The sequence below is a fragment of the Physella acuta genome, unplaced genomic scaffold, assembly GCF_028476545.2.
Source record: "Physella acuta isolate Inbredline_101_S28 unplaced genomic scaffold, ASM2847654v3 ptg000548l, whole genome shotgun sequence".
NCBI lineage: Eukaryota > Metazoa > Mollusca > Gastropoda > Physidae > Physella > Physella acuta.
Genome location: NW_026732067.1, coordinates 655,752 through 798,526, shown reverse-complemented (window position 1 = coordinate 798,526; position 142,775 = coordinate 655,752). Strand labels below are relative to the sequence as shown.

The 142,775-nt window shown below is 35.1% G+C and overlaps 12 protein-coding genes across 28 annotated transcripts; 3 read left to right on the top strand and 9 right to left on the bottom strand.

Moving 5' to 3' along the window:
- Positions 1-252: 252 nt before the first annotated feature.
- LOC131946240 (uncharacterized) lies at positions 253-2,129 on the bottom strand. Its single transcript, XM_059306925.1, has 5 exons — positions 1,963-2,129; positions 1,494-1,601; positions 1,105-1,228; positions 687-942; positions 253-538 (listed from the first exon to the last, which is right to left on the bottom strand). The coding sequence occupies exons 1-4, from the start codon at positions 2,025-2,027 to the stop codon at positions 721-723; spliced, it is 519 nt and encodes a 172-aa protein (XP_059162908.1). The 5' UTR covers positions 2,028-2,129; the 3' UTR covers positions 253-538; positions 687-720.
- A 6,745-nt stretch (positions 2,130-8,874) lies between these two features.
- Positions 8,875-22,829, bottom strand: LOC131946213 (small ribosomal subunit protein uS10). Its single transcript, XM_059306886.1, has 4 exons — positions 22,713-22,829; positions 9,415-9,535; positions 9,095-9,294; positions 8,875-8,978 (listed from the first exon to the last, which is right to left on the bottom strand). Exons 1-4 carry the CDS (start codon positions 22,713-22,715, stop codon positions 8,919-8,921), a joined length of 384 nt encoding a protein of 127 aa, XP_059162869.1. The 5' UTR covers positions 22,716-22,829; the 3' UTR covers positions 8,875-8,918.
- Positions 22,830-29,008: 6,179 nt separating this feature from the next.
- On the top strand, positions 29,009-79,704 carry LOC131946211 (transmembrane 9 superfamily member 4). 3 transcript variants are annotated; one of them, XM_059306880.1, is made up of 21 exons: positions 29,009-29,152; positions 71,667-71,771; positions 71,897-71,999; positions 72,526-72,569; positions 72,762-72,895; positions 73,277-73,376; positions 73,763-73,815; positions 74,019-74,060; positions 74,299-74,387; positions 74,496-74,648; positions 74,862-74,932; positions 75,056-75,188; positions 75,356-75,437; positions 75,573-75,648; positions 75,852-75,935; positions 76,211-76,306; positions 76,425-76,504; positions 76,639-76,702; positions 76,863-76,982; positions 77,328-77,417; positions 77,529-79,704. In XM_059306880.1, the coding sequence occupies exons 1-21, from the start codon at positions 29,141-29,143 to the stop codon at positions 77,676-77,678; spliced, it is 1,881 nt and encodes a 626-aa protein (XP_059162863.1). In that variant the 5' UTR covers positions 29,009-29,140; the 3' UTR covers positions 77,679-79,704. The 3 variants fall into 3 exon arrangements, with proteins under 3 accessions (XP_059162863.1, XP_059162862.1, XP_059162864.1); XM_059306879.1 differs by lacking the exons at positions 71,667-71,771; positions 71,897-71,999; positions 72,526-72,569; ... (15 more) ...; positions 77,328-77,417; positions 77,529-79,704 and adding exons at positions 40,302-40,406; positions 40,532-40,634; positions 40,728-40,771; ... (15 more) ...; positions 57,287-57,376; positions 57,479-58,107 and having other exon boundaries at positions 29,010-29,152; XM_059306881.1 differs by lacking the exon at positions 29,009-29,152 and adding an exon at positions 69,908-69,993.
- On the bottom strand, positions 45,320-50,312 carry LOC131946210 (uncharacterized). 3 transcript variants are annotated; one of them, XR_009387675.1, is made up of 2 exons: positions 46,163-50,312; positions 45,320-45,581 (listed from the first exon to the last, which is right to left on the bottom strand). XR_009387675.1 is itself a non-coding variant. In XM_059306877.1 (2 exons), exons 1-2 carry the CDS (start codon positions 48,840-48,842, stop codon positions 46,857-46,859), a joined length of 1,941 nt encoding a protein of 646 aa, XP_059162860.1. In that variant the 5' UTR covers positions 48,843-50,312; the 3' UTR covers positions 45,320-46,856. The 3 variants fall into 3 exon arrangements, 2 of the variants coding, with proteins under 2 accessions (XP_059162860.1, XP_059162859.1); XM_059306877.1 differs by having other exon boundaries at positions 45,320-48,689; positions 48,735-50,312; XM_059306876.1 differs by having other exon boundaries at positions 45,320-49,298; positions 49,880-50,312.
- Positions 79,705-80,057: 353 nt separating the features above from the next.
- On the bottom strand, positions 80,058-88,818 carry LOC131946212 (elongator complex protein 3). Of its 4 annotated transcripts, none has more exons than XM_059306883.1 (19): positions 88,745-88,818; positions 86,803-86,895; positions 86,499-86,604; positions 86,018-86,108; positions 85,852-85,899; positions 85,496-85,566; positions 85,259-85,322; positions 85,069-85,137; positions 84,613-84,710; positions 84,423-84,479; positions 84,189-84,269; positions 83,778-83,858; positions 83,349-83,475; positions 81,964-82,036; positions 81,671-81,791; positions 81,332-81,488; positions 80,545-80,772; positions 80,332-80,413; positions 80,058-80,175 (listed from the first exon to the last, which is right to left on the bottom strand). In XM_059306883.1, exons 2-19 carry the CDS (start codon positions 86,822-86,824, stop codon positions 80,099-80,101), a joined length of 1,653 nt encoding a protein of 550 aa, XP_059162866.1. In that variant the 5' UTR covers positions 86,825-86,895; positions 88,745-88,818; the 3' UTR covers positions 80,058-80,098. The 4 variants fall into 4 exon arrangements, with proteins under 4 accessions (XP_059162866.1, XP_059162865.1, XP_059162867.1 ...); XM_059306882.1 differs by having other exon boundaries at positions 88,755-88,805; XM_059306884.1 differs by lacking the exon at positions 88,745-88,818 and adding an exon at positions 88,399-88,580.
- A 269-nt stretch (positions 88,819-89,087) lies between these two features.
- Positions 89,088-95,418, top strand: LOC131946235 (translation initiation factor eIF-2B subunit gamma). Of its 6 annotated transcripts, none has more exons than XM_059306916.1 (13): positions 89,088-89,133; positions 89,984-90,153; positions 90,345-90,505; positions 91,716-91,890; positions 92,117-92,225; positions 92,379-92,468; positions 92,891-93,027; positions 93,425-93,505; positions 93,597-93,712; positions 93,938-94,030; positions 94,448-94,596; positions 94,744-94,847; positions 95,235-95,418. In XM_059306916.1, the coding sequence occupies exons 2-13, from the start codon at positions 89,994-89,996 to the stop codon at positions 95,291-95,293; spliced, it is 1,434 nt and encodes a 477-aa protein (XP_059162899.1). In that variant the 5' UTR covers positions 89,088-89,133; positions 89,984-89,993; the 3' UTR covers positions 95,294-95,418. The 6 variants fall into 6 exon arrangements, with proteins under 6 accessions (XP_059162899.1, XP_059162900.1, XP_059162898.1 ...); XM_059306917.1 differs by having other exon boundaries at positions 89,106-89,152; XM_059306915.1 differs by having other exon boundaries at positions 89,106-89,161.
- An 89-nt stretch (positions 95,419-95,507) lies between these two features.
- On the bottom strand, positions 95,508-97,924 carry LOC131946237 (sterile alpha motif domain-containing protein 15). The gene is made up of 4 exons (XM_059306921.1): positions 97,775-97,924; positions 97,067-97,165; positions 96,505-96,592; positions 95,508-96,231 (listed from the first exon to the last, which is right to left on the bottom strand). Exons 1-4 carry the CDS (start codon positions 97,895-97,897, stop codon positions 96,095-96,097), a joined length of 447 nt encoding a protein of 148 aa, XP_059162904.1. The 5' UTR covers positions 97,898-97,924; the 3' UTR covers positions 95,508-96,094.
- Positions 97,925-101,229: 3,305 nt separating this feature from the next.
- LOC131946238 (arsenite methyltransferase) lies at positions 101,230-108,289 on the bottom strand. 2 transcript variants are annotated; one of them, XM_059306922.1, is made up of 10 exons: positions 108,207-108,289; positions 106,204-106,383; positions 105,010-105,160; positions 104,170-104,306; positions 103,401-103,470; positions 103,076-103,157; positions 102,583-102,714; positions 102,127-102,272; positions 101,653-101,769; positions 101,231-101,410 (listed from the first exon to the last, which is right to left on the bottom strand). In XM_059306922.1, the coding sequence occupies exons 2-10, from the start codon at positions 106,362-106,364 to the stop codon at positions 101,333-101,335; spliced, it is 1,074 nt and encodes a 357-aa protein (XP_059162905.1). In that variant the 5' UTR covers positions 106,365-106,383; positions 108,207-108,289; the 3' UTR covers positions 101,231-101,332. The 2 variants fall into 2 exon arrangements, with proteins under 2 accessions (XP_059162906.1, XP_059162905.1); XM_059306923.1 differs by lacking the exons at positions 105,010-105,160; positions 106,204-106,383; positions 108,207-108,289 and adding an exon at positions 104,752-104,767 and having other exon boundaries at positions 101,230-101,410.
- Positions 108,290-109,377: 1,088 nt separating this feature from the next.
- Positions 109,378-114,012, top strand: LOC131946230 (arsenite methyltransferase). 3 transcript variants are annotated; one of them, XM_059306906.1, is made up of 10 exons: positions 109,378-109,476; positions 110,225-110,418; positions 110,796-110,946; positions 111,040-111,176; positions 111,310-111,379; positions 111,513-111,594; positions 111,686-111,817; positions 112,008-112,147; positions 112,258-112,374; positions 112,757-114,012. In XM_059306906.1, the coding sequence occupies exons 2-10, from the start codon at positions 110,240-110,242 to the stop codon at positions 112,811-112,813; spliced, it is 1,065 nt and encodes a 354-aa protein (XP_059162889.1). In that variant the 5' UTR covers positions 109,378-109,476; positions 110,225-110,239; the 3' UTR covers positions 112,814-114,012. The 3 variants fall into 3 exon arrangements, with proteins under 3 accessions (XP_059162889.1, XP_059162887.1, XP_059162890.1); XM_059306904.1 differs by having other exon boundaries at positions 109,385-109,580; XM_059306907.1 differs by lacking the exon at positions 109,378-109,476 and adding an exon at positions 109,734-109,752.
- Positions 114,013-114,014: 2 nt separating this feature from the next.
- LOC131946231 (syntaxin-like) lies at positions 114,015-117,866 on the bottom strand. 2 transcript variants are annotated; one of them, XM_059306908.1, is made up of 2 exons: positions 117,759-117,866; positions 114,015-116,358 (listed from the first exon to the last, which is right to left on the bottom strand). In XM_059306908.1, the coding sequence occupies exon 2, from the start codon at positions 116,302-116,304 to the stop codon at positions 115,426-115,428; it is 879 nt and encodes a 292-aa protein (XP_059162891.1). In that variant the 5' UTR covers positions 116,305-116,358; positions 117,759-117,866; the 3' UTR covers positions 114,015-115,425. The 2 variants fall into 2 exon arrangements, with proteins under 2 accessions (XP_059162891.1, XP_059162892.1); XM_059306909.1 differs by having other exon boundaries at positions 114,015-116,355.
- Positions 117,867-120,176: 2,310 nt separating this feature from the next.
- Positions 120,177-136,147, bottom strand: LOC131946187 (succinyl-CoA:3-ketoacid coenzyme A transferase 1, mitochondrial). The gene is made up of 15 exons (XM_059306839.1): positions 135,933-136,147; positions 133,934-134,042; positions 133,668-133,801; positions 133,163-133,255; positions 132,923-133,072; positions 125,214-125,320; positions 124,897-125,065; positions 124,549-124,660; positions 124,018-124,112; positions 123,636-123,757; positions 123,280-123,355; positions 122,594-122,683; positions 122,422-122,502; positions 122,001-122,102; positions 120,177-121,864 (listed from the first exon to the last, which is right to left on the bottom strand). The coding sequence occupies exons 1-15, from the start codon at positions 136,017-136,019 to the stop codon at positions 121,829-121,831; spliced, it is 1,563 nt and encodes a 520-aa protein (XP_059162822.1). The 5' UTR covers positions 136,020-136,147; the 3' UTR covers positions 120,177-121,828.
- Positions 128,191-129,729, bottom strand: LOC131946188 (syntaxin-2-like). Its single transcript, XM_059306840.1, has one exon. It carries the CDS (start codon positions 129,574-129,576, stop codon positions 128,668-128,670), a length of 909 nt encoding a protein of 302 aa, XP_059162823.1. The 5' UTR covers positions 129,577-129,729; the 3' UTR covers positions 128,191-128,667.
- Positions 136,148-142,775: the final 6,628 nt, after the last annotated feature.

The window sequence follows — 142,775 nt, the reverse complement described above, 5'->3', positions numbered from 1 at the left end:
TTCATTCATCATAAACAAGGGTAAAATGTTAGTAAAAGTTCTCCAGCCTTTTCTCCTCTGCATTTAAAAATGTTTTTAAATCCAAGTCAAATGGGTATTTTATTTTGAATTGTATCCAACGTGAAGATTTATTATGATGCAAAGTTTATTCGTTCAGACATTGATTTTCTCTGCAAGCTGTGTACTACTGTCCGTGAAATAATCAGTCAATCGTTATCAGCATGTCTAGCATGCGACTGTGCATTTGTGACTGTTGAATCCGCAGGCAGTACAAGCTACTGATGGGTTGCAGTAGCTGTGGTAGAGATGGCAGCTTTCATGGTGGTGAGGGCAGTTGTGCCATAGAATGGTAGAGACGCCAGACGTACACAGCAGGTTCATGCAACCAACAGGCCAGTGCACATAGAATGGGTTTTAGCTTTGCGCTAAAATTTGATCTGTTGCTCGATGCCTCTGGACAGAACTGAACATGAGAGCGATGATATGCAAAGGTGAACCTTGCAAAATTGGCTGGATGTAGGCAGGAGTTTGGGTTGTCCTGGAGAAGAAAAAAACAAATATTTACAAATTTGTTCAATAAATATTTTTTTTTTAATTAAGCAAGCTGTAACATATTTCTCTTCAAATATTTTTTATATATTTCAATAAATGAAAACTTAAATGACTTAAACAGATAGTAAACACACCTGCACAATTTTAGATCTGTTCTAGGCGTGTCAATCAACCAGGTAAGTCTTCCAGGTCCTTGGTCTGGCCCCCGTCACCCCACATGTTGGTGAACATGTTGAGCAGCTTCTTGTCGCTGAAGCTCAGGCCCTCCTCACCATGCTGGATGAGGAAACAGTCCAGCTCAGTGGAGCCACTGACCAGACCAGCCTTGGCTGACACCTCAGAAGGGTCAACAGGTGATGTCAGGCCACACCCAAACTCATTTAAGTCAAGCTGGAAATAGATCAAGTAAAAATCTTGTTAGTAAAGGTGAAATTAAGGTGAAATTGTAAAAGTAGCTTTTTTAAATATGAAATAAATGTTAAAATAGTTTTATTTTTAAAAAATTAATACTTAAATTAAATATCACAAATAACAAAAATAACAAAAATTTACCTTCAAAATGAGGATGTCATATTCAACACAGACAGACTCGATAAGAAGCATTTGGATGTTTAAGTTAACATCACTGCATCTTGCATCCACAGGGAGAATGCAGATTGCAACATCATTTGGGTTTCTGTTGAGAAAACAAAGTGCAAACAGTAAATACCTAGCCTCGATGTTTACCTCAAACATGTGACGTAACTCCATAACAGGACGAATTAATTTTCCAGAAAAGTGACCTTATGTAAAGTGCTAATGTTGAATATAAACAACTGTCGAATGCACTGTTACGCCCTTTGGCTGCCAGACAGGGTAAACTAGGGCGGGGCAGACCAGCGCGCGCACACAATCACGCATTCATTCTTCAGACGTACTGCAAGTAGGGGAAAAAATATTACCTGCTAAGAGCTGTGACGCAGTCGCTTAACCCGTGGGTCAACCTCCCCTCACGTACTGCCTGGGTTATGGCGCTAGTTACCAGCTCGCACATTATTGTTTCTGGTGATCTGCAAGAAAAGTACACATTTAATTCATACTCTACAGTCACATAGCCTACCTACACTCTACACAAAATATACTTTTTATCAATTTTAGAAGAAAAAAACGATCTAATATAAAAACGCACGGATTTGCAGATTGGAAAACTTTAAATTTAAATCTAACTAGAAATAGAGCTAAGGCTAAATCTAATCTAGATTCAATGTGTTTATCAATTTTCACTGTTAAAAAATTAAACTGAACGATTGCATAATTCTTTTTAATTCATAATAGACAAAGGCGTTGCTATCTTAAACAAAAGAAAAGATCTAGAATTCTAGACTAACTTACTAACTAGAACAATGCAAAGTTTGATAAAGTTAAACTTACTTTTCCATATAATCCGAGGTTTGTCTTTGTGTAGCAATAGCTTGAAGTACATCCGTTAGTGTCATGTTTGAATTAAACAACGCAACTGATTTGAACAGCAGTGTGCACGAATATAAAATTCACAAAGTAAATCCAAATAATCCAAATATCTCAGATCGCTCGTTTTAACGTGTTTCGTTAGACTGGTTTGTTGAACAACCTTGGTTTCCTTTTATACTGCGTCAAAAATTGGCTCGCGCTCCCATTGGCTGAAAACGAATCGGATAACCCACGTTTAGTCACGATGCTGTTTCAAACTGGCTCTGCTGTCCTCATGATGACGATATCAGCAGACCAGTCGGTGAATCGTTCCCCCACCCCCTCCCAGCGCTGATTAGCAAAGCATCCTCAGAGGGCATTGTATTGACCACACTGTTAAAAAAAAAATAAAAACCAGGGAATCAACGCTTTCAATATTTGAAAAAAAAATCTGCTCGTTAAACGTTAAAACCAATCAAATTTTGTCGGAATATCCCGACTGCTGGGCTGAAGTTGACCTAGTTTAGAGAGTGGAATTCCCAGCACGCGCCCATAGTGTTCATACGGCGCGGGGAAGGTGGGGTGGTATCTATAAGCAAGCCGAAACCAACACTCCCGGGTAAACTGGTGCTTCGCGGATAACGGAATGAATTCGTGACTTGTTGGGGCTTGTTGACGTTCTTGCCATGCCGTTGTAAATACCCGCCTTCTAAACTTCCGCTACAAACAAAACTTGGGGCTAATGACCAACAGAAATGCATGCTTCGTGTACCTCAGTTTTTAGTGGAGGTTTTCTTTTCAAACAAAATATAACTACGATAATTAAATTAATTAGTAACCCTAGCGCGGTTGTTGTTGTTTGTTTTTTTTTGCTAATTATTTTTAAATCACTGCGGGGTATTTTAATAAAATGCACCAGTTGCCTTCAACGTACCCGACATGTCCGTTCATAAGAGCTTTCTCGAACAATGTTTGGCGCGTTTTTTTATTTACTTTATTTAAAGACCATCCTCATTTTTTAAAAACTTTCTTCCTTAGAATGGAATGCAAACGTAAGGCGGTAAAATTTGATTGGCGACTCCTTCAACTAGCATCGTGGTTTCAATCTTACAACAGCAGTTATTGGAGGGGGGGGGGGGGGTGAGAGGTAAAAGAATGTATATCGGAAGTTAGCAGACTTGGAATGTGGTTCGCGTTGTTAGCATGCCATGACTCCTAAATGAAGTATTCAGTTTGATAAAAAAATATTATTAATCTGTGAATCACACTAATATCATCAGCCCATATGCAGGGGGTTTTAAAAAAAAATCAATGGCCTCCACCGTGGCCCCCTCGTATTCTCGCGTGTGACGTATGCCGGGGCGATGTTCCTCGGGCATGAATGGCCAGACGGCGAGCAGATGACGCGCATGGCGTAAGCCCAGTTTTCTACTGGACTGCAGACGTCAGCACCGTGCAGGGGCCACTCGTTCAAGGCGCGGACAAGACGATCGAAATGTGAGGGGAGGAGCGGGGTTAAAGCGACGGTTAATTTTTTTTTAACACAGCTTGCATAATAATTTGGACATGCGCTTGCTGAAAAAGCAATTATTTTTAAAGGTCGTTCGTTTAATAATACAAAACATGTTGCGTTATTTATTGAACCATCAAAACTAAATTGTGATAAAATAAAGTAAGCAGACAGAATAATTCATAAACCAGACAGACTTGTAAGCAGAGGCTTAGCGAGAGGGGTGGGCGGGTGACACCAAGGCAAAAAATAGCAAAATACATAGAGAAAAACTTGAGAAGGGGGGTGCAAATCGAAAGTTTGGGGGGGGGGGGGTGCAAATCGAAAACTTGAAAGTTTGTCCCCGGGAAGGGTCGCTACGCCTCTGGGGTGGGTGACACCATTAAGTGCCGCACCGGGTGACACCCGACCTCGCTACGCCACTGCTTGTAAGATATTATTGGTAGCATGGTATTCAGGATTATAGATTAGCTGTAGGGTCACATTGGCAACTCACAAATTAATTCATTTGTCGTTTTCAGGCTTTTTCACAAACAAACAAATAGTCAAGACGTATTCAAATATTTTGGCACTTGTGAGAAACTGACGACCTAAACAGCGGAGCCATCGAACAAAATTGTACCAAATTTAAAAAGTACAAAAAAAAAACAAAAAAAAAAAAAAACCAGCCATAAATAAAAATAATTGGATTAAAGGAGCTTTGCTAATTAACAATTAATCAAGCACCTTCTCTTCTGCGAACGTTACTTTTGAATGTAAGGGTAGAAGTTTGTGAGGGTAGAAGTTTGTGACGTCATCTTAGGGTGGGGTGAGGGCGGGCTTTACTTATGGCGATATGAGTGGAGGGATTACGCTAAAACTAAGTGACGTCATTCATGGTCAACCCACCAAAGCCAACACTGGGGTTCAATCTTGTAGGTCACATGACAACGTGACGTCTGCTCTGGGAGCTGGCCTCCCACGTCAACAAAGAAAACGTGTCTGCTGCAGCCCGAGTGTCAACCCAAGCTGAAGGTGTTAAGAGTTAAGCCCCTTGCGACATTGTATTAATCAACTCCCATAGTATAGCCAGTATAGGCGTAGAGAAATCGCGTATTGATTAATTATTCATCTATAACAAATCAATCCATAACTCATAACTCAACAAAAAGAATAGTTCTATATAGCGCATTTTATTATAATTTCTTGTTTAAATCTATTAAAAGATACCGCTTCAAAAAAAAAAAAAATTCCCTTTAACTTTAACGTTTAGAATCGTTTTTTTTTTTTTTCTATAAGCACTACATAGTCTATATATTATTATTTAAACAAATGCAACTCAGTTGACGAAAGTAATTTTTCCTTAAAACACATCTATATTTAATCACATGGCTTAACAACAAATAATTAAAAAGTAAACAAAAAAAGTATGGTCAATTTTAGGAAAATCCCAAACTACGCTTAAATTTGTAGCGGGATTTTAAAAATTAATGAAGTCAGCTGGCTAATTAATTAAGAGGAGACTAACGAGCTAGACTCTTCTGTTTGTTTTGGTAAAAACTGAAGGAATGTTTATTTTTTGTTAGTCTTGTTTTAGAAAGATATAGCCTACTAACTAGCTTTTAGACCAAAAAACAACATTACCCACTAACAGTGTTTCTTCCAGACTTTTTTCTCCGGGGGGGGGGCACTTGAAATTTTCGGGGGGGGGGGGGGGGGGCGGTAGACTTTCTTCGGGGGGCGGACACTGTAAAAAGTAAGTATTTTCTATATAAATTATATAAATTTCATTTCGTTCGGGGGGAGGGGGGGGGGGCGGTAAAAAATTTTCGGGGGGGGGGGGGGGGGCGAAGCCCCTCCCGAAGAGATGCCTGGAAGAAACTCTGCCCACTAATTTTATTCCTCGAGTAACGTAATGTTTATGTTTTAAGCTTACTCTTAGCATTTCAAAAAATAAAAAAAAGAACAATGCGCCACAACCAGCAGGCCGCCCTCTTCCCTTTTTCATTGTGTCACTTTTATTTTAAAATAATATTAACAACATGCAGCAACGCATTTTTCACTACAGTAAACAAGACAGCAAAATATAATAACATTAATTTTTTAGGCTAGATGTAGGCCTATAGTAAAGTGCGAGGGGAAGCAATTTACAAGGGGAAATGATCCAAAAATAGCATCCTTGTTTTCCAAAAATAGTTCAAGCCCTCAAGGCAAGCTAAATTTAGAACGTTGAAAAAGTAAATTCACGACCTGCCCACATACTACACATAGATGTCTAGATCTAGGACTAACGTGTGTCAGAGAAAGCAAATATTGAAGCGTGCGTGGGGCTGTCACGAAGTCTTACCCAACCATAACACTACACCTCTCTTAAAACGGGCTAAGTAAGATGGATGCAAAATACAATATCAAAACATTTAGAAGCAGCGTTTCTTTCAGGCACTTCTTCTTTTGAACGGTTGCCTATCTTTCACACTACAGCTCAGGCATTTTTTTTACACAACAGCATGTGTTAGCAGCAGAGCCGGCGTTAGGGGGTGGCAAACGGGGCAGCCGCCCTAGGCCCCGCGCCTGAAGGGGCCCCGCGCTTCAGCACTGTCATTGTTATCTTAATTAGTTTGTTAACTTAAAAAAAATGTTGCTGAATTCAATGGGGAAAAACTAAATGGTCGAATGCCGAAGTTGTTGATTGTTATAACTGAGGCCACGGTTGATGTTGGTGAGTTATCACCCACCTAAACTGGGACAGGCCGTAATTCGATACAAAAATAGACAGTGTCACGCACCTCCCCTTTGTGTAGGGCACGGTCGCCTGGCATTTGACCTGAGCTGACTGGAGATTGTTGGATGCGAATCAGCCCCCGACCTGACATAGGATGTAAATTTGGGAAACAGGTAAAAAGATACTCTATTGTATGCGGACCGATGAAGACGTCCTTTTAGTGAGCAGAGGGATGCCTGTAGTAGACAGTTAGTGACCTGATGAACGCTAGTCCTGACTTTCTTGTTGTATATGTAGCCCTACTTGTCTTGGTATAACATAATTAACATTCAGTTGCGTGCAGAGGGGTGGGAAGAGGGCGATGAGGGGGGGGGGGGAGGCCCTTAGGATCTATATCAAGGGGCATTAGACAGAGTGATTTATTATTGTTTTTTTTAAGAAGGTTAAAAGTGTTGATGTAGCATGTTTTCTTTATCATTAGCAGGTTTACGTTATGGTGTCACCACCCCCCCCCCCTTCCACCCTTGTCGGGATTTATCAAATTTGCTCTTAAAAGACTATTCAGCACTCTAATTAACCACTTTTTAAAGTGGAACTATAATTTTTTGTATATGTTTTCCTATTTTATTGCCTTGGTGTCACCCCCCCCCCCCCTAAATGGTGTCACCCGGTGCGGTCCGCACCCCACCCCCTCGCTACGCCCATGCTTTTATATTAACAATTAGTCATCAACAAACAATTTAAACAACTTTATTTTCCTAATTATTTGGCACGTGATTGAATTTTCTTAAGTGATTTGGTATGAATTACATATCTCTCAAAAGTTATTAAATATCTTAGCAAGAAAAAAAACACTAAGAACATTGGGTTAAAACGTGGGAGAGCTAAAACATTTATGTGTTATTATGTGTGTAGTGTGTATGCATATTATATAGGACTATACACACACATACACACATATATATATATATATATATATATATATATATATATATATATATATATATATATATATATATATATATATATATATATATATATATATAATGGAAAAAAGCAGGCCCCGCTCGGATGGTTGGCCCTAGGCCCCGCGTATTCCTAACGCCGGCTCTGAGCAGTGGCATAGCGAGGTCGGGTGTCACCCGGTGAGCACTTAATGGCGTAACCCCCCCCCCCCCCAAAGGCGTAGCGACCCTTCCCGGGGACAAATTTTTGATTTGCACCCCCCCCCCCCCTCAAACTTTCGATTTGCACCTCTTAAAAGACTATATAACACTCGAATTAATCAATTAAGTGGAATAATCATTTTTCTGTATATATTTTGCTATTTTTTGCCTTGGTGTCACCCGGTGCGGTCCGCATCCCCCCCCCCTCGCTACGCCTCTGTGTGTTAGCTACTGTATTACATCACCACTGTAGTAGATCTGTTTGTTATTTACAAAAGCTTTTACCGTCAAGTTAAAAATGCAAGAAAATTATTTTTTTAACTATAACAAATTTATTATGGTCGGCTATGGGCCCCTAAATGGCGTGCCCCCCCCCCCCCCCCCCCACAATGCGGGGTCTGGCGGCACTGTAGTTTCGCCCCTGATAGCTTGTCTTTATGCCAACGTTCAAACTTATTAATTTTATAACTATTTTATTTCTGCACCAGAGCAAAACCCGTAGACTCTAGTAGCAAATGCTTAGGTAAATTACTCCTATAGTTTAGCAAACTGTAAAGGGATATAACCAGTTTTTAAAAAATCTAACAAATCGTTTTCCGGTTGTCTGCTCTTTGCACAAATTACATAATTTTGCGAAAAAAAAATTATCCTACAAAATGTGATAACCGATTTGGAACCATCATAAAATGATACGTCCCCATATTTTACTAAACCGACTAATGCATACGAAAAAATAAAGCAAGTAAAAACTTTCACTTTGTATAAATCAATTTATCAATATCATCCCTTGCGCTTATTGACATCGATTGAGAAACCGCATTATTTTCTCAATATTTCCCGTCATCTCTTACGTCCCTAGTAGTTCTGCTTATTATTAGATACCTCAGCTGGTTTTTGTATCTAAAGCCAATATCAAATATCGTTTCACAATGTTAAATGAATTATTCCTTTATGGTTACATTAAAAAGTCAAGGTTTTTTTTTAGATGGGCTTTTGTACCCAATATTTCAATTAATAAGTATACATTTTTTAGTGGTCGTCAGGTTTCTAATACTACCCCTTCTGTCTTAAGATCTAGAAATAAACCTAGGCTAAGTTTTTAATGAGAGATTTACTGTTTAAATTACTTAGGGCAAGTAGTTAGGGATACAAAATCTGATATTTGAGGTATATCAAAATGGTTCAACTTTTAAACACCAGCTTAAAAAAAAAAAACCCACAAGGATCCAATTGTTTTAAAATGATGTACATTTTAATAACTTCAAGTGATAACCAGTCATTATTTTACTAACACAACACTAAATGAATACTCTAGTGGCAGAGACCTTTTCATCTGTTAAAGTTAAATTGGCTGTGTAACTTTAGCAAAATAATCTTGACATCAGCACACTTAGTTAAAAACAGCATGTGGTACAACTGTGATTTTAACTAATTTATTTAACTCCTCACAACTTATTACATACAGTCATACAGTACAATTTACAGACATGCATTACAAAAAATAAAAAAATAAACAGTTCATTTGAATACTTTATTCATCAAATCAGAGACCAAGTCAGTCTTATGCAGCATCAGCAATAGTCACTTCAACCTCCACACCAGGCTCAATGCTAATAGAGGTCTGAACAAATGTTAAGGAGAGAAAACACTTATAAAATTGGTTTTAAAAATACAGGCCTACATGTTGAAATGTCTACTCTAACACAATAAAATAAAACACTTGACAAAAAAGGATACAATCTGCTTAACAATCTCAGAGGGGCTGTGCAAATCAATGATGCGCTTGTGGATTCTCATCTGGTACCTATCCCAGGTCTTGGAACCCTCACCACAGGGTGTTTTACGGGTAGTGATGCGCAAAATCTTTGTTGGCATTCTAACTGGACCTTTAACTTTGAGGTTCTTTTCTTTAGCACCCTTGATCAAGTCAGCACATACTGCAATTACAACAAATAAATTGAAGCAAAGGTACTAAACATAAAAAATATATATATATACGTATGTATTACATCTAGTAAATGGCACAAATCATTACAATAATACTAGACAATACATACCTTTCTCCAAACTTTTGACAACTCTGCTGGTGAGAGTAATTCGGATTCGGTGAATGGGTGCCTCCTCAGAGGAAGCCTTCAGAGAGCCATCCTTTGTGTAGTTGTTATCCTTGAATCCTGACTAATTTTTATAAAATCAAAGTCTAATCGTTAGATAAACTGTCATTAACATTCATTAAGATAGAAGTTCACTACAACAACAACAAAAAAAAACTACTACAAAAAAAAAAAAGACTAACCCTTATTTTACCCAACTCAAGACAAAATTACATTCTCAGTTAATTATGTCATAACAGCAATGGTAGAACAGAGGCATAGCACCAGTATTCTGAAGCAGTCACTTGATTATGGCATGACAGTCAACACTCAACGTGCTCATAAGGTTGAGGTGTGCATTAGTTATGGATATATTGAAACGGAAATGAAGAACTGAACAAAAATGCCAACCCATTATAATTTTTAGTACAGATAAATGGCAAAGAATTGGTAAATAAACGAATTTATGTGCATCTGCCCTTAAAAGATTATTAAAACCTTTATCCAATTACAAGAAAACTGGGAAGTTGTTGAGATTATTCTCATGAAGGTTTCTGCTATAAAATGAATTTTTCCAAAACGAATGGACCCCAGCAGTAGGATGCAGTTTGGGCTCTAGCAGCTACCAAAGCACTTGGGATCGGTTAATTGGTCGTCCTGCACAGGGGTTATGTGGTACTACATGATTCAATGATCACTGCACTAGGCCCACTGCGCCTATGACAGCATCATGAGCACCAGTAGGGATATGGTACAGTGGTCTACTACTTTTCTTTAGAAAAAAAAACAACAGGACTAACGGACAAAAACGGGATGGCGGAACAGGACACGATTTTTTGTAAAAATGCGGAACAATTCCACTTTTGGTCGGATGGTTGGCATGTCTGAAACGTACTCTAGGAGCTCACTAAAGAAACCAGCTCACACATCTAAAAAAAAACATGATCAGTAACATGATGACAAAACATTTAAGGCGTTTTGTCACAATGGTGTGTAGAGCTAGATAGCAGCTACGCACAACAGGTAGGCTAGTTTCACAAAAAAGTTTTAAATTAATAGATATGAGTGCATCTTTTTTTATATATACATTTGTCACGTGAATTATAAGTTTCCCCAGAACATAATCCAAGGCAGTTATTAAACAGTTATTTTATATCACTTCCAAAATCACTTGCTTTGTTATTTAATTTGTATAACAGACACTTTAAAGAAAACCAATGGATGTAAGTTAATGTTGAAATTACCCTATTAAAGTATGTGTCCATGTGCTAAAAGCTGTGTATCATACTTGACAACAATAATTATATGAAATCAAATATTTATTATGTTTTCAGTAACATAAAAAGCACATTTTAAAAGACCAAAAGAGTTAAATTTTTAAAACATATACAACTAATCACAAAAATTAGCACATCATTAATTTTGTTATCCCCTTCATCATAGAAGCCTCCAAATGTTTTAATATATTACTAGTATTTTAATCTACTAAAAATAACCACAATAAAATGATTTTTATAAAACATTGCTACTAACAATTGGGCTTTCGTGATAAGTCTCATATGTGCTACCAGGATGAATGGTCTATGGGTTATTTGCCTTAAGCTAATGGAAATATCTATGCTTTAATGGTCGTACATAGTCCTTCAAAATTGTTTTGTAATTGTTGACAAAAAAGAGAAATGAAAAGTTTGGGACTTTGCTAGGGGAAAAAGTCGCAGCCAAAAAAAGTAACACTGACAACTTGCCCACAAATGAGCAACTCCATTAAAATGCAGAAAAACTACATCTGATTAATAAACAAAAAACGATAAAGAAAGTAACTACGTAACCGAACTGAACATTAATTATGTGAACATTCATACATTATATTACATTGGTTACAGAAATGACCAAAGATTTGGAAATCCGTAAAGTAAAAAGTAAAACCATGACTGGGTCACTTTAAGTGAAAATGTGTGCTGCAACCACAATATTTATACTAGTCCTGAAGATCACCATCAGTCAATTCTGCATATTTTCCAGTAAGGTAATTATTTTCTTTCCAGTGCCTAGTTTTTTTCCATCTTACTTTTTAGACAGTCACTGAACTCTTCCTGACTCACAAGATTTGGCTTTGCTCTCTTTCTCTTCTTTCCCTTGCCTTTTGATGAAGGAAATGTTAATGCATCACCCACTATGAGGGTAGCTTCATTGGGAGGCTCTTCAATCGTTTCAACTACTTCTTCAGCTACTTCACATGGTTTCAGTAGGGGTAGGGAAAAAGCTTTAAACTTTTTGAATAACTTTTCCTCATGACAACAGGAGAAGTCTGTAGCTTGGGCGTTTGTCAGTCTTGAAAAAAAAGAAACAAGCTGTTGCCTGGAAACCTCATAAGTTAAGAAAAAAGAATAATCTATCAGAGATTTTAGTTGCTGTGCATTCTTGTCATTTGCAGGAAAATTGTGAGAGATTGAAGGAAAGAAGGACTTCTGACATTCATCTTGAAAATCAGAGGCGGATGGAAAAGGAAAATCAGAGGAGGGTGGGGGGTGATGAGAATTAGAAGTGGATGGAAGGGGTGAATTCTGGCTTTCCAGTAGTTCAACTGTGTCGAGAAAAGGTTGTACAGTGACACTGGTAACAACATCACTAGTTGGTGTATCATTATAGACTATGCCTGGTTCCACTTTGCTACAGCCAAGAATATTGTCTGGATTGAATGGGATAATCCCTGCAGCCTCAAAGCTTTCAGAGGCTATTTCAGGAGTGGCAAATTTACACCAGACCGGTCTAAGTATCTTGGCAAAGGATTCTAGTTTAATGCCATCACCTGACAACTTAATATGATTTTTGATAGCTTTAGACCAGTCCTTTCTGATTGCCCTGAAAAAAGCTTGCTCCAGTGGTTGAACAAGGTGACTATCATGTGGAAGACCATACAAAACTATGCCATGTTCAGCGCATAATTGTAATGTTTCAAGCGATGTATGGCTTGTGTGTCCATCAACCAGAAGAAGGACTGGCTTGGTAAGATCATTGGAGGCTGGGATGAAGCAGTCCAGAAGCCATGACTGGAATATTGAAGCATTGATCAAACCATTGTCTGATAGTTGTGCTTGAGCCTCTGGAAAACCTTCCAATAAATCTATGTTTGGAATTCGCTTGAGGGGATAAATCAGCAAGGGCGTGGTGTACTGCCCAATGCCACTAGCACATGCTAATACAGTGATTTGGGGTTTTGCATTCGAAATTACATGCGTGCGCTTTGACCCTTTGAAGTCTACCACTTTCCTGCTCTTGGCATTAATAGCAAAGCCAATTTCATCTGAACAAAAAATCCTTTCAGGAGAACTAAAAAGGGTTGGGTCAATATCTTCTATGAAGTCCTTGAATCTAGCAAACCATCTTTCCGCAACTAAGCTTCCCTCAGTTGTGGGAGTAACTGTGTCTCTACCTTTTCTTAACAGCCTGGTTATTGTTGCCAGCTGGGGATGACGCCTCAAAAAACCATACAGCCACCTGTTTGAGGGAAATTCTTGTTTACTTTTAAATTGTGCATTTCTTTTTGTCATAATGGCTTTGGCAGTCTGCTTTATGTCATCATAGGTCTTCTGAAACCCATGATGTGCCAAATCAATAAGCCACTGTGCCAAACGATCTTCCTCTTCTGCTGTAAGGAGGGTTTGTTTGGTGACCAAAATTGGACGTCTTCCACTCATTTTTTCATGTAGGGTACTAAAAGGGATTCCAAACTTGGAGGCTGCTTTTCTAATAGACATCTCCTTGGATCTGACACAGGATATGGCAGCAATAATAATGTCAGGATCGTGTGCAACTCTTTTTGGCTTAGCAGATTCATTTTCAACTTCAACTTCATCCATGTTTAGATTCAAAGTAAAGATTCCAGTACACTAGAGGACCAAAAATATAAAAAAAATGTTTATTAAATCTACAGACTTGGGTATGTCTGAGCCTATTTAAAATGGCATGCTGACAAAATCTTTTTGGTTTGTGTAGATGTGGATACAAGAAACTTACAACATCAATGTCTACACAGCTGAGCTTTTTTTCTAAGTAATGTATAATGTGATAGGTACATATAGAAGCTATTTATACTACACTTATCTAGCTTCCTGTAAATATGTTCTAATCCCGAGGCTGGCTCTTCCTCAAGGCATTAAAAATAGAAAATGACATACCTTGCAACTTTTGAAAATTTTAAACTTGACTCTCTGGAGGAGGAAACAAAAGGACTTGACCCGAAAGCATTCATATAGTGGCTTGTCTCTCAAAAGTTTACTTTTAAAGTAATTCCTAATTTCGCTTATTTTTAGTGAGAGATGTAACTGATTCGAAGAAATGTCATGGCTATATTCCAGCTGGTTGGAAAAGCCCAATATAGGTATTCCGAGTTTCCCATCATATCATGCTAAATTATTATGCCTGGGAATAATAATAGCATTTATTGTGACTGGGGAATAAGGTAAAGATAAACCAAATACCTCAGAGATGTGACCAACCTCGTAAGAAAATCATTGACGGCAGCAAAATTCAAGTTTTTTAAACACAAGTTTAAAGACCATTATATCTAGGCCCTGATCAATCATGTAACCACAGCATTGTAAGCTTACATAAGTTTTTTGTATCAAAAGTTAAGACGTGGATCAAGTGTTTTTTCTTAAAAAAAAAAAGACCCAAACAATCATTGGAAATTAGATATTTAATTAAATAAATGTGCTAGAACAGTCTTGCCTTGTAGGTCTCACGGTCAGAGCAACCATAATTCAAATAAGAGCCCAAGGCCGCGCACTAATTGCGGCAGTTATCTAAAAGGAAAAAGCAGCTGTCCGTAAAAACGGAAAAATTACATTTTTAAATGGAGATAGTCCTATAAAGGACTATGAGGGTAAAGTTCTATAACAGGCACAGCCAAGTGGTCGTACATAAACATTAACGAGCGGAATTTCCCACAAATCCATGGCGTCATTAATTGCCGGAAAGCCACACCACGAAAAAAGTTTTGTCCAGAGTCTCACCCATTACAGCTGATTTTAATTTGGTCCATAGCACATATGAGATTGTCGGTGATGTCATTAGCAAATTATGTTGGTTAATAGTACAGATACAGCACTATACTATACTGTGAGGTCATGATGTACGAGCTATAAGAAAATGTAAGGACAGTGACAGAAAATTCTGCGAGATGTACCAGAGTTCATCACTAGTGATGAACCAATTAGAGGGAAAATTTTTCTTAAAAATATAAATAAACTGGTTCTGATATGAATCATTGTCTGTTTATTGCGTCGTATAATAATTATTTGGATGTTTTATACGAAACTACCAGTATCTGTTGTACACATGTCCATTTCTAAATATACCAAGTCAAATTCTTTTGTTTTCTCCTTCTGTAAACCAAGTTTTTAAATTGAGGTATGATGTCAGCCAGTGATCTCAGTTTCACACAGATGAAAACACTAGGTCCGAGATGAGACGAATAAAACCAACCAAAGCTTTTTATAATAAGGTTAACTATAAATAGCTTCTACATATTTGCAGGACCCTGTAAATACTATAGCTAAGGCTTTTAAAGCTACCAGAGAAGTGAAATGGGGGTGGCCGCAGCTTGGATAACTATTAGGGTGGTTTATCCTTGCAGTGTAACCAACGACTTGAGCTAGACTAGCCTAGAGCTAGATGCTCTATATTTCAAGCTATGTCTAGAATCTGTAGGCCCTATAGTTTATAAATTTTTCTGTTTTAAATTATTTCGATCATCTACTTTCAGAACTAGATTGTGTCTCTGCATACAAGCATGTCTAAGCAAATGTCTTGTTAGTGATTGTTACGTCCCTTTGTTATGATTACTATAGTTGCGTCCGAATCACTGGGTCATCCGTGATGTGTATTTGGTTTAGCAATCTATTAATTAATAATACAATCAACACCACGTTTAAAAGTGTAAAATATTTATTTTAGCTATTAAAATGGGATTAAGACGCATAAAATATGATAGTTTCGCTAGCAGGTGCAGGCGATCGTGTGAGAGAAAAAAAAAAAAGGGTAGTAATGACTAAAACATGAATATCTCAAATTCTATGCGTAGGAATACAAAATGACTTAAACATATTAGAGTAGAATGGCAGCAGAGTAATACAGTACTTTTGTTTTGTTTCTGTGTGAAACAGTTACAAAATAGATCTAGCGCCCAATGAAAATTGGGAGTTCAGAATTTTTCGCTAGATCTGTGTGATCGGCTGTGGCACTTCACTCTTGTAAGGAACTCTATTATTAAAAAAATAAGATCTAATTCATAGTCAAAAACATAAAATTTAATTTAAACCATGCCCACAGCTTCAACCAAAATGCCGTTTTTCTGTGGTTGTCGTCATGGAGGGGCGTGTCATATCATGAGTGACAATTTTTTTATTTAGTCTAAAACTCACCAAACCCCCCAAAATTAGTGCCTAGTGGATTAGTATAGACGTGTTTGTTTATCCAATGCTAAGGTAAAACTCCATTTTAGCGTATTTTATTTCTCCGCTGCTTGTTTACCTCCAGTTGAGCGTATTTTATTATAACAACCGAAACACACCAAAACATTAGGAAAACACGATTCATTTATTTGTAGGCCTATTGTATTTTTGTTTTAACAAATGAATAAAAATGAATAAAAAACAAAGAGACTGACTTTGTTTTAGATTTTGATAATTTAGTTTTGTTAAAATTTGAGAAAAATCCAAATTCAGAATATTGAATGTGCTATGTTCGTGTGTCAGAATTTTCATGGCAATGGGCGAAGTACGTAAACGTAACTCACAATTGCAAGGCGGTTAAGTTTGTTTTGTTACAAGTATCTCCCAGGCATGATACTATAAATAAACAATGAACTTACAATGACCCCAAAACTGAGGCCAACACAATTTTAAAAAGCAAATGCCCGAGCTATGACGTATGCTGATAATTAAAGTCAATGTGAACTCACGGTGAACCCACGACTGTGTAAGGATTTTTCTTCCGCTGACGATCACACGATATTTAATTAGAACAGTTCTAATGCTTTTTTATGTTGTTTTTTTTTTACCTTTTCTAATTAAAAAAATCCCATTCATAAAAACAATTTAATAAAAAGTCTAGTGACAATTTAAGCGCAGTTTCCCTAATTTTTTTAGAATTCACAGACCTACGTAAAAATCCTTTCGAACCGCAACGCTTTGCGCTAAAAACCTACACGATGCTCAGTTTAAATTAAAAATACGAGCCGGCCCGCGGCATAACATACGCCGCTATTTAGTTGTTTTTTTTTCTACTTTTCAGTAATTCATAATTTGTGAATTCGACAGTACCAACGCTGACACTGAAAATATTTCTTTAAAACACTATAAGTAGCCCGTTAAGGACCATAACCCCCCTTCCTCCCCCCCCCCAACGTTTAAAATTGTTTCAAACTAAATTATCTGCCCCTAATAGGCGTCACTAAACCCGACTCAACGAAGGTAAACATAGCGTGAACCACAGCTCACTAAGACCATGTAGGGGTGGGGATGGTAGGGAGCGCGTTTACAGCTTGTTTTCTAGCGTCTCCCAGAAGAGAATTATATATATAGATCATCCTAGGCCTACACGATGCTCAGTTTAAAAATTCTTAATTTTTTGTGACCGAACGAAAGGATATTTTTGAAAACTTTCTTCGGCAATATTGTTCTAAATTATGGCAGGAATCGATTGGTAAACGTTTTAAGTCGCTATGTGGTCTGGTTGCCGAGATATGGGCCAAAAACTGCATTTTTTCAAGGTTTTTTGGCTTTTCCGGGAAATATTTTTGGCCTATGTTCATCCTCGGAACTTGCTTAACATATTTGCTTTTGGAACTAGTCCTCGATATTGCTTCGTTGAGGAGATACGACTTAAAGCTGCGGACACACATCCATACATCCAGAAATGACGAGTTAATAATCGCAATCCCAGTATGGGAATTGCGCTAAAAATAAGTAGATCTGTTTTCCTAACGTTTTTGTATGTTTCGGTGGTGTTTATAATAAAATACGCTCAACTGGAGGTGAACGTCAAGCGGGGAATAAAATACGCTAAAATGGAGTTTTACCCAATCCTAATGCTGCTCAATGGTCATGTTTAAAACTTTAAATTGAGAAAATTTGAGTAGTCTAGATTTAGATTAGAGAGAAAATCTTTAAAAAATAGACATGCATACAGCAGATATCGGTAGTTTCGAATAAAACATCCAGACAATTATTATACGAAGCAATAAACAGGGGATGGCCGCAGCGTGAGCTTAGCCGCGCGCGGAACTTTAGCTTCGTTGGAATTTTCGACGCTAAGCCGCTACCGCTAAGTAGGCCGTTTGAATTCACAGCTTCCGGGTTTGTTGTTTTGAAGCCATCTCACGGCTCATGCGCTTACCAAAAATGGCGACCAGTTTCGCTTTCACTAATGGGTAGAGGGATAAAACTAATGATTACGAAGCCATCGTTAATTTTAGACATCGGAACTATCCGTTTCTATTTAAGTCTGTTGTTTAAGAATTGTCGGATCTACTTTTGGCCTAATTTCTTTGTTTGTATTTAACGAGGCCGTCGAGAGAAAGTCACGCTTATTTAGCTTGCGTTTCAAGTCGAATTAACTAAAGCAGGTGCGCTCGACAATAACTTTTTTATTTTTTACAATTTTTATAACATCTTTACTATCAAATAAAAATTGAATTGTTTAATGAAATTAGGGTGAAAACAATACATTTGAGGGTGTAAGTGATCACCCCTCAATAATGCCATTTTATTATATTCTTGTTTGGTGAAAACGAGGCGCGGGAAAATGTGTGCCGCGCAAGAATCCAATCATTTGGCTAGATTTATGACTGTTTTTTATGTCATACCTAAAAATAGAATGTTTACGCTTTCTTCGTTGATGATCGTTTTTATTATTTTTTAAATTGAAAGTATGAATTATTAGTTAGATTGCGGATTTTGTAACTTGGTATACTTACCTTTTATCAATTTAAAAAACATAGCATGCTAATTGTGAACAAATATAGTCATAAAACACAGAAATATAAAGTTATAATTGCGATGTGCCACACCCGGGCCACACCCCCTCAAGAAAGCATGTGTTTATTAAGCTGGTTTATCTCACTTTACAACAGTAATTAAAATTAATTTTCAAATTTTTATCACTTATTGGGTAAGATTAAGCACATGTTTACCAAAAATAAAAATAAAACAAAAGCAAATTCTGTTTTAATGAAGGTCACGGGTGAAGTTTTTTTTTCCTTCTGTCACGTTCAGTGGAGGGTGCCACAGGCTGACCTGACTTTGGAATTTTTTTCAGTAATAATGACTTTGCACAGAAAGTTAAAATATGCTAAATTAGCTTAGTTTACTAGTGTTCTAGCTATTATTGATACATTTTTAATAAAAAAATCATTCTGTAATTCTCATCAAACAGCCTACGCTAAGGTTTTACCGGTTGGGGTTAGCAAGCCATGTGTAAGTTAACTAGCCTACCAGTAACCTAACATCCTTTTAAAAAGAATATACGGGAGAATGTTTATACCGGTGTCTGATAATGGAATCTTCTTTAAAAAAGGGGTGTTAGGTTACTGGTAGTTAACTAAATACACACATGGCTGGCTAATGTCAATGCTAACCCTGTCCCTAACCCTAACCCCAACCCTGGTCCAACCATACGCCTAACCCGAACCCTAATTTCTAACCATCAAATTAGTCAAGATTACAATACTACACTAACAACCCAACACCCCTTTTTTAAAGAAGATTCCATTATCGGACACTGGTATCTATAATCGGTAAAATCTTAGTTTAGCGTCGTAAATTCCAACGTAGCTAGTAATGTGCGATGAAGGTAACTAATGAATATTTCTTTCATTTGGCCATATTTATGTCATATTTTACATAATATAACAGATAATTGAATAACAAATCACAATCCAAGACCAAACCAGTCATAAATATCCTGGAATAAACTTTAAACTACCCCGTTCGAGACAACAATGAGTAAATTCAAGCAGCGGCCATGTTTCAAAAACAATAAATTGTCTATTCGCATGTCTTTTGTGTTGATTTTGTGGTTTAATATGATTGCTTTGTATTGTTTTAATATTAATACATGCCTGGGGGTCGTCCATAAATGACGTCAAACTCGTAGTGGGGAGGGGGGTTCACATGGTGTGACGAATTTTAGACGTTATTTTGCGTTTTAGATAACTGTTTTAATACATTGTAATAACAATTGATTAAAATACTCTATTTTGACAGAGTTCAGACAAGATTTTGGAAAAATATAGCTGTTTAAAAACAATTCAACTGCAATTTTGAGGGGTTGTAGGCTGAGGTGTGACGTCACTTTAGGGGGGTGGGGGTCTGGCTTTTTGTGACGACGTGTGGGGGAGGGGGGGGGGGGTAAAAATCGTCAAAAAAGCGTGACGTCATTTATGGATGACCCCCCTGTATAGTAATTTTTCTTTTTTTAATATAGTTGACATGAATGACTAATAGACCTTATCAGACTTAATAGTGTGCATCCAAGACCACAACAATTGTTGGGAGGTTGAACTTTTGAACACTTTATTTGCAGTAAGCAAATCAATTATTTTAGATCGCTCATAAATGACGTCGCTCTTAAGATAGTAATGACAGCGTGCATTATTACAGAGCAAACATGAACATATTGTTTCAGATAGAAATTGTGATTTGTGGTGGGGAGAGGTTGGGTAGAACTCAGCGATGTGATTTTGGAGACGGGTCAGGTTTTTTTTTTCGTGAAAACGGGATGGTTGTGGGAGAAAGACCAGCTGTAGAAGTATGACGCGTCATTCATTGGTGATCCATTTTCTCAGTGGGGACGAAAGAACTATTAAGAAGGGTCAAGAAATGTAAAAAGCTTGCTGAGTCGCATTTCTTGAACCCTACCTTTTTCATTCCCCCACTTAGCACATCGTCACCGAGTTAACGCTCGCACGTGACGTCATGTAGCGGTACCGCCGACCGTTAGGCTAATTTTATAGAAAAAAAAAACAACAAGCACTGCCTTTTTGACGCTTTTGCGACGTTTAATTTGATTACATAAGTTGGTGTTCATTAAACAGCCCCTAACACATCTATCACTCGTCCATTTAAACGTACGTAGTTATTTCTGCAAGCTTGCTGTCTTGAGACTTTCGGCCCTTTAAAAATGCATTAAGCTCACACCGTATAGAACTAGACTACCCATATTAAGCTCCAAAAGAAGCTTGGTGAAAACAGGATGGCCGTCCGATTTTGTAGCTGCTCCGCGCTTTATAAAAAGCACAATAAACGATAAGATGACACTTATATTAAAGTAAATTATAGTTCTGAATCTTGATACATTAAAAGTGATATTCGGAAATTATGAGCCAGACAGTCAACATGATATTTCAATTTAAGTCCAAGAAAATAAATTTCCTCAAATGATGGAACATAACTAAATTTTTGCGCAGTTTAGCGAAATTGAATTTAAGTATTTACGTCATCTTACAAAGCGCGATAGCCTACTGGTGCTCTAACGCGGCCCATGCTAATGGCCGTATTCCTAACGCCCCGCATTAGACGCGGCTTAATTCGTCAGCAGGCATTTGGTGGCAAGCCTTTTTGACGGGGATAATGTGTTAAGTTAAGGCCGTTTTGCCAAATGTCTTAAACTAGCAGGCTTGCAACATTTATGATAATTCGTTTTAAGCAAGGTATACGTATACTAATGCTTATTTATCGTTATTTTGATTGAACAAAGCATTATAGAGGTTCTCCATCAACCACATAGGTATTTTTCCCCGTTCACCTCCTTTCATGAGACCGACACGTCATAAATTGCAAAGCCACCTGAGTTGACGTCACAAATCTTCACTCACTCCCGTAGCAAATCATATGTGACATCATTTATGGACAACCCCATATCACTCACTTGGGTAGATATTGACAATTTGACAACAAAGGATAACCAAAATCTGTCTGGCAGGTGGAGACTTGCGATCGACCATAATGACAACACGCACTTAAGGGGTGGAGTGGCTGATTATTTTAGATGATGTTTTACGAGGGAAGCTGGTGGATAATACATTTTGTCTCTCTGTATATATAAATGATGACAAACATTTATTGTTGTCAAAATTATGGCTAGAGATCTTAGATAAGGCAGAGCGAAGCGTAATTTTTTACATTAGGGGTCATCCATAAATGACGTCACGCTTTTTTGACGATTTTTACCTCCCCCCCTCCCCTCCGTCACACGTCGTCAGAAAAAGCCAGACCCCCCCCCTAAAATGACGTCACACCTCAACCTACAACCCCCCTCAAAATTGCAGTTGAATTTTTTTTAAACATCGATATTTTTCCAAAATCTTGTCTAAACTATTACAATTTATTAAAACTTTTTTCTTTTTTTATAATGCAAAAATGTGACGTCGCAACATCTGAACCCCCCTCCCCCTCCCCCTCATCACACATCGTCACAAAATTACGGACCCCCCCCCCCCCTCCCCCTACGAGTGTGACGTCATTTATGGATGCCCCCTTATGACTTGTTGTGACATTGACAACAAAAATATGACGGAGGTTGGGGTTTAATTAAGGTAAAGAGAAGTAAAAAAAAAAATGTCATAAGTTACGATAGAATCACTAGATCTAACTGATGGAAAGAAAAACCTGAAATGAAAATAGTGAACATTCAAACAATAAGAAAAAACTCAAACTATATAGTAATAGTAAGATCAAATAAACATTAGTAAAAAAAAAACGTGATTTAAAACATGGATACAAGTTGCATCTCACAATGCTTCTAGAATTAATAAAGTTGTTTCTTAGGACATTCAGTTTTTAAAGAGCAGAATTTTAAAAAATGCTTTGTTATACGGACTATACAACAAGACAATCATATTTAAATACATTTTCATACGAATAGAAATGAAAGGGAAGCTACTCTAAATAACATTTTCTTAAGATGGCTGCTGTTTTTAATAGTAAATTTACTATCTCGAACAGGGTTGATAAAAATTAATTTCAGGATATTTAAATTGATTTAACCATAAATGGTGATCTATTATTCAATTATTTATAATATTTTATCAAAATATACGAAAATATACTCATATTTAATGACATATTCATTATTGCACTCTCTCCTACATTACTAGTTTTGGCCGAATTTACGACGCTAAACTAAGATTTTACCCTATAATCATCCGAATATACTATTATCGGATACAAAAATTCCCCCATATTATAAAAACATATTACCATTTTATGAAATCTGGCCGACTTATTCTAAGAAAAGTTTTAAAAGTCTTGAACAGCGGTGAGCCAGCGACTTGCTTGTTCTCACACGAGGAACAGAAAGACTTCGTCATATTCGAGTTTCCGGGATCTTGCATTTTATTAAAGGCCAAATAAAACTGGTACAAATTTTAATGTTATGTAATTCGTATTTAATTGTTATTGTTATTAGGCTTTTAACGCTATTATTTTATTTCAACCAAAATGTGTAGGCTTAGATTATTCCCCCCCCCCTTGAACCCCCAAAATTACTACTGTTTTACTTTAGGTTACAGCTGTTGACTTGTATCACTATTATTAATTATTTAGGACTTACGGATAGACACTACGGATAAAAAAAAATATTTAACATATTTCTGGGTGTCTAATAAATTCATATGTTAATAGTTGTTAACCTATTGACAAAAATAATATATAGCCGCCAATAGCAGTACTAATTGCCATGGAAACCACGAAAAGGTGTGAAAACTAACACCTTTTCAAACCGCTATAACTGTTCCAATAAGAGATTTTTAAAAGCTGACGAAAGATGTAGATTTTTCAAACCAAACTATACATTTCTACGTTTATTCATTGCGATAGCTCGTACTTAATTTTTAATACAAATTTTTACGTACACTTGTGTAAAAAAATTAGGAGGTCGTGGTGCCACATAAATATCAATATTTCCTAAATTATTGTAGTAAACTTATGTACAAACGTAGTTTTGTAGATAGTATAATGCTGAATGTACGTGGAATGTTTCAGTCTTGTATGACAAAGCGTTTCAAAGCCTTAGCGATTTGAATGTTGAATTTTGAGTAAAAATGCAAAGTTGAGAAAACGTGAAAAGAAGGGCGGAAAAAGGCACTGTGATATTCTTCTTATGGAAACAGAAAAAAAACGTCTTGTTATGTGTATAAGAACCATTTGACTAATAAAATACGCATTGATTTATGTTGTAAGTTTTAGACTGATTTTTCTATGTAAGCAGAAAATATGTATACAACAGGCAGAGGCGTAGCGAGGGGGGGGGGGGGACATATGTCCCCGGACGCCGACCTTAGGGGTGCCAAAATGGGTTGGAAAAACAAATTGAAAGTTTGAAGGGGGGTGGAAATCAAAAGTTTAAGTGGGGTGTGCAAATCGAAAGTCTGAGGGGAGGGGGTGCAAATCGAAAGTTTGTCCCCGGGCGCCGGGAAGGGTCGCTACGCCTCTGACAACAGGTAATGAATTAATGACTATTAAGTATTACACGTCCTATCAATCGAGTGTTATTCTCAGAACAGCTATCATCAAACCAGATTAAGTTTTGTTGGTTATCCGGTCTTCTCACTTCAATACAATGCAGGGGCGGATTAAGCTTCAATGGGGCCCCTGGCTGAAACTTTTTCCGGGGCCCCCCTTAACTATATATATATATATATATATATATATATATATATATATATATATATATATATATATATATATATATATATGGATATATGTATATATATATATGGATATGTGTATGTAGTTTATATAATGACATGTTACAAAACAGAGGCTTTCCCAGAAATAAAGGTCGAATGATGGAGTAAACTAAAGGTTAACAGAAGTTATAGCATAGACAAAAAATGTTACATTTAGTGTAATGTTAAATTACATTGAGAAATGAGAGCATTTAAAGTAACCATTGTTTATTTACTATTGCAAAATAAATTATGAATACATACATTTATTACATTTCTTTTTACTTAGAACTAAAGACCAAGTAACTTTTATAGGGAACATTTTCGAGCTTTCCTAATGGCAAACTCTTCTATTAGTTCTGTATAATTCAGTGAGCTTACAATGTCATTTTCTATGCTCATAAGTGAGAGCATACTAAGTCTATGCTGTCCCATAGTGCTTCTAAGATCGCTTTTAATATTTTTCTTTTGGAAAATGAGCGCTCTCTACAGATAAATTCGAAGACCAATGTGTACATTTGGAAACCTCTGAATTCACTTGAATCTATTAATAATAAATTATTTTGAAGATATATACTTAAATTTTTTTTAGCTGAGTACCCCAACGTATGGAAGAAGATTATGAATTCATTAGTTATTGGGCATAAAATATAATATTTTATGAATGGTGGAAAACCTACGAGGGGGTTAATTTTACAAAATGGCCGCCGTTGTCATAGTTACCAAGATTTTCCCACCATTTTGTTTAGTGGAAATGCATATGCGGATGTATTTTTAAAAAGCTGAAAAGAAATAACTGTTTTCTAACGAGTATTAAAAAAGTTTTTTTTTTTTAACCTGAGCCTCCCCCTTTAAAAAAATGTTTACTTATCAAGACGAAATCACTGACTACGGCTAAATTCCAAGGAATTCACAACTCAAATGTTTTAATGGGTGAAACTTTGGGGCGGGGAGACAGTTGGGTGGGGGGCATGTCGGATGTGTGTGTGTGGGGGGGGAGGTAGATGCCATGCCCTGCAATAGAGTCTCATCCGGTTTTGTATTACAGTGTGGGACAGCAATAACGCCTTTATTTATAGGCTTCTTTTCTCTTGGCCTGTTTGGCAATTCCTATAGTGCAATTAATACGGGTGAGAGTGTGCCTTGAACTAGAGATGTTTCGCATTTTTTTTATCTCTAAGTAAGGCACTCGGTCAAAAGGTCAATACTTAAAAAAAAAAACACTTCTACATCGGTCCGTGTCTAACCATCCACTTCGCTATGTCAGTCCCTCCCTACAACTGGGACGTTTTTTCCCAAATTTAACACCCATGTAACACATACTCTCAAAACAAATCGTCTACCGTCAAGTTTACACCGTCCTTATTAGTCTCTACCAGTCTCGTCTTATTTTTATCTATCTACACTATGACAATACGCAAACAGCCCCTCATACAAATACCCCCACTCCCACCCTCCCTCAGCCTCGACACTATGTGTTTTTAAATGGTTTTCAAAACATTTTCTATCGGTAACGAAGTCAGGTCGAGGGACTGCTGGTTAAATAAGGCAAAATTAAACATTAAAGATCAGAGTGTATCTAATGGATCTCGCTTGTCTCGGCACATTCACTGATAAAGCTATTATTAAAGTGATGCTTGTTAATACTTGGTGAAATTTTAACTCATACTTCTGACATTAAAAAAATAATTTAACTAAGCTATTAAAAATCAATGATAAAGTAATATTTGCTATAATTGAGAAATCAAAATTTGGGGGCCCCTAAAATTCGGGGGCCCCTGGCTGCAGCCCTTTCAGCACCCCCCTTAATCCGCCACTGATACAATGTCTATCCCTACTTAAATTGTAGCTGCACAAGTTTATTGCCTTTTGATAATAGCCCACTACACAATCCTGGGTACAGCGCTTGAGGCTAGACACGCCCCCATCCCACACCTCCCCACCGCTGGATAGTGCGCGAAGATCCAATGAGACATAGATTACGGATGTTTATTGAACCGTGAATAACACTTCCGTGTAGGTAGGGTTAAGCACTATGTTTCTGTACACGGCCTAAGTGAATGTTTATCAGCTATAGCCCATCTAGTATTTACATTAGTTGCTAGCATACCTTATACGAAGCGAAGGGCATACACACTAACACATGTGTCGTGTACAGTCCGATTTAAAGTCTGACGAACGCGTTCAAACCTATCATCACAGCATGCCGTAACAAAATTATAAAGGGGTCATCCATAAATGATGTCATGCTTTTTTTGACGATTTTACCCCCCCCCCTCCCCTCCGTCACACATCGTCACAAAAAGCCAGACCCCCTAAAATAACGCCACACTTCAGCCTACAACCCCCCTCAAAATTGCAGTTGAATTTTTTTTAAACATTGATATTTTTCCAAAATCTTTTCTGAACTCTGTCAAAATAGAGTATTTTAATCAATTCCTATTACAATTTATTAAAACAGTTTTCTAAAACGCGAAATTACGTCTAAAATTCGTTTTCTAACATTGCTTTTTTACTTTCTCGTATATACGAAATATAGAGAAAGTATTGTAATCGTGCAAAAAAAAAAAAATCGAGATTTTCCCACGTTTTCTTTAACTTGCTTTCGCCTCTGTTTGTTTGTTTTTCCAATCAAATCTTGCGATCGAAATTTCGGGCACTTCCCAGTTAGCTAGCGCGCTGAAATTTTCAGGGAAGCTTTGTTTCCGATGACAATATAATATTCAATTGTTATTATTACTAAATTGATCCATGGAAACATTTTATTGATCATTTTAGACCGCTATATAATTGTACAAAAAACGTGGGGGAAAAGGGACATAACCCAGTAACTGTAATTTGATGAAAACAAGGTTCGGTACTCTCCCTCTTTTTGCTTACTGAGTAGTGTTCACGCGGTGTTTGTGTACAAACAACCGTAACAACTGGTGGCCAGTATGGGGGAGACGATATGGTCGAGTGGTTGGGCACACGATTGCTATCCCACTCGACACGGGTTCAAATCTATGTGTTCTAGTCAGTAACGTATTCACACAACGTGTTTTTTACGAGTTGTCTTCGTTTACCAAAAAAAAATGTGAAAAGATAAAATCGATAGCAAGATTTTAATGCAAACAAACAGACAAAGACTAAAAAGTAGAAAATAATAATCATTAAAAAAGTTTTTAAAAACCCACGTTTTCTGACTGAACTAAAAAGTAGAAAATAAATGCTATACATCACAATAATGTAAGCGATCACTCTACTATAAGCGATGAAAAACGTGGGGCGCCGTGATTTTCTTACAGTTTCTAATACTGTTGACTCTCTACAAGCTCCCTAATAAAAGTCAATAGTATTATCTAATCATTAGTAATATAACTTTTACTTCGGCGCCCCACGTTTTTCATCGCTTATAGTAGAGTGATCGCTTGCATTATTGTGATGTATGGCATTTATTTTCTACTTTTTAGTTCAGTCAGAAAACGTGGGTTTTTAAAAACTTTTTTAATGATTATTATTTACAAATCTCGACGTTTTACACCTCACTGATACGGAAAAACATAATTTTGCAATCTTGTCCGTATGTCTTTGTGTGTGTCTGTGTCTGTGTGTGTGTCTGTCTGTGTGTTAACACGATTACTTGAGTACCGTTACAGCTAGGTTGATGAAATTTCACATATAAGTATTTTATCAAAATCGTAGATCCGTATCAACTTTTGAGCGATTTCCCATAACCGAAGTGGTACTTTTTCTACTTTGAATTTTTCAAAAGCCTATAACTTGAGTACTATTTCAGGTAGATAAATGAAATTTTACACGTAAGTAAAAGATCTAATTCTCTACCTTCTGTCAAATTTTGAGTTATTTCCGTTGACAGGAAGTAGTAATTTATGCTATTTCCGATTTCTCCCCGTAATGTTATAATTTAAACTGCTATGTTATGTAGCCTAAATATCAACATTTCTAATGACTCATCGCAAGTATACGTCTTGGCTTACTTCTCGGCCCCTAGCTCAGCGCCGTGCACTAGCAAGGTGCTTTTTGTCACCATGTCAAGCCACTTTAACATCTGTACATCTGCTGTTTGCGTTATTCCTGTTCCACATGGACCGTAGACCACCCACGGATCGATCACAATTTATAAGTCGAGTAGTCTTAGCTTAAGTTGTCATACTCAAATATCTCTTATATTGGACGCTTATTATCTTTGGGGTTTAAGACGTTGGTTAATTGTTCACGTAAAATGTGCCCCTTAGAATAAGATTTTGCCTATCTATGCCAATACTAGCAAGAAGTGAAATTGCAGATCACTTGCATATCAGCTGATGTAGAACATCTTCCGAATGCACCTAGTAAAGATGAACATATTTTAAAGTGGATTGTGTTTAAAAACTGTATGTGGTCCCAGAGGCGTAGCGAGTGGGGGGTGCAAATCGAAAATTGAAAGTTTGTCCCCGGGAAGGGTCGCTACGCCTCTGGGTGGGGGGGGGGGGGTGACACCAGTGTTTCTTCCAGACTTTTTTCTCCGGGGGGGGGGGGGGGGGGGCACTTGAAATCTTCGGGGGGCGGTAAACTTTCTTCGGGGGGCCGGACACTGTTAAAAGTATATATTTTCTATATAAATTATATAAATTTCATTTCGTTCGGGGGGGGGGGGGGGGGAGGGGGCGGTAAAAATTTTTCGGGGGGGGGGGGGGCTTTGCCCCCCCGAAGAGATGCCTGGAAGAAACTCTGGGTGACACCATTAAGTGCCGCGCCGGGTGACACCCGACCTCGCTACGCCACTGTCTGATCCTAACCGAAAACAGACGAATTTTAAAAAGTTGTTTTGGGTTGATGTTTGTTGCCCACTGAGCCGTGAGCTTTTGTTGAACTGGGTCATAGGCCTACTGGTTATGTAAATTGTGCACAGCAGAGCTAGCTTGCTGTTACCGACAGTGACCTCACACACTTCACGTAGTGTACCCTCGAAACAAGATGGCTTCCATGGTAAGTAGTAGGCCTATACATTAGTATACATAATTTTATTTTGATTTAACGTGTTTAAAAGACAGAAAAAACATAGTTAAATGGAATTCACAAATGATCCGACAAGGGTGTTGACGTTTATTTTGTGACTAGCGTAAGCGTTATATTTTCCAAAATAAAAACTAAAATTTCAACCATATTTTAAGCTGCGTAATAATGGACGCAAGCGAGTTGACGAGATTCCTTCCATAATGTTGTGGACATGGAATAAAAACGTGCTTTTTAGATTTAGACCGTAAAAAAAAAATTAAAAAAATAAAAACTTAAGCCTAAAATTAATTTAGAAATTTTATATTTTTAGAATAAATGCAATAAAAGTTGCAAATCCAGAGAACTTGAAAATAATTTGTTGAGTTTAAGGCTACATTTCTATTTATTTTCATCAAGCCTAAGTTATAACCGGATGTTTCACTTTCGTAAGACAAATATTGATTGGCTGTACAGTAACTTAGTGATCGATAACTAATACTATTTATTTACAAAACTTTGCAGATCAAGTTTTTAAATAACAATGCAAATTCAAACCCCATCAGAGTTTCTTCCAGGCATCTCTTGTTTTTGCTTTTTTTTTTACATTTTTATTTAGTTACCGAAAATATTAAAAACATCAGCTACATCCAATCTATAGTAAAGTCCAAAAAAAAAAAAAACAACAACAGACAGGCAGGATTTTATAACCATATTAATTGTATTATGTAACTACGCCGTACATGATTTTTAAATTAATTTATGGACCTCTCAAATACCTTTGAGACTTTTCTCGCTGGCGTCCATTATTCATGATAACTCTATTATTTTTTTTGAGGTAAAGCGTGGTATAGTATAAGGCTGCAATAATATTATTACTAGTACATATTAAAGATTTCTACTAATCCAAGTATTTTCTGATAATAAAAATATTACATTATTCTAACACATCTCGCACTAAGAAGGACAATGTCGCCTAAGATTTGTATCTTCATTACGGTTCAAGAAAACTTAAATAGTTAAAAATTATAGTTATTTATCTTTAAATTGGTACCAATTTTAATCTTCAAAATAAATCGATAGTCTATAAACAGTGTCAGAGCTAGAGAAAAAAAAAGCCACTCCCCCCAAGGCAAAAAAATTCCCCCATTATATATATATATATATATATATATATATATATATATATATATATATATATATATATATATATATATATATATATATATATATATATATATATATATATATATATATATTCATTGAGAGGTATACCCACCGTGAGACAAGAAATCATACAAAAATATGCTCTTACTCATTTCGGGTCTGATATAACGGTATTTTAAAAACTTCTTAATCTCATTTTTAAAAATACAATAAGATGTTTATTACAAGAACAGTACAAATGATGAGCGGGGCCGGCGCTACCTACAAGGCGAACTATGCGGTCGCCTAGGGCGCTATCCATTGGGGGGTACAAAAATGTGTTATCGCCATTATTACAAAGTAGATAATAATTGATAACTTTGATTATACTACAGATTAAACTATAGACAGGGTAATATTCCAATGCGGTGCCCAGGACGAACTATCAATTTTGCACCCTTTCCTCAAATTAGGCCTATGTATAAGTTATTCGCGTTGGTGATAATGCACTCCCCACCTCCTTTATTCGGAAAGGTCGGGGCGCTTTCTACCAGTCACTTTTCCTTTTATTTTGTTGTCACACAATTGATGTAGAAAACAATTAAATAAATCCGTATTTCCAAACAGAATCCAACATTATTTATTTCGACTAGGTAATGAGCTTTTTATATTATTATCTACCACGTTTGGCGCCCGCCCCCCTTCCATACCACGTCTCTTTTAATATAATGATAAAATAATTGTATTTTAAAATTTAATCTAAATCTTTTAATTTCGAACTTTTTAGACGATTATCTGATTTTAGAGTTGATTTAGTGATAGCTCTAGCCGCCTAGCGCTTGACGCGACGTTGTAAAACACGTTCAATTTTTATTTTTAATAGGACTCGGAAGTATTTTTTTGTCTCCATTTGAATTTGAAATTTCGTTAGCCAGCGAGAGATTTTGATTTTCAAACTAAATTAAACACAAACGTCAATACTAACAGTAACGTAAACACGAACGCAACGCAAACATAAACATAAACACAAATGTCAACACAAACGCAAACATAAACACAAACGTTACGCAAACACAAATACAAACGCAAACACAAACTGAAGCAGACGATTTTTTTCTATAATTTTTATTATACAATAATATAAAGTGGCTCACAATAATTTTTTAAAGCGAACACAGCAGTATAAAGGTCTAGTGGAGGCTGTCGCTTGACCCACTTTTTTTACTTTCTCGTATATACGAAGTATAGAGAAAGTATTGTAATCGTGCACAAAAATAATATGAAATTTTGAGCTTTCACCGTTTTACTCCTCAGTCCTTCATCACATCCGGAGTATAGAGGTCTTATTTTAATCAGGCAAAAATTATAAATACAAATATATAAAATTTTTGGCGTTTTATGCGTTATCGAGTCGTAAAAACTGGACTTTGCAATTCTGTCCGTTTTCTGTGTGTATGTCTGTCTGTAAACACGAAAACTTGAGTACCGTTAGAGCTAGATTGATGAAATTTCAAATATAAGTATTTTATCAAAATCGTAGATTTAATTTATTTATATAACACAAAACAAATTCAAGTAAAATTTCAAATGCAAAAGATTTGTTTCATTTTTTATTTCTACAACCCCCAAACTAAACGACCTTTCTGAGTAAGTAGTGAATAAACCAAGAGCCGGTACAAATACAAAAGAATCGCGTGTCTTCACTTTCTCCAACTAATGCCAGGCATGGATAATAGCTGAGTGGACATCTACAAATAAAGTCATTGCCCCAATTCCGGGAATAACACTTGCTAAAAAGTTTGTTCGGCAGATATAAATCCCAAAATCTAGCCAATTGGCTTTTATTTAAAAAAATAATAATAGTAATTTTAAAACTAAACTAGAATACCCGTCATCCCTTGGATAACTGTGGGTTTCGGGGGACATCCATCAAAAAACATCACGTCTGTCACTCAGAGGCATAGCGAGCCTTCCCGGCGCCCGGGGACAAACTTTTCGATTTTAACCCCCCCCCCCAAGATTTCGATTTTCAACCCCCCCCCTCAAACTTTTGATGTGCACCCCCTCCCCCCCCCCCCCCCACTCAAACTTTCGATTTGAACCCCCCTCAACCTTTCAATTTATTTTTCCAAACCATTTTGGCGCCCCAACATACGTCCCCCCGCCCCCCCCCCCTTCACCTCCCCTTCCCTCCCCCGCCTCCCCTCCCCCCCCCCCCGCCTCCCCTTTCCCCCCCCCCGCCTCCCCTTCCCCCCCCCCCCCCGCCTCCCCACCCGCCCCCCCCCCCTCCTCGCTACGCTACTGCAGTGTCACTTATCGTCACAAAAACAGAGCCCACATTCAAAAATATGTTTCTTATCTTTTAAAAACACCGAAAACACCGATTTCGGACTATCCCTTCATATACTGACGTCACATGTGACCTACTCAACTCTACTTCACCTGCCCAGTGTCCCGCCAAGTCTCAGACAACATGTTTTTATCGTTTAAAAACGATTCCAGCCGAGTATGTCTCTGACCACACTATCCTTTCATATGGTTAGGACAAAGAAACAGATGAACTCTACTTCACCTGCCCTGTATCCTGCCAAGTTCAGATAGGCAACTTTATCATTAACATCTAAAAAAAAAAAATTGAAAAAAATATCATTTTTTATCATTAACATCTAAAAAAAAAAAATTGAAAAAAAATATCATTGACATATTGGTCTAGAACCTGTACCACTCGCATGAGAGCGGACTACGCTACAAACTTAGCTATTTACTCGTGACGTCACAAATGAATTTTTATACTATACTTTGATGCAACTTGATTTCGAGCGTCTAGTCTAGAAGTAGTAACTTTCAAATTAAATTTTATCTTAAATTAGCCAAACAAAGATTTATATAAAATAATTAAGGCCTGAAATAGATTCTAGATGTATTAAGGCCTGAAATAGATTCTAGATGTAGAATTTACATTAAGTCTAGATTTAGAATTTACATTGAGTTTAGTGACCTAGATCTAGATCTAGGCTAGATTCATAAATTTCCTTCGACAGCTGATCTTTAGATCTAGAGAAATTTATTGTAAAACTAAATGAAAAAAGACAGTTGAAAATTGATATAAGTGTTGGAACGTAATAAATACAGCAAACGGACGTATTGTTAAAGTTATGACCGACAGAAAATTAGATTTAGAACGCGTTAAACTTTGGAATGGGAACACAATTTTCTTCGATAGACGCCGCCATTTTATTGTACTAAAGAGTCAACAAAAAACTCTGACGTCACTATCAAGGGACGTCACTATCCCCACAAAGTTTATTCAAAGTATTAACATTTTTAAAAAAATACGGTTAATTTAACAATGAATAAATCAATAAATTAATTAACGTCTTTAAATAAATTTGTGATTAACAGTCTGTCTGCATTAAAAAATTATTCTCTACCTACATACTATTTTACAGCTGTCCCGGTAGAGTCGAACATATCACAATAGTCAATCAGGCAAACAAACAAATAAATATTCAAACATGTAAACAAACTTGACTTTTAGTAGTATACTAGAATACCCGTCATCCCTTGGATAACTGTGGGTTTCGGGGGTCATCCATCAAAAAACATCACGTCTGTCACTCAGAGGCATAGCGAGCCTTCCCGGCGCCCGGGGACAAACTTTTCGATTTTAACCCCCCCCCCCAAGATTTCGATTTTCAACCCCCCCCCCCCTCAAACTTTTGATGTGCACCCCCTCCCCCCCCCCCCCCCACTCAAACTTTCGATTTGAACCCCCCTCAACCTTTCAATTTATTTTTCCAAACCATTTTGGCGCCCCAACATACGTCCCCCCCGCCCCCCCTTTCCCCCCCCCCCCCCCGCCTCCCCTTTCCCCCCCCCCCCCGCCTCCCCTTCCCCCCCCCCCCCCGCCTCCCCACCCGCCCCCCCCCCTCCTCGCTACGCTACTGCAGTGTCACTTATCGTCACAAAAACAGAGCCCACATTCAAAAATATGTTTCTTATCTTTTAAAAACACCGAAAACACCGATTTCGGACTATCCCTTCATATACTGACGTCACATGTGACCTACTCAACTCTACTTCACCTGCCCAGTGTCCCGCCAAGTCTCAGACAACATGTTTTTATCGTTTAAAAAACGATTCCAGCCGAGCATGTCTCTGACCACACTATCCTTTCATATGGTTAGGACAAAGAAACAGATGAACTCTACTTCACCTGCCCTGTATCCTGCCAAGTTCAGATAAAAATTGAAAAAAAATATCATTTTTTATCATTAACATCTAAAAAAAAAAAATTGAAAAAAAATATCATTGACATATTGGTCTAGAACCTGTACCACTCGCATGAGAGCGGACTACGCTACAAACTTAGCTATTTACTCGTGACGTCACAAATGAATTTTTATACTATACTTTGATGCAACTTGATTTCGAGCGTCTAGTCTAGAAGTAGTAACTTTCAAATTAAATTTTATCTTAAATTAGCCAAACAAAGATTTATATAAAATAATTAAGGCCTGAAATAGATTCTAGATGTATTAAGGCCTGAAATAGATTCTAGATGTAGAATTTACATTAAGTCTAGATTTAGAATTTACATTGAGTTTAGTGACCTAGATCTAGATCTAGGCTAGATTCATAAATTTCCTTCGACAGCTGATCTTTAGATCTAGAGAAATTTATTGTAAAACTAAATGAAAAAAGACAGTTGAAAATTGATATAAGTGTTGGAACGTAATAAATACAGCAAACGGACGTATTGTTAAAGTTATGACCGACAGAAAATTAGATTTAGAACGCGTTAAACTTTGGAATGGGAACACAATTTTCTTCGATAGACGCCGCCATTTTATTGTACGAAAGAGTCAACAAAAAACTCTGACGTCACTATCAAGGGACGTCACTATCCCCACAAAGTTTATTCAAAGTATTAACATTTTTTAAAAAATACGGTTAATTTAACTATGAATAAATCAATAAATTAATTAACGTCTTTAAATAAATTTGTGATCAACAGTCTGTCTGCATTAAAAAATTATTCTCTACCTGCATACTATTTTACAGCTTTCCAGATAGAGTCGAACATATCACAATAGTCGATCAGGCAAACAAATAAATATTCAAACATGTAAACAAAGTTGAGTTTTAGTAGTATACTAGAATACCCGTCATCCGTTGGATAACTGTGGGTTTCGGGGGTCATCCATCAAAAAACATCACGTCTGTCACTCAGAGGCATAGCGACCCTTCCCGGCGCCCGGGGACAAAGTTTTCGATTTGAACCCCCCCCCCCCCCTCAAACTTTTGATGTGCACCCCCCCCCCCACTCAAACTTTCGATTTGAACCCCCCTCAACCTATCAATTTATTTTTCCAAACCATTTTGGCGCCCCAACATATGTCCCCCCCCCCCTTCCCCCCTCCACCTCCCCACCCCCCCTTCCCCCCCCCCCCCCCGCCTCCCCTCCCCCCCCCCGCCTCCCCTCCCCACCCCCCGCCTCCCCTCCCCACCCCCCGCCTCCCCTCCCCTACCGTCCCCCCCCCCCCTCCTCGGTACGCTACTGCAGTGTCACTTATCGTCACAAAAAACAGACCCCACATTCAAATATATGTTTTTTATCTTTTAAAAACACCGAAAACACCGATTTCGGACTATCCCTTCATAAACTGACGTCACAGGTGACCTACTCAACTCTACTTCACCTGCCCAGTGTCCTGCCAAGTCTCAGACAACATGTTTTTATCGTTTAAAAAACAATTCCAGCCGAGCATGTATCTGACCACACTATCCTTTCATATGCTTAGGACAAAGAAACAGATGAACTCTACTTCACCTGCCCTGTATCTTGCCAAGTTCAGATAGGCAACGTTATCATTCACATCTAAAAAAAAAAATTGAAAAAAAAAATTTCATTGACATATTGGTCTAGAACCCGTGCCTCCTGCATGAGAGCTGACTACGCTACCATTTTAGCTATTTACTCGTGACGTCACAAGTGAATTTTTATACTATACTATGTGTCTCCTTATGCAACTTGATTTACGCGTATAGATTCTAGATCTAGATCTAAAAATAAGTCTAGTAGTACTAACTTTCAAATTAAATTTTATCTTAAATAAGCCAAACAAAGATTTATATAAAATAATTAAGGCCTGAAATAGATTCTAGATGTAGAATTTACATTGAATCTAGTGACCTACATCTAGGCTAGATCTAGATCTAGGCTAGATTCATAAATTTCCTTCGATAGCTGATCTTTAGATCTAGAGAAATTTATCGTAAAACTAAATGAAAAAGACAGTTGAAAATTGATATAAGTGTTGGAACGTAATAAATACAGCAAACGGACGTATTGTTAAAGTTATGACCGACAGAAAATTAGATTTAGAACGCGTTAAACTTTTGAATGGGAACACAATTTTCTTCAATAGACGCCGCCATTTTATTGTACTAAAGAGTAAACAAAAACCTGTGACGTCACTATTCCCACAAAGTTTAGTCAAGGTTCTAACATTTAAAAAAAAAATGGGTTATTCTGCGTAGGAATAAATCAATAAATTAATTAACGTCTTTAAATAAATTTGTGATCAACAGTCTGTCTGCATTAAAAAATTATTCTCTACCTGCATACCATTTTACAGCTTTCCAGATAGAGTCGAACATATCACAATTTTCGATCAGGCAAACAAATAAATATTCAAACATGTAAACAAACTTGACTTTTAGTAGTATATAGATAGATAGATAATACTAATAATAATGATAACAATAATAATAATAAGGGGTCATCCATAAATGACGTCACGCTTTTTTGGATGATTTTTACCTCCCCCCTCCCCTCCGTCACACGTCGTCACAACAAGCCACACACCCCCTAAAATGACGTCACACCTCAGCCTACAACCCCCTCAAAATGGCAGTTGAATTTTTTTTAAACCGCTATATTTTTCCGTAATCTTGTCTGAACTCTGTCAAAATAGAGTATTTTAATCAATTGTTATAACAATTTATTAAAACAGTTTTCTAAAACGCACAATAACGTCTAAAGTTCGTTTTCTAACAGTGCTTTTTTATAATGCAAAAGTGTGACGTCGCACCATCTGAACCCCCCCCCCCCTCCTCCCCCTCATCACACACCGTCACAAAATTACGGACTCCCCTCCCCCCTACGAGTGTGACTTCATTTATGGACGCCCCTTAATAATAATAATAATAATAATAATAATTGTTTTCAAGGGTAATTACTCTTTCCGAATTGCGTATTCGTTCCTTTCACTTGGTGCTTGTAAGAAGTTGCGACTAACGCAGGTACTCTCATGACAAGCGATTCTCAAACTTTTTTTTTCCAGCTTGATTACTTTTTTTTTAAAATTTAAATTTTATTGTATATCTAAAAATATGGGTTTTAATGGTACTCAAAATGTCTATTGAAATGTGAATGTAATAAACTTGATTTTTTTTTATATTAAAGAGCAATAAAACAATTAAAATAATAACCTTTTTTTTTCTTTAAAAAAGCGAAAAAGATGAAATAGCCAAATAGATATCGTGAAGTACTTGAAGTACTGGTATGCTCATTAAAACAATGTTCTTACTTGATCCCACTAAGTGGGGTAAATTTAATTGATAACAATGACAACACAGGGAATGCTGAAAAATGTATTTACGCCCTAAAACCCCAGGGGGAAGGAGCGATTTCCGAAAACCAGAAGTGGTACTTTTTCTACTTTGAATTTTTCAAAAGCCTATAACTTGAGTACTATTTCAGACAGATAAATGAAATTTCACATGTAAGTAAAAAATCTAATTCTATACCTTCTGTCAAATTTTGAAAGTACTAATTTACGCTATTTCCGATTTCTCAAAAAAACGAATGTAAATTAAAACTAATAATATTCCGCACTATTATGCACGTTTTATTTGGCGTTCACTGGTGTGCAATTCATTTTTCTACGAGATTTTATATATATATACACACACACACAGACAATATTGCAAAATTAAGTTTTTCCGACTCCGGGAGGTGTCAAACGTTGAGATTTGTGAAAATCTTGATTTAGATTTTTTTTTGCACGATTACAATACTTCCTCTATAGCAGTGGTTCCCAACCTTTTTCGAGTGGCGACCCCCTTTTATAAAAATTAAGTGACCCGCGACCCCCATAGAATTAAAAAGCCGATATTAGTATGGAAATTAATAAACACTAAAATAAGATTTTCTAGTAGACTTTCAATATGAACTACTTTTGGTAACTGTTTTAATACCATGAGTAAAATTGCATACTATTCAGTAAACATTCGCGGTTAATTTTTTTTTTAAGTATTTTTTTTTGTTAACGCCAACCTATGTCATTATCATTATCTTAATTTTGTTTTTAATCGAAAAATAGTGTTCAAAATAAAATTATATTCTCGAAAAGTCAATCAATTTTACGTTTGGATATAAATGGTTAATACTACACCAAAATTGTGTCTGAAGTTTTTCATCTTACGCGGAATCATTCTACAAATCAAAGAATTCATCTTGTAATTCATCGGGAATGCTGGCAACATCAAGGGAAGAAGAGAATGGATAATGAGTCAATGCAGATTCTTTTATTTTTCAGCTCAGAGAAATAGCGCTGCAGTTCGTTTTCAATAGATTCAAGATGCCCAGCAATTTCTTCTTTCAAACTTTTAATTATCTCACAATTAGATTCATCTACCACACTGCAGAGCTTCTCAAATTTACAATATTTCCAAGATTTATTTTCTTCGCCGATTTTGCAGCTTTGATAAAAATGCCCCGAGATTATCATGGAAAGTGATAATATTCGTTCATTTTCCCTGAAGCTTCAGGTTAAGCTTATGTTGATGTTAGAACACATCTGCTAGGTATGATACTCTCTCCAACCACTCTGTCGTTTTAAGTATATCAAAAGGTCTTGTTCGCTTTGCATTTCAAAGATCAATTTGATTTCAGATATCAATTCAAAAACACGATTCACAACAATTCGTTTGACAGCCAGCGCACTGTGGTGTAGAAGAGCAGAACCTCGTGATCTTTATTCAGGTCTTTGCTCAGTTCTTTGAAGGCTCCAGATTTTATATAATTTACGACTGATACTAGATATGGAGTTTTGATGGCGATTGGTGAGGGCAGTGGTTAGGGAGCTAAATCTTTTCTGCTTTCTGAAAGCCCGATTTTGACCTAAACATAGATGGTGCACCATCCGTACAAACCCTCACAACCGTTTTAACCCATTTTAATCATCCAATTTAAAAAAAAACGTATTTATTTTCTCCATGCTATCTTCACAGAAGAGCAACTCTTCTTTGCTATCATCTGAATGAATATAGACAAAGACCAGCAACTGCGAACACGAACTCACGTCTGTTGATTTATCAACTTGAAAATCAAACAATGGTGAAAGTGAAAACTTAATTTCAATAAAAATGTGTTATTTAACATCTACGGACATGTAAGAATTAACTTCACCATCTTCAACATGCAGCGTTTGATGAGATTTTCCCCTATTGTTTTTTTTTGCTTGGCATTTTCTGTCGCGACTTCATGTGATGCTTTCACTAATGCTGTGTTTCCTTGGTGAAAACTTCCTGTTCGATCAAGTCTCTGACGTTTGCAACTAGCTTCATACCGACGAAAGAACTACATATCTTTTTTGGTGTGTTTCGAATGACTCGTGTCAAATGACGTTTTAGTTTTGAAGATTTCATAAACTCGTGACTGAGAACAACTTTGTACAGTACGCTTTGCTTCTTCTCTATTCCCTTTCCAGTGATGTTAGTAAAGCCGAATTTCAGATATTCTTCTAAATATTTATGTTTTGTTTCAAATTACTAAGGTTTTGTATACCAGTTGGCGACCCCCCGTGCTCTATAGGCTACATCGTATATGAGAAAGAAAAATAAGATGATGTTAGGTAAATATTATAAGCATTACTAATCCCAAATAACTTGCTATGTTAGTAATTGCTATTTTTTTCTTCCTCCCCAGTTATTCCTAGTTTCAATCTCATTGCTAATTTCAAATGGGCTTGCCTTTTACTTGCCTGGTGTTGCACCCATTGACTTTCCTAGAGATGCTGAAGTTGAAGTTAAGGTAATGTATTTAATAAATATGTTGTAATCAGAAAATGACAATAATGGTGAATATAATATTGCATTGATTTAAATCTCTCATAACTTTTTTTTTAAATTCAAATTTTTGCAAATCTTTATTTACAGGCTGTCAAACTGACAAGTGTTAAAACACAATTGCCCTATGAATATTATGCCTTACCTTTCTGTCAGCCTCAGTCAGGTGTTGTCTACAAAGCTGAAAACTTGGGTATGTTGTCAGATGATACAGTGATTTTGTAAACTTTATTGATAAAGAAAATACGTTAATTTTTAATAAAACTTCATTTTATTCATCCTGTAGGTGAAGTCTTGAGGGGTGACCGAATTGTCAACACTCCCTATTTGGTATATATTTTTTCTGTTTCAAAAAAAGAAATGAATTACACCATCAAATCCAATCTTTTAAATAAGAATTTAAATACTAAAATGGGTTATCAAACTACAGTTTATGTACAGGTTTATATGTATTTAAAACTACTTCAGCTATAGTCAACACATTTGAAAATGAATGTTCCAATCAAACTATTCTCAATTACCAGGTGAAAATGGCATCTAATGTAAAATGCCAAGTATTATGCCAAGATAAAGGCTTAAAATATGTTCCAGTCACTCTCACTAAAAACCAGAGCAAGGATATGGCGGACAAAATTATGCATGATTATTATGTCCATTTGTAAGTATTTCACTATCTAATACAGAGGCGTAGCGAGGGGGAGGGGGCGGGGGCGGGGGGGGGGGGGCATATGTCCCCGGGCGCCGACCTTAGGGGGGCGCCAAAATGGGTTGGAAAAACAAATTGAAAGTTTGATCTAATAGCACTTTTTAGAAAATATTTTACATTACAAATTACGAAAGCATGATCTTCTAAGAAATTATATTGTACAATGTTAAAATATTAAGGTAATTTATTAAAGTTTCTATTATATTTTTTTAAAGGATAAAGAATAGAGTGTGTTATTCCCACCTTTGGGCTCATTTAAACTGAATAATTTTTCAAGACTTTAATCTATTAATGCGTATAGTTTTAGCTCATTTTGTTTTCTGTCTAAATTTAATGTAAAAGTAATTAATGAAGAAAAGGGTTGTTAAAGAAATATTTCACACTATACACACGTTAATTTTTATTAGATTGTATTTGAACACTTCTGTAATTTATAATGTGCACAGAATTGTTGACAACTTGCCAGGTGCAACACCTCTGGTTATGCCAGATGGAACTACTATTTACGAACATGGCTATAGGTTGGGAGTTGTGTCAGGGAAAGAGGTAATAGTTTTTCTGTTGTCTTACTTTTCTGTGTATTAGTAATTACATTGATAAAAACGTATTTAAACTTGCTCAACTTAATACATTTTTATTTTCTTTTGAATTTTTTTTAGTTTTGTGATACTTTATTTAGTACCCACTGATAATATGACTAGTTAATAATAACAGTTAAAACATTTTTGGACCTATACCAGGGGCGGACTAGCCTTGGGCAGGGCTGATATATATATATATATATATATATATATATATATATATATATATATATATATATATATATATATATATATATATATATATATATATATATATATATATATATATATATATATATATATATATATATATATTCCGATTCTATTATTATAATAGGCCGAAATTTTTTATAAATCTGCATTTATAATTTTGGCCGGATTGAAATAAGTCTCCTATACTCCGTATATATTATTCCGCCCTATTATAATCGCGTTATCATGTTCATTAGATACGCATGCAACTCTATTGTAAATTTAAAAAAAAAAATTAAAGTACTGAAAAAAAAATTAAAAACTTTTAAATTATAAACATTTATGGATTGATGTACTAAAAAGTAAAAAAAAAAGATTATCTTTAAATATATAATAATACACTACTATTTAAATGACTATAAAGAAAAGAGTGTGTCACTTCCTAAATATAAGTACACGTATCTAATATGAAATGTGTTTTTTTTTGTGTGTGTAAAAATGGTTATTGAACATTCTTGTATAATAAACTTTTTAAAGAACAATTATTTTTTTAACGTTTAGGCATTTCTACACAATCACCTCAATTTGATCCTCAGTTACCACAAGCGAGAAGAGTGAGTAAATTTACATCTCTTTAGTTTAGAATTATCTCATTTTCATAATACTAGTGAATTAAGTTACAAAAATCAGAGGCATTTTTCTTCTTTTTCTTCCAGAAATGCACTCCGTGTGGTGGGATTTAAAGTAAAACCACAAAGGTAATTTTATATAATTTCATTATTTCAAATAAACAGTGTTGAATCTTATTGATTAGCAATACCTAGTAAAGCAGGAATTGGTGTTATATAACCCTTAGTGTTTTGGGTTATTGTTTTGTTTTAGTGATAATGATATGAATATTTAGTTCAATTGAAAAGTAAATATTTTTACTGTTGAATTTTCATTACTGTATTAAAAATAAAAATGTTATGCATTTATTGATGTTTGAATAATTTACTTTAGCTTTGCTGCTTCTGAAATTAAAATTGATGCATCAACTGGATCTTGTGATATCAGTCGAGTAAAAAGCCCAATGAAGATTAATGATGATGGTATGTGTTGCATCATACCGATAAGCTTATCTTTTTGTACTCTTTAATTGATGTATGGTTTTGATTCACTCTGTATACCATAATAAAGCTATACATCTCTTTACCAGCTACAACAGAAGTTCTGTTCACCTATTCAGTGGAGTGGGAAGAAAGTGATATTGGTTGGGCCTCTAGATGGGACATCTATCTGGCCATGAGTGATATGCAGATTCATTGGTTTTCAATTATCAATTCTGTTGCTGTTGTTTGCTTCCTCTCTGGTAAGAACTTTTTGTAACTGTTCTTTAATTATGTGATTTATAAGATACGTTTATAAGAAACGTTTATATTTCTTAGGTTTTTTACATGTTAAAATTTGAATTAAAATATATAGCCTCCCAATTATTTAACAAAGCATAAATGAAATTCTGAATTCTTATTACTTTCTCGTATACGAAGTAAAGGGGAAGTATTGTAATCGTGCAAAAAAAAAAATCGAGATTTTTCCGAATCTCCACGTTTTTACACCTCGCTGTGTCGAAAAATCTTGTCCGTATGTCTGTGTAAGTGTCTGTATGTATGTATGTGTGTTCGCGCGTGTGTGTGTGTGTGTGTCTGTAAACACGATAACTTTAGTACCGTTACAGCTAGGTTGATGAAATTCATATATAAATATTATATCAAATTTGTAAATCAGTATCAACTTTTCAGCGATTTCCGATAACTGGAAGTGGAACTTTTTCTACTTTAAATTTTTCAAAAGCCTATAACTTGAGTACTATTTGAGATAGATAAATAAAATTTAACATATAAGTAAAAGATCTAATTCTCTACCTTCTGTCAAATTTTGACGAATCTCTCTCTCTCTCCCTCTCTCTCTTTATATATATACATATATATATATATATATATATATATATATATATATATATATATATATATATATATATATATATATATATATATATATATATATTGAAGAAAAAAGTACTTGATTATAAGTGGTGCAAAACAATAAATTTCGCATTTTTAACTTAGAAAAAATTAGGAAAATTAGGTAAATTTCCAAGTGCACCAATTCGACCATCTTGTCGGTAAATGATAGGTTTAAAAAAAAATTAAAATGTAGTTTTTTTTTTTTAATTTGATGATAATTATTTCAATGAAAATAGAACTGGATTTTTCAATTTATCAGTGTTTTGTTATGTGAATTTAAATAATTATATTTATGTTGCAGGTATTTTTACAACGATAATGGACAGAACTTTACGCAGAAATATTGCCCAATACAACACAGATGACCATTTGGCGAGTACAACCAAAGTGAGACTTATTGTTATGATACGAATTACAATTTTATTCTTTAGTTTTTTTAAAAAGAAACTTCCAATACATTAACCTTTAAGCATATGTTATTGTGACACATTTTTAGGATAACATAGTAAAAGGGACAGGGTGGACGCTGGTACAAGGAGATGTGTTCAGACCACCCCGCTTCTCAAAGCTCCTAACATCCCTTATTGGAGCTGGCATCCAGATCTTTTTCATGGCACTTATTACAATTTGTATGTGCTTTTTTTTTTTAAATTTTTGTTTAAACTGCTTCACAAGTTAAAGTTGTTTAGTAGATTTAACTTAATGTGTCACTTTTACAATATTTACATCAAATTTAACTGGGTGTTTTAGAAGGCAAGTGTAAGTTTTATTTTAATTTTTTAAATAACAATTTATTTTAGTCTTTGCTATGCTGGGAATGTTATCACCATCCGCCAGAGGCTCCCTCATCACTGTGGGAATTTTCTTGTATATGTTTATGGGGTGAGTTTTTAGTTGCCTTTTACTGGAAATTAACTCATGTGCTGATGAGAATCATTTTGCTCTTCGCAAATATTATCAAATAATATGCATGGCTTTTATAAGAAATAGATTTGAATAGATTAATTTTCCCCCAGTTTCTTTGCTGGCTATTTCTCTGCCCGTCTTTACAAAACAATGAAAGGACTGCAGTGGAAGAAAGCAGCTTTCCAGGTTGATAAACATTTACTTTTGTTTAAACATCTAGGGAACGTCCATAAATGGCGTCACATTCGTAGGGGGAGGGGGTCCGTAATTTTGTGTCGGTGTGTGTGATGAAGGTAAGGGGGTGGGGGTGGGTGGGTGTTTAATGCAAAAAGTTGGGTTTTTTCAAGATGGCCGCCGTTGCCATGGCAACCTTTATTTTTAAAAGAGTTCCTGATGCTTGCAAATATGTTCCTTTAAGTACCCTAACTTAGATATACACAAATAAATAAATAAAACGTATTAATTAATGTAAGCCCTGCTAGGGGGGGATACCTAAAATCTACCCTTCTAGGCTTAACTAACTAATCTGTCCGGTCAGTGCAACCGTGGTAGAACCCACAGTGGTTAAACCCTAACCTTAGTCTAAATAATAAGCTACTAAAATAAAACAAAAACTTTTAACAATTTAATAAAATTTATTGCATGGAACCAAAAGTTATAAAAAAAGAATAGATATAAACTGACACAAAACAGAACCAAACGAAACAAACTTTTTACATCAAACACAACACCCAATTTCGGACTACGTCCTAGAAAAAGGAAAACAAATAAATTAATTACTTTACAAAGAAAAGTTATATACAAAGCATTAACCACAGGCTGGCTGGATTACATCTCCACCGCCTGCAGGTAGTCCCCACAGAATATACTTTAACAATTAACTGGAACACTACCAGGACACTGAGCTCAAACTACTAGCTCAACACAGTTACCAGCCTAACAAAAGGCTAAGTAAAATAAAATCTATTAAAAACAAGTGTACCTTCACAGTGACTAGAACGAACCGAACACTCTCCTGGGGATCAACATGATCACCACAGGAAGCGAAAGGTCACTAAAAAGATAACAATATTATAACCAAACCCGACAGTCCGGAACGAACCGTGACTGTGGGTCAAGTCTAAAAATACCTTTATCCCTGGCTTAACACCAGCCCAAGGGATACAATCAAAGTAATAAAATGACCATAAAAACTCAGAATCTGAGTCCACATGGCCTGACCACAATGGCGGTCAGAAGACAACCACAAAAAAACTTATGGCCAGTAACCAAAATAAAGAGCATAGCAAAAAATAGACATAGTAAAGAAATAAACTTATATCTAACTTACCAGGACTACGACGAACACAAACACAAAATAAATATGGCTGGATGGTGCGAATTTGCTATTCTTTTCACCCGATGACCAGAGAGACTGCCTGCTCCCTTCACCGCAGCTTTACACACAAAAGACAGAGTTGAACAAGCCGGAACCCGACTTCCACACACCTCACACGCTACACGTAAACAAATAGTCCCTAATTCACGGATAACAAACCAAACACGACGAAACATGCAACAGAATATTATAAAAAGACACTTACTATAAACAATGACAACAATATAAACGAAATATATATAAACTAGCTATAACCAGGGACATAAACAGTGAGACAGCGGCGCCATAATACGGGACTACACAACTAAAAAATACGAACAATTTACGACATGAAACGAAACGATACATTCGCCTTCTAAGTTACAAATAATAAAAATACACTCCAGCCGCTCACATACACGCCCCCTAAAGCTTGCGGTCACCGCAAGCTAACAAACTTGAAAAAAACAGCCCACAGGGCATAATCATAAATGTTACAAAAAACTTTGCAGGAAGAACTTGCAAAAAAATCAGCCCACAGGGCATAATCATACATGTTACAAAAAACAAAACTTTGCAAAAGAACTTGCAAAAAAATCAGCCCACAGGGCACGATCATAAATTTTACAAAAAAACATTGTCAAAAAAATCAGCCCACAGGGCACAATCACAAGTCTAGCCTACTAGGGACTCTGCGCTCCCTGACCGACCTACGCAGAGGTATGTCAGGTACTGTGGGGTTACCGGCTGCTCTGGTCCCCGGCAATTGGACCTTATAAATTATGTGGCTGTAGCCTGGAGTAGCCGGCGGTATCACTTTGACCGGCCTTGGGGAGGGTGGTTGAGCCCGGGGAGGCACATATCTCGTGATCTGGGTGCTGGCCACCCGGCGGGTGCCAGAAGGGCCATCTTTCTTCTTAATGGCGTAACACCCGCCGGTGATCGGAGGTACTTCGACCACGACGTAAGCTGTCGGGTCGTCCAGGTCCGCCATTTTGCGTCTGCCTAGTGGGGGTTGTCTCAGAAGGACCAGATCGCCTATGGCCAGTTCAGCTACAGGTGCCTTTTTGACCTGCTTGTCCTTCTTGCTCGACTCTGTCTGGGGGCATCCCCCAGCACCACCACCCGGTGCCTTAATTAAGGATGGGTTAGGTGGAACCATTGCCTCTAGTTCCTCAGATTGGTCCACCTTTATACTGGTTATGCTGGCGCGTAGGCAGGATGTTGGGCCTGATACCACTGACGGATCTGGGTGGAAAGGTTGGTCTAATGGCTGTACCACCTTGTCGTCCTTCATTCCGGGGTCTCCTTTCGTCGCCTGAATGGTTGGTACACTCTTGGCAGACACCAGAGTCCTTTCGCGGGGGCGGAGGGCCCTGTCCCCTCGCCATACCTTCGGTGTCACCCCTGGGGGCTTGATCAGGTGGGCCAATGTGGTCAGGTCCTGGAGAACGTTCATGCCCAACAAACAGGGTGGAGCTGATGAGCCACCCACTGGATCCTTTATCACAAGGAACCCCTTGTCGCGTATTTCTTCCTTGTTGATCTCCAGGTCAGTAATAAAATAGCCATTGTATGGGATGGCCAACCCATTTGCTGCCCTCAAGGACAGGGGTGTGTCTGTTCTTAGGATAATGTTCTTGAGGCTCCTGTTACAAAATGTTTCAGTGACCGTGCTGACTTGTGAACCACTGTCTATAACGGCCGTCACCGGTACACCTTGTAAATACACAGTCAGGGTGGGGCACTGTCCAGCCAGCTTGTGAATGGTGGAGCTTGGGCTCTGCCCACCAGCAGTAGTAAGACTCTGAATCACTGCGGCCTCCTGCTTCTTTGAGTTTCGACAATTGCGGGCGAGGTGACCTTGCTGGTTACAATTGTAACACATTCTTGTTTCCGCCTCTGGACGTCGGCGGGGTACCCTTCGGCTAGATGACACTTGAGGGTTCTGTGCCAACTGAGTCAACAGAGCCGATAGCTGCTCTGCGAGCTTGTCCACCCTGTCTTCCAGCTTAGACCTGGGCAGGGTGGATTCTTCCTTGGGGCGGGCATGTAGAGCTGCCACATAGGCAGGTTCTGTCCCTGGGTCCTCGTCTCCAGACCATCGAATGGCCGCATCCCGTATGGCCAGGAAGGGGATCTTAGGGTCCCTGAAAACTAGTTCTTGCAACTGACGTCTGACTGAGGACTGGCTCAGCTTTTCCATAAACTGGTCCCTTAGGAACTCAGCATTCGTCTGAGGGACTTGCAGGGTGCCCTGTCTGGCAACAAGGGCCTTGAAGGCCCTGTGCAGGCGGTGCGAGTAGGCCCTCACCGACTCGTGTTGGCCCTGCACAACCATTTGGAGTTGCGCCATTAGCTGGGAGACGCTCCTCTTCTCCCCATAGACTTCTCGGAGGAGCCTGATGGAGGCCTCTGGGTCACGTTGCAGGTCATCTCCCCTGCAGCTCAGTTCTTCTCTCACAGCTTCCCCCAGGTACTGCCAGAGAAGGTCCTTCCTCTCTTCCACTGAGACGTCTCTTCTGGCCCTCCAGAGAGACTGGACCTCGTCAATGAATCGTTCCACCTCATAGCCGTGGCTGTCCCCATGAAACTTCCGGATGAGGATCTCCCTGGGTGGAACGATGCTGATGGTTTGTGCCACCTCCGCCATCTCGTCCGAATTGGGTGTTAAGACTACAAACAATTCCTACACTAAACAAAAACTAAACACATATGGTTCCATAAAGGGCCTATCAAGAAACAAAAATTTATCTAAGCTACACTAGCCCTAGAAAAACAAAAATTTAACTAGACTAAAGCACTGACCCCACTCGTGCTACCAATTTGTAAGCCCTGCTAGGGGGGGATACCTAAAATCTACCCTTCTAGGCTTAACTAACTAATCTGTCCGGTCAGTGCAACCGTGGTAGAACCCACAGTGGTTAAACCCTAACCTTAGTCTAAATAATAAGCTACTAAAATAAAACAAAAACTTTTAACAATTTAATAAAATTTATTGCATGGAACCAAAAGTTATAAAAAAAGAATAGATATAAACTGACACAAAACAGAACCAAACGAAACAAACTTTTTACATCAAACACAACACCCAATTTCGGACTACGTCCTAGAAAAAGGAAAACAAATAAATTAATTACTTTACAAAGAAAAGTTATATACAAAGCATTAACCACAGGCTGGCTGGATTACATCTCCACCGCCTGCAGGTAGTCCCCACAGAATATACTTTAACAATTAACTGGAACACTACCAGGACACTGAGCTCAAACTACTAGCTCAACACAGTTACCAGCCTAACAAAAGGCTAAGTAAAATAAAATCTATTAAAAACAAGTGTACCTTCACAGTGACTAGAACGAACCGAACACTCTCCTGGGGATCAACATGATCACCACAGGAAGCGAAAGGTCACTAAAAAGATAACAATATTATAACCAAACCCGACAGTCCGGAACGAACCGTGACTGTGGGTCAAGTCTAAAAATACCTTTATCCCTGGCTTAACACCAGCCCAAGGGATACAATCAAAGTAATAAAATGACCATAAAAACTCAGAATCTGAGTCCACATGGCCTGACCACAATGGCGGTCAGAAGACAACCACAAAAAAACTTATGGCCAGTAACCAAAATAAAGAGCATAGCAAAAAATAGACATAGTAAAGAAATAAACTTATATCTAACTTACCAGGACTACGACGAACACAAACACAAAATAAATATGGCTGGATGGTGCGAATTTGCTATTCTTTTCACCCGATGACCAGAGAGACTGCCTGCTCCCTTCACCGCAGCTTTACACACAAAAGACAGAGTTGAACAAGCCGGAACCCGACTTCCACACACCTCACACGCTACACGTAAACAAATAGTCCCTAATTCACGGATAACAAACCAAACACGACGAAACATGCAACAGAATATTATAAAAAGACACTTACTATAAACAATGACAACAATATAAACGAAATATATATAAACTAGCTATAACCAGGGACATAAACAGTGAGACAGCGGCGCCATAATACGGGACTACACAACTAAAAAATACGAACAATTTACGACATGAAACGAAACGATACATTCGCCTTCTAAGTTACAAATAATAAAAATACACTCCAGCCGCTCACATAAAGAACATGGTATTTTGAGCCTACCCCCTTAAATGTAATGTGATACTTCTTATTAATTATTATTGGTTTTGATGAAGAACTTGTTGTTAAACTTATTTTCCTTAATGATTTCAGACAGCTACATTATATCCATCTGTTATGTTTGGGTTTGGCTTGTTGCTGAACTTTTTCATCTGGGAAAAACATTCTTCTGGAGCTGTAAGTTTTAACTTACACTGCTATCCATTAAAGTATTTTGAGTTTGTTAATGAGGACTCGTGTTCTTATTTTTTAATAATTACAATAAAAATTATTTTGTACAGCTAGTCAATCAATTAATTTTGAAATATTTTTTTTTGAAAAAAGTATTACACTAAATAGATTTAAAAACTGAACAAAAGTTCCCTTGATTTGATCAAAAAAATTCATAAAAAACGTTTTAATAACAAGCTTTTATGGTATAATGCACTAAAAATGAGAAAAAAATGACTCTTTAGATATATAATAATACACAACTATTTAAATAACTATAAAGGAAAGAGTGGGTTATAGTTAAATAGTAGTGTATTATTATATATTTAGAGAAAATTATTTTCTCCTTTTTAGTGCATTATTACATAAAAGCTTGTTTTTTGTGATTTTTTTCATCAAGGCCCTACTTAAAAATTTTTATTACAGTAACGTTACATGGCTAAAATCTATTGCGCTCCTTATTAACATGATAACGTGCTTGTAACAGTGCGGAATAGTTGGAAAAGTCTGCCTACTAATTTGGACAAAATTTTAATTAATTCATAAAATATTAATTAGGCGTCAAATTAAGTCAAATTTAATGTCAGATTGCATTGTCTTCATGTCTTGGCCCACGTGCCGAGTTTGAAACGAATCTGTCAGAAGTGCCCGACATTTCGCTCGGACTTTTCGATCTAGACAGACAGACTGACGAAAGAGAAAGCAAGAAAAATAAAAGCGTGTGAAATAAATTATACACTACTATTTAGATCTAAATAACTATAAAGAAAAGCTTTCCTTTATAGTTATTTAAATAGTAGTGTATAATTTATTTTCTACTTTTCAGTGCATTATTACATAAAAGCTTGTAACTAAAACGTTTTTTAAGAAAAATTTTTCAGTAGCCTACTTTTAAAAATTTACAATAGACTTGCATGACTAAAAACCATGCGCATCTAATGAACGTGATGACGCGTGTCTAATAGTGCGGAATAGTTTGATGAGACAGCCTACTAATTTGGACACATGTTTAATTTATTCATAAAAAATTGATCAGACAACCACTTAAGTCAATTTTAATGTCATGTAGTATTGTCTTCACGTCTTGACCCACGTGCCAACGTAGAAACAAATCTGTCAGTTAGAAGTGTTCGAAATTTTGCTCGGGCGTTTCGATCTGGACAGACTGACGACAGAACGATAGAGACAGTGAGTTAAATAAAAGCTTGTAAAAATCTTATTACCATAAATCTTTGTAAACATGCGGAAACTTTCTAATTACCAGGTACCATTCACAACTATGTTGACATTGTTGAGCAGGTGGTTCGGTATCTCCCTGCCTCTGGTTTTCATAGGATTCTATTTGATCTTCAGAAATAAGGTAACGTCCTTTAAAGTATGATCTCCAACTGTTGCTTTGTATAATTCACACTTTTATAAGTAGTCATTGATTTTAGAGCCTCCTGAAAACTCTGTATTTTCACAATTTATACACGTGTCTTTTATTTTGAAGACTGTTGGCCTCTAGGTCTGTAGTTTAAAACTTTTCTGCATAAATCGACTTCAGGTCATCTCTACAACTATGTCTTGAATATCTTGCTACAAATAATAAAGATTGTGTCTATGCCATTTTTCCGTGCATTTAATAAAAACACTTGAAGATTATTGCTCCACATGTAGTCTTTATTCGCAATACTCATTACAGCTAATCATATTCTACTTCTAATCCAGTGGATCTTAACATTTTTAGGGGGGGGGACGACCCCACCAGCTTCACGTGCGCATTCGCCGAACACTTCTTCAAAGAAAAAAAAACAACATGATTTTCTTCAAATTAAAAAGATTGTTATATATTTTACTGGTGCAAAAAATTAACCGTGCTTTAAAGAACAAAACCATTAACATATGATTCGCGACATCAGCTTGAATTCATTGAGTGTTGTGGTCTTGTATTTCCATCTTCATCCAGTTAAGAAAGTGTTTTCTCTGGGTTTTTTTCTCCAGAATTTTTTTTCCGCGAAAGAGGGGAAGGAGGGGGGGGGGGGGGTCGAGAACTGAAAATTTGGAGGGGGGAGGGCGGATACTGGTAAAAGTATAAATTTTCTATTAAATTTCTATTTCATTTGGGGGAGGGATTTGTGGAAATGCTTTGGGGGAGGGGGGATAATGCCTGAAAGAATTTCTGTGTTCTTTCAGTTTTAGCTTTGCCGGTGCTAGACTAGAAATACTCAACATGGTATTGCAGATTATACAGCTAGCGTGCTGACCCTCATCAAATTCCGTTATACATTTCCCTTCATGCTTTACCTATTCGTCCCATTACTTCCGGGCAGATTAGGCTTGCATAGGAGAGAAAACTCTAAAATCAAACAACAGCTTCCTTGTCACCAGTGTCGGGATCGCCTCATGGGGGGTGGGGGGTTCAATTTTTTTTTCCATTTATATATTATACACAGAGAGTTAGACTGCCTTACTCAATTTTAAATTAATTATTTTAACAATTTCTTAATTCAGTAATTGAACCTATTAAATCGAAGTGTATATCATGAGATGAGACAACAAATCACACACAAATTTGCTCTAACTTCGTTCGGGCGAGATATAATCGTGCTTTAAAAAGCTTATATCTCATTTATACCTTTTTATATGTAAATATATTAAACAATACCTTTTATATATGTAAATTCTACAGTTTGTGTCATTCCCCCCCCCCCCCCCGGTAAAAGCTTTAAAGTGTTCACATTTACTACTAATGATGTTTATCTATAGTAGATTGTTAAATCAGCGGGATAAGCATTGTTTTCTTTATAGTTTGCATGTTTACGTCAGGATCACCACTCAAATTAACCATTCATTGAACTGTCAAAAAACGTATTTATTCTAGATATCTTGCGGTCCGCACCCCCCGCCCCCGCCTTCGACGCCTCTGCTCGGAAAATATATTGCCAACTCCAACAGAGAGAGAGAGAGAGTGAGAAAGGAAGAGGAGTGCGCAAATGGGCGTTTATATATTAGGGTTCTGTAAATTATTTACTTCTCAGCGGATATAAATTATCTTCGCCATTATCTACTCTTAGCCCGGTCATGTAAAGCGTCAAATCTACACAACAATAACTCTACGCAATAAAACTAATAAGATTCCGAGACAAGTTCCAGAACAAGCTTGGTACATGAATCCTTTCCTTGGGTAAGTAACTGGAGTATTTAAATATTTACATAAATCTTCTAAAAGATAGGTATAAACCAGTGACGTTCAGATGTGGGGGGGGGGGGGGGGGGGGAAAGGGAACTGAACAGGGCCTAGGCCCCGGGCATATATTAAGGGGTGGGAGGGCATCCTACGGAGGTGGATTTTTTATGTGATTAAAAAAATTCGATATATCGTGTCATGATGTCATCGTAGCTTTTTCATTTGTTTGCTGATAGTGATATCACCCAATAAATACGCAATCACCTATCACTCGTTTTTACATTACACTGTCCGTATCGCAAAACTTATATAGAAAAGGTGGACATCAGTGAAGCCGGGTCGTAGTCCTGTGATAGTAATTGATATTCCCTTAATTAATGTGTGTGCTATTTATTTAGTATAGTGTAGGGGCATCTTTTAAGGTAGGCCTACTTTTGACCAAATAATTCCCATGCACTGTAGGGGCATCTTTCAAGTAATATGCCCGTATTCGTTATACTAACTTTCAAAACATCCGTAGTTTTATTTTTATTTATTTTTTCTACGTCGTAGAGGCATCTTTAAAGTAATTATTCGTATATGCATTATAATATATTTTAAGTACATCCGATGAAATGCCCAATTCAATGTATACTACATTTTAAGGGGGTTGGCTTCGGTAAAAAAAATATTTAATACTAGAGAGCAAACAATTTTTTCTCTACAGCTTTTTTAAGGTATTTCCGGTAAAAACACTAAATTTTTGTGGCATAAAATCTAGTGTTTTTGACGGACCCACTATTCATAAGAAATTTTGAAGATCTGCACTTAAAATTTGTAGCTGAGTAACTCAAAATATTGTAGAAGATTATGAATTCATTGTTTATTGGACTTAAAATGTATTATTTTATAATTGGTGAAAATCCTTCGAAGAGGTAATTTTTTTTAATATGGCCGCCGTTGTCATAGTTACCAAAAAAAATGTTTGCTCTCTAGTATTAAAAAGTTTATTTTTTTTATTTTTTCGGAGCCTACCCCCTTAAAAGAATCCAAAAAGTAAGTATCACCATCATCATCATTCCTTTGTGGCCCCTGGGGAGCAAAGGGCTGCAACTACACATTTCCAGCGGACTCGGTTTTGGGCTGCTCCCTTAATCTGTGCCCATGTGAGCCCAGCTGTTTCCGCCTCTTCCTTAACCGTTCTTTTCTATGTCTTTTTTTTTTTTGCCGGCCCACTTACCCTTTTCCCTGAAACAGTAAGTATGCCCCTCATCATTTTATATATGGTAGGGGCATCTTGAAAATAATTATGCTCATATTCATACAACACATTTGAAGGGCATCCATATAGTAATTATACCCATTATCATTGTGTCTAACGTTGGGGTATCGCTAAAGCTTTTAGGTACATGTTTATTTTAATGCATTTTATAGGTATCTAAAGAGTAATTGTGCTAATATTATTATTATAAATTGCTATTATAAATAGCACAGTGGATTGTTAGACACCGACCAAGGTAGAAGCTTTTTTTAAGGTTGTAAGGTATGGTAAAGCTGGCAGCTTTAGACGGCCATTAGCTTCAGTTATATTAAAAAGAAACAAATAGTTTGAAAGCATCTGGCATCACCCATCTGTTTATTGCATTGATGTTTTTGACCAAGTGGTTAGAGATAATTAGTTCAATGCACACTCTCACGTGTATTAACTACACTACAAAAATCCCCGAGCAGACTAAGAGAGAAGTAGCCTATAAATAAAGGCGTACCTGACGCCCTTATTGTAGAAACGAACCTAACTGAGGCTTTATTGTTAGGCATGGCATATAGCCCCCCCCCTCCAACACACACGCGACATGTCCCCCTACTGTCTCCCCACCCCGAAGTTCCATCCATCAATACATGTGAGTTGGTCATTCCGTGGGATTTAGTCGTAGTCAATGTTTTCATCTAGATTAAGATAAGCACAATTTGTAAAATGGTTTCTATTTGTATTAACTTTCAACACACCTTATTTGTTTTTGTAATTAAGCTTTATATATAAAGACCCTGGGAATTTACATAGGTCTGCACGGCCACTGGTATAAGTTTCACCATTACTTTGTTACTCTACATAAACATTACTCATGACGTTCTTTCTTTCATACTTTTACACTTCTAGAACACTGATGGCTGGAATTTTACCATTTGGTGCTATGTACATTGAACTATTTTATATATTCACTGTAAGTATGGTAATATTTTTACTAGTTTACATTACTTTGGAAATACATTCACACAGAGAGTAGTGTAGCAAGGGGGGGGGGGGGGCTAAATGTGTCCAGGCCGCTGCATCCACGTCAGTGGGCATTCAACAGGGAGAATTTTTTATTGGGGGGGGGGGGTTAAAGTTTTGCCATGTTGAGTCATATAAAGTTCCCATCCGTTCCCAGACATAATTATTAATTTTTAAGCCCGTAATTATAATTTTTACATTGTAGGGACATCTTTAACGTAATTATGCTTGTATTCATTATAATACTTTTGAAGGGCATACATATAGCACTTATTATTATGTTCATTTTATATAATGTAGTACATCTTTTAAGTAATTATGCTTATATCATTTTTGTAGTTTTGAAGAGCATATATACAGTAATAATGTCAATATATGTTTTATATATTATCGGGACATTATAACGTACTGCACTTATATTCATTATAGAATGTTTAAAGGGCATCCATACAGTAATTTTGCCCATATTCATTTTATATATTGTTATCTATTGTGAGAGCGCGATGCTGGTCGGTAATGTAATATGTGGACGCTGTATAAAAACACTCTATAACGTAGCACTCGAACTAGGAAACTATTTTCAGAGAGTTTGGCATCCAATACCTATACATTTAAATGCACAGTTATTATTTTCCTCACCAACTGTCACCCACCCCAAAGTTCAACCCTACTGAGCGTTTTTCCTTGAGTTGGCCTCGGTCATCGAAACGCCTCTGCACGCCACTGTAAAATGAGTGAATGCATCAGTTTGTTGTAACGATTATGGTATTTTGCAATGATATAAAATGTTTGTTTACTAGGCCATTTGGGAGAACCAGTACTATTACTTGTTTGGTTTCCTGTTCTTGGTATTCATCATTGTGGTGGTGACCGTCTCACAAATAGCCGTGGTCATGGTGTACTTTCAGTTGTGTTGTGAAGTAAGTATCAAAGTAAAAACCTTCTTTTGAAAAACATAATTATAGAAGTGATTTTGTTATCTGGTTTTCTAAATTTGTTTTGAAGAGCTTGTCTTCACTTAAACTTTTCTATGATCAATAAAAACTAGGAAAACAGTGCTTTTATCGATCATAGAAAAGTTCAATTTAAATAAAGTTCTTGAAAATGCAATGTTTAACGTAATTGCACAATGCATAACACAAAACTGAAAATGAAATTTGTTCAAGGTCTCACCACACAGTTCTTTCCATTGCTGAGTTTATTTAAATTCTACTTCATCTGGCTCTCTGACATTCTAATCTGGAAAGGTACTTTGTTTAAGATTTGAAAATATTGAAGTGTTTTGATTTAATCTTTAAATTCATGTTTTAGGACTACCACTGGTGGTGGAGGACCTTTGTTGTGTCTGGTGGTTCGGCTGTTTATGTGTTTGCCTACTCAGTCTATTTTTTTATTACAAGGGTATGTAACAGGCTTGATATTTAGAAATAGCAAATACAGATATGTATCATATTTTTAAACTTTAGATTACCTTAAAACATTTTTTTCTTGTATATTTTTTAGCTGGAAATCACAGAGTTCATCCCAACCTTGCTGTATTTTGGATACACTATTATGATAGTGTTCACCCTCTGGGTGTTTACAGGCACCATTGGATTCTTTGCTGCTTACTGGTTTATAAGACGAATCTATGGCAATCTTGTACCACTAAGTCAAGAGGATCTTCGCTAATGTAACTAGTTTAAGCCTTCAATCTGTCAACATAATTTGTCATCTCATCTGTCTGTTAACACGATATGTTATCTCATCTGTCAACATTATATTTTATCTGATCTGTCAACGTATGTTATATGATAGCTTGGCTTTTTATTGCTCTGAAAAAAGCTTGCTCCAGTGGTTGAACAAGGTGACTATCATGTGGAAGACCATACAAAACTATGCCATTTTCAGCGCATAATTGTAATGTGTCAAACGATGTATGGCTTGTATGCCCATCAACCAGAGGAAAGACTGGTTTATTAAGATCTTAGGTAGGCTACCTATGATGAAGCTAGATTCTTCGCACTGTCTGGCTATTGAGCAAAAGTTTTCTTTTATTAAACCCAATAAACATCTACATTATATTTGATTTTTTTTAAACCAAGTGTAAATATAAACTCTTAACATTTTTTAAATAAACTACCATAACTGCACATACAGAATTTAAATAAATTGTTGTTGTTGTTTTTTTAAAGAAAACACGGAATTAATGACAATTTGTTTTGCGCTGAGTTTGTATCGATTTATGCAAAAAAACAACATCAATTTGTGAGTTAGTTGGTTTTCACCAGATGCCATCGCTATTTTGGTGATTAAAGTTAGCCTCGTAGGATGAGAGTCCCTTAACTTTTGTAGTTATTTTTTAAAATAATTAACTTGATGTCACATTTATAGAAGTCAACCGAATAGTTTATAAAAAGAGGATCAAATTTTTCAATTACCTTTATATGAAGCCACATGCATACTTTTCCCGTGTATTTTTACTTTCTCGTATATACAAAGTATAGAGAAAGTCTTGTAAGCGTGCAAAAAAAAAATCTAGATTTTTGCAAATCTCGACGTTTTACACCTCACGGAAAAACATAATTTTGCAATCTTGTCCGTATGTCTGTGTCTGTCTGTGTGTAAACACGATAACTTGAGTACCGTTACAGCTAGGTTGATGAAATTTCATATATAAGTATTTTATCAAAATCGTAGATCCCTATCTATTTTTGAGCGATTTCCGATAACCGGAAGTGGTACTTTTTCTACTTTGAATTTTTCAAAAGCCTATAACTTGAGTACTATTTCAGATAGATAAATGAAATTTCACATGTAAGTAAAATATCTAATTCTCTACCTTGACCGGAAGTACTAATTTACGCTATTTCCGATTTCTCAAAAAACGCATGTAAATTTATAAAGTACTAATAATATTGCGCACTATTATGAACATCTTTATTTGGCGTTCGCTTGGTGCGCAATTCTTTTTTCTATGAGATTCTATTCTATTTTAAAAAGTTTAAGTATTTAAAATGGATTAAAAATCATAACTATATCCCGAGTTCCCATCCCCTGTTGTTTTATACCAGAATTTATACCAGAATATTCGAGAAAGTTTAGCGGAGATCACTCCCGGTTTATTAATTTCAAACTGGCAAGCGTGTAGCACAAAAAAAACATGGTATCTCTGGAGACGGGATAATACAGAGTACAGTAGAGCGACTGGACTTCAGCGCAAGCTACCCTACGCAGTGGCGTGCAGACCTATGTAGATGCCCGGGGCAAACTCAAGCGGAAGATGCCCCCATAAATACTTATATATATATATATATATATATATATATATATATATATATATATATATATATATATATATATATATATATATATATACATATATTTATATAATTTGTTTAAAAAATTGTACTTATCTTAATTGAGATGAAAACGTTGACTACAGCCAGCTAAATCCAAATGGAGTTAATGGTTGGAACTTTGGAAAGAGGGGAGACAATTGCGGGACGTGTCGTGGTGGGGAGGGGGGCTGTGATGCACTACAAAAGAGTCTCATCCGGTATTGTATTACCACCCGGGACCGCAGGGACAAAAACGTTGTCCGTGTCTACAATTAGGGCGTCAGACACGCCTTTATCTATGGGATGTTTCTCTCTTGGCCTGTTTAGGAATTCCTATAGTGTAACTAATACAGGTGAGAGTGTACATTGAACTAGAGATGTTTCAGATTTTTTCTCTAAACCACTTGGTCAAAACGTCAACTTTTTAAAGAGATGGGTGATGCTAGATACTCTCAAAGTATCTGAACTTTGAATATAACAGAAGTGTACCTTGTTTGGCTTAAAGCTGCCAGCCCTAAAAAAAAAAACACTTCTACATCGGACTGTGTTTAAAAATCCACTATGCTATGTCAGACCCTTAATTTAGCTGTTAATTAAATTGTTCTTCTGGCTGCCTCTTTAAATTAAGCCATAGGCTATTAACCTCTTTTTGAAGTTGATATTTCAATTTGGAAGGATAAGCCTTTTGATACAAATCATTTAATTTAGCATATTTCGCGGTGTTTTGACTAGCCATTATTTCACACACTTGTAGTGGCATTGACACTGTTATATTACTGAGTCCAACGTTGATGCTAGTGTGTATTAACCCCCCCCCCCTCCTGTCCCACACCTGAACAAGGACAGCGTGCTATGCCCCCCCCCCTCCACCCCTCTCCCGTCTCACAACTGAACTGGGATGACCTAGAGAAGTGCAGGCTAGGGGCAATGCAGGTCGCCTGGTATTTGACATGGGATGCACATGTGGGGAAACAGGTAATTGGATCCTATTGTATTCGAGGTTAAGCCAGGGCATAGACCCAAGCTGGGTGGTGGGCCAGAGAGATAGGACAGATGAACGTTAGCTTCGCAAGGAAATATTTTTTCTTTCACACTACCAAAAATAATGTTAGATTTAATGTGTGGACGTCCACATTGGGCCAACCCCCCCCCCCCTCCCCCTGTCCTCACGCGTCCACAAAAGTCAATTTTTTCGGGACCCCCCCCCCCCCCCAGTGTGGACGTCATAAATGGATGAACCCTAATTAAGAAGTGTGAGACTTAAGGACAACTTTAGAATGAAGTTAACTCGGCCCGGCCCAGTGTATCAAAACAGTACGGACTTGAAAATTCCAAATGGCCATGAATAAAGAATATCATTAGAATAAAAAAAAAAAACAATATGCTGTGTGCTTAATCAGTCTACGAATGCCGTTACGTCCATCATAATAAATAAGGATGCCCTACAAACATTATGCAATGAATAGAAACATAATAAAGATGCCCGATAAAATATAAAGCGAACAAGGGCATAATTACTGTAGGGATGCCCTTCAGACATTCAATAATGAATATAAGCATAATAAATATCCGATAATATATAAACGAATATGGGCATAATTGCTGTAATTATATAAATACAAACGTGAATACAAGTAAATTACTTTAAAGATGCCCTGATGATATATAAAATGTATGCGGGCATAATTACTGTTTGGATGCCCTTCAAAAGTATTATGATGAATATAAGCAAATTACATTAAAGATGCCCCTACAGTGTGTAAATTATAATCATGGGCTTTAATACTCTATGAATGACCACAAAGTATAAAATGATTATGGGCGTGTTCTCTAAAAGATGCCCCTACAGTGTGTAAATTATAATCATGGGCTTTAATACTCTATGGATGACCACAAAGTATAAAATGATTATGGGCGTGTTCTCTAAAAGATGCCCCTACAGTGTGTAAATTATAATCATGGGCTTTAATACTCTATGGATGACCACAAGTGTATAAAATGATTATGGGCGTGTTCTCTAAAGATGCCCCTACAGTGTGTAAATTATAATCATGGGCTTTAATACTCTATGGATGACCACAAAGTATAAAATGATTATGGGCGTGTTCTCTAAAAGATGCCCCTACAGTGTGTAAATTATAATCATGGGCTTTAATACTCTATGGATGACCACAAGTGTATAAAATGATTATGGGCGTGTTCTCTAAAAGATGCCCCTACAGTGTGTAAATTATAATCATGGGCTTTAATACTCTATGGATGACCACAAGTGTATAAATGATTATGGGCGTATTCTCTAAAAGATGCCCCTACAGTGTGTAAATTATAATCATGGGCTTTAATACTCCATGGATGACCACAAGTGTATAAAATGATTATGGGCGTGTTCTCTAAAAGATGCCCCTACAGTGTGTAAATTATAATCATGGGCTTTAATACTCTATGGATGACCACAAGTGTATAAAATGATTATGGGCATGTTCTCTAAAAGATGCCCCTACAGTGTGTAAATTATAATCATGGGCTTTAATACTCTATGGATGACCACAAGTGTATAAAATGATTATGGGCATGTTCTCTAAAAGATGCCCCTACCTACACTATACCTAAATAAGTATCAGATACTCTATTAATTGAAAGACTGCATACATTTATTCGGGGAATATCAATGACTACTATACCACTACCCTTCACCGATGCCCCTTTCTCCCTGAAGGTTGTACGACACGGACAGTACGATGACTATATCAGTGCCATGTGTTGATTGTATATACACATTTCGGTGAATTCGGCAAATTGTGATAATTTGATAATTCTGCCTAGGTAGACAAACCTTAGTAGACATTTAGCTTTCCTAAAAAAAAAATTAAAAAAAAAAAAAAAAAAAAAAAAAAAATTAAAATTAAATTTAAAAAAAAAAAAAACATTTTTTTTAACCCCCTTTGGATGCCCCCTTGATGTGGCTGCCCGGGGCCTGGGCCCCCTCCGCCCCCCCCCCCCCCCCTCTGCACGCCACTGCCTACAGGCAGTACAGGTCAGACGTGTAAGGAGGGATGGAATCCGCCCTCACGACCGCAGTCCGAGGTAATGACCCGGTCAACGCTACGATACTACTGGACTCCAGGTCCATGTGTGTATCGTTACCTATGGGATAGGTAGGGGAGGAGTTGGAAAAACCATAAAAGACATTTAGAATCTATTATGACAGACCATTTGACTTGCAATTTCAAGGCGTCCAACCCAATCGAATGGATCCAGTTACTGACAACGAAGTCCAGTTAATACAGCAAATGCAGTATACCGAGGGAGAATTTCTAGCAGACTATGGCGTAATGAACAAGAAATTAGAAACAATAGATTCGAAGACTATACTAGTTTGCAAACTCAAAATGCCGATATGCTAAAAATTTAAGATGCAGAAGTCACACCAGCAGAGTAGAAAATAATGTATGCATTCGTATACTTGGTATTGACAAAGATCGCTGTGGTCCGTCCAGCGTCATCGAGATTAGGTAGCATTAGTCAAATCCTAATTTAGCCTGCCAGTTTGCACTTGAGCCAATTTAGGGCTAAGTCTGTTGCATACGAATACTCGCTGAATACTCGGTCAACGTCCAAACTGTAGAGATCTTAATCCAGACCGTCATCCTAAATGTATTGTTAAATTGTTAATTACTAAATCAGTGAGGATTCACACCATAAACACTGAAAACTCCCAGTTATGAATGCGGGTGAGAAACCTATAAAATTGTAATCTTGCAAAAATGTTCTACTTGATTTTCTTCTGAATTGCATAAATATAGCATTTTTAACCAAGCATACATTCAGAGGCATAGGGGGGGGGGGGGGGGGTGTGGACCGCACCGGGTTACACCATTTAGGGGGATGACCCCCAAGGCAAATAATAGCCAAATATATACGGAAAAAAATGATAATTCCACTTAATTAAGTGATTAATTAGAGTGTTAAATAGTCTTGTAAGACCAAATTTGACAAATCCCGACAAGGGTGGAGGGGGGTTGACACCATGCCGTAAACCTGCTAATGATAGAGAAAACATGCCACATCAAACTGTATTTATAACCGACTATAGATAAAAATCGTAAGTATTATATCTGAGCACAGTTTAAAGCAATCACAGTGGGGGTGGGGGGAAAGTAACATTAACTGAACGTTGCAAAATATGCCTTAGGTAAACGGTTAGGTTGAGAATCGTAATAACGTATGTGTTAATCCATGCATGTGGGGGGGGGGGGGATAAGAAAATAAAAAATTAAATACGTAAAAAAATGTATGTAAATACATATACACATCGTATATACATACATACTTATATATATATATATATATATATATATATATATATATATATATATATATATATATATATATATATATATACATATACATATATTTATTTATTTATATTTATATACAGCAAAGTGGTCGAATGCCCGACAGGGCACTTCCGGGCGCCGCAGGCGCTTCAAATTTGATTTGGCAGGCTCCTGCCTTGGGGCAATAGAACACGGGAGCTGGTGCCGGTTGGCCGTATGGAAATACTGTTGGTCAGACTCAAAGCCCTCCACTGTATGAACGCCTTAGATTAATCACCCTCCAGTGGTTCTTAACCTGGGCTCGGTCGAACCCCTTGGGTTCGGAGAGTAAGTTTCAGTTGTTGGGAGGTCAACTTGTCAAGACAGATACCCGACTCCTATGATTCATGATCGAATTTTGTCAGTGCGAACGATAGAACCTTTTAATAAGGATTTGGTGAATGCTCATATTAAACCGGTGGGGTTCGGTGCCTCTAAAAATTTTAAGAACCACTGACCTGAAGTGATAGAGTAGTAGATGAATAGATGAAATATAAATTGTGAACAGATAGAATAATTATATGCATGGAACTAATAATGTTATGGTCTAATGACTAATGTTTTCAAAAAAGTGCGAAAAGCTTAATATAGTGCTTTCCAAAGTACCAGAGTTTCTTCCAGGCATCTCTTCGGGGGGGGGGGGGGGGGGGCGAAGCCCCCCCCCCCCCCACCGAAATTTTTTTACCGCCCCCCCCCCCCCCCCGAACGAAATGAAATTTATATTATTTATATAGAAAATATATACTTTTAACAGTGTCCGCCCCCCCCCCCGAAGATTTCAAGTGCCCCCCCGGAGAAAAAAGTCTGGAAGAAACACTGCAAAGTACCCGAACAGAGCCGGATTTACGTAAGCTAAACAGGCTATAGCTTAAGCCCCCTGTCTTGGGGCCCCCAAAAGTATTTTTGTAAACCCTGGTGTACATTTAGCCACCTGTTGTTGTTTTTTTAAATATTTATTTGCAATTTTCTTTTTATAATTGTAATAGATTGAGATAATTGTGAGGTCAAGGGAACTCACTCTTCTGTATTAGTATTATATTTATATTGTTATCTTGAGTGATGTCCCTTGTGCATTGTACTTCCTTCCGTCCTCTCTGTGTGGTATCATCATGTAGTTAGACCCAATAAACGTTATATACAACCACATGCTTCTATCGTCAATCTATTATATCTGGCGACGAGGATGGGATCTACTAGAAAGAGCACCTACTTACGCAAAAAAGAGGTTTGCTAGAGCTTATTGGCTAAGTATTTCTAGAATAATGGCGCTGTATGGCCAAATAAAACAATTTGATTCGAATGATGAAATCATTCAGGATTACCTAGAGAGGTTAAGCTTTTACCTAGAAGCTAACAACGTGACGATAGAAGCCAAAAAGAGAGCTGTTTTGTTAACAGTCATAGGGCCTCAACAATTTAGGCTACTAAAGGACTTATGCGCACCAGCTAGTCTAACTACCAAGAGCTTTAACGAGCTGAGCAAATTGCTAACAGACCACCATGCGCCTGTACCATCAAAGTTTCTATGTAGAGCTAGATTTGACAGTAGGACTCGTCAACCAAACGAGTCAATATCAGAATATGTTGCTGCTTTACGTCATTTAAGTAGATTCTGTGAATTCGGAGACACGCTGTCTGACAGATTATGTGAAAAGTTGGTGACAGGTGTAAACAGCCCTGATATTCAAAGAAAGTTGCTGCTCGAGTCAGATCTAAAATTGGAAAAAGCAATACAACTTGCAATGTCATTCCAGCAGTCATCAGATGCGGCGAGATCTTTAGCACCTTCAGAGATCCATGCAGTAAACAGCAGGTTAGTCAATAAACATCAACCCCATCAGAGCATTCCAACTTATGCTAAACAGCCTGCTCGTTCAAATCCTAGATCTAAATCTAGTAATAATTATCAAAAATGTCATCGATGCAAAGGTCCCCATGCATCTCATCGGTGCAAGTTCAAGTCTGCAACTTGTTATAAGTGCAGTAAGCAAGGTCACATTGCCAAGGCCTGCTTTGCAAAGTCTTCGTCTGTTGCTAAATCTAGCCAGTCAAGACAGTACCGCAACCAAAGGCAGCACTATGTTAACTCTCACCAAGACTACCTAACCCAACCAATGAACCACTCTACCTGTGAAAATGCTCAAACTGATTCGCAGCCGGATTTCAACCTATTCTCTGTGAAATCAATAAGTCATGCTCCCATCAATGTACAAGTTAATATCAACGGTAAGAGCATCAGCTTCCAACTTGACACTGGAGCATCTCTAACAGTCATAACAAAGAAAGATTTTGACGCTGTCACAGGAGGATCAGTGCCTCTACAGCCATGTCACAAGTGCCTAACAACATACACTGGTGACAATGTTCCGGTAATAGGAGAGTGTATGGTTCATGTAAGTTATAATAATTATAATGGTCAAAGTGTTAAACTTCCTCTTCTTGTGGTTGAAGGAAATGGACCACCATTACTAGGTAGGAACTGGTTAAGTAATCTTAAGTTAAATTGGGAGAGTATTTGTTCATTGAACAATGGAAAAGAATCTAGTCTTACTTCACTAGATAAAGTAATATCTGAAAATAAATGTGTTTTTGGTAATCCAGGATTACTAAATGATAGAACAGTGAAGTTAAGCATTAAAGACACAAATCCAAGATACTGCAAAGCTAGAGTTCCACCTTATGCAATGAGGAATAAAATTGAAAATGAGCTAAGTAGATTGGAATCTAATGGCATTATAAAGAAGGTAGACTATTCCGATTGGGCAACGCCCATTGTGCCAGTGTTAAAGAAGGATGGTTCTATAAGAATTTGTGGAGATTATAAAACTACACTGAATAAGCAAATAGAGCTAAATAGGTACCCTATACCTAACATTGAGGAAATTTCTTTGAATTTGGCAGGAGGAGACAAATTCACTGAATTAGACTTTAGTCATGCTTACACTCAACTAGAACTGCATCCAGATTCAAAAGTCTATACGACAATAAACACACATAAAGGACTCTACCAATATGAAAGACTATGTTTTGGCATATCATTCAGCCCTGGAATTTTCCAAGCTGTCATGGACAGTATTTTTAAGGATATTCCAAATGTTTGTGTGTACTTTGACAATGTGTACATAACTGGTAAGAATGACACTGAACATCTTAAAACACTTGATAAAGTATTGAAAATTGTTGGTGAAAAAGGTTTAAAGATAAACAAAGATAAATGTCAATTCATGTTGACAGAAATTAGTTTTCTTGGTTATATATTGAGCAAACAAGGCATCAGACCTCAACCTGAGAAAACAAAAGCCATTAAAGAAGCACCCAAACCTGAAAATACCCAACAACTAAGAGCTTTTTTGGGCTTAATAAATTACTATGCAAAGTTCATAGGAAATCTGTCTGGTAAACTATCACCACTGTACAAGCTGCTACAGAAAAATGCAACTTGGCACTGGGGTAAACAACAAGATACTGCTTTTAATACAGCAAAAGAGGCTTTGTCTTCTGACACCTTACTAACTCACTATGACCCAGGGAAAAGACTTATATTAACATGTGATGCTTCACCAGATGGTGTAGGAACAGTCTTGTCCCACATGGATGAGAAGGGTGACAGACCCATTGCTTTTGCCAGTAGATCTTTGAACCAGGCTGAGAAAAATTATTCTCAGTTAGATAGGGAAGGCTTAGGCATCATTTTTGGTGTTAAGAAATTTCATAAGTTTCTGTTTGGTAGGAAGTTCACCATCTTTACAGATCATAAACCATTGCTAGGTTTATTTGGAGAAAACAAAACCCTACCTGAGCATGCCTCACCAAGAATTCAAAGATGGGCTATCACACTAACTGCATACAATTATGAATTGAAATACAAACCTGGATCTGAGAATAGTGCAGATAGTCTTAGTAGATTACCTTTAAAAAACCAGAGCCTGAGCTATGTACCAGAAGATGTATTTGTTCTCTTCACTATCATGGATAACTCCAATATAAATGTGAATGATATTAAAAGAGAAACACAAAAAGATGAGTGCTTAATAAAAGTATATGAGTACTGTAAGAATGGTTGGCCTGAAGAGTCAGTGAATGAGGACTTAAAGCCATATAAAATAAGAAAAATGGAGTTAAGTCTAGAAGATGGATGTGTACTATGGGGGTCAAGAGTAATTATCCCCAAAATGTTACAAAAAGAAGTTTTAAGAACTTTACATGATACTCATCTTGGTTCTTCCAAAATGAAGAGTCTAGCAAGATCATGGTTCTGGTGGCCACATATGGATTCTGATATTGAAAAATATGTAAAACTTTGTTCAAGCTGTGCACAACATTCAAATCAACCAGCTACAGCACCTTTGCAAAACTGGGACTGGCCAATCGAGCCATGGAAACGTATACATATAGATTTCGCAGGACCTTTCATGAACAAAATGTTCTTAATTGTTATTGATTCACATTCTAAATGGTTAGAAGTTAAAATCATGAACACAATCACTGCAAATGATACCATTATAGAACTTAAGGAAATATTTTCAACTCATGGATTACCAGATCAAATTGTTTCAGATAATGGGCCTAGTTTCACAGCTCATGAGTTTAAACTGTTTTGTGTGGCAAATGGTATTGAGCATATAACCACATCCCCCTATCATCCTGCTGGGAATGGTTTAGCTGAAAGAGCGGTAGGCATATTCAAAACCGCTATGGTAAAAATGAATACCGGTAACAAGTTTTCTCTTAGAGAAAGAGTAAACAGGTTCTTAACCAAATACCGCACAACTCCTCATATAACAACAGGTGTTGCACCATGTGAATTGCTATGTGGTAGGAAAATTAAAACTCATCTTGACCTACTACATCCAACTGTTCAAAGGTCTGTTTCCCAACATCAACATACACAAAAAGTAAATCATGACAAATCATCCATTGAAAGAGAATTTGGTGTTAATGAGAATGTGTATCTAAGAAATTATGGGAGAAAGGAAAAATGGATACCAGGTCAAATTGTTCAATGTACAGGACCTGTGTCTTATAAAGTAAAAACAAATGATGGACTTATTGTCCGTAGACATGCAGACCAGTTAAAAATAACTTGTGCAGATAATAAGTGTGAATCTGTCAATCCCACCAAATCTGATCAGTTCACACCAACTCAGTTTGTTCCACAACCAAGTTCTGTTGATATGAGTGAACCAAGTTGTCTGGAGTCAGAAAATGTAAATTCTGGAGTTAATGATTTAAATCCTAGACCTCCTGAGATAGAGAATCCAGATGGTCAGAATCTTGAGTCACCAAATCAAAAGCCACTGAGAAGGTCAAGCAGGACAATCAAAGTCCCAAATAAGTTAGACCTATGATTTTAAAGGTCAAGAGGACTTTGACATTATTGTTTTGTATTTTAATTATGTTGTAACATATTGTGCATTGTTTGTAAGGATGTAATCTACCATAGTGTTCATGTTACAATATAATTGGTGATTTTAGGATACCATCAATTGTTCTATTGAGAGATGTGTTATTGTGTTCTAAGGGTAAAGGGATGTAATAGATTGAGATAATTGTGAGGTCAAGGGAACTCACTCTTCTGTATTAGTATTATATTTATATTGTTATCTTGAGTGATGTCCCTTGTGCATTGTACTTCCTTCCGTCCTCTCTGTGTGGTATCATCATGTAGTACATGTAGTTAGACCCAATAAACGTTATATACAACCACATGCTTCTATCGTCAATCTATTATAATAATTCTATTATAGACCTACAAATTATGGAGGAAATATTGTAATCGTGCAGAAAAAATCAAATTTTGACAGTTTTCGTCGTTTTGAACCTTCATAAATTTATCGTATACGAAGATTCACCCCGAATGTTTACAATAGAAGTGACTGCTATTAGGGGCAGATAAATAAGTTTTTAAACAATTTGAAACTAAGGGGGGGGGGGGTAGTTATAAGTTATGCTTGATCTTTTCATTGTCGTCTGTAAACTGTCGTCACGGACGGCTGCTTTCGCGACGGTGGAAGGGGGGGGGGAGTAGGGGGAGTATAATCGTCCTTAACGAGCTACTGATACTGATAGTGTTTTAAAGCAACATATTTTCAGTCGCAGCATTGGTAGTGTCAAATTCACAAATAATGAATTACTGAAAATTAGGAATTAAACTAAATAGCGGCGTATGCTACGTCGTGGGTCAACTCGTAGGCAATATTTTTATTAAACCTGTTACTGTTACTGTTAGACCTATTGTTCATTATTGTGTTCAGCGGAGATAGCCGGTGGTTACCGACAGTGACGTCACGTATTCCACGTTTGAAACAAGATGGCGTCCATGGTTAGTAAAATATATTATTTGTTTATGGTAAATTCGGCTATATTCGTTGTCTTTTAACGCGTTTAAAAGATAATATTTATCGTTGAACGGAATGATTAAATGATTGAAATGATATGAGTTGTACAGTTTATGTTCATTATAACATCAGCATTAGTTTTTACTTAACAAAAACTCTAGATCTAGACTCCCTAAAATTCAACCTTAAAAAAATATTTTAAAATAGATTCTAGACTATCACTGTTTACTGTGGTGACCACAAACTTCAGAAGGGTTCACTGTTCAGTACACCAGTGAATGTGACTCTCTACTTCTACAGACAAGAAAAAAGAATAGAATCTGTTGCTTACTACATTCGACTACTAGATCTAGATCTACTAGATCTAGTTACTAGTAGATCTAGAATCTAGTAGCACCCACATTCTACTTGTTAAATTTTTGGAAGTGAAAAGTCTCCATAACAATCTAAGTACTAGATCTAGATTCTATCTAGATCTAGTTTCTCCATAAGAATATCCCTACTTTAGTCATATCTCCTTTTCTTATTGAGAATAGTAATCTCTAAAGTAGAAATGGAGTCAAATTGGGCTCTCAGCATTTGACAACTCTGTTCATTCAACTACACAAACAAATGACATCTACACAGACGACATGGTGATTTATATTTAACAAAAACTAAAATTTGTAATAATAAAAAATTGTTATTCTAGTTGGTTGTGCAGAATTGCACAGGCAGATCAAAAAAATCAGAATGGCAATTAGCATAATTTGGAATGTGCACAAGTTGAACTTTGAATTTTGCTGCTCAGGTGGTCGAAATAAATAAATTAAAGTCACAAAATTGAACTTGCCTAAAACTGAGGGCATATTAAACTTGTTAGATGTGAATCAACATAGCATTAAATGTTTTTTGTGATCTATTATAGGCTTTTCCTATAAAACAGAAAAATAAAGTGGGAGTGAATCCACTTTATTATACAACACTACTGGATAATGGCAATTCGGAAAATAGACATGATTTTTAATAAAATTTTAATTACTTTTTAAAATAGAAGTGAATCTCATAGAAAAAAGAATTGCACACTCAGTGAACAGCAAACAATGTCTGCATAATATTTGTACTTTATAAATTCATATTATTTTTTTTTTGAGAAATAGGAGACAGCGTAAAATTCTACTTCTGGTCACCGGAAATTACTCAAAATTTGACAGAAGGCAGGGGATTAAATCTGTTACTTATATTTGAAATTTCATCTATCTGAAACAGTACTCAAGTTATAGGCTTTTGAAAAAGTAAAAGTCAAATAAGTTCCACATCCGGTTACCAGAAATCGCTGAAAAGTTGACACAGAACTACAAATTTGATATAATGCTTACGTATGAAATTTTAACAACTGTACTCAAGTTATCATGTTCATAGACATACACACACACACAGACACACACGCAGACAAAATTGCAAAATTAAGTTTTTCCGACTCCGGGAGGTGTCAAACGTTAAGATTTGTGAAAATCTTGATTTCGATTTTTTTTTTTTTTTTTGCACGATTACAATACTTCCTCTATACATCGTATATGAGAAAGAAAAATAAGATGATGTTAGGTAAACATTATAAGCATTACTGATCCCAAATAACTTGCTATGTTAGTAATTGCTATTTTTTCTTCCTCCCCAGTTATTTATAGTTTCAATCTCATTGCTAATTTCAAATGGGCTTGCCTTTTACTTGCCTGGTGTTGCACCCATTGAGTTCCCTAGAGATGCTGAAGTTGAAGTTAAGGTAATGTATTTAATAAATATGTTGTAATCAGAAAATGACAATATGGTGAATATAATATTGCATTGATTTAAATCTCTCATAACTTTTTTTTTTAAATTCAAATTTTTGCAAATCTTTATTTACAGGCTGTCAAACTGACAAGTGTTAAAACACAACTGCCCTATGAATATTATGCCTTACCTTTCTGTCAGCCTCAGTCAGGTGTTGTCTACAAAGCTGAAAACTTAGGTATGTTTTAGATGGGACTTTTATGTGACTTTTGAAATTAGATACACATTTATTTTTAATGAAACTTCCATTAAAGGCTTATATTTGACTCCCAAAGTATGTGTGTGAGGCTCCACAAATCTTAGAATTTTAATTTGGCATTGGTAGATCTTTATGACAAGACAAGAGTATCAATTTTTAATCTTATTTGGTAGACAATTAGTCATTAAGTTTAATTTTAAAATTACTATATTCAATAATCAAAGGGGAGATAACATGATTTGAAAAAAAACCACTAGCGTTTGCTTATCATTGGACTGTAGAGGGTAAACTTTTTTCATTTCACTGTTGACTGATTTCAGGGCAGAGAACTAAATTTTAAGAGATCACATGCTACTGGGTGGGTTTCAATGCAAATAATTTTAGTTGTAGCCCATGTAGTGTCAACATCATTTTGAATCAATGAGCAAAAAGTGGAAATTAAGTCTTGCAAAAGAAAGGGAAAAAGACTTGTATTATATATTCACAAATTGGGTTCTTCCTGTAGGTGAAGTCTTGAGAGGAGACCGTATTGTCAACACTCCCTATTTGGTATAGTTTTTTTTCTAATTTAAAAAACAAATTATTATGCCATCACATCAGTCTTTAAAATAAGTAAGGTCTATTTATGTATCAAAATAGGTATTCAGCTTATCTACAGGCTCATATTTATTTAATATTAATTCAGCCATACTAAATACATTTGAAAATGAATGGTCCAATCAAACTGTTCTCAATTACCAGGTGAAAATGGCATCTAATGTAAAATGCCAAGTATTATGCCAAGATAAAGGCTTAAAATATGTTCCAGTCACTCTCACTAAAGAACAGAGCAAGGATATGGCGGACAAAATTATGCATGATTATTATGTCCATTTGTAAGTATTTCACTATTTAATAGCATTTTTTAAAAGTATTTTACACACCAAATTATGAAAGTGCCATGTGCTAAGGACATTGTACTATTCTAAAAACATAAAGGTACTTTATCAAAGTTTAGTAATGTATTTTCTTTAAAGGACAATACATATGTTCATTATTTCCGCCTTTATGCTTACTTAAACTTAAATTAAATTTTTATCAAGACAATAATTTACTTAAATAATAATAATTTAGCTAAACTAGTTTTTTATCTGCCATTATCTTAAATTATTGTTTAAAGAAGGAAAAGTGTCATTAAAATAATATTTCACACAATACACAAGGTGATTTAATATAAAATTGTATTTGGAAACATCTGTAATTTATAATGTGCACAGAATTGTTGACAACTTGCCATGTGCAACACCATTGGTTATGCCAGATGGAACGACTATTTACGAACATGGCTATAGGTTGGGAGTTGTGTCAGGGAAAGAGGTAATGACTTGACTGTTGTCTTACTTTTCTGTGTATTCATAATTACATTGATAACAATGTCTTAAAAATTCTTGTAGTGGATTTAAAAACTTGCATGCGAGTTAATAAAATGTTAATTTAACTGATTAAATACATTTTCATGTTGTTATTTGGAGAATTATTCAGTTTTATGACACTTTATTTTACCCACTGATCATATGACTAGTTAATAATAATAACATTTTTCTTTAGGACCTATCCTATTATAAGTTTTGTAACGTGGGTGATTGCATTAAGTTGGCTTTAAAATAAATGACCTTTTTGTACTAGGTTTTGAAAATGTTTTTTTGTGTGTAATGTTTAATAAACCATTCATTTCTCAAAGAACAATTTTTTTCTTCCTTTAGGCATTTCTTCACAATCACCTCAATTTGATCCTCAGTTATCACAAGCGAGAAGAGTGAGTAAATTTACATCTCTTTAGTTTAGATTTTAGAATGAAAAAAAACTTTTCCTATTTTTATTACTGAGCTTTTGCCCTATTGTAATAATTTATTCAGTTGGAAAAAACTAGTACACACTGAATTTCATTTTATCATTATGCTGAATTCTAACGTATTATTTTGTTATATTATAAGCATATTTCTTATTTTTTCCCCCCAGAAATGCACTCCGTGTGGTGGGTTTTAAAGTAAGACCACAAAGGTAATTTTATATAATTTCATTATTTCAAATAAACAGTGTTGAATCTTATTGATTAGCAATACCTAGTAAAGCAGGAATTGGTGTTGTATAACCCTTAGTGTTATGGGTTATTGTTTTGTTTTAGTGATATGAATATTTAGTTCAATTGATAAGTAAATATTTTTACAGTTGAATTTTCATTACTGTATTAAAAATAAAAATGTTATGCATTTATTGATGTTTGAATAATTTATTTTAGCTTTGCTGCTTCTGAAATTAAAATTGATGAAAAAACTGGATCTTGTGATATCAGTGGAGTAAAAAACCCAATGAAGATTAATGATGATGGTATGTGTTGCATCATACCGATAAGCTTAACTTTTAGTACTCTTTAATTGATGTATGGTTTTTATTCACTCTGTGTACCATAATAAAACTATACATTTTTTTTACCAGCTACAACAGAAGTTCTGTTCACCTATTCAGTGGAGTGGGAAGAAAGTGATATTGGTTGGGCCTCTAGATGGGACATCTATCTGGCCATGAGTGATGTGCAGATTCATTGGTTTTCAATTATCAATTCTGTGGTTGTTGTTTTCTTCCTCTCTGGTAAGAAATTTTTGTAACTGTTCTTTAATTATGAGATAAGTTAGTATTTATAAAGTTTTATACATTTTTAAAATTTAATTAAAATATAGTTTTCAATTGAATTAAAATGTAGTTTTTTAAACTGTAAATGCTAATTATTTTATTGAAGAGGAAACTGCATTTTAAAACTTATCAGTGTTTTATTCAGTTAAATAATTATATTTTATCTTGAAGGTATTCTTACAATGATAATGGTCAGAACTTTGCGCAGAGACATTGCCCAGTACAACAAAGATGATGATTTGGTGAGTACAAGCAAAATGTGCATTATTTTTATAATAAGAATGGCAATTTTATTCCTTATTTTTTAAAAAGAAATTTTCATTACATTAACCTTTTTAGCACATGTTTTTGTGACAAATTTTTAGGATGAAACAGTAGAAGAGACAGGATGGAAGCTGGTACATGGAGATGTGTTCCGACCACCCCGCTTCTCTAAGCTCCTAACATCCCTTATTGGAGCTGGCATCCAAATCTTTTTCATGGCACTTATTACAATTTGTATGTTCTTTTTTTTTAATTTTTGTATAAACTGCTTCCCAAGTTAAATTTGTTTAGTAGATTTAACTTACTGTGTCACTTTTACAATATTTTCATCAAATTTAACTGTGTGTTTTAGAAGGCAAGTGTGAGTTCTATTTTAATTTCTAAAATAACTTTTATTTTAGTCTTTGCTATGCTGGGAATGTTATCACCATCCGCCAGAGGCTCTCTCATGACTGTGGGAATTTTCTTGTATATGTTCATGGGGTGAGTTTTTAGTTGCCTTTTACTGGAAATTAACTCATGTGCTAATGGGAATTTTTTTTGCTCTTTACAAATATTAATAAATAATTTGCATGGCTTTTATAAGAAATAGATTTGAATAGATAAATTTTTCCCCAGTTTGTTTGCTGGCTATTTCTCTGCCCGTCTTTACAAAACAATGAAAGGACTGCAGTGGAAGAAAGCAGCTTTCCAGGTTGGTAAACATTTACTTATGTTTGAATATATACTGATCAACTGTGATCTATGAATTCTATTGCATGTTGTGCTATGCCATTAATTTTATCTTAAAACATTTTTTAACATTGGAATTAAAATTACTGTGATACTTCTTCTTATTTATTATGGGATTTAATTAAGTAATTGTTGTCAGATGTTTTTTTTTTTTCATGATTTCAGACAGCTACAGTATACCCAGCTATTATGTTTGGGATTGGCTTGTTGCTGAACTTTTTCATCTGGGGAAAACATTCTTCTGGAGCTGTAAGTTTGAACTTAATTGCTTCGAATTTAAAGTATTTTAGTTTGGAGAGTCATGTTCTTATTTTTAATAGCTGCATTTACAATATTTTTTTTTCTTTTGACAAGTTTAGCAATAAATTAAGCAATATAATGGTTTGGAAAATAAGTGTAAGTGTTAAACAGTATTTAAAAAATTAGCCAGCTTTCCACAGACCAGATAGTTTGAAACAAAAATCTTGTATGCATTTAGCTTTGTATATATCTAAATAAACTGTCATACCATTTGTATTTATCAGGTACCGTTCACAACTATGCTGGCTTTGTTGTGCATGTGGTTTGGTATCTCCCTGCCATTGGTTTTTATGGGATTTTACTTTGGCTTCAGAAAACAGGTAACAGCTCTTTGAAATATGATCAGCATATGTTGCTTTGTATAATGAACAACTTTTACAAGTAGTCATTAATTTTTAAGTTTATGATAATTTATGCTTCTGGTCATTTATCTTAAAGGCATATGAACATCCCGTAAGAACCAACCAGATCCCTAGACAAGTTCCAGAACAAACTTGGTACATGAATCCTTTCCTTGGGTAAGTCACTGAAGTATTTATGTAAATAAAACTATCAATATTTTTTTTTACTTCCTGTTTGGAGATGGATGTACATTTCAGTTTTATTTCTCACTATGCATAACCATGAGGTATTCTTACCTTCATTCTTCTAGAACACTGATGGCTGGAATTTTACCTTTTGGTGCTATGTTCATTGAACTATTTTTCATATTCACTGTAAGTATGGGAAGTCTTTTAAATCAATTGCTTTAATTCACTTGTGTTTCTCTACTCTGGGTGAATAGGCAATACAAGAAATGCATTCACCCTAGGTAAAAATGAGTGAACGCAGTAAGTTGATTACTTGGTTGTAATGATTATAATTTTTTTTTACTAGGCCATTTGGGAGAACCAGTACTATTACTTGTTTGGTTTCCTGTTCTTGGTTTTCATCATTTTGGTGGTGTCCGTCTCACAAATAGCCGTGGTCATGGTGTACTTTCAGTTGTGTGGTGAAGTAAGTACTTAATATAAGTAACAAGTTTTTTAAACATAGTAATACAAGTGGTATTAAAGTCTGTGCTTTCTTACATCATAAAAAAGTTCATTTTTTGAAAGTACTTGCAATGACATAATTCAAGAAATAGGAGAATAAATAACTGAAAATGGAGAGTGAAATCTAAAGGCATAGTACTGACCACGCTATCCTTTCATATGCGGTCATAGAAAAACGTTCTTTGACGTCATCCCACCCCCACCTCCTTCCTCCCTCCTCATGTGACTAGAGAAAGGGTACTAAATGTTTTTACTTACATAAAAAAGTTTGAAGAGTTTTGATTTAATCTTTAAATTCATGTTTTAGGACTACCACTGGTGGTGGAGGACCTTTGTTGTGTCTGGTGGTTCGGCTGTTTATGTGTTTGCCTACTCAGTCTTTTATTTTATTACAAAGGTATGTTATAGTTATAGGCTATACACTTGATATTTAAATGTTGCAAATACAGATATTTAGCATACTTTTAACTTTAAATTGCCTCAAAAACATTTTCTTGTATATTTGTAGCTGGAAATCACAGAGTTCATCCCAACCTTGCTGTATTTTGGATACACTATTTTGATAGTGTTCACCTTCTGGGTGTTTACCGGCACCATTGGATTCTTTGCTGCTTACTGGTTTATAAGACGAATCTATGGTGCTATCAAAATTGATTAGTGCTTATTTCGTGGGTTTTAGTTTTAAAAAGTGGGAATAATTGAGGTAAAATAAGTGAATGCTTGTGTGCTGATTATGTGAATATTTCAAGAGCTGTCGAGATTTTTTTTTTATTGACAAGCAGATTGTTTTTTGTTTACATGGTATCAGACGTAACATCATCCTTGTTTTTATATTTTCATCAGCTTTGTGTGCCGTTAGTGTATTTTTGTTGAAGGTAAGATGAAGATTTATATTTAATGAATTCAATTACTTGTCACAAAAATATTGACAATTAACTAAAGTATTCATGAAAGAGGTATTCAAAATAAATGGTACACAAATGAGGGTTGAATTTCTTTTAGAAAGGTTTTAATCAGCTAGCTAAATATATAATTAAAACTGCCTTTAGGATACAAATTTTTGTACCATTATTTAATGCTCTTTTATTTTAATGCAATCATTGTATCATTAATTTTTATTTATTTCAAAATCAATTAAGTTTAAACTCATCTCTCAAAAGAAAACTTTTTGATTGACACATTTATCATGTTCACATAACTGTTTTAACTATGTGATATTGACCAAAACAATGGATGATTGTTTAACAATAAAATTCTTGTATCACATGACAAAAGCAGTGCTTTCATAAAACAACTATGTGGCAGTTCAATATATACCTTACATTAATTGATTTATATTATTTTGTATATTAATTTTCTCTGTGTATTGCCATGGGTTGGTTACCTAAAATGGTTTGTTTAAAGATAAATAAATTACAAAAAGTAAAATTTTAAATTTTTAAGAAACTTCATTGACTGGTATTTCTAAGAAGTATTACTCTGCAGTACAATTAAACCTTATTTTTGTCAGAAATAGAGGCTATTGTATTGGTGACAGCATTTTAAAGTATATAGTACCTAGTTAAAATAAGTATGACAGAATTCTGATTGGACTGGATTGTTACAGCAAACTTGTGATAAGAATGCAATTATGTTCATCATGTCTTCTGTATTGCATGTTTTTCTTTTTTGCTAAAGGTACTGTTAGTTAACAGAATCATTTGATTTTTATGTTCAGGTTCTTATCATTAGAAAACCTGACATCTATATTTAAAATACTGAGTTGAAACATATTTTAAAATAGATTTCTTTGGATCACATTCCAAGTACAGAAGCCCCAGGCTCTATAAATGTTACATGTACATACACTTTGGTTCTAGCTGTTTGAAATTGTTAGTGTTTTTCCTTCCTGCATCATAAAGCTAAGGAAATGTGGCCTTTAGTATTTCAATAGAAATCTCAGTGTATGAGGGTCTACATACACTCCACATTTTGTAACAATAAACTTGTTGGAAATTAAATCATGGGGTTAGTTTCAAGTGTATTTTGTCTGTCTAGTTACATCTTGACATTTGCCATACATAGATGTATATATTTATAAATACATAAAATTAAGTACGATTAAATCACTGAATTATTTGCAGATGTTTACTTGATTTATCAGAACAAAATATGACTTACATATCTCCATAAGAGAAGTATTTCCAGGTTAAATGGGAAAATCTTAATTTGGTTTAAACAAAGTATGTACAAAGTAGCACTGCAAAGTAATTTTGAATGGTATGGTACTTGTATATATCAACAGCACTAAAATTTCACCAATCCTTAAGTTGGAGTATGTGAGTTTATGACTTTTGCTGTTTGTTACCATGTTAAGTCTGGAACTCATTCATTATGGTATTTTTTGTTTTATCTGTGGGCAGTTTAACACATTTGTAAGACTTAAATTTTTTTAACCTGTTCCCCCTTTGTTTGTATATAATGCGTATCTGATCTATTAAGTTTTGTATTTATATATAAATATACTTTTTCACCTTATTATAGCTTAATTTTATTTTAGTTTAGGTTATTTTGAAAAATATTGTGTATCATTGCTATATTTGTGTAAGTAAATATCAAGTCTATGAACTTCTGGGATTCATCATGTTTTAATTTGGTTTGAAAAAATTACAAAGTGGTTCAATAAAATGCTTGTTATTTAACAATACTAACTGTTTTGTTTTATTTTTTAAGAATTTATTCAGTTTTTTATCACCAACATTTTACTGCCTTTGCTCTCACCATTCACTCTACATTAAATAAATGCTTTTCTATGTGTTTATTTGTAACTTATGCTTTTGAAATCCCAATAAACTTGTAGAATTAATGTGATTCTATCAGTTGTTTAAAGTCACATACAAATGATTCTCTCCTTAAAGTACTTTAAGAAAGAACCTTGACATCAGTTGCTGTCAATTGAATTTTCAAGCATTTTAGTTGCACCATTTACATTTGTACTTATAAACTTTAGAGAAATTTTAAATACAACAATCCTTACAATAATGATTTGAATCATGACTATTTGCAGCAAGATTTTATTTGAAGTTGGATTATTTTACATTATTTAAGTAATTTTGTCATGTAAGGTCCTTCAAGTTCATAGCCAATTTTTCTATAGTAATTTCTTGTTCCAACTCCTGAAAGTGCAGAAGAATTAAAACTGGTAAAATAGAAATCATTTTTAAAAATTAGCACCCTCTACTAATATGCATTAACACAGTACATACATTTTAATATTGCGGCTTTAAAAAAAAAATCAAGTTACATGTTGAACATAATAAAAAAATATCTACCTGATATAACTGCAATTTTTCTGGAGCCATGTTCCTCTAAAGCTATTTTTTCGGCTTCCTCCATCAAAAGCATTCCAAATCCCTGTTATCAAAAACATAAGCGAAATAGATAAGTAAAATCCACTTTTATTGTAAATCAAGGATTTAGCTTATATCTATGTAATTTGATAGTTATAGCTTCATTAATATGTGTTGGTCTGCACCAACAAGTACCTGATGTTGAAATTTGCGTGGGTCTCTTGTATGAACTGGCACTACACTGCCGTATACATGAAGTTCCCGTACAATTGAACAGCCTCCCTTGAGCTCCGGCCTAAATGTGTCTGATGAGCATTTACGCAATCTAAGAAGACCAATGAGGATATCTTGTTCAGGGTCTTCATATGAGAGGAAAGTTTCCCAGCCTCCATTCGCAACATAATCTCTTCTTATCAACTCTGCCTGTAATTAAAATTTTTTTTTTTTTAGATATACATTAACTAAAAGAATTTGATTGCTGTTTGGTCAAAAAAATTTTGTTAAAGAGAAAATTACGGAGTAGTTGTTTTTAGCCTTCTAATGCACAAGTGTCTAAAAGTGAAGGCAGTATCTAGAGGTGTTGACATTTTTTATTATCTCTAAGTCTGCCAGATCAGCTGAGAGAAGCCCAATTATTATATTTTTCATTTTTGACATCTGAGTAGTCTTGTTAAAAGTTTTATATTAAAGCTTACGTTCAGAAAAATAGTTTTTACTTTCATGCTAAATTTCTGTAAACTTTTGATCATCCAATTTTTGTCTTAACACCTATGAGATACACACTTTTGATTGGCTATTTAGAATAAGTTTAAATGCCATTGTTTATTGTTTAATGTTTAATGCCACTGTAACGCAGGAGCTGTTAGCCCAGGGTAAAAAGCTGTAGGGTAACTGTGTAGCCATTTTATAAACCCTCTGTACTGTTATAATATAACAACAGTCGTAAAGCTAACTATCACCAATCATTTAAAAAAAGATATACCTGGTCTGGCTTGAGTTTGTTGTGAATTTCTTGAATGCCAACCTCTCTTGTTCTGATATCCCTACACTGTGTTCCCAAGTCGTTCATTCTGGCTAAAGCAAGTTCACGCAGATTACCATGCTCCACACCACTGGTTACTAAAGGCATTGGAATATCTCTGAAAATTATGGTAAAAACTGTGTTAGCTTTGATAATCTTTACATTTCTAAAAAAAATTCCATATTCAGAATGAGTCTAACAAAATCAATGTACCAGAATGAGTCTAACAAAAACAATGTTACATTAAAAAAAAGACAATAGATTAATCATAGGCAAATAAACTATTTAAAGGTAAATAACCTTTGAACTCTGTAAACTCTAGTCCAGGGTGGAACCAGTGCTAGTATTCTTGCAATCAGATCGACAAGCTGGCTTGGTGGGTAACTTCTATAACGACCAGTTTTCCATAATTCATATAGACCTGGATAAAATCAAACCATTAAAAGTTGAATAGTTTTGTAAGAAATCAAAATTACTACGTCAAGTTTGTTTTTCTGACACAAAACCCACAAAAGCAACATCTTTTCACACAAGCACAATTAAAATGATGCTTTTTATGTGTATTAATCGAATAATTAATAAAATAAACTGACCTGTGCCTCTGATAACAAGTGTGGGATATATTTTCAGACCATCTGCACGGAATGCTGGATTTTCAAAAAATTCCTATGGAAACAATATTATCAATTTATATATTAAGTAATGTTATTTTGCATATTCAAAAATAACAAAAGCATAGTAACTGCTTAACAGATTATTTTTAAAAAAAAAACAGAAAAAATGTAGATTAGCTAAATAAAATGTCTTCTAGCTATACCATATTATTAGAATACTTTTAATTGAAACAAAGCAATTAATTATAACTAAGCAAAATCATTTATTATTTAAGCTTACAAAATTGACACTTTACATAAAACCTTTAAGAGGTCCTATGAAGTAAAGTTTTAAAATTCTCATTTATCTACATGCTAAATATTTTATGGCTGCATTTTTCAAACTGGGAGGCTGCAACATACAGAAAAGGTGCAAAATGGTGCAAAAAAAGATTACAGAGATGTACTTTTGAAAAAAATGCATTATTGAAATTAATGACAAAAAATATATTATTATTAGGCCTATATGATGATAACACAGATTTAAGCTTGTAAGCTATTTTTAATTATAATAGTATTTACAGCAACTTGAGTCAAGCATAAATATTCATTAGATTTACATTTATCTGTAAAACATGTTTCTGGAACTAAGTATGGTTAATATAGGAGTTGTTAATGTATAATATTGGTTCTTCTTGTGTAGGACATCTGTAAAAGATACCACCTTTAACCATTCAACATCTTATACGATATTAAAATGAAAACTGAAGCTAAATGGTATATTGATAAGGTACATTTGAAATTGGTTTAAAAAGAACCCTTTTATTTTTTTCTGAAAATCCAAATTTCTAGTCTAAAATGAAAGAGACAGGAAATTTTCAAGTGTGAAAAATTAAAATATGAATTATCAGCAGGGAGAAAATTGGTGCCCTAAATCTAGATATTAATTTAAGTCAAATTTTGATTTATTTTAATTTATTCAAATTTATGTCTAGGGTCACATTGGTTGGGCTAGTAAAGCTCATGGCTGCTAAACCAAAAAGAGTCAAATGAGACTCAACAGCTGGGGACAGCAACCCATCAAGGAGAGAAAACTCCTAAATCACATTAATTCTGCCTTGTAGTTTGCTATTGGATAGACAAAGGCAATGGTAGCAAACCAAGAAAGAAAAGCAGACTGACATTAGAGTCAACTGCCCATACAAAGCATAACATGTTGACACATAATAATTTTGTTAGGAAGAAATATCTTATAAAACCGCAATTAAAAAGAAGCAAGTCATGTTATGAAAGTAATTTGCCAAGGAAAGATGCAAATACATTTAAAAAAAAAAATTAAAGTGGGAAGGCGCAATAGTCTTTTTAAAACTAAAAAAAAAACTTGCAATAAATTGTTCAATATCTCTCTCCCAGCCCACATTAGGAAGATCTGGCATCATATGAGAAACAACTTTAAACCCAGCATCTTTGGACATTTGAAATGACTCACACACTGCTTTCACTGTGTGTCCCCTGAAAGTAAAGTATTTCTGAACTTTATTTATAAACCAATTAACAATAAAAATTACTGAGATATTAAAAGAGTAAAATACCTTTGACAAAAAGTTTACAGTCACTCTTAGAAGTAGGCCTATTTGCGCTATAAATACTAATTCCCTGGGGTAGTTGATACATAAACAAAAAAAGTGACTTTTGAAGTGAAGGAGGTGATTAATTAACAGTAATACAGCGAGCAAGAGATTAGTTGTACGTTCCGTTTCCTCTTTTATCAAAGTTTATAAAATTAGCTTGTAGAATAGAGAATTGTATCTGACCTGTTAGTGTCTCTGGCTACATCTTCGTAAACACTCTGGACACCTATCTCCAGCCTTGTACAGCCATATCTCAACATGTCACTGACAACAGAAGAACAAAAAATGGCATTATTTTGAGTGGCTTATTTCTAATCCAACTACTTATGTTGAAAGTTGCTTTTTGTCAGATTTAAATATGTAATATAAATAGTGAAAACATTCCAAGTATGGTGTATTGTAAAATCAAATTTTAATATACAAATGTAACATGCATAATTGCTATGTGAATCTTTAATTAAATAAACTTGAAAACATAAGTTTATTTTAGCATTTTAAAAAAAAGTGTAGTGAAGGGACTTTATATAACTTTATTATTAAACTGATATATATTTGCTCTTATAGCTCTTAGCTAACATACTTTTTATATCATACCTTAAATGTTTTTTCAGGCAGTAATCTGGTCTTGTTTCTATAGTTATTCCAATGCATTTTGTTGTACTCTTCTCTGAGTATCTATGCAGACAAACACATACAAATTTCAGATGATATTCTTCGGATTTTTCTGCACGTTTTTATTTTAAAATTATTCCCTTTCATAAACAGATATTTATAGGCTCAAATCAAGTAAATCTTGTTGAAACTGTCAGCCTCAACACAAAAACCTACTTGACAGCTTCTTGAACACTGGAGCTTGTATGTCCACTCAGTGCATCATGCAGATTTCTGGAACAAATTGTTTTAAAAACTTGAATTCATTTTACTCATTTCATTATCAATATACAAAACTACAGAGGTGTACAGTGGAGTTCTTTTCTATTACTATGTATATCTATATCTAAAAATGAAGCAGATTTACCTGATGAAGTAGTCCCTGTAGTCATCAGGTAAGCTCATGAATGTCCCACCCATCACAATAAACTCTACTTTGTCCACACTGTGTCCAAGTTGTTGAAGCTGAATCAAATGTATATTTAGTGATTAAGTGTGATTGAAGTGTTCTATTGGTGATTATGTGTGTTTGAAGGGTTATCTTGGTGATTATGTAGGTTTGAAGTGTTATGTTGGTGACTTTTTGTGATGTGATTACAAAACTTCACTGAATATTGATGAGAAAATGTCAGCACAGAGAACTAAAAGTACCTATCAAGAGGGGTTGGTGCAAGAGTGGTTACCTCCCAATGTTTGAAGTATTTAAGTTTATAGTTAAAAGTGGATGTATAAAAAGATGTACTAAAGACCAGAGCCAGAGTACACAATCAGGACACAAGGGATTATCCCATACTATATGAGGTACTCAGAAAATAAAGCACACCTGTTCCACTCTGTGTCTTGTTTGTAAATAAGGGTTGTATCTGGCTCTAATTGCTCTCATAGATGTGGGCTGAAAAAGAAAATAGAACACTGTTTAAACACTGAAAATGTAATACAAATTTGGATGAGAGGAATTACTATTTACTTCCATTCAAAATAAACTGTTAGCAGCTTTTATCATATTAACTTACCTCATAGCCAGTGTATGACTGTGTTGAGTATTCAAAATCAGAATCGGGACCACCAGGACAATAACTGGAAATTTTTTAATAGAAGAAAAACTTTTAATTTTGATGGATATAAATAAATAGTACACTTTTCAAAAAAATAAAAAAAGCTTACTTACAAAAACCTAATAAGTGGTGATACAAAAAAAAAAAGAAACAACTTTCAACATTGTGCGTCCAATGAGATGTCTGAAAACTTACACACAAATGTTCCCTGTCATAGCAATGTGTGGACACCTGTGTGGCTTACACATGACTGCAACAACAGCAATCTAGATAGAGAATTGAATGTATTAAGTTAAAGACAGGTCAGTAGATAGAGAATTGAATGTATTAGCTTAAAGACAGGTCAGTAGATAGAGAATTGAATGTATTAGCTTAAAGACAGGTCAGTAGAGAATTGAATGTATTAGCTTAAAGAAAGGTCAGTAGATAGAGAATTGAATGTATTAGCTTAAAGACAGGTCAATAGATGGAGAATTAAATATGTTAGGTTTCATAAACATCACTAATTAAAGCTTGATTAAAAAAAAAGAAATTTTAAAACAAAAACATACTCCACTAGCAGTTCGCACAGGCTTTGCTTTCAATTTGGGAAGAAGAATCTAAAGAAAAAAATGAATGTTTTGACCTATTAGAAACTAAATAATATCTGTTCATTAAGAGATGATTCGATTAGAAGAATAAGTTTTAGAACAGAAGTAATAGAAACAAAGTATAAACCTTCTTGTATTCTTGTGGTACTGCTGCTATGATGTCCACCAGACGAGGCTGGCTGGACATGTTATATTTACTTGCTATTTTGGTCTTTAGCCTAAAATATAATACATCATACATTTTTAAAAAATGCAAGAGCTGTTTAAAAATGCAAGACAGAGAGTATTTTTGTTCCATTACATTTTTTTTTAATAAGACTATTAAATAGTAGGTAAAGATACAATTTCAACCTTAATAGGTCAGGTAAGGTAGAGTTTCTGTGGCCTACACATATGAAGTGGTTGTGCTGTCAGTTCTATGCACAGCTGAGTGAACTCAGAGATTTCCTACTGATTAGAGCCTGGGATAGAGACTATATTAAGCACTTGGGCATGGCACCTCCAGCCATGCTTTCCCCATAACATGAAACAGACTAGTGTTATATTTAAATGACTCTCCAACTCTCTTCTCTATGTTCCACTTTGTATGTATATAAGTAAAAACATACTTGTTAAGATCAACATCCCTCTTTTCCCTGTCTGCTATGATCAGCTCATTGACAATTTCTGTTACAGTCTTGATCATCAACTCTTCTTTAGAGAGGCCAAGTATTTCTGTTTCACACAAAAAAAAGCTTCATTAATATTTAACAATATAAAGATCTACAAGAATCCATACAAAGTATGTAAATAGTAATAAGAAAAACATTTATCATTTCATGCTGAGAATTTGGAAAGTAAAAATATTTATGTAAAACACAAATAATTCATTTATTAGTTCATGAAAATTAGCACACAAGAACTTTTTTTTACCTTTCTTTTTGTTTTTCCCCATTGCTCTCTGATACTGTACAAATAAAAATTGCTGAATAATAATTTAACCTTTACAGTAGCAGCTACAATTTTCTGTAAAATATTTCAATAGAAAAGTGTATTAGATATCTTATTATAATTAAGGTCTACTTCAAAAAAGAATCTAGCCTCGAAACAAAATACTTTTAAAACTATAAAGTATAAAACACTAAAACCATATAGGACTAATCGCACAATATAATGTCAGAAATTATCCAGTAATCTTTGTTGCTTTTTGTAAAAATTAGTTTATTCAACCGTAGAAATATAAATAAAGACGAGTGTACTATTTAATATTTTAAGTTTAATTGACATAAGGAAACAGAAATAAAATCAACATTAAGAAAATTAGCAAGAATAAGTAGATCTAATTATAAAATAAATAATTAAGTCAAATGAAGCAATTAATGTTTTTTAAAGAAGCACAAAAATTAAAATCTTGCAAAAATTTGTGACAAATTTCTAGATCTAGTAAAAATGATTACCAAGTTAGTAAACAAGGCTAGAACAATGAATAGCAAAAATTTATAAGCATACCCACCCGAAACCATTAGCAAAACAGTATATAACATGAAATAAAAGTCAATTTAACCAAATTTGTAATTGCTCTGTATTATTATTAAAAAAGCAATCATGCCAGATAAAATATGTTTGAGTTTATAGTATTGGTAAAATACGAGACTCAATGCAAGAAGGGTGCAAAAACTGCCTGTCAGAGAAGAAAAAACAACAACCGATTGCATAAAAAATGGTAATAATAATAATCGTTTTAAGTTCGTAGAATCAGCTGAGGCTAGTAATGTGAGAAAAAGTTGGCTCATTGTTAGGCTTTAATAGAAGTATATTGTGGTATATTTGTATCAAATGTTATAGATAACTGAATTATAAAACCAAATCAATGACTAAATATAACAATATAGGCCAGAAATTAACTTTAAACAGCAGTGATTGTGAGCAAGCTTTGCTATAAAAACAGCTGCCATCTATAAATTAGAGTGGTTTCCCCTGATCTTTATAATTTCACCAAAATAACTTAAGATTGCTGCTAAAGTAAATGAGCTTGTTTCATCTCATCTGATGAAAACGTCAGAAGTCTTCATTTATTACTGAAAAGTTTTAATACAATTGTTTAAAAACAGGTACACGAATGAAACTTTGAAACATTTTTGTAACTTTCAAAAGATAAAATCCTCCTAAAAATGTGAAATAAATAAATAGGCCTACTAAAATTTAATGAGTCACCTTTTTTATTCACATTACTAGTCTCCGCCGATTTTACGTACTTAAAATGAAAGATTACCAAAAAAATATCCCTGCAATTTTACAGGAATGTCGAGCATTTTACCACCTGGCCACTTGTGTTTTGCATTTAATAAAGAAAGATTGTCGAAGTACCCATGGTTTACATTACATGATTACAATTACAGTATTCTGGAATGGTGTGGCAGACTTTAAATTAATAGGCTACTACTAACTACTACTTACTAGAATTCTATTCTAATGTCTAATCATTAATGTAATAATATTAATACTTTTACTTTTAATTAATAGGCTTACTTTTCCTTTTAGATTTTACACTATTTACTATAATTTTTTAGAGTTAGACTCTTCTCTTAACTCTTCAAGTCTCTTCTAAACTTCTTAGCCAACTTTTTTTACTTTTACACTTCACTTGACTTCACAGTAACTGAGTAAGTCGGTCGAGTAAGACAAGACACTGTGTGAGTTAAGTTAGTAAATTATTTATAATATTTTAGTATAGTTTTAGTTTTAGTAGTTTTAGAAGGTTCAAGTAACAAAAGACTAGATTTCTAGATCTAAAATATTTTAATATATCTAGATCTAGTCTAGAAATAGATCTAAATGCGCTGCTGAATGAGATTTCTAGCAGTGAAAAACACACAGTCCAGTACTGAGTCGTAGAAATCTAGTGTGTAGATTAGTGTAGAAACTGTAGTTGCATTCGTTTCATTTTATGTTAGCTTAACTACCGTAATAAAAATATACACTCATACACACTGCATTGCAGTTTGACAGTTTGTTTTAAAAAATGAGTAGATCTATGTTAATTGATAAATTGTGCAAGTTAAAGCTATTTACTAATTATTATATAAAAAATACTCTACATTGGTAGATCTAGATACATTTACGTGGTTAAAATATGATAATGAATATAATAATAAACAATTATATGACAAATGCTATTTAACATTTCTTCTTTGGGCCTACTCTGTTAATTTACGTTTGATTTTGGCGTTTAGTATGACGACTGATGAAATCGAAAATAGACAAGTAAAGCCTAGAGCTGACTGTAACAGCTGTATTGTTAGTGTTTTTTTTTATAGGTCTATAACACAACCTAGACTAAATACTAAATACATTGACTAGTTTTTATAGACCTAGTGTTTCGAAAGAGTGTACACTACCACTACGACTACACATACAGTCTATGGTATCGTGTAACTGTAGCAGCTCTTCTCTACTCACTGCTACTCAAGAGTCAAGTCAAGACACAAGAGTTCACAAGAGTTGAACTTGATAGTCAGATTCTCTGTGATAGTTGATAGTATAGAGACTGATAGTTTAGTAGTATACTGATAGTAGCGACAGCTAGATCTAATTCTAAAAAGTAAGAGGTGCTGTTAAAATTGAAATAAAATTTTATAGGGGCCTAATAAAAATATAATAAATTAGTGGGGGGGGGGGGGCGGGAGGGACGATCTGTCCGAGATTTAAAGGGAAGATTCGAAATATCGGCCATTTACTTTAATAATTACTTAAGTACACATAATCACATGACATATGGCTTGCAGTTTCTTCCAGGGAGCCCTGAAAAAGTCTACCCACCCCCTCAACGAAATGGAATTTTTCATAGAAAACATTCTTTTTACCAGTGTCTGCCCCCAGGAAAATGTCCGCCCCCCCCCCCCCCCCCCAGACAAAAAATACTAACCAGTAACTCTAACCCCAACCCTAGTTCTACCATACGCCTATCCGCTAACCCTAATTACGAACCATAAAACAAGTTGAGATTACAATACTAACAACCTAACACACCTAATTTTTTGGAAGAGTCCATTTTCGGACATCATCCCTTCAATCATCCCTAATATCTATCTTTTTCTTGTTTCTACAATTTTAGATAAATAAACATGTCAAATCCTGGAGAGTGCACAGTGGTCATTATGGCTGCAGGCACTGGATCACGAATGACAGACCTGACAAACCAGTGCCCTAAACCTCTCCTACCTATGGGACAATTTCCTATGATATGGTATCCAATCAGAACACTAGAGAAAGCAGGATTCTTAGGTGAGAAAAGTTATGTTAGATATTAGACATTGCTAGTACAGTGATTTATTCATTCAAAGTAGACAACGCCACATTGTAATGTCGATTTGTACAATTACATAAGCCTATACTTTGATAACATATTTTTTTAGAAAACTTGTTTATAACATGTTAAAGGCAAATGAAAAGTCTTTTTCAAAATACAATTTTAGACATCATCATAATAACAAGACAGAGTTGGCAGGAACAAATGCACAATGCCATTTTTGTGGATAGTGTGCCTCTCAAAGCTCATATTGAGTTCATAGTAATCCCAGACTCTGATGAGTCAGGTACAGCAGATTCCCTGAGACTTGTAGCTGACAAAATCAAGGTTTGTTTTCATTACGTTTTTATTTTTCAGTACAGTCTTTACAATTCTAGGATGTAGTTGTATGAAAAACACATGGGAATAAGTAGGAATGCCCCATGTCTAGTAGAATCTACATAGGCCCGATGTCATGTTGTAGTGGTCCAGAGGCTGTACCTACCACAATGTATGGTTGAAAACTCTTCTTCGATTGAGGACTGTGGGGCACAGGCATATGACAGCTTAGTGTAAGGGCATAGGAGGAGTGTTTTAGGGTTGGGTAACATGGACATATGGAGACAATGACTCAATACACAAGGATGATGCAGTCTACTGTTGGTGATTCTAGGGCCTAGAAGATGTTGCATGGGGATATGTAAACAACGCTAGCTCAGGTTACCGTCCCTACAACCTGACAGCACTGCATCGTCTTCATGTAGTCTTGATTACAGCTGCCCAACAGCGCGACACAAAAAAAGCAGTCTAGTTCAGATCACGGATGAGCCCCCAATTATATGTTGTGAACACTAACACGCCTTACAGGTGATACAATGCATAGCTCAACGTACAAGACAAACAACCACAAATGGGTTACAACACAAGACTGAATGAAAACAAATGCTCGTTAAAACTAAAAGAATTTAATATCTAAACTATATACACCTAACACAGTCTATTCTAAACACAAAATACAAAAAGCTAGTAAAACTATGATACAGTGGCTAAATACTAGTATAGACCTAACCTATACTAACCTTGGAGATCTGGATGAAACTGAGGAAATCACAGACATTTTCATACACCTTATATACCCTCTCACAAACTGGTACCAACCGGACTATTACAACTCACAACACAAGAACTGAACAGGGACGAACAGAACAGGGGAAAAGGGACAAAAAACATTCACTCCCATTCATCCTTCACTCGATCACTACAAAAATGCTATTCAATAAACTAATTAGTTTCTATGTTGGATGGATATCTAAAAGACAGAACTTTAGTTTTCGCTCTACTTGCACTTTGTTTGGAGTTTTTAGTATTCAATTTTTATATTATGATTTATTTTAATGTTAGTTTTTTTTTTTTTTTTCTGTTTTAGAAACGTGGACTCATTATTTATAGTTTAAATGCAGTAAACAGCTTTACTGTAAAATTTGATTCTATGGACTTCTGATTAATGTTTAATCATCTCTGAATGTTTATTATTTTAGTTGTTTTGTTTTTTCTTTAGACACATGTTATGGTAGTCAGCAGTGACTTCATTTCTGACTGTGACCTGTCCGAAATGCTTGCTGTGCACCGGAAACACAGCTCATCCCTCACTGTTATGTTGTCCCAGCTACCAACATCAATTATTGCTGAAACTCAAGTTCCAGGTTCTAAGTCTAAGCAAAAAAATTCCTCGGGTATGACAATTTAAAAAATAAATTAAACAGTAAAATATCTTGAACTTTTTTCTGTGATTCTGCTTAAATAAATAATTCTAAATGTCTTTTACAATATTGTTGTAAGATTATTGTTGTTTTTATAAATAAAGTTTATTTTAAACTATTCTATATTTCTAAATTGAAGAATATGAAAGCCAGCATTGCAATGCATAAATGTTACAAAAGCAAACAAATCTATCTCCAGCAGAAAAGATCTCCATTGGATTTGAATCAGGTAACACAGACCACATTCTGTTCTGGAAATCTGAGATTGATATGGAGAATTTTTCTTTTACCAAGAAATTTTTAACCAGGTAATTTAACTATTATTACACTAGGGAGCTACTACATTTGCTAAAATCTTTTTTTAAAATTAGAGTAAACTATGAATGATTTGTGTACTCCAGAAATTGCGATTATCTTTTTGTTTACTTTTAATACCATAGGGTTATTTTTACTCCTTATAGGTTTCCAAGTATAAATCTACAAAGCACCTGGACTGACTGTCATGTCTACATTATAAATAAATTTGTCATAAAATACCTGCAAGACAAAGAGTAAAGTTTTTTCCTAATCAATTTAAAATTATTAGATTTAAATATTTTATACAAATTAAATTTCAAGACCACCAGAGAAATATGCAGACCTGAAGCAATAAACTAAAAAGACTATTACTTTTAAATGTAAAATTTTCATGAAATGAAGGAGAATAAATACATTTAAAAATGTAAACTCGATAACTAGGGGCAAAAATTTACTATATTTACTTTTTCTATAGTTAAATAATGGTGGGAAATAATGTTAAAATATGTTTACGTAAATAGTTTTACCCTGTTGTGTTTTTGTTTGTACATCCTGTAATTTATTCTTTAAGCATCATACCACTCAGGCATTAACATTTTCTAAATTACCACCAGAAATTTTTTAGATGTTAGTCACTCGACTTTTTATTTTATCACTGAATAAACTTGTATTTTAGAGACATTAATTCACTTCAAGGGGAGCTGATTCCTATGGTTGTAAAAAAACAAATGTCAATGTACACTAAAGGTAGTCCAAACGAGGACCAGGATTTAAATGGCACTGATCAAGATTTAAAAAGTGAAGAAAAGAAAGGTACATTTTATTCTACTCATTTCTCTTTCCATTGATATTATCTTAAGATGATTAGGCCCTACAGTCAAGTCTTTTATTACAAAATAGGGGGTTGTTTGCATTCAGAAGAAACAAATTCTTGTTTATAATAACACTCACTGTGAAATACATCTGGGCATAATAGAAATTTTTGCCATTGAACATAATGCATTGATGTAACAGTTAATGAGTAAATGTCTATATTTCATAACCATTGAACATAATGCATTGATGTAACAGTTAATGAGTAAATGTCTATATTTCATAACCTGTTTAACAGTACTTAGTTTTTAAACTGCCAATTCTCTCAGCTTGTCTCTTTTGTTAAAAATTATTGAGTTGATATGAGTATTTTATAAGAAATAAATTTCTTCCACAGATCTTATTGATTATGCTGTGAAGTTTGAAAACAATTTGATTTCACCTGTAAGATATTTATCATTAAACAGTGACAGCTTTGGTAAGCATATTTTCTATTTATAGCGCTGCAGTTTGTTTAGATCATCCAAGTGCACATCCTAAAAATTAATTTGTATATCTACATTACCCAGGTATGAATGAAAATACACCTCATAAAGACCTTATAAGATGTTATGCTTACAGACAAACTAGTGGTTTTTGTGTGAGAGCTAATAACATTGTGTCTTATTTTGAAGCTTGCAAACAGGTAAAATAGAAACCATTGCTTTAGTTGTCAAAATTTACATTAAGAAAATTGTATTCAAGTAAATTTTTTTCACAAGAAGTAGTGTTTTAAACTGATTGTCATAGTACTATAATCACTTTAAAAAATACATTATCACTGTATTAAATCTATTCATATTATTTATATTGAAGGAGCACTAATAAATGTCCATGGAGTTTTACTTTTATTTCTATTTATGTGATCTAGATGCCTCGTCTTATATCACAATTTATAACTAAAAAGCGGCTTGACTCTGTGTCTACTGTGCATGATTCTGCATCCAAAAAGCCCAAACCTCAGGTACGTCTGAATAAATGTTAGAGCAGAAGGTGATCCCATGCTGTACATTAAAGAGAATGCCATTAATTATTATTACTTTATGTGTCTCGCTGTTTGATATAGCTACTGCCTGAATTATTGTTTTGTAGATTAGGAAAACAAACAATAATTCTTAGTATATTTATTCTGTAGTTAATTACTGTGCTATGTGTTTAAAAGTTTTGTTACTAAAGCAACTACTTAAAAGTTTCTAAATCAGTTACTGCATCTTTTAAAATGATAACAAATGTATTGTATTATGATATCACAAGTGTTGTATTACCTTCTAATTATAGTAAAATATGTATTGATAGTTGACCTATCCACTGTTGAAAAATTAAATCCTGTCTAAGAAATAAATGTATAAATAAAATGTTTGGATATACTTTATACTGTCAGGTTGGTGCTGATTGTTTGCTTGGTGAGAGTGTCACAGTGGGAGAAAAAGTCACCATCAGCAAATCTGTTATTGGCAAACATTGTAAAATTGGGGATAAAGTCAAAATAACTAACTCAGTCATCATGGGACATGTGAATATACAAGAAAGGTAAATGTGATCTGCTGCTGCCATAAAGTCTCTTGTAGGTGTAATGGTTAGTGTACTTGTAGTATGTACAATGTAATTTAACAATTTTTAACATCTTTACTATAAATTCTTTATCTCTTAGATATCAACATTACTAATGTTTTTCAGTTCAAGCATCACCAATTGTATCATAGCAGAATCAGTAATCATAGGAGACAAATGTGAACTAAATAATTGTATTGTTGGACAAAATCAGAACATATCTAACATGTGTAAGTTGCTGCTCTAGGATTATTTTTCATTTGCATACTAGACATTAAAATATAAATTATAAAATGATTTGAAAAATATGTTTTGATTTTTGTTTTGTGCAAACAGTTAAAATAGAATATTATGTTATTTTTATCAAAATGGATCTCTTTAAGTAATATTTTGAGCAAAATACATAGATCTATGTTGGTCTGGTTGCAACTGAAATTTTAAAATTTTAATTCTTTTAAACATTTTATGGACTGTTAGTGTTAGACTTTCATTTGGAATTTTAATGGTGGTTTAGGTGTAAGACATAAGTAATCTGTTAATACTAAGTGTCAGAAAAACTGTCTTTGGTACTATTTAAATAATTTCATCAATTACACAGTGAATGTTTTTTTTTTCAGCCAAGCTCAACAATGAAGTTATTTGCTCTGGATCACAAATGGAGGTTCCATTGGAATGACAATTAAATAAAGCAAAACTGCATTCATGGTGGATTGTTATAGGTGCTGGCATTCTTGCATTTGTGATTTCAAGTCTTTATTTTTCTCCTCAAGTATTAAGTAATAAAATGTGAATGTAGAATCATGCAAATCGTTTGTATTTCTTTTTATTGAGATGCAAATTTTCTTTTAAATGTTAAAGATAAAACACAAATTAGACAACATCTAAAATCAAATGATCAAGGTGTTTAATACCTATTTTTTAAAAGGCTTTCATAAATGAAAAACTTTATGGATGTTAACAATTGGTTTCTTAGTCACAGACCAATATCTTTGCCTTATTTCAATATGCTGAATATACATTGATGATATCATTGGCATTACAATTTTAAACTTTTGGTGGTAGATAACATTCAGGTAGAGGCTATTCTAAAAGCAGTTTTGACTATTTTATTTACACTAGTTAGAACACAACTAGGTATATTTTACATATTCAAAACATCCATGTTTGACTACTATTATTTTGTTTTCTTCATTATAAAAGACATGACTAAAATTTTGGAATAAAAACAAAAATTATACTAATGCAAATTTTATGACAATAAGCCATGTTCTAAAATGTATCAGTACAATATTAGTAACAACATGAAACTTTTGCAATACATAGTAAAATTATTAAAAACTGCTGAAAAAATATAAAATATCAAATTTCATATTGAGCAATATTTTTACAAGTTCATGTTTAATATTTATTTGTCCCTTCATATTTTGTTTGTTTTAAAAACAATTAGTGTTAAAGGCTTACAGGACAGCTAAACTGTCTAGTCTCTTGGCAAAATCAAGCATTGATTGGACAAAGGTGGCTGCCATTTTGGATCAGGATTTTTGTTGTACATTTGCTTGAAGGTTGTAGTATCAATATTCTTTCCTGTGTGTGACTTCATTTCCAAGTACATACCTTTAGAAAAACAAATGTTTATAAAAGTAACAAGTTTTAAATGCACTCTTTTGAAAAAAAAGATCAAGGTATTTGCTTGCAATCTAAGTCACATAATTGTGTTTAAATGTATGCTTCAACTAAATATTTTATTTCACATGTATTTTTGTCTAACTGAACTACACAAATACAAATCACTCAGCATTTCTAGCATTAAATAGGTAAATAGTAGGCTTGTAATAATCAATAAAATATTTCTCTTCTGGCTCTAAATACTTCTGCACTAAATCTTACCTAAATTATTTTTAGGTGGAATAGATATACAACGATTCCAATATGGTTCTTCTAAGTAAATTAGATCTCTTATGTTTTTGGATATAATCTGTCAAAGCAAAAACAACATTGTCATTTTACTTTGTTAAGACACTTATATTCTAAGAAGCTTTCTGAATTTCCATTATTAGTTAATTATAAATAACTAAGTAACAAGAAAAATCTTCACAAAAGATATTTAAAATATATCTAGTCTACTTTCAGAAAATGGTAGAAAGGCATGGTCAAATGGTATAGGGTTTGGCTACTACTCCAAAGGTCTTGAGTTTGGGTCTTGGTCCTGACCTGGGACTGTATTATGTCCCTGAATCCACCCTCCTCTGATGGGATAGTAAAAGCAGCTGGATATACTGCTGACCATACCATCCCTTCATAAGCTGAGGTCAAGAAACATGAACTCATACTTCATATCTATCTTTAGGTCTGAGAGGGGAGCATTCCTTTTTTTTTACTTTCAAGTAATATAGTTAAAAAATAGCTCCATTTCACCATTATTTAATATTTAAGCTAGCTAATTTCTAACCTTAATATGGTCAAAATCTGTTATTCCTATCTTTGGAAATGCTGATGCATGGAGACAACATAATTTCCTCCCATTTATTAAATTTGTCACAATGCATGGCTGAAAAAAGGTAGGTAAAAGAGAAAGCTAAACATGTTAATACAAAGAATATATATGAAAATCTATTTTAAGCCAATACATATTTTCCAGTGTATTAGTCTTTTAAACTGGATTTGTATTATATTTTATTTATTTTTGTATTATGTACAACATCATTACTTAATTTCTTTAAATTGAATTTAGACTATTTTGTGATAAATTAATTATTGTCTTTGTTTTTTTAGTACTGATTCACATCACAATTCAATGTAATATTGAGAGTGCCCATAATTTATACTAGTAAAGCTACCATTTCATTATAAAGTTACATGCTAAGCCAACAGATCTGGAACTTTCAGAGAACTAGTTTTACACCTACTACTAGTATCCAGAAATAACTAGTCAGTTCTGAGTTAAGAATTTAGACCTAGACTTTAGGGGTCTAGCTAGAAGTCTATGATTTTAGTTTTTATTCTAAAATTTAAAAAAATTCACTGTTAAAAAAAGTACCTAAGACTAAGATCACTAAGATGCCAAAGGCGCCAAAGGGCCAACTTATCTAAAAAAATTAAGCTCCTAAGTTAGTTTAAATACTTTAATTTGTATGTAGCCTATATACTTTAAATTTACTTTATATTGTGGGAATCCCAACTCTTCTATCCAGTCGGCGACATGCTCGGTGGTCCAATAGAGAGCTGAAGGGACTCTCCTATCCTTCAAGTCTTCTACAATCGTCGCTTGTGCCGACGCCATCTTTGTTTATGGTCTCCTAGCATTCATATTATTCACGTGACCAGGGAGCATACATTGGAAATTGGAAATATATCACTGTCAAAATTATTTAATTATTCAACAACAAAAATAAATAAATAAACAAACAATTCGGTACAAAAGTGAACGTAAGAGCTTTAAACAGATTTATCGAATATGTAGTCTAAATGCAATGAATGTCTACTTAATTTTTTTTTATTTTTTTTTTAAATTTATTTTTTTTTGCTATCTAGATCTATATAGTGATTGGGCTTTGGGGCAGTGTTTCTTCCAGACTTTTTTTCTCCGGGGGGGGGGGGGGGGGGCACTTGAAATTTTCGGGGAGGGGGGGGGCGGTAGACTTTCTTCGGGGGAGCGGACACTGTTAAAAGTATATATTTTCTATATAAATTATATACATTTCATTTCGTTCGGGGGGGGGGGGGGCGGGGCGGTAAAAAAAAATTTTGGGGGGGGGGGGGGGCGAAGCCCGCCCCCCCCCCCCCCCCCGAAGAGATGCCTGGAAGAAACTCTGCTTTGGGGTCGTCCGTAAATGACGTCACACTCGTAGGGGGAGGGGGGTCCGTAATTTTGTGACGGTGTGTGATAAGGGGGAAGGGGGGGGGGGGGGTGTTCGATGGTGTGACGTCACACTTTTGCATTATAAAAAAGCAATGTTAGGAAACGAGTTTTAGTCGTTATTTCGCGTTTTAGAAAACGGCTTTAATCAATTGTAATAAGAATTGATCAAAATACTCCATGTTGTCAGAGTTCTGACAAGATTTTGGAAAAACAACGATGTTTTAAGGAAAATTCAACAGCTATTTTGAGGGGCGGTTGTAGGCTGAGGTGTGGCGTAATTTTTTTTTTTGGGGGGGGGGGGGAGAGTCTGGCTTTATTGTGACGACGTGTGGCGGAGGGGAGGGGGGAGGTAAAAATCGACCAAAAAAAGCGTGACGTCATTTAAGGATGACCCCTTTTACCGTAAGAAGTCAATCCAATTTCAATTTGTGCGATTAATTATAGGCTTTTATTTAGTATACAATATGTGTTTGTTTCTTTGTTTGTGGGTTTGTGACAAACCTTGTTCCTTGTTTATTCTTTCCAGATAACATTCGTTTGCGATGATAATGTACCGATATATAATATTTTATTATAACAAGATATTTTATAAATCGTTAAAAGGTATTTAAAAATAGCTAAATTAAAAAATAAAAGGGGATGACGGTGAACTGTCGCAGCTGGTTGATTTCTAAGTTTCTTGCTCGAGAGTCCACTAAGGACGAAGAAAGGGCGGGTAATTGTCTTTCAGTTGTCTTTTAGAGATCGCAAGCTGCTGGTCGGATTTTAATTTTAATGCCAATATTTTTAGTCATATTTGGTGTGAATTATCTAAAACTAGAAAGTAACAAAAACTAATAAACTTTATGTTGGCTGTTGTCACTTTCGCTGCTCGCCCTCCTCCCCTTCCAGCGTCTCTATAGTGCGGGTTGAACCCAATTAGCAAGTCAGATTAGCGACCTGGCAGGAAGGCATTGTTTGTGCCCCTCCCCCTCTCTGGTGGCTCGATGTCTACCAGAGGGGGAGGAATGCAGGACCGGGTAGAGCTAGAAAGGAGACGGTTTTTTTTTTTTTTGGTGTGGCTTGGAGAGAACTTTTTATACCATAAATTGCAGTCGGCCTATTTTTGTTGGGTTTTATTTGGATTGACTCATTATTTTGGTTGATTTTTCTTCGAGTTAAGTTTTGCATTTTAGTTAATTCTGGCGTAGGTTTATTTTAAGTTTAGTTGAAGAATAAAGTACCTCATAGTTACCCGACTTGACTTTGTTTTTTCTTAGTCTAGTTTAGTTTGGTTTGTTTAGGTTCAGCAAACCCATTTGACCACGAAGGTGCACGGATGAGTGAATAAGATCACATCTCGGTTCCCCCCTTACATTTATTACAATAAGTTTTTAATTAGGAAAAATGACAATAAAAATGCTTTTTTAAAAATACAAAGCAAAAGTAGACCTATTTGTCACTCGCGAAATCTTAGCGACCTGTGCTATTATTAAAGAAAGCAAGTCCCCATCCCCCCCCCCCCCCCCCAGAGCATCTAAAATCTTATTATTATTATTACTACGTTTAAAAAAAATATTTTTATTTATTTTAAATGCACAGTAGAGCTATTAGTGAGTGAAAAGCTTGACAATCATAAATCCCACCGCCCCATCACCTAGATCTACCTGAAATGTATCGTTGCAAGTTAAATCATGACTGACTTAGGCCTAATTAGAAATGCAGGCATAATATTCTTTTCAACGTTGTTGCAAGCGAATGGATAAGTGAGATAAAATGTTGAGATACAGTGCAGCAGACTCTAAACGAGCATGCAGTTGAGCATAGTCTACGAGAAGCCGTCAATCTTTATCTTGTATTACCGCCGGAAATGCACTTTTTTCTTTGACCAACTTCAGCTCGTACTCGTAATAATAATAATAGTGAACATTTGATTGACTGTAGCGTTTGTTTAACAAAAATGCACATACCATAATTTGGTAGTTGAGACTGCCAAATGTATCATGGCTTGTGGTTGTTCCAATAGAAATGTATGAGATGGGGTCAGAGTTTCTTCCAGGCATCTCTCCGAAGAAAGTCTACCCCCCCGAACGAGATAGAATTTATATAGTAAACATACACTTTTACTAGTGTCCTCCCCACCCCCCCCCCCCGAAAATATCAAGTGCCCCCCCCCCGGAGAAAAAAGTCTGAAAGAAACGCTGGATGGGGTCGATCTATGCAAATAAATTAGGCTACTATAACGTTAAATAAAGTTGGAAGTGGGTGAATGCTTACTATATGCAGTGGCGTAGCGAGGTCGGGTGTCACCCGGTGCGGCACTTAATGGTGTCACCCCCCACAGACGTAGCAGCCCTTACCGGGACAGACTTCAAATTTTCGATTTGCACCCCCCCCCCCCCCTCAAACTTTCGATTTGCACCCCCCTCCCCCTCAAGTTTTTCTCTATATATTTTGCTATTTTTTGCCTTGGTGTAACCCCCCTAAATGGTGTCACCCGGTGCGGTCCGCACCCCCGCACCCCCCCCCCCCCCCTCGCTACGCCTCTGACTATATGTAATAGATAACGTATTTGTTTCCTGTACCACACTTTGTTTTTCAATCATCAAGTTAGGAGTGAACGGTATCTACATTGTGGGGCTGTAGGCAAAATATACTAGTGAAGGAGACAACATATCAGTTTCTAAGAAAACTATTTTGCAATAAATGCACAATAACAAAAAAAAAATCATCTAGTTCTATATTAAACATATTTAATGAGAAATTAAGCAACTAATAAACAATTCTAATGACTAGGCCTACGCAACATAAAAAAAAATCTTTAAAAAAAAACGATGTCTGTCTTCTCAGTCGATGTAACCATTTGTAATGTGAATCTCAAGCACAGCAGGATTTGCTGCCAGAACAAGCTGATTTGGATAAACTTTTTTCGATGTACGCAAATGGGTCGATATCCTGAAAAGTAACACAAGAAATGGGCACATAATTAACAAAATAAGATAAAAGTCAGTGATAATTATTTTCTTAATTTTTTTCCAATGCAATTAAATCTAGATCTAGATCCTGATAGGATAGATTCTAGAATCATATAAAAGAAAGCTGCAACAAATCTTTTTAAACTTTTAAAGAAGTGTTAAATTTCTAGAATCTAGACATTTATTAGTTGATTGTATGTTTTTGATTTTATCAGAACTCACAAGGTTCGGCAACTCTTGAGGGTCTTCCTTTGCTTGCTTCACCTCGAAGTATTTAGAGAATCGAGATGTTGTCAGGATTTCAGCCAGTATATCATCTATCGCCACTCTCTTGCCTGCCTGTTGAAATGAAACCCTTTTTTTACATTAATTTAAATTGTCGAAATAGACAAGTGAGAGTGGCTGTACTGGGGGTTATTTACATGTGTGACATGTTGAATTTAATTGAAAATAATGATTTACGCTATTGGCAATCTTGAACTGGTTTTCCAACCAATGGGAGGGTTCTACTATCAGAAAGATTATCAATCAGAGATGTGGGCAAATTTCTTATATATAATGATTTTGTGAAAGTACAATTGCGTGAATCGGGGTTTTAACATTTCACACATGGGTAATTGTGTTCGCCCTACACCAACAAATGGAAAAAAAAATTGTTTAACATGTAAGCAACAAAAATATATCAACTGAGGTTACCTTGAAAGTGTAAAGTGCATCAAATTTAAGCTCATCTTCGAAGCCCTTGATCTGGCCATTATAGATAGCCTCTGATGTCACTGAGAGGTTTGCCATGTTGGACTTCTTGAATAATCTGTAGCTTACTGAGGCGTAACGAACGTTTCCTGGGAAGATTGGAAAATAATGACAGATATGTTTAAATAATTTTATTGAAACAGAATTAGGGAGTGGGACCTAGGTGGCAAGACGATGAAAGGAAGACTAACAGTAAGCTCAGTCAAGATGGAGAGGGGAGGCTGGATGTGAAGAACGTAACGAGTTTGTTGGAAGTTTTGTCACAACTTTAATAAGCGAATAAGTATAATAATAAAGATTATCCATGCGTGCATGAATGTTGAGGGTCCAGCAATTTTTATTTAATTTTTACGTGATACGAAATTTACTGACAGAGCTAAGTTATCGTCAACTCATTACCCAGTCTTTGCTTGATGCCCTCGTCAAGAACTGGCATCAAATCAGCCCTGACAATCCGGGGAACGCTGAAACCAAGCTCTTCTGCTATGGCGTGGAGTTCCTTGTAGGTCAGGGCGCCTATCAGTCCTTCACCTGCTCACCACATAGACAGTTTTTAAGTTGGGATTTAAATGGTTGCAGGTTTAAGGAAAATGTATTTAAAATGTATTGTCCTCTAGCCTTGTTTTGAGATCTACAATTAAAAATATGAAGTTACTTTGTTTTTAAATTGCTACGTTGTTTTGTTATTTCCCTTTACTAACTTTCGCACTTTATCGACTACTATCATGTTACTGTCACTTCTTTCCCTTCCACCTGAAGACTTACTCGTAGAGAACAACTTTTAAGAGCCAAAGCTTAAGTGTCACCAGTAACTCACGTTTGGCAGCTGTACCACCCATACCGCTAGTAGATACGTTGCAACTCAGCAAGATTTCAACAACGGAATACTTACACCACATTATCTCATCATCCAACACATCACTAGGGAGGACACCATCACGGTACATATCACTAAAGTACAGTTCACCTCCAGGCTAAAATCACAGTTTATAAATGTTTGACTCGTGTTAGTAATTTACAAAACCATATATGAGTTGGGCTACTCTAAACAAAATGTCTTGACTACTATCACTATATATAGTAATTAATCCTTTTCATTTGTTTTAAAATGTGATATATATATATATATATATATATATATATATATATATATATATATATATATATATATATATATATATATATATATATATATATATATAGTAGGCCTATTTCACCTTCAGAGCCCGATAAGCTTCTCGCAGCACAGCCTTTTTATCACGACACAAACTAATCACACAGTTGGATCTGAGGAGGTTACAAACAATGTGATCATAATAATATGAATCGTAATGTGTTCACAAACCTGACGATCTGTGGGGCAAGTGAAGTAGAGTTCACCTGTTTCTGTGCGGTAAGCACTATGCCCAGCCGCTTTTATTTTTCCTTACTTGAGCTAGGTACCCATCAGAGCTGGGTGAACTCATGGATGTTCTACTGAAATGAGCCCGGATTCGAACTCGAGACTTCGGGTTAGCAGTTTACCTCTAGGCCACTCAGTCCAGGCCTGACTTATTTGTACACCAGCTCAGTTAAAGCTTTGAAGTCTTAGGACTGACACTATAACTCGACGGTTTACAGATATCTCAGTACGCCTTCTTAGCTACATGCTAAAACAACTCTGTAGATAATGATATATACTTGTATTGACCTCACTTAACTAAATGGAACGGCGGGGCTAGCAGTAGAGCGCTAGACTGCTAAACAGAAAGTCTCGAGTTCGAACGCGGGTTCATCATCTCCCCCCCCCACCCCCACAAGACAACGTCAAGTAAAATATACACTCTACTTCATCTGCCGAATGGATCGCTAGGATCTCTACAGGAATCTTTACTTTCACTTAACAAAACCTACTGCATTACCACCGACACTGGCCTATACTCCGCGCCTTTTCTATTTACATGAATTTGATTAATTCTGTCTCGATAGTGCCATGGAAGTACTCACACGATGACGTCAACGTAATTGTCATCTAGTCCAGCTTCTTCAAGTTTCTCCATGTAGCCTTTGACAAATTTCACATTTGGTTTAGAGTAGCCGTATTTCAAGGTGTGGTATTCGATCTTATCAGATGCTAGCTTCAACTGTTTGCGATAGTACAACATTTGACAAAGGTATTGTGATAGGTATTTCAAATCGGATATACAAACCCATAAATATGGGATTTAAAAAAAAAAAGTTAATTTATTTATGACAATGGAAATATGAATCTGGGAAATGGAATATATTTAATAACACGATAATAAGACTATTTGGGTGGTGGATAGAGATGTTATAAGTGATACATTTTGGCATTTTGTTTTAATATCTGTGGATGAGGGGTGGGGGTATGGAGAGAAGTGAAACCAACGCGTGAAAGGTCAAAACTGTCAAGATAATCAACTACATTTTATTACGTGCACAGACGGGCTGTTTGAAAATTGTTGCAATAAAATAATAAATTAGGACAGTGTGGCATAAAATCATGGCGGGAAAAGGCTACCCGCTAACCAGGGATTCTAAAAGTGGAAGAATCTAGAGATCACCTACCAATTCATCTGTCATGTCAAGGAAGAATCTAGAGGTCACCTACCAATTCATCTGTCATGTCAAGGAAGAATCTATAGGTCACCTACCAATTCATCTGTCATGTCAAGGAAGAATCTATAGGTCACCTACCAATTCATCTGTCATGTCAAGGAAGAATCTATAGGTCACCTACCAATTCATCTGTCATGTCAAGGAAGAATCTAGAGATCACCTACCAACTCATCTGTCATGTCAAGGAAGAATCTAGAGGTCACCTACCAATTCATCTGTCATGTCAAGGCCGACTACTTCTCCAGATTCGCCCACCAGGTTACTGAGAACAAAACAATCGCGACCACACCCTGAACCCAGGTCTAGAACCCGGGCCCCATCCAGGGCTTCCGGGTAAGAGGTGGCACATCCATAGGCTCTGAAAGTACAGTTAACTTAAAGCAGACTAGCTAAGGCGCTGTTTCAATGTAAACATCATACGTGAACACCAGCTCATCAGACTTGTACTAGATCTACCCAGTTATCTCCCGTTTTTGTGCAAAATTAGCTGTTTAAAACTAATTTACAAGCTAATATTAAAATTATGTTTTTTTGCATTGTCATTGGAAAAGATTAAACAGCAAAACTTAATAGAAATCGTTACATTAGAAAGGGTTCAGAATTCAGTTACAAAATTTTTGCACAAACTGGGTGGCAACATGCATTCATCATCATCATCACCATCATTATCGCCATCATCATCATCACCATCATCATCGCCATCATCATTACCATCATCATCGCCATCATGATCATCATCACCATCATCATCATCATCGCCATCATCATCATCATCATCATCACCATCCCTCAATGCCCATTGGCGCATGAGGCATCAACAATCAACAAGGGTGCGACATTTCATTGTGTCTCTATGAATAACCTCTGCCTATTAGGATTCTTCAACTCTTTCTCAATTGATCCTCTTCTTCTTTTGACCGTCCTCGCTTTTCTTTTGCCCTGTGGCTTCCATCTGAGATCAGTCTTAGTCTACTCTCACTCTTAGCACATGACCCACCCATCTACACCGTCTATGTCTGATAACTACGATTAATGGTTGAATGAGTGGATACAGAGGCGTAGCGAGGAAGCGGGGGCGGGGGGTGCGGACCGCACCGAGTGACACCATTTAGGGGGGTGACACCAAGGCAAAAAATAGCAAAATATATAGAGAAAAACTTGAGGGGGGTGCAAATCGAAAGTTTGAGGGGGGGGGGGGTGCAAATCGAAAACTTGATGGGGGTGCGAATCGAGGGAGGGGGGTGCAAATCGAAAATTTGAAAGTTTGTCCCCGGGAAGGGTCGCTACGCCTCTGGGGGTGACACCATTAAGTGCCGCACCGGGTGACACCCGACCTCGCTACGCCACTGAGTGGACATACATTGTGACCAAAGTTAAATCTTATAAAAAGGCACCAACTACCTGCTGGAGATGTCCACGTGAACCAGACCCAAGGCGTCCAGAACAAACTTGGGAAGTTTCTCAGTTTTTCTGGAACACTGAACAACGGCCGTTGTCTTCAGGTCGTCAGTGGAGGTCAGAATCTTGCCGTAATACTCTTTAACCGCCCCTTTTTCTTCCATAGCTGCCGGTATTGTTCTTCTATGGAAAGTTAGAACATTTTCAATTTCTTTCATAGACCGTAGATAATACCCTGGACGAAAGTCCAAACCAGGTGGTGTGATGCGCTTGCGGAAACCTACGTGTCTAACTGCTGGTAACATCATGGGTGATAGAAATGCTCAATTCTTAACCCTGTTCTGGTCTGTCTAGCATACCTATAGCTTGAACCAGTGATGACCTTATACTAGAAAGGGAGGGTTGCACCACCCTCTAATAAGATAATTATAGTGTTTCAATCAATCAATCAATCGTTCTCCATCCCCTGAGATCGTTAGGCACTATAGTTGATTTCCTTATTTCTGCCATCTTTCTCGGTCTTCTGCTGCTCTAATTAATCCTGCAACTGGGAGCCCAGTCCACTCCTTGATGTCTGCCATCCAATATCGTCTTTGTCCTCCCTGTCTTCTCTTTCTTGGCAATGTGTCTTGCATTTGGCAAGTTGGCTCGTGAGACATGCTCAAACCAACTCAGTTTCTTTAAGTGTTTATAATGTGTTTAACGAAATTTAAGGTTTTTTTTTAACATTTCTATATTCAGAAATTTCGTAAGCTCCACTTCTTCGAAGAAAATAGTCTGACCCCCCCCCCTTCCCTCCCTTAATTACTCGGAGTCCTTATTGGACAACAATGACTGTAGAAACAAAAATATTTTGCCATACAGATAAGCAAAAAATATACAACACATGCCCAACACCAACATCTGCCTAACTTGCGAGAGAATCAATCCATACACCCAGACAACACGGCTTCACCGCAACACGTGTTTGTCAAAGGCAATCGTTTTTTTTTAAAATGTGACAGTAAATAGCTTGGTGTGTGTGCATATTTTCGATTTGTATGTCTTCAGGTTTAAAGTCCAATTTGAACACATACATATTTTCTCGACTAACTGCTACAAAAGATTTTTTTTAAAAATAAAGTCCAAACGTTCAACACCCAAGGGGGTTGTCCATAAATGATGTCGTTTTAACGTCGTCCCCCCCCCCCTCCCCAATAACCACAGTTTTAATGTAAATAGTACATAAGCAATTTTCATCACTTGTTTTATGTCTCTATAAAAACAACAACCTATTCTACATCACAGTTTTTAACTACCCCCCTCCCCTGCGTCATAAAAGTCCGACCCCCCTCCCCCACCTCCCTTCCAAGATTAACACGTATATGTTGCCGCAGTTCGACCGCTGAACATAACGTAACATATAGCCTCTAACAGGTAGAGGGCCTATTTATTTAACATTAATCTAGAAAAATAATTAACGGCTAATTATCACTGTATAAATTCGGGTTTAAGTCAGACGTTAGTGCACTGTGCAGCCTACACCTAATCTTTGATCACAAGGTGAGGGTTGACAACCAAGCCAAAACCATAAACGACGACACGCTTTATATAGTGATTTTATTTTACCTTAGTCACTTTCCCTATAAACATAAACCACTCCCCACTAAAATGACGTCACACTTTAGCCTGCCCCCCCCCCCCTCTCAATTGCACCTAAAAAATAAAACAGCTATTTTTTTTTTTTAATTTCAAAGCTTCAAAACGCAAAATACTGCATACAATAAAATTAAAATTTACTTTTTGTAATACAAAAGTGTGATGCTATACTTTCTGAACATCCTCTACTCGAGCGCCTCACACATCGTCACTAAAGTCTGCCCCCCCCCCCCCCCCCCCAACATAGGTGTGCTTCAACTGTTATGGATGTTCACATAAACAGCATTTTGATTTAAAAATTAGACTAATTTTGCTACGTGGGCAAAAAAAAAACCCACCATGAAAAATAAAATAAAATGGTAACTTACTTTCTCTGCTATCTCACAGACAATGCAGCCAGATAAACGTCGAACGTTGGCCCATAAAAGCTAAAACTATCAGAGGGGGGTGAGTGGAAAAAAGGGGGGAGGGACTGATATTCAACAACGCAAACGGTGCGGTAGAACTACTGATCTGCCATTTTAAATTTCCATACCTTTTTTAAGGCCTACTGTTATTATTTTTATAGAATATTTTAAACATGCATAACTGTATAACCACATGACCTACTTAAGCTTATATGTAATAATTTCAACTTCGGACATTCAAGTAAACTTAAATAAATAATGTCATTATCCTTTTAAAGAATCTGAAATGTGTTTACTTTGGGAAATTCATCTTTCTTTCGTTTCTCCCAGATGGGCTTAATTTAATTGTCTAAATTGTGACATTTAGAATCTATTATGTAAAATGTCTTGTTAAGGCATTTGCTTAAATAATTATTTATTTAGGTGTTGCGAATGTAGGTTTGTAATTGTGGACTGACACAGAGGCATAGCGACCCTTCCCGGCGCCCGGGGACAAAATTACAATTTGGCGCCCCCCTCGGGAACAAACCTTCAATTTTCAAATTGCACCCTCCCTTCAAACTTTCTATTTGCACCCCCCCCCCCCCCCGCTCAAACTTTCCATTTGCACCCCCTCTCATATATTTTTTATATTTATAATGCAAAACTGCACCTAAAACGAGATTTTAATTTGTTTTTCCAACCCATTTTGGCGCCCCCTAAGGTCGGCGCCCGGGGACATATGTACCCCCCTGCCCCCCCCCCCCTTTCGCTACGCCTCTGGACTGACACGAGTGAAAGTAGATAATAAAACGTACAAAAAACTTTTACAATACCAAGTCTGTAAATGCACAAAAGAATAAATTAAATTTGAATTTTGAAAAAAATCTTTGCGTATTCGAATCGAAACTGTTATTAAAACGTACTTATGTCAAGGTTTATTAAATTGTATTTAATTGTAGGTATACGTGAAAACTATTTTTAGGCCACTCCAATAATTTAAAATAGTCTTGGTTTCAGTAGATAATTTTGCTGCCTCGATCTATCTTATGGCTAAAATATGTATAGTTTGACTTTGAAATAGGATAGAATCTAGACTAGATAGGTTATTTTATACCGAGGCTTAAATTAACCGAGTAGCCGCAAAACGTGAAGCATTTTTAACGTGACATGCCAACATTATTTTTCAAGTAACGGGAAAAACGGGAAGAGTATTTTTAGAAAATGTGAATCTTCCGTAGCAGTCCGCAAAGTAATAAATTGAAGAATTTTATCTCTACTTATTCTCTAGCCTGGGTCTTGCTTAGAATCTTTAGAGTTTAGACCAATAATTAATTACAATTGTTCTAATAATACGTGAGTAAACATTTTATTTTATATAAATGGAGAATTTCAAATCAATGACCGACAATGTCAGTGTTATCCTTATAACAATAATTTTTTAAAACATAATCATTATATTAATATATTAGCAGACGCTACTAGAGACAGTACTAGGGCAGGAGGAGAGAGGAGAGGGGAGATTCAGGTATAAAAGTTAATAGAGTAAGGCTTAGTGTTGTGGCCTTTTGTGTCGAGCAGAAAGGTGGACGGGGGTCGAGAAATATGACGCGTCTTAGCATTTTGTGTGTATTTTAATTAAGAAAAACTTTTGTCTAAGAAAATAAGTTATTTTTTAGATGAGAAAAAGGTGAGGGGTTTGAGCTATGGTATTTCACGGGGAGTAGGGGTGGAGAAGAGTTTTAAAAAAAAAATAATAACAGTGTAATTGTAAACAAAAAACACGGTGAACAAAAGTAAGTTATGGGCAACTTTTATTATAGTCTTATAGACCTAGGCCTAATTAAATTAGTAGGCCTAGTAAGCAGGTCTACTTATAAAATTTAATACATAAGCCTAAATAATAGGCCTCAATTAAAGAAAAAAAATATTTCACCTGGTTGGCATACTGATACTGTTTTAAAAAAACAAACACTTTAAATTAATATAATTTTTTTCAGAATATTGTTTAAGAAATGGCTGATGCAGCAGCACCAAACAGCCTTAATACTGAAGAAGTAGTAAAAAATTATTATGGAAAGAAATTAAATGCATCCTCTGATTTAAAGACAGGCGCATGTACATCCCAACCTTGCAAGTATCCTAAATTTATCAGAGATGCAATGAGTCTTGTCCATGAAGAAGTTACTTCAAAGTAAGTAACTTAAAACTTAATGTTTGCTTTTAGTAATGTGGTCAAAATGAAAGCAGATGCACTGGCTACAATTACTCTTAGCTGGACAACCCGGGGCAAGAGAAAATGAAGGCAGCCAAAAGAAGAGAAGATTATTGGCAATATTGGAGAATGAGTCAAAAGAGGGTGGCTTATATTGTACCAACAGGCATAGGTTAAATATAGAGAGAGAATATATTGGCACTAATTTTTTGGTACCTTGTGCATTAATGGGCATTGAATTCAGAGATGATGAATAACAAATATAATATCTTTACAAATAGAAATGATTTTTTCTCGTTCAATTAAAGCCTCAGTGTTTTGTATATTGATCTTTAAAAGTTGAATATTTAATATAGGTATTATGGATGTGGGCCTGTATTCCCTCCTGCTTTAAAAGGAGCATCTGTTCTTGATTTGGGCAGTGGTAGTGGCCAGGATTGCTATATCCTCAGTAAATTAGTCGGTCCTGATGGTTCTGTTACTGGGCTAGATATGACTGATGAACAGGTAAATCTGCAATTTTATTTTACCATTAATTATTTACACTTAAAATAATTACCTGAAGAGTAGTGGTAGAGTTTTTTCTTTTTTAAATTTCAGCTTGCTGTTGCTAACAAATACATTGATTACCACACTCAACTGTTCGGTTATTCCCAACCTAACATTAGCTTTGTTAAAGGCTATATGGAGAAAATGGAAGAAGCTGGTATAGAGAATAATAAGTTTGACATCATTGTGTAAGTATTCACATGTTAAACAATCTTTGGTATCTATACTTTTATGATAAATTGTATTAAGTTTAGCAGTCTCCTTTTGAAATATAATACCAACAGTGGTTTAAAACATAATATTTTTATAATTTAAAACTAGATCAAACTGTGTTATCAATCTTTCGCAAGACAAGAGAGCTGTACTGAAAGAAGCTTACAGGACACTGAAGGTATTAACTTGTATTGTAAATCAATTTCTGTTTTCTTTTCAACAATTTGTAGAAATTGTGTGATACATATTTTTTAAATAAAGATTTTTATTAATGTTGAATAAATAATACATTTTTACTATTTATTTCATAGACTGGTGGAGAACTGTATTTTAGTGATGTTTATGCTGATCGTGATTTGCCACCTGAAATAAGAAACCACGAGGAATTGTGGTGTGAGTTTTTTTTTTACATTTATTGTGGATATAGATTATAACATTAAAATTCTATACTTTGTTACTTGCCTGTCAATAACCTTTCTAAAAGGTGAGTGTGTTGTTGGTGCATTGTACTGGAAAGATTTGTACAAACTGGCAAAAGAGATTGGCTTTTCAACTCCTCGGCTTGTAACTGCTGGACTGTTTTCAATAGATGACAAAGACTATAAAGATTTCTTGGGTTAGTGAAAATTTAATTGTTGACAAAATTGAAGTAGTGGTATTTTTAGATTATGATAATTTTATTTCTAACTTTATACTTATCTATGTGATATACTTATTTGATTTTTTAAGGTAGAAGAAAAAATTACAAATATGAAATGCACTCAATAATAAACTAGTCTTAACCTAGTGTGTATGCATTTATTCAGGAGAGGCCAAGTTTGTTTCTGCAACATACAGTCTCTTCAAGCTTCCATCTGAGCCTGTTCCAGAATCAACTGTAGTTTATAATGGAGAAATTGAAGGCTACGAGGAACAATTTGCATTTGATCACGGCATCACATTTAAGGTAGAATACAGAATCTGTGGTGTATTTAATATTTGATTTCAAACACATTTTCAAAGTTTCACTGGATTTTTCTTTCCATTTACACTTGTCTTCTTGTATTATTTGTCCAGAAAGGGGAAGAATGCCATGTAAAGCCTGAACTGGCTAACATACTCACTAGTTCACGATACAGGACATATTTTAGCATAAGCCCTGGTGAAAAGGGACCATGTAAATGTGCAAAACTGGTAATTATTTTTTTTATGCTTTCTTTCAACACTTACTTGTTTCATCTCAATGCCAGCCATTTGCAAATTTCAGATAATTGTTTCAGATTGTAGAGATACATTTAACTATCATTTCTCCTATTACTTCTTATTAAATAAAAAACAGCACCAAAAGTTATTACAATTATAACCCTGAAAGAAGCAACTATTTAATTAAAAAAAAAAGATGACACATAGTTCAATTGAAATGTTGAGACAGAATCACAAAAATACCACAAAAAAAAGAATCTTGTTTATGAATTTTAAATTTTGATGTATATAGTAAATATTAACCAAGTAAAAAAAAATCAAAATATTTTAAACTTCTAACGCAGAAATTCGACACATTTATTTTATTTCACAGGATAAAGATCCATTTGATTACTGTACTGAAAGAGGCAACAAAAAGGGTTGTTGCTAATAACAGTAACTAACACAGGCCTTTAATATGTGGTGAATGTGATTTGATACTTGGAATCATCTCTAATTTGTGAACATTTTTATTTATCTTTAATTCCAAATAATTGCCTTTGGTAATTTATAATTTGATGTATTTTAAGGTAATAAAAAAAAAGTACTAAATAAATTATTCATATATTCTTAAAAATGCAAGCCATACTTAATGATTAAATGAATTTGTTAATAATCATAACCCTTCATTTGTAACATTTTCTCTTCATAAATTTGGTTCCAGTCTAAAGAAAAGATTGTTAAAAGAATTTAGGTCTATTGAAACTTTTAAAATTCTGAAACATCATTTTTTTTTCTGTTTTCAATTGTATTTGCTTCAAACATAAAATCTTCAGCTCCTTTCTTCATTTTTATTTTTTAGCACAATGTTTAGCTCTGATGTCATATTTTGTTCTGGCATATGGATTGGATAGTTTTTAAGATTATTATTTTTTAGTAACTCCTGTTTGCTTTTGTCATGGATTTTATTTCAAGATGTTGACACTTCATTGTTTTACATAATATGATGTGACTAAACCACAGTTTAGCATGTATGGGTTTAATAATCTGTAAGTCCAATAAGAAAATGATTGCCTTGTTCATATTAACAATGAATTTGTTATTAATGTTTTACTAATTAATACATTGTTATTAATAATGTTATTAATTCACAATCCTGATTTATCATAAAAACTTAACTGTTACCATTCCAGTTAGTTCTAAGAAATAATCAATATCATAAAATGTAAGCAGTGTTTCTTTTAGCCGCAAAATAGAAAAAGCTTATCTTCCCTGAGAAAGATGTCTGGATGATATACTGAACTTAGGCAACTAAATGGGAAAATAAGTTTTCTAAATCAAGACATGGTACTGGTGATTTTACTGCATGCCTCAATCAGCCTACCATTTTGTGTAATTTGATAATTAGTGTTGCAGAGTTAATTCAATTTTAGAATAGCAATGCAGTACAATATTTTTTAAAAAATTGTGTTATTACAAAGTCATAAATGTGGAATAAGATCCTTGTATCAACAACCAAATGTTGTAATCCATTGCTTACGTTAGAACAATCTTCTTTAAAAGTTTCCATTGCAATTGAAGACCTTCAGAGATAATTAAAAATAGTTACTAAGAAAACACAGACCATGTAATAAAGTTTAATAAAACTTCTTTATTTGTTGTTGGAAAATATGTTCTTACATAATGAGATAATGTTGAAATAAAACTTAAAATGCTTACTTTTATTGTTTTAACAATTTCTTTTACCATTTGGCAACAATTTCCACTGATTCTTTTTAATGGACAGTTTTTTTTTATTTAAAAAAATGCATAAGTACTTGTAGTAATTAAAATTACTGTACCTAAAACTTACATGAAAAAAAATGCTAGCCTCATTAAATATAAAATAAATTTAAATGAAAAACATTGCATTTCCATTTCCTAAAATACAAAAGAACATCTAGTACTAGCCAAAATCAAGAGAAAAGTTATCTGTAAATGCTGTTTGTCGTTTAATTAATTAATTACAATTAAAATAAAATTTAATTTACTTTCTGTTTTAGCAAAGTTATCTTCATATGATTATAGAAATAAAAAAAATATTTGTAAATTTAAAATTTACATAACAGTTTAGTAAAAGTTTATTATGGAAATATAAAGAAAACTGCGGTATATAAAAAGATCAAAACAATACAGTTATAAAAATGTATTGACAGAGTAAATAAAAATATCAAGATTTTTACAAAATTATTATTGCAAACATTCTCAAATCCAATGTGACAAAAATTCATTATTGCTGATATAAGCTGAACACAAGCGTAACATTTTTACACCTATTTATGAAAATAGTCAAACAATAAAGCAATATTTTCTAAATATCACTCAGGTACATTTACAATAAATAACCTGACTAGTAGTTTTCTATATGTATTAAGCACTAATATAACAAATCAATAAAAAATTGAAAGTTTTCAGTTCAAGAAATGTATAAAAAAGGCACATAATTGCAGAAAATCAATCCATTAAAATAATTTTCACAACTGGAATGTATTATACTGCTTAATATTAGTATATAAGGTATTTTGAAAAAAATAAAAACAAAACAAAAACAAAACCAATAAATAATTTTGTAGTTATTTTCTATAATTATAATTCAGTTCTTATCAACCAGGCACTTTTCCTTTTCCTGTAAGAGTAAGAGGTTATCTGTAAAAGTATTTTTGTTTAAATATTAGCTTCCTATAATAGTGGCTGTAGGTCCACTTTTGTGTCTCTTCTCTAGTCATATTCATTAAAACATTTCACTCTCCATAACATGTGTACCACTTAATTTAAATTAAATTACAAGCTTTAATTAAGCAGAAGTGTAATCTAATAATGTTTCTGTTGTCTGAAGACAGAAGTGAAAGCACAACAAAGATTAATAAATCTGACGTATGTTACCATCACTATTTTACTAAATAAAGTAACAGCACATTTTAATAAATGTGTTCTTGTCTCTCCATACCAACTGGATGTCATTAACAAATAATCTTAACAAGAAGTTTATCCCAGACTGATCAAAACGAAGCCATATTAAAAATACTAAATGACCTCGACAATCACAACAATGACCACTATAATTATAACCACAGTAATAACAATTCCTAAAATACATATTTTTCGCCTACGAGCTTGAGCTTGTTTACTCCTTGCTTGTGTTAACTGATCATTGCCATCTCTGACCAAATCCGCAGCTTGGTTTGTGGCATCTTCTATTCTAACTAATGTCTCTCCTTGAGTAGAGACTAGCAAGTTCATTTCTTTAAACAAAAGATTTACTTCTGCAAGACTTGACTCCAGGGCAAGGATATCCTTTTTTCTGTCCTGAAGATCTCTCAGAGTTTGTTCCGCCTCTTGAACATTAGAGATATAATTTTCAGTAAAAACACAGTAAGAATCCTGTTCAAGAAGGTTGTTTAATTGGGATTCATCCATTGAAATTCCTTTAGCTCCTATCTGTTTGCGCAAACGAGTTTTCATTTTATCAGTGTATTCTGCTTGTATTTTAAAAAATTCATTTGTGGACTCGTTAAGTTCAGTAACAAGCGTGTTTATTTTTAAAGATTTAATGCGCTTAAAAGCACTTTCTACAAGCGTATCTTGTTTGTAGTTATCTTCTAACTGTTTAATAGAGGCACACATTTTTGTAGCATTTTGTCTAATTTGTTCCTCAAGTGCTTTAGACTGAGTTTCATCAGGGAAAGGGGTGCTGAATAAATTTTTATGAAGTTTCTTCAATTCCGAAACATCATTTTTCATCTTTTTTATCTCTGTTTCAATTTTATTTGCTTCCATCATAAAATCTTCTTCAGCTCCCTTTTCTTCTTTTTTGTTTTTCTTTTTAGCACCATGTTTACTTTTCTCTTTTTCTAGCAACTCATGAGTTTGTTGCAGCTCTGATGTCCTGTCTCGTACTGGCATTTTATATTGGAGGGTTCTCAATTTTTTATTTGGTCAAAGCTGGTGTTGTCACTGCTAGACAAAGGCAAAAAAGTTTATGTTAGCTTGATCATGAAATTATGGTTTTGAAATAAAAATGCAGGTTTTTACAAGTACTGATAAGGAGAATATTTAAATACGGATAATAATACAATATATAAAATAAGCAAATGATTATGATGGGATCCTAAAACAGGTGAAAGGGATTCAGATTTTAATGACAAGTGGTTCAGAATGTGGGATGTCACACTTTTACATCTAAAAACATATTGTCACTAAAATGAAGCAGTTATTTTCATTTATGAAGACTTGAAAATAGAATTGTAATAAATATTAAAATTTAGATCTATATATTAGAAGACCAGTTATTATTTTTCCTTACATTTTTAATAAAGAAGTAAAGTAGGCTGGGATGGGGGGTTGGTAATGAAAGATGTTCAAACAAACTGGTCTTTGAGCTGCATGTAAACTATTTTCTTCTTCGTTCTTAATTTTCAGTGTTGGAAGGGATCAGGCCTTATCACAGAATTATGGTTTTGAAATAAAAATGTAGGTTTTTACAAGTACTGATAAGGAGAATATTTAAATACGGATAATAATACAATATATAAAATAAGCAAATGATTATGATGGGATCCTAAGACAGGAGAAGGGGGATTCAGATTTTAATGACAAGTGGTTCAGAATGTGAGATGTCACACTTTTACATCTAAAAACATATTGTCACTAAAATGAAGCAGTTATTTTCATTTATGAAGACTTGAAAATAGAATTGTAATAACTTAAATATTAAAATTTAGATCTAGATCTATATATTAGAAGACCAGTTATTAGTTAATATTTTAGTAAGAAAAAATTGTTTAAAAAGATAGGCCTACAAAATAATTTTTATTTGGCGAAGAATAAACTCGGCCCAGGGTGTTTGAATTGTGACATTATTTTTATTGTCATGGGGGGGGGGGGGGGGGAAATCTAGTCTAGATTTATTCATGGAGAATTGAGATTCTATCCTCAGTGTGACATTTCCGCCCGCCGGGTTTTTAACTTAGAATTTACCTTAGAGTTCTAGACTCTAGCTAGCAGTCCTCTCTCTAGCTTTACTAGATCTCTAGTTAAATCTAGTACTAGTAGCTAAGCTAAGATCTAGATCTAATCTAGATTAGAATCTAGATTTTAGCTACTGAAATATATTATTAGATCTAAAAAATTTACACATGTGTCAGAATCAGAAGTTATTATTTTATATAATATAATAATTTAATATATATAATAGGCATATATAATATATAATATATATATTATATATTACTAACTATAATTAATTATTAATTAAGCTATTATTATTTATTAAGTTATAAGTTAGTCTATTTATTAGATCTAGATCTCTAGATTAGATCTTGATCTAGATCTAGTATTATTTAACAACCAGATTTTACCCTGTTATGTTTTGTAAACGATTAATTCAGAATACTCGTCCCAAAAAAAAAAAAAAATATAATAAATTTCTAAGCGAATAGTAGCCGATAACAACATAACACTACTACACAGTATGACTCAAACCTCTTAAAAATGGCTTAAAACTAAAATTAGATTACGGGAATTCAGCAAATGACGTCACGTGTTTTTCTTTATGTTTTTAATTTTTAACCTTTAATCATTTGGTTACAAAAATTCAGACCCTTCCATCAAGGCAGGGTCCGATCAGAGTTTCTTCCAGGCATCTCTTCGGGGGGGGGGGGGGGGGGGGGGGCAAAGCCCCCCCCCCCCCCGAAACATTTTTACCGCCCCCCCCCCGAACGAAATGAAATTTATATAATTTATATAGAAAATATATACTTTTAACAGTGTCCGCCCCCCCCCCCCCCCGAAGAAAGTCTACCGCCCCCCCCCCCGAAAATTTCAAGTGCCCCCCCGGAGAAAAAAGTCTGGAAGAAACACTGGGTCCGATACGTTCATGGGTCATGGTGACACTATTTTGAAGATGACATCAGTAAAAAAAATAGTAAAATGTCACTGACAATACAATGTTTGAAGGAGATTAGTTACACTAAACCAAAATGAAGGGGTGAGAGGTGAGGTGGAATAACACCATCAGTTACCGCACCCGGTGACACTTAGATCTATCTAGATCTAGATTCTAGTAATGCCACTGCTCTCCTGATTGGCTGATACTAGTACTACTATTAGTAGATCTAGTAGTAGAGTCTAGAGTAGTAGACCTATTATTAATTTATAGCCCTAATATAAATTTTAATTGGACATCGATTCGTGTACTTTATTTTAATTCATCGGGCAAATATTTTGAAATGATTTATTTTTGTAATATTGTGTTGTAAAAGAAGTTGTAATAAAAAATCAATACTATAAACTATAAAGCGATGAGTGACCAGGGTGGGTGTTAAGAAAGTGTTACCATAACATTCCAGCATTTTGTAAAATAATTTAAAGCTGAAATGTAGCAGTCATGTTACATTTTGAACATAATTTTTGTGTAAATTTTAATGAATATTGATCAAAAGATCTAATATTCATATAGAAATAGTGATTGGCGATCAGAGTTTCTTCAAGGCATCTCTTCAAAGAAAGTCTACCGCCTGTCCGAACGAAATGGAATTTATATAGAAGACATACTTTTACCAGTGTCCCCCCCCCCCACCCCACCCGCAAAAATGTTGTCAATGTTGTTGTTCCCCCCCCCCCCCCCAGGAGAAAAAGTCTGGCGATCCATTCGAGTGAAACAACACTGCTAGCAAATAATGTTCTTTATGGAGGAAAGCAACTCAAGTATTCTATTTAGACAAAATCAACTAAGCTTGATTATAGTATAGCCCATTACTGAAGAAAAACTGCTTAGGGAGGTGACTAATTTTGAGACGCTGTGATAATTATGATAAAGAAGAAAGGGGTTATTTTAATAATGGTGCAAAATAGGAAATTAATTAAAACTCCTACCCATTATATTAATACGATAAAATGAATACTGTACCATGCAATTTGTAGCCTAAATACGGGGGAGGGTTAGGTTTTCTGTGTTGGACTTTAGGGGGTAGTCTGCAAGTACACAAAAACAATTTTTTCCTTACATTTTTAATAAAGAAGTAAAGTAGGCTGGGATGGGGGGGGGGGGGGGGGTTGGTAATGAAAGATGTTCAAACAAACTGGTCTTTGAGCTGCATGTAAACTATTTTCTTCTTCGTTCTTAATTTTCAGTGTTGGAAGGGATCGGGCCTTATCTGCCAGAGGGTTTAAACTCGAGACTTTTTTTATTCGAATTTATCAACCATGATTTTTTTGGCCAACACAATTAAGGATACGTCTCAACTGGTTATGCGCCATTGACTCCGATTTCAGCCTGCTTTTCTTTTTGGATTTGCTTCCATAGCCTTTGTCCAACCAAGAACAAATTACAAGGCAGCAGTTGTTTGATTTTGGAGTTGTCTCTCCTAGAAGAGTGGTTGTCCCCAGCTAACGAGCCTCATCTGCCCGAACTCGAGACTTTTCAGTTTATCAACCATGAGCTTTACCGACTCGACAACGCCGACCCCTATGTAAAGTATTAAACCAGGAAACTAGTTGCACCAAATTAACATCCAATTTTTAATTAGACCATTTAAAAAAATTTATTTACCCTGTTTACGGCTTTCTATAAAAATGTTTTTTCATGACTATTTTCACAAAAGGCAAATTTTTAGACCTCCTGATTCAATGTAAGTGTAACAATGTAACTAGGTGTAAATTTGTAAGATAACAGAGGCAGCTGTAAAATTAGGCAGTCCTGGACACATTACAACCAACAGGTGTGACACTAGCACCACACATCAGAATAAAAAGAGGCCAGACACAGATTTTTCTCATTGTTTTAAACAATTTTATATGGCACCATATTCAATTACACATAAACACTAGTGTACTACATTCATTTCCACCTAGTCACAAATTCTTTCCATGTACAATATTTGGGTAAATTATATATAATGTATTTTCTATGCAGAGTATTGAGATTTCAATTAAGAATAATTCTTTTACTTAACAAATTGTGGCATTACAAAGTTTGAAAATATCACACTAGTTTTCAACATTTCAATAATGTTTTAAAAATATGGCATACAAACCAGTGGCATCAAGTCTATTTACCAGGTATCCCGATAGAAAAAAAGGGTACATCTTACATACTGGCAGTTTATAAAGAAATCACCTAAAAAGTTACACATTATGAGTCACAAATATTCACAGGTAGTCTAATCATTTTCACTACACAGCTACTTGTGATCATATCAATAAGGTTGTGGTTTCTTTAAGAAACAAAGCCTTGAAAAGCTGCATAATAACATTTAACAATAGCATAGATTTTTAATCAAGGCCTTGAAGTATACTACCAGTTTTCAATTAATTAGTAGATCTATATGAATAAAAAAATGTTTAAAAATGCATACAGCTACTCATGGTTGAATTTGAAGCAATATGCATAAAAAATACATTACTACATAATCTAAGGATTAAAATATCAGTGATATTTTATATTTTAACCAACAATTTTTTGCGAACAGTAAATTTAAATTATTTTGAGCCTCCAGAAACTTAGATAAACTTACAATAAAAATATTGAACAAGTGAACATTGGAGAAAGTATTTCAAATAACTTTGGACAGCTGACAGAAGTTTCTTTTAAAAGCACAATTTGTGATAAATGTCTGTAAATTGTTCACTTAAAAATATTAAAATTGTAACTGAGCAAAAAAAAAAAGCTTCACTGGGTAATTCACAGGGATCAAAGTTTGTACTTGGCTTTGTAAAAACTTCATTTATAGCTAGCCCAAACATTGTATACAGGGCGCTGGCATTTACAAGTTCCAAGAATTATCACAAGAAGATAAAAAGAACATAATGAACACAACAATACATGACATTTTACAGACACAAAAAAAGGCAAATTATGCATATATTGCTTTGTAAATTTTGTTTTTGTACTGGAAAAGTTAGAAAAAAATATTTGAACCTTAAAATCACCAATTGATAAAAAACATAATCTTGGATGAAGTTCAGTTAGTTATTCTATAACATTAATATTTACAGAATTTCAAAACCTTACACATAACAAGTTTGATCAACTCTTTTGATCAACTCTAATATCGTATTTGTGAAAACCACAAACCTAGAAGGTTAATATTTTCCTTAATTCACTTGTTACTGCCTTTTCCTGGATGGTAAAAATTTAACAAAACAGAGTAAGTGGAATAAAAGTAGTTTAAACTTGAGACTTCAAGATAAACTTCGTGTAGGGTGAAACCATGTAGGGTGAAGACAGTTGACCAGTAATGATGAAGGTTGCAATTATTTATGTACAGGAACGCTAAAAGCTGATGTTTCAAAAACGTATCTCTATACAGAAATTTCTACTGTATGGCTAAGTGTGAATTACATACTTCTATCCCGATATTAATATTAGATCTATCTTAACATATCACTGAATTTGCTCTGGAACTTGATATTTGCCTTGAAAAACCTTCTACATGCTCTGCATTGGTTTAAGATCGGGAGAAACCTGAAAAAAGTGGATTAAACAATTCTTTTTTAATAACTGATCAAGAATATTGATTTCACAAACAGGTTTCAAAGATACAGAGTTATATGTTTTTCCATATTTTGTACCCAGCTAATGTGCAGTTTTCATAACTTACATTCAGTTCGCAGCCGGTTGCCTTTTTAACGTCGTCAACACTAAATCCATCAGCAATTTCAATCATTGTCAACCCTTTTTCTTTAGTGATTTCAAAGACACCCTAGTAAAATAATTATTAACTATTTAAAATTTAAATGTTTCATGTCACAAATTAGCAAAATTATGAATTAAGCAAGTACACATTCTTTTGAAAAAAATATTAGTATTCATTTATCAAGACTAAGTTCTAAAGCATAAATACAGATTATAAATTTAGGATAAAAAGTATTAAAAGACTATAAACAGATTAAAGTCTAGCCCTGAAATGCAATAGAGAAATAAATTTTAAAAGTAATAAAAACTAATAGTGCCATAGAAATCTGCATTTAAAAAAATTCGGAGTAATAAAAATGTATACTGGTAGTTATTGCAGCTCTTACCATGTCTGTAATGATCATGTCGACACAACCTTTTCCAGTGAGTGGGAGATTGCATTCCTTGAGGATTTTATGTTTGCCACCCTAAAGAAAAAATTAAAATGAAACACTATATAATCCAACATTAATTGAAACTTCAAGAAAAAAAAACATGTTTGTGTATGACACCACCAACCTTTGCTGTGTGCTCCATTGTGATGATCACTTTTGTTGCTTCTCCAGAGACCAAGTCCATAGCACCACCCATGCCCTTCACCATCTTGCCCTGTAAACACAAGTTATCTTGTAGAGTTTCACTGAACAGGATATTAGTATTAGTGACACATTTCCATGTATTATTTCATTACAGGCCTCAGAATATGACTTCTTATCTGCAGGCCCACACAGGTTTATAACAGAGAAACTGTGGCAGCCACAGACCTGTCAAAGATCAAATCCACCAGAAAATAAATGGCACTAGTTCTGACATATCCTGATGACCAGCTAGACAGGTCCTTACCTGGTGTCCCAGGCAAAAAAAAACTAGGATTCATGACTTGGACATAGGAAAGATGGTTCTTAATGAGGAAGAATTAAAGAAACTAGCCATGAACCAAGTTACATGGAAGGATGAAGCCAGTGGAATATGTTGTAGTGAGACAACAGGCTAAATACTTACATTTTACTTTAACAATTGGTGTATCACAGGAGTACCATGGGATATGTAATGATAAAGTAGACTATTTTATCCAGAAAATTACAAGTTATGTGTTGTACAGTTATACAATACTGTAAGACTTGGTATTTAACACTGTCTCTCTGTGACACAAAACAAACAGTTTAATACAATATAATAAAAATAACATTCAACAACATTCTTACCGGAATCATCCAGTTGGCCAAATCCCCATACTGTGATACTTGCATAGCTCCAAGAATGGTCAGTTGGACATGTCCACTAACAAAGTGTAAAAACAAACATCATCAGGATGCAAGTTAAGTATAATAAACATTTAATCTAAAATAACATAAGATTAATATATATTTCAATAAACAATTAAAAGACAAATTCTAGTAAGTTGAAAAATAAATTCTCATGAAATTTAATTTTTTGCTTCCAATAAGTATAGTAATAGTTTAAAAATTGAAAAAAAAAAGATAATTTCTATGTTATCAAAAGCTAGAAATTAAAATGTGTGGAAAAGACAATTAATTAAAATCTATTCCTATTGCCTCACCCTCTAATCATGGCAAAAGATTCATCTGATGAGAAAAATGAGCTGCCCTTGATGCTTGTAACTGTTTCCTTTCCTGCATTAATCAAGTCTGGGTCTTGTTCTCCAGGTTTGGGGAAAGGACCCTGAGATGTAGAATCAGTTACAATATAACAATGTTGTACATTGCTGTTGTTAATAATGACATGGATGTTTTATTTATTGGTTGTTTATGAGTTTTCAATTACAATATGGTAGAAATATGTAAACATGAAGAAATTTATTTTCTAGGTGTTACATTTTTCATATTTAAATTTCAGTAGTTTCTACTTAAAAAAAAACCCCAACAACAACCTAAAAATTAATTAATAATGACAATTAAGATGTAGAAATTGACAGAACATACCAATCCAAGGATACCATTTTCACTGTGGAGATGTACTGAGACACCAGGTTTAATATAATTACTGGCAAGCATTGGCATTCCAATACCAAGGTTTACTAATTTTAGTCAAGAAAACTAATTTTGGCAACCTCAACAAAAGAAAATCGCTGAGCTAGCACCTATGTACTCATCCCTAAATTTAAAGATTTAATATTAGTATTTTTTTTAATTTAAGAAATACATTTTTTTTTAAAAAGTCTCTAGCTTATGAGTGGCTTTAAGTAAAATAATTTTCAGTGTTAATGGTGTTTATGTAACAAAACTTTTTCTAACAAATAACACTAAAAAATACATTTCTTTTACGCTATAATAGTAATACTGTTGGTTTTTCTAGAAATTTTCTCAATAAATATTAGCGCCTAGCAATTCAAATATAAGTATTATTGTCAGAGGTAATAAAATATTGTTAGATTTTTTTCAAGCTATAAATAATCTCCAAAAATAAAACAAAAACAATTTAACCAACAAATAAAATTATTTCAAAAAGGATACCATACATGCCATCTTTGAATTCTAAGGCTGCTCGCCTCACGATTCTCTCTCTCATCTGCTGAGCTGGGCTGATGTCTCCTGCTTTGGTTTCTGGTTTTGTCAAAGTTAACCTCTACAAGAGATGAGAGAAATCATTCCAATAATCAATAAGACACCAATTTTGTTATTTAGGTTAATAGCCATAATGTGAACTATGGTTATACAACATACTTTACAGATGAATTTTTCTAACTCCAGTGCTTTATTTAAAAATGTGATGCACAGCCTCACAGCAATGCATATGAAGAGATTAATTAGTAATTATATACTCTGCGGTTCAACCCCACTACATTAAAACAGGCAGTTTACCTCGATCCTCTTCTCATATTTGGGTCCCTTGATCACCCTCTGGACATAAATATGTGGTACGTGGACATCCTCTTCTGGGATTTCCCCAGCCTCTACTATCTCCTCTACCTCAGCAATGGTTATACGTCCAGCTTTACAGATTGGGGGGTTGAAGTTGCGAGCAGTTTTTCTAAAAATTAAAATAAAAGTGTTGCTGAATCCTACTGGACTTGCATTATAAATACATTTAAGTAATAAAAGCCTAATTTTTAAAAATAAAATCTGAAAATTTGCAGTAATTAATGTAATTAAATAATACAGTAAATGAGTGTCATTACCTAAAAGTAAGATTTCCTGCCTTGTCAGCTTTCCATGCTTTGACCAGTGAGAAGTCCCCGGTGATGGCTTCCTCCATGATGTAGTTGACGCCATTAAACTGGCGTTGCTGTGAAGGAGATGAAGGATATGTTTTATTGTAACAGCTGCAGGCATACCATTACTGAGTTACATCAACAGGTGAAGAACGATGAAATATCAGTAGCTTTTAAGTTGTGTGAGATTTTGGAATATTGCATGAATTACATTCTAATAAATTTAAATATTTGAGCTTATATTAATCATACATTATCTGGATATTCTGAAAAAAAAAAATACCTACAATAGTAATATGGACAAGAACACATACTAACAGCATATTATTTGCTTTGAAAATAAAAGCTCTTGATAAGGTAGATAACCTAAATGAATTAATACCCATTGGTGGGTTTTGAAGCATTTACTTCCCCTTATGTGTTTAAACCGTGTAAGACAAATTATCTTCCTTTGTAACTATCAGGATTGATTCTGGCAGCCTTTGAACAATCCTGCTGTTTAATTGTGAATTTTTTAATACCTGATAATTATCATATAAAATTAAGGTGGGCGCGTCACTTGTAGTTTGGGAATTACTAAGAGCCCTCTTAGCTAATTAAAATGTGTTGCTGTGTTTGGTCTCTTGTTACTGTTACAAGTCATGCAACTTTGTTTTCTCTGACAAATATATTTTGGTGGTTTCAATATCAGTCCTTGTCACTGGAAGCTACTAATACTAATCTAAATTTAAAAAATGCGTGTTTGTGCAGTTTATGTTTATTTGAATTTCCTACATTTTAAATTTAAAATTGAGTTATGCATTCAGCAGAAGTAAAAAAAAGATACTACCCCAATCTTCAAGGTTTGGTATCTAAGATCCTAGCATTATCAATCAAAGCTCTAGTTAAGAACCTGCTCTAATTATTTTTAAAGTCTAAGATGAGCAAATTAACAAGATTACATAGTTGACTAATATTGTCTGAAGACGCACCTGCTTTTTTTAATGTCAGCTTCCTGTTTACCTGTCTCTCAGGTATACAATAGTTATCACACCAAAAAATTATTATCTAGGCTAGCAACATTCTTTAGCTCTCTAATTATCTTGTCATTGGCTATTTATGTACAATTAAGTAGTATATGATCTTGCTTCATTAATGTAGCCATTGAGAAATTTGTTTAATGTAGATTCTACAGTTCGAAGTACCGGTATAAGAAATAATACAGAATCTTCAGGATGGTTCAGTTGTTAAGCAGAAATATTTTGTAAAGCTGGTAATATTTACTCAATAAAGATTACTGATCACAAATATTAGTAATTAAAAATCCCATTTGCAATTAGTTGACGTCTGATCTTAAATGTAAAATGTACTACTTGTATAATGAATATTTGTATGGGTAAAACTTAAGAATAAGAAATAAAAACAGCAAACAAAGCATTTTTTGGGAATGTATTCTTATATTCACAATAAAAAAATAACGTTGCTATAAACACGATAAAATGGAATGCAAACAATGGAATGTTTAATGTAATAATAAATAATCCAACACTGTAAACAGTAAAAGCAACTTTTCTACAAAAATCAAACATACCATAACAAGAATTATTTTACAATTTTTTTTGCAATCATGACTTAAAAACATTTCATAACAAATTGTAGCGAAAAATCAGAGGCGTATTTACTTAAATGTTTTCAGCACCTCCTATATTAACTAAAAATTATGCTGAGTACGCAACATTAGCCACAATGGTAATACGAATATAAAACTGCTAAAAAGATTGTGAAGATTTTCTCTGGATGGTCTAACCTCAAATAAAAAAGTCAGTAATTATTAAAGATGTAGCTTATACTATGAATAAACATACATAATTCTTTTTTTAAAAAGTAGGAATACTTTCCTTCAGATCATTATATATGAGCAATACAGGGTAACGTACAATAAAAATGTAACTGAAAAAGTAACTTTTGTTCTAAGTCTGGACTTTTATCAAATACTTAATTTTTAAGGCAAAAGAAAACAGCCTGATGGTCATAGAATTAACTGTATACATTTATATGCTTCTTCACATTGTTTTTTTTATAGTATTGATTTAGTCATGAGTTATGATTGAGCATGGTGAGTAGCAAAGAGAAAAGTTCTGTATTTTAAGTGAATTGTATAGGCCTATAATTATTTATATAGGCCTAGAGGCTTATAGTTGTTTAGAAAAATATACAAAGGCAGAATATAAAAATGTATAAATATAGAAAAATTAAATATGCACAAGTGGAGAACATTTATATTTTCATTTTATTTGCACACAATTTATTTTAAAGAATGCTACCAAATAACTTTTCAACTTGATCACAAAATAAAGACACAAAAAATGTGTTTATTACTTAGCGGCTAAAGAGCTTGAGCAATATTTGACACATTTCAGATTTAAATTTCTATCATGTTTATCTTCACTATTTACAACAAAGGATCTCAACTTATAAAATTGTAAAAATACTTTAAAAACTTGATACAAGTTTGAAATATTTGATTCCGTTCTCAAAATGTTTACACTACTATTTAGTTGCAACATAGCCTACACAAAATCAAATTTGAAATTAGTGCATAAAACATTTATGTAATTTTTGCTAGCAAATAGTAGGTCAATTTTTTTCCCAACAAAACTATACAAGTTAATAATAAAACAAAACAAAATATGAATATGACTATCACATAATCTCAAAATTTCTATGAAAGTATTGGAGTGGAACCCTATAAAAAATTAATCTGCAAGTAATTTTCAAAAAGCTTAGGAGTAATCCATTAATTACATTTTACAGCTACACACTTATTAATTGTACAAATCACAAAACTTAAATGACCTTGCACACAAAATGTTTCAATTTATTTGTTTAAACAGTTTTATTTTTAGTGTGATTCTACATTAAATAAATAGGTCAATTTGTTTCCCCACCAAAACAATACAAGTTAATAATAAAACAAAACAAAATATGAATATGACTATCACATAATCTCAAAATTCAAAATTTCTATGAAAGTATTGGAGTGGAACCCTATAAAAAATTAATCTGCAAGTAATTTTCAAAAAGCTTAGGAGTAATCCATTAATTACATTTTACAGCTACACACTTATTAATTGTACAAATCACAAAACTTAAATGACCTTGCACACAAAATGTTTCAATTTATTTGTTTAAACAGTTTTATTAATAATAAAATAGGCTACAATTTGTTAATTTAGTATTAATAATTTACTGCATTGTAACTAAGTCTTCAGAGAACAATTGCTTTTCACAGGTAAAAAAGTTAATTTTTTGTGGACATTAATGATTGACCCTCACTGAAAAAGTAAAGGACTAAGAAAATAAATATATGTATTTTAAAAATTATTAACTTTCAACAAATATCTTGACATTATTTAAAATGAGTTTTTTTAAGTACATCAAATTATTTTCTAGCCTCTATTACAGATATAGTTATAATAATTGCTATGATAACAAGTATAACAACAATAATTCCAATAATGCATATTTTTTTCCGACGAGCCTTAGATTGATATTCTCTAGCTTTGCTTAGCTCTACATTTCCTGCTTCTACATGCACAACTGTATTCTCAATGGCACTTTCTATTGTTGTTAAAGTCTCACCTTGAGTAGAAACCAATAAATTCATTTCCTTAAACAAAAGATTAACATCTGCTATGCTTTTCTCAAGAGCTAGAATGTCTTTTTTTCTATCCTCAAGATCACGAAGAGTTTGCTCAGCATCATGCACATTTGTTATATAATTATCAGTGAAAACACTGTATGAGTCTTGGTCAAGAAGTGTACTTATCTTTGAATCATCAATAGAATCTCCTCTGGCACTTAACTGTCTGCGTAAACGAGTTTTCATTTTGTCCATATATTCTGCTTGAATCTTAAAGAATTCATTTGTTGCTATGTTCAGTTCTGCTGTGAGTGTGTTAAGTTGTTGCGTTCTCACCCGCTTAAATGCACTCTCTTCAGGTAAATCTTGTATGCTATAATCTTTCTCTATTTGTTTTAGAGAAACTCCGATTTTTGTGGCGTCGACTCTTATTTGTTCACCAAGTGATTCATATTTAACAACATTATTTTTATCAGGAAATGGTGTACTAAGCATGTCCTGTTGAAGTTTTAAAATGTCAGCAACATCATCTTTCATTTTCTTTAACTCCGCTTCTATTTTACTGGAATCTGAGAGAAAGGCTTGTATTGTTTTTCCACCATCCATTTTTTTTTGCGTAGAAGATTCTTTTCCGGGTTGGGTGTTGTCCTTTACAAGCAGCCGCTCACGGTTTTGTTGTAATTCCAAAAGTCTATCTCGAACTGGCATTTTAAAGAACCAAAAGTGAATTACGCTTGAAGTAAATATAAATAGATTATTGATTGGGCACAGCACGGCAGCTGGATGACTCAAAATTGTTATCGCAATGACAAACACGACGCCATCTTGCCAAGGGAGGTAAGTAAGGTAAGATGTTTAAAAAGAATCCAATGCCGAAAAAACGTATCAATTTACAAATTTGATAAATTAGTAGATCTAGATCTAGAATTGCTTGACATTTGTTTCATACGAAAAATTTAACTGCACATTAAATCTAAAAGTGAAATGGAGATTTTGTCTTACTATATTTTTGGGACGTAGATAAAATAAAAAAACCAACAAAATGCTCTACCAATAGTTTTCTTTGAACTTTGAACCTTATTTAAGCTATTTCCGAATTATTATTAAGACTATTATACTAGTGTCTAGTAAAACTTGAAAAAAGAAAAGAACGGGTGTTCCAGTAGTGAGTTATTACAATTATATTTAGGGGCAATATTATAAAAAGTGATAGTAACACTGTCACTGTTCTTAAAACGATCCCTTCATATTCATGCTTTAAAATAGGTATGTATATTTGATTAGCAGATGAAGTCCTAAACTTATTTCGTTAATGTCTACTTCTTGGGTAATATGGGGTCATCCATAAATGACGTCACGCTTTTTTGACGATTTTTACTCCCCCCTCCCCTCCGTCACACGTCGTCACAAAAAGCCAGACCCCCTCCTAAAATGACGTCACACCTTAGCCTATACCCCCCCCCCCCCCTAAAAATTGCAGTTGAATTTTTTTTTAAACATCGATAATTTTCCAAAATCTTGTCTGAACTCTGTCAAAATCGAGTATTTTAATCAATTCCTATTATAATTTATTAAAACAATTTTCTAAAACGCAAAATGACGGCTAAAATTCGTTTTCTAACATTGCTTTTTTATAATGCAAAAGCGCGACGTAGCACCATTTGAAGCCCCCCACCCCCTCATCACACACCGTCACAAAATTACGGACCCCCCCTCCCCCCCTACGAGTGTGACATCATTTATGGACGACCCCTATGCCTATTTTCATATTTGAGAAGCTAGGGAGGGGAGTTAAGAAATGTGACTCTGCACAGGATTTATATTACATTTGGGAGCACAGGATGACCATTGAGGTAACATGGTTGGCCTACATGGATATAAAGGGAGACCAAAAACAACTTTCTGCTAAGCCACTAGTGAAGGAGCTTTTAAAAATCAATACGCCTGCAGGTTTTTAACTAGCCAGGAAAACAACTCTCATAACAGGCCAAACAGATTGTAAAATATATAGCTAACAGCCAGCAGGGCAAGTATCTTTAAAATAACACAGTTACAGGGTACTTGCAGACAATGTTAAGTGGTAGGGGTTAATCAGACAATTCTTACAATATGCAGTAAATATAACAGCATGAATGTGGTTCATGGTGCTAGAGCCAGAATTACATATAAGCTAAACAAGCTATAGCTTTCGTATCCCCAAAAGTATTTTTGCAAACAGTGGTGGGCATTTTGTCACCAAATTTATTTATTTATAATTCAATTTTTTTAAAATGATGATGGAGGCTGAGTTTTCTTTTCACTACATTTATACACACTTTTTTTAGAGGGACAAACTTTTTTTTTTTAAAACTCCAAATATTTGGTACTGAGATATAATATATGGACTTATAAGGGGCGGGCCCCATATAAAAAATAGCTTAGGGCATAATCAAGTCTAGATCTGGTCCTGTATTGTGCCTGATAATTTAAACTGGGTACCAATAGATGAAGGAACTGGTAATGTCCTACTCATTTGTGCCAGCACCAGTTTATTGCTAGTGTTCAAACTCAAATTCTTTGGATTTTGAAAGTGTGATGTCTACTACACTACGTTATTTCCAGTTTGCTTATTTTTTTTGTAATTGTAATTTGTAATCAATAATACTACGTCACTGATATAAAAGCACATACCCTTTGATCAATCCACAAATAGGAAAATGTTTTGTACTATAATCTTTCATGACTAGTGTGTCAGGGATGCTTTGTGTAACCAGAACAGATAAGACTTAACTTAAATATTTGTTTGCTTTTCAGCAATTGTTAATCAGTAGTATAAAATAATATCAGAGAACATAATAGATGTGTTGGAAGTTATGTGATGTGCTGTAACAACAATAATGATGTGCTGTATCAACAATAAGTACTCCCACTCACACCCATATGTAGTGAAGACGTTGGAACAAAAATAAAACATAAAGATAATAAAGATAACTAAGGGATTAGTGTGGTTGGACTGGTATAAATCACGTTGCTAAATTGAAAAGTTTTGAGTCTGAACCCCCCAATGGGCAGTTGAGGGCTTGATAGCTTGGAAAAGCAACCCATTTAGAAGAGAAAACTCAAAAATCAAACAGCTGCTGCTTTGTAGTTTGTTCTTGGAAAAGGCTATGGAAGCAAATCAAGAGAGAAAAGCAGGCTGAAATCCAAGCCAGCGGGCCATATGGTGCTTAGGGCCTAACATGTTGACATGTTATACTTAATTGTGTTAGAGGACATCCAAATGAAGAGGAAAGAAGTGATAACTGTTTTAAAACTAATAACCTCCATTACAAAGCAGCCATAAATATATACAGCTTATATTCACTTTTTTATGTACCAATTATCAAGCAGAAAACCAATAAATTATTTTGTTGGTGTTGATGTAAAAATAGAAGTATGTTAACAAAAAATTGTATGGCAGTTATAAATTAAAACAGTTCAGGTTTAAGGAATAGCATGATATAAAACAGTAAAAAATTCGATTAATTAATTCATAATTATTTGTCATATTAAAAAACCAGCCTAAATTTTCTGTATCAAGATTGAAGAAGAATTCAAGCATGAACAAGTTGGTAGTTTTTTCAGATCTTACTAGCATAGTTTAGCTAAAAATACACACATACCAATTTACCTCATAAAACATCAATCTTATTAGCCCAAAGATTTTGAGAAAAGCAGAAATCAGAATTTGTTTTCTTATAATATCAACTGACAATTTATTTCTATATATATCATTAAAAAGACGCATACTGAATAATAAATTCCACTGTGTCATTGCAGATTAGTTTGCTGTTATTGTAGTAATACATTACATAGTATTTTTGATATTTTTGTTACTGTTAAATTGTCAAAAACATCTAGGAGAGAAATTATAAAATAGCAAATGTAGCAACAGTACTATTTTATTTGATTGTATGGTCAAATGCTATCTAGAAAAAGACAGTTCCTTAAAAAGAGAATTATCTGTTTTCTGCTTTGTTGATAAATTTTGAACTGTAACATAATGGTATGCGAAGGTTAAAAGTAAAGTACTGACCTCTCTTTGTTTACTGGCAATTTCAATTTTCCCATCTTTGGTGTATTTGATTGGTGCGCCACCATTGTGAATCAGCGTACCAAATCCAGTTGGAGTGAAGAAAGCTGGAATGCCTGCACCACCTGCCCTAATACGCTCTGCCAGAGTACCCTAAACAAATTAAAAATCAAAGTGTCACTACACCAAGCAATAACAAACAAATAAGTACAAGTGCAAACAAAAATGACAACTTCACTGTACCTGTGGAGTGAGTTCAACTTCTAGCTCCCCCGCTAAATACTGTCTTTCAAATTCCTGATTTTCACCAACGTAAGACGAAATCATACGTTTAATCTGGTTGAAGAAAGTAAAAATGTAGGTAATAGGTGTTCATGTTATATTAATAAACTGGTACAATGAGTATCTTAAACAGTCTTTAATAACATGGCTAAACAGAGTAATTTTTAATTTTGTAGGAGGTATCTCATACATTACAACCACCACAACCATTCTATAACTATTTAAAAAATTGTATTTTATAAGCAGGGGCCAGAATCAGTTTATTATTAAATATGTTTAGCTTACAGAAAACATCAGTACATGTTTGAGGTTTATTAAAAAAAAAAAATTTTTTTGTTTAGCAAAGTAGGGGAAGTAACTAGTAAAAGAAGTTAGTTTGAAACTGATTTAAACAACCAAATCAACTGTTTTTAATGCACTTGAAAATATGAAAAGACTAATGACATCTTTCACATGAAGTTAGTACCTGCTTTTGTTTTAAGAGAAGTCCAAGACCAAAATCATCCACACCAGCGTTATTGCTGACAACGGTTAAGTCTTTGGTCTTTTTCTGCAGCAAAGCATTGATCAAATTCTCAGGAATGCCACAAAGCCCAAAACCTGTATTGTATTTAAAATCAGATACATTAAAGTTTTAAAATTCTATGACCTTGATAATTCGATAACAAACAAACATATACGAATCAATGATAAAAAACAATGATAAAATGTTGGACTAATAATTGACTTTACCTCCGACCAAGAGTTTGGATCCATCACTAATGTCTTGCACAGCATCAGCAGCTGTGTCATAAAACTTTACATCGAGCTTGGACGATGAGGAGAAGCTTGCATCAGGAACCTGTCACAATAGAAATAACGTTTACAATTTTGAACAATAATTAGATAAGTTATAAGTGAACACATTGTTAATTAAGTCAAATAAAGAGAAAAACAGCAACAAAAGAATTATATTATCATACAACCACATCAACAAAATAATTCATTTTCATACAACCCCATCACTGCATATTTTTATTAATTTTTTTTGTTAAAGTTAAAATAAAAGGGAAACAACAACTTAAATGACTGATTTGTAAAAAAAAAAAAAAATTACCCATCAGCAGAGTTTGTGTTTGATGAAGCCTGTGTGCTTTATGTTTAACTAAATATTTCCCCCAAACTTTTAGATATTACTAAGAAACATATTTTTATAACTGAAATACAGGTTTGTGTTTAGTAATATTAAGTAACTCTCTTTTAAAAAGATGAACTGTGAAGTCTAAATCTAAGAAGATTAAGTTTACATTCAATTATTTCCCTTTCCCAGACAAAAGAACAAAGTGAAAGTGCACTTGACTTGAAAACTATTTCTTTAAAATGAATTCTGACAAGCAAGTTATTTGTTTAGCTACCACAATCTATTTTAATATGGCAACTTTACAACAATATTTTGTTCTAATAGTAAAAAGTAGTTATTCTAAACTAAATTGTTTTTTTTTTTTGTGTTTTATTTTATGATTTTTTTTAAAACAAATACTTTTTATTTGTTAAAGTCAATCAATGTTTTGATGTCTACATTGGATACAAGTTTCTGTGCTTCATGTCACTAAGTAGGCCCTTCTCTTTGTAGTCACCCATGATGATACTTGTAGCAATTTTATTAATATGTACATAAATGAGCAAATCACTAGGGTGGACTTTGATATATAGATAATAATTTATAGAGATCAAACATTAATTTTTTTAAAAGAAGTGGGTGGAGGTTTGAATATCAGTATGTTGGCCTACATTTTTTGTCAAATAAAAAGTATGGCTAGCTAAATCAGATTGTATCTCTGCACTGTGGACTTTGAACAGGTTTGTATTTGTTATGTGTGATCTACCCAAACTTTAACCTATAGGGCACATGTGATAAGCTGTTTAAGGTGTAAAGGTTAAAGTCTGAATATTCCAGTTTTGATGAGTTCATGAAACCCATTTTTTGAATTTTAAAAATGCAATAATTGTAAATTGCAATTGCCCTGTTATTTATATTTTAAAGATACAAAGCTAGACTAGTATTTTAATTACTAGGTTTAATTGTTTAACCATAAATATATTAGACAGGCCCTGTAACTGTAAGTATGCATCCCCATGTGTCAGACTTTTAAAAATAATTTAACCCCCCCCCCCCCCCCCACCAGCACAACAATTAAAAGTTTTGTCATCTTTGTAGTGTGCAGCCTTATATAATATATTAAATTATATTTATTGCATGACCTTGGCTTGTGGTAAGTGACTAAACTTGTAGGCCTACTAGATCTTGATGATCAATAGTATTCAATTTTATTTATCTAGCTAGATTGCTAGATCTACAACTAACTAGTCGGTAGAGTGTAGAATGCAGACTATAATAACTAGATCTAGATATCTAGATTCTAGTATTATTAACAAATAAATAACAGTAGGCCTAATTAATTATAAAAAAATAAAGATCTACATCTAGCAATATTTCTTAAAGGTCTAAACATTTCTAAATAATTAGGCCCACGTTAGCCTATTTACTATTTAGTTTATAATATATTCTCTCTAGATCTGGAACTCACAACAATCAAGACTAGACGTTCGGTCACTCAACTCAAGAGTAAGAGTAGAGTAGAGACTTGAAGAGAGGAGTCCAAGACTTGACTCAAAAAAAAAAAATTAGGCTAAGAAGAGTAAAAATAGAAAGCTAAAGACATTTTTTTTTAAACTAGGAGTTTTTTCTTACCCGTAGCAGAGGTAAATAGTAGCTAGGGTTTGTGCACAAGCGTTTTCCAGCTTGTGCAAAGGACGAAAACATCAAACATGCTGCCATAGTTCAGTGTTGTTGTCGTGCAAGGCAAATGTGGGCAAATCGTAACAACACTGCACAGGCGATATTACACGTCCGTATTCGAAGATCACACGAAGCGAAATACGACTACTTCTAGCTATTTTCGCTCATACGTCACAGGCAAGATAAATATAGATGACCCGTGACCTAAATAGCACGCTGCACCAAACGATAAACATCAACGTTTTTAAGAGGTCTATATTACGTATAAGCTTTTGTAGTCTAGGCTTAAGTAATTACTTGTTGTTTTCAATACTCTGATTTCAATTAATCACTTATGCTTTTCTTGGAGACTCTGTAATCGAGTATTAAATAACAATCACGAGCAACCAATGGGGAACAAAAATGTCGGTTTAACCTCATTCCTTGATGACGCAACCATTATGAATGAAAGCGGTACGGTGTGTGATTTTTATTTAGCGCTAACACAGATCTAGATCTAGATCCCCTGTGTCGGTAGAACGACGGGGAGCTGTAACATCTGTTTTTATAACTGACTTTTATATGCATGAGTTTAAAAAGGGTAGATTTATTTAATAGCAGCACATTATTTTGGTTAAAATGGTGGAAATAAATTGATGCAGGCTTAAGCAGACATCCATTAAAAATATCGATTATATATAACTTTAGAAGGGTGAATGCCTCACCATGTCATTGCGACTTGGCATCCGAAGATGGCTAAGGTCAATAGATCTATTTTCAAGAGTAAGGAATTGTTGATAGCATTTTCTTGTTGCTGTGATTTTGCTTCATGGGGCACGACCACTCCCACCCTTTCCCCATTCCTCACCCCCAGGTGTTTCTTCCAGACTTTTTTTCTCCGGGGGGGGGGGGCACAGTAGCGTAGCCGGGGGGGGGGGGGACATATGTCCCCGGGCGCCAACCTTAGGGGGCGCCAAAATGGGTTGGGAAAAATAAATTGAAAGGTTGAGGGGGGGGAGGGTTGCAAATCGAAATCTCGAGGGGGGGGGGTGCAAATCGAAAGTTTGGGGGGGGGGGGGGGGGGGGGGGGTGCAAATCGAAATCTTGAGGGGGGGATGCAAATTGAAAAGTTTGTCCCCAGGCGCCGGGAAGGGTCGCTACGCCTCTGAGGGGGGGCACTTGGTATTTTAGGGGGGGAGCGGTAGACTTTTCGAAGAGATGCCTGGAAGAAACTCTGCTCACCCCCCCCCCCACCCCCACCCGAACAGATGCATGAAAGAAACTATCTGGTTTCAACGCCATGGTTTGCTTAGATGAAATATCAGATCGAGGACGTTGCGACTATTTAAAAACCTGGACGTTATACTAAGAGCGGCGCTTTAAGCATAGCGAAGAGTGAAAGCATAATAATTTGTTTTCCCCATTGCTCCAAATAAGACTGTCGTTACCTACAATGTTATTTACAACGTGTTATACAATGTTTTTTTTAGATAATAGGGCTTTATTTGAATAAACTTCTATCAAATCCTGCTATGTGCAATGATAACAGTGTCACTAACCTAACAAAACATTGAGCCGAAGGAAATGTTGAATACCTAGCACAAGCCAGATTGTTTTGTTTTCTATCCTTGTCGTAGACCTACCCCCCCCCCCCCCCCCCCTCCACGTTCCCAGGTATTGAAATCTCGACATGTTACATTCAACGAAGGTGTGTTAAAAATATTTTAAACTTACCTGTGGTTGAAAAAAAAAAACCCGCAGTTTTCGCCATTGTCTTCTTGGTGGGTGAGGGATGTGGGTAAGGACGGTGGGTGAGGGATGTGGGGTAAGGACGGTGGGTGAGGACGGTGGGTGAGGGATGTGGGTAAGGACGGTGGGGGAGGTAGGGTGGTTGATGTGATGGTGAGGACGGTGGGGTGAGGACGATGGGTGAGGACGGTGGGGAGGTAGATGGTTGATGTTGTGGGTGAGGACAATGGGTGAGGACGGTGGGGGGGGGGGGGGGGCTGTGGATGAGGTAGGTGGGGGAGGATGGTGGGGGAGGTAGGTGGGGGGGAGGACTGTGGATCAGGACTGTGGGTGAAGTTGAACACTCCTATAACCAGGAAGATTTGACATTTATTATTCACAATTTACAGTAAACAATTAATATTTAGCTATTCATTGACAGTTTTGTGAGAAAGGAGGGGACAATGCCCTGGGCTAGTGGCGCCACAAGGCGTGTACGGGGAAGGGGGGGGGGGGCGATCAGCACTGGGTAAAGCCCTATTGGGGGTGACACCACCACAGAAAAAAAAAACTTTAAATCTACTGTCCAAATCAATGTTTTATCCATTTCTTCTTCATCCTCTTCGTTCTTAATTTTTAGTGTTGGAAGTGATCGAGCCTTATCTGCCAGAAAAGTTTGAACTCGAGACTTTTTTTTCGATTTATCAACCATGAGCTTTTGCCGACTCCACCACGCCCCCATCAAAATTAAGGATACGTGTCAACTGGTTATGCGCCATTGAGGCCATTGACTCCGATTTCAGCCTGCTTTTCTTTTTGGATTTGCTTCCATAGCCTTTGTCCAACCAAGGCGAGCAGTTGTTTGATTTTGGAGTTGTCTCTCCAAGAAGAGTGGCCTGTCCCAGAGGCGTAGCGACCCTTCCCGGCGCCCGGGGAACATACTTTCAATTTGGCGCCCCCCTCGGGAGCAAATTTTCGATTTGCCACCCCCCCCTCCTCGAACTTTTCATTTGCACCCCCCCCTCAAACTTTCGATTTGCACCCCCCCCTCGAACTTTTCATTTGCACCCCCCTCAAACTTTCGATTTGCACCCCCCCTCGAACTTTTCATTGCAACCCCCCCCCTCAAACTTTCAATTGTGGCGCCCCCCCCCTAAGGTCGGTGCCCGGGGACATATGTCCCCCCCCCACCCGCCCCCCCCCCCTCGCTACGGCCTCTGGGCTGTCCCCCAGCCAACGAGCCCTCATCTACCCTAGTTTATTCATTTAATAACAAAATAATATGGGAGAAGGGTGACTGCAAACAAAAAATGCAATTTTTTTGAGGGGGTGTTGGTGTGATGGGAAGGGAAGGGGGGGGGGGCGGTGCGGGGAGACACTCTCAGTTACCACACCCGACACAGTGAAGGCACTGTCTTGGGCGATAGTGCTTTAGTATCAAAGTATTATTTTGATATGGGCGGGGGAATAGATGGTATGCACCCCCTCCCAGTGCGTCTAGCTGTGTACATATTCTGGCGTAATTCAGTGGTAATCAGCACTATCAGCACTGCCCCCGTGCGACAAGAATCGACCCTAGCCCTACTTAAAGATGTTTATTTCGGCAGTTTTCTAATTACCTGCATGATAAGAAATGCTGACATCGAAGTTGACCGCTTGCTGGTGTATTAATTTCACCTGTCGTTTTACAGAAGGTGAAAGAAAACATATGCTAAAAGGGTCCAAGCTATTTATTCAAAATATGTTTTTATTTTCAAGTCTATGACAGAAAACACTGTGGAGATTTGTTTGGACTTTGCTAATCGTTAGTCCTCTTGGATAACTTAAATTGCGTGCCCGACCAAAACTTCTGCTTATAGTTTAGACTTTAGACCAGGGGTTCCCAACCCCGTGCCCGCGGGCGCCATGTCGCCCGCCGAACGATTCGTATGTGCCCGCCTCTCACTATTCGATAGAGACAGAATTTTTTAATAAACATTATTGAATGGTTGAAGGGGATGGAAATCAAAATTTTGAGGGGAGGGGGGTGCAAATCGAAAATTTGAGGGGGGGGGGGTGCAAATCGATATTTTAGAATGTGCTCTAGAGTCAAAAAAGGTTGGGAACCCCTGCTTTAGACAGATAAAAATTCTGGAGAAAGTTCTTCAATAACTTGTATAGTAAAATTTTGGCCGATAAAATTAGCTTCAGAGAGATGGAAAAAACATGAGCAAAACAGAAGTACTGATTTTATATTGTACTTTCTTCAATAACTTGTCTATTAAAATTTTGGCTTCCCGTTACCTCCTTGCTTGCAAAAAAAAAAAAAAAAAAAAAAAAAAAATTCTATCCAGAAGCCGATAAGCTACGGAAAGATAACAAAAAGAGAAAGAGCAAAAAGCACCAGCTTTCATTATTTTGTACGTGCAGTACAAAGAATTGAGTTCTTTGCTGTAGAAATATAATCTGGATTTTACAAGTAAGCATTTCCAGTTGACACTAGATCTAGTTAGGTGAAGCATATGCGTGATCGAAGTTTTTAACCGTGCAACGCCGACACACCTATGTCTTGACTGGTGACTATAGTCAATCAAAATACTTTGTTGACATTTGTCAAGTTACCCTTGGTGTAATCTTTACAGGCATAGTATAAGCCTACACGTGTGTGTCGTTCAATGTTCCCCCCCCCTCTCACATTGACGGCAGCACTGAAGTCTAAAGAGGTAACATCAGTGGATATTGCCGTGACATACAGAGGCTATAGCAACACAATTGTGTCATTGTCTTCCAATGCTGATAGCACAACAACTAAAATGGTCACTTGCAGTGAGGGGGGATGGCAATCGAAAGTTTCGTGTAGGCTGGTTGAAGCTATATTTTGTATATATTGTATATAGTTTTGTTACGGAAGGGGGGTGGGGTGGGGGGTGGGGTTGATAGACGTGTGCAGGTATGTGGGCGCACGCCGACACAACATAAGTGACATATTATTTTTACACTGGTGGGCCTTGGAAAACCTGGCATGTGATGTCAGAACTTTGAAAACTGGGTGTCCAGGAAGTGTTTGACTTGCCACATTGGACAGACTAAAAAATTCGTATCCGGTGTGCATGTGTGTAGTCAGTAAACTGAGTCCTGTTTGACGTGTGTGTATGTATATGTGTGTGCATGTATGTATGTACGTATGTGTGTTTGTGTGTGTGTTGTGTGTGTGAAACCAGACAACATATCCTGTTATAGCGGTAGAATTCTGCAGAGTATATATGATTCAATGCTAAATGTGGTTAAAAGTTGGAAAACCCCATTTTGTTTTCTTCCTTTTGCAAAGATTTAAAACAAAGTTTTGAAAAAAAGTCCCCATTGGTCTAATCTGTAACAGAATGAGCGTAAAGCCGCGTCTGATCTATGTTACACTAAATACTTTCCTCTCGCCGCCCACCATTTATTTACCAGTGTGATCTGATTCTGAAGACGAACGATATTTCTCCTTCATACTTACTAAATCCTCGTAATTCCCTGTGGAGTATAGGACAGCAACAAATCTCCTCCATTCCACTCTGTCCTAGGCGAGCCACTTCAATTCATGCCAGGTCTTGCCAGTAGCCAGCACTTCTTCTTCCATCTCTCTCCTCCATGTTCCCAGTGGTCTTCCTCTCTTTAGTTTTCCAGGCGGAGTCCACTTCAGCGCCATGTTGGGGAGTCTTCTTCTGTTAACGTGAAGGACATGACCCAGCCATCTCCATCTCCTCATTCGTACTTCTGAAACAATGTCGTTTAAACCTGTGTCGTATTTCCTTGTTCGGGACTTTGTCGTCCCACTTTATTCTGAGGATACGTTGGAGGGATCTTCTTTCAAAGCCTCTGAGTCGGCTCTCTCCTTTCTTGTTTAGTTCCCATGACTCTGCAGCATAGAGGAGTACAGAACGTACATTAGACTTAAAAATCCTTATTTTGGTTCTCTGCTGCAGTGAAGATGATTTCCAGATCTTATTTCTCCTCGACGCCAGACGAAACATGTACTCACTCTTGTCGACTTGCCAGAAGAGCTTAGGGCAGCATGAACTACACAAGGCGCCCTAAGGATCATTACCCTGTAATAGTAGGATACAGTCAGTGCGCCGTCGTGGCATTACCCTGCACTAGCGGGACAAAATCAAGGCGCCCTAAGGATCATTATCCTGAATTAGTCGGACAAAAGTACGACACCAATTTTCTTTTAATTGCGTAAGCTGTGCGCAACAGTGACAGCCAACAGAAGACTACCAGACCAGCGGAAAGTTTTGACAGATAAGAAAACTTTTAAATTTATGAATTCCATTTATTTCGATCAAAAAATACCGACATCGTGAACACCACAACACCTGTTCTAAAGTACAGTAAAAAAAAAATAAAAAATAAAAAAGTTACAAAATGCGGATTTTATCATTTTTTAACCTCAATTTGACCATGCTTTTGAAAGAGATAAAATATAAACGACTTTTTTTCTGTCTTTAAATTCAGCTTGTGTTGCTATAATTAGAATGCTATCGTACTAAAGGTGAGAAAGTGCTTATGCAATCTAGGCTCAAGTCTAAGAGTATTTTAGTATGAAACAGCAACAGCTATACCACCAGTGTTTCTCCCAGACTTTTTTCTCCGGGGGGGGGGGGGGGCGGTCAACATTTTTCGGGGGGGGGGGCGGACACAAGTAAAAGTGTATGTTTACTATATAAAATCCATCTCCTTCTGAGGGGGGGGCGGTAGACTTTCTTCGGGGGGGGGGGGCGGCTCTGACCCCCCCCCCTACGAAGAGATGCCTGGAAGAAACTCTGTATACCAATGGTTGTCAATCGCAATACCCCTCATATGATTAGCATACAACGCTTGTCTGCTGCTAGCTTTTAACAATACAATAGATTTCAGCCAATACACTATAAAAATATTAAGCCTAACAATACTGCAACACTTCATAATGCTAGGCTAGTATTGTCTGCGTATTGTCTGCGTATATTGTAACTGAATGGAGCGACACGTTTGGTGTGTTCAAAACAACACACGTGTTTCCTAATGAATGATCCACCAGAGCAATTATGCAATCGAAAAAAAAAAACCTGTGGCCCATGCGTGTCG

Coding starts and splice junctions, on each gene's coding strand:
- LOC131946240 (XM_059306925.1), bottom strand. CDS start 2,027: ATGACACTAACGGATGTACTTCAAGCTATTGCTACACAAAGACAAACC. Junction 1,602..1,962: donor ACCTCGGATTATATGGAAAA/GTAAGTTTAACT, acceptor CTTTTCTTGCAG/ATCACCAGAAACAATAATGT. Junction 1,229..1,493: donor TGCGTCACAGCTCTTAGCAG/GTAATATTTTTT, acceptor TTTTCTCAACAG/AAACCCAAATGATGTTGCAA.
- LOC131946213 (XM_059306886.1), bottom strand. Junction 9,295..9,414: donor TGTCAAAAGTTTGGAGAAAG/GTATGTATTGTC, acceptor TTGTAATTGCAG/TATGTGCTGACTTGATCAAG. Junction 8,979..9,094: donor CTGAGATTGTTAAGCAGATT/GTATCCTTTTTT, acceptor ACATTTGTTCAG/ACCTCTATTAGCATTGAGCC.
- LOC131946211 (XM_059306879.1), top strand. Junction 40,772..40,965: donor TTGTCAACACTCCCTATTTG/GTATATATTTTT, acceptor CTCAATTACCAG/GTGAAAATGGCATCTAATGT. Junction 50,523..51,819: donor AAAAACATTCTTCTGGAGCT/GTAAGTTTTAAC, acceptor TCTAATTACCAG/GTACCATTCACAACTATGTT.
- LOC131946210 (XM_059306876.1), bottom strand. CDS start 48,842: ATGGCGGAGGTGGCACAAACCATCAGCATCGTTCCACCCAGGGAGATC.
- LOC131946212 (XM_059306883.1), bottom strand. CDS start 86,824: ATGGGGAAAAACAAAAAGAAAG. Junction 84,270..84,422: donor AGTGTTCAAGAAGCTGTCAA/GTAGGTTTTTGT, acceptor TTGTCTGCATAG/ATACTCAGAGAAGAGTACAA. Junction 81,489..81,670: donor AGAGTTTACAGAGTTCAAAG/GTTATTTACCTT, acceptor CATAATTTTCAG/AGATATTCCAATGCCTTTAG.
- LOC131946235 (XM_059306916.1), top strand. CDS start 89,994: ATGTCAAATCCTGGAGAGTGCACAGTGGTCATTATGGCTGCAGGCACT. Junction 90,154..90,344: donor AGAGAAAGCAGGATTCTTAG/GTGAGAAAAGTT, acceptor ATACAATTTTAG/ACATCATCATAATAACAAGA. Junction 94,597..94,743: donor CATGTGAATATACAAGAAAG/GTAAATGTGATC, acceptor AATGTTTTTCAG/TTCAAGCATCACCAATTGTA.
- LOC131946237 (XM_059306921.1), bottom strand. CDS start 97,897: ATGGCGTCGGCACAAGCGACGATTGTAGAAGACTTGAAGGATAGGAGA. Junction 97,166..97,774: donor TGGGATTCCCACAATATAAA/GTAAATTTAAAG, acceptor ACCTTTTTTCAG/CCATGCATTGTGACAAATTT. Junction 96,593..97,066: donor CAGATTTTGACCATATTAAG/GTTAGAAATTAG, acceptor TTGCTTTGACAG/ATTATATCCAAAAACATAAG.
- LOC131946238 (XM_059306922.1), bottom strand. CDS start 106,364: ATGGAAGAAAAAGGGGCGGTTAAAGAGTATTACGGCAAGATTCTGACC. Junction 104,307..105,009: donor TTGACATGACAGATGAATTG/GTAGGTGACCTC, acceptor TATCGCAAACAG/TTGAAGCTAGCATCTGATAA. Junction 101,770..102,126: donor ATGCACTTTACACTTTCAAG/GTAACCTCAGTT, acceptor TCATTTCAACAG/GCAGGCAAGAGAGTGGCGAT.
- LOC131946230 (XM_059306906.1), top strand. CDS start 110,240: ATGGCTGATGCAGCAGCACCAAACAGCCTTAATACTGAAGAAGTAGTA. Junction 111,177..111,309: donor AATAAGTTTGACATCATTGT/GTAAGTATTCAC, acceptor ATTTAAAACTAG/ATCAAACTGTGTTATCAATC. Junction 112,148..112,257: donor ATCACGGCATCACATTTAAG/GTAGAATACAGA, acceptor TTATTTGTCCAG/AAAGGGGAAGAATGCCATGT.
- LOC131946231 (XM_059306908.1), bottom strand. CDS start 116,304: ATGCCAGTACGAGACAGGACATCAGAGCTGCAACAAACTCATGAGTTG.
- LOC131946188 (XM_059306840.1), bottom strand. CDS start 129,576: ATGCCAGTTCGAGATAGACTTTTGGAATTACAACAAAACCGTGAGCGG.
- LOC131946187 (XM_059306839.1), bottom strand. CDS start 136,019: ATGGCAGCATGTTTGATGTTTTCGTCCTTTGCACAAGCTGGAAAACGC. Junction 123,758..124,017: donor AAAATGGTATCCTTGGATTG/GTATGTTCTGTC, acceptor TCTACATCTCAG/GGTCCTTTCCCCAAACCTGG. Junction 121,865..122,000: donor CAACCGGCTGCGAACTGAAT/GTAAGTTATGAA, acceptor CACTTTTTTCAG/GTTTCTCCCGATCTTAAACC.